This window comes from Halichoerus grypus, chromosome 15, assembly GCF_964656455.1.
Source record: "Halichoerus grypus chromosome 15, mHalGry1.hap1.1, whole genome shotgun sequence".
In the NCBI taxonomy this organism is placed as follows: Eukaryota; Metazoa; Chordata; class Mammalia; order Carnivora; family Phocidae; genus Halichoerus; species Halichoerus grypus.
In genome coordinates this window covers 54384969-54520201 of record NC_135726.1, presented here as the reverse complement: position 1 = coordinate 54520201, position 135233 = coordinate 54384969, and the positions used below count along the sequence as shown (strand labels likewise).

Genomic DNA, 135233 nt, shown 5'->3' with positions numbered 1-135233 from the left:
GAAAATTAGAATCATTTCATCTCCTCAGGCTATGAATGCATGCACAAATACATAGATAAAAGATACATGGCAGCAGTTACCTCACAGGTGTGGGAACCAGGGTGGAGGGTGGTGATCAAGAGAATTTTAGCTTTGTTGGTGATGTGCAAGACATTATTTTAAAGAAAGGACTCACGTATTAATTGTGCAGCTAAAATTTAAATGTTAGGGATGCCTGGGTGGCTCAGTCGGTTAAGCGTCTGCCTTCAGCTCAGGTCATGATCCCGGGGTCCTGGGATCGAGTCCCACATCTGCCTCCTTGCTCAGCGGGGAACCTGCTTCTCCCTCTGCCTGCCACTACCCCTGCTTGTACACGCTCTCTCTCTCTCTCTTTTTCCTCACAAACAAATAAAATCTTTAAAAAAGGAAAAAAATAAAATTTAAATATTAAAAATGCAGTTAGAGAAAAAAATCTTTCTATAGAAAACAGTTCTTAGCAAAATAGGTAGGGGGCCCTGCACCAGAGTATTCCTCAGATCTCTTCCAGTCCCATTATTTTATATTGAGTTGTTGTTCTAGAATCTTCCTTAAAATCGACTCTTTTGTTTCCTGACTTCTTTTCCACGCAGGTCTTAACCTGATTTGTTTTCCCTATGGGAAAACTGCTGTTTTTCCCACCACCTGAGCTCCTTTGGGTATAATTCCAGCCTTGGAGTAAAGGAGAATGTAATCACTAATTAGCTGGGAAGTGACTTCTTGGGGTAGTTTTTTCAGGGGAAGGAAGGAAGGGAAGAGAAGGCTCGGAACCTATGAATCCAAGAAGCATTTTGGTACCAGCTCGAGGCAACCCACAGGAGCAAACAGCCGAGGCGCAGGATGTTGGTGCCTCTGCCAGACTGGCTCTCCTCTGTCCAATGAGGATAATAAGCCTGCATAAAATGAGTCCTAAGATAGAGTAAGTGAAAATGGACAGTGGGTCTGATATGTGACGTTTCGTGTACAGAGGGGTAGAGAGCGCACTGCATTTGCTTAAATGCATCAAAAAAATCTGGAAAGAGGCACGGGAAACCCAACCACTTATCTCCGGGAAAGAGAGCTGGTGGCTGTGGGGACAGGGGAGGACGGAGACCACAGTATTCCCTTTGGAATGTAGAACCCCATGATCAAACTGTCTGTTCACAAAAAGAATTTAAATTTCATTTTTAAAAGAGCCACCACTGGGGGAGCCCCATGCTCAACAGGGAGTCAGCTTCTCTCTCTCTCTCTCTCTCAAGTAAATGAATAAATCTTTAAAATAAAAATAAAATATGGGGCGCCTGGGTGGCTCAGTCGTTAAGCGGCTGCCTTCGGCTCAGGTCATGATCTCAGGGTCCTGGAATCGAGCCCCGCATCGGGCTCCCTGCTCCACGGGAAGCCTGCTTCTTCCTCTCCCACTCCCCCTGCTTGTGTTCCTGCTGTTGCTATCTCTGTCAAATAAATAAATAAAATCTTTAAAAAAAAATAAAAAAATAAAATAAAAATAAAATAGCCACCACGTCATTGGGTAGATTGAGAAATGGAATATGTGTGACAAAGCAGCCTCATCAGTTAGCGTGCAGGGGTGTGTTGAAGAATCTAATCATGGGACACCACGTGGGGGAGAAGACAGGCAGCAGTGAAACAAGCTGTGAGGCTTTCTGCAGCTCCTCCCCCTGGAGAGCAGACAGACGGATGGACAGACAAGCCTCCTGTGTGTCCTCTTTTCACAGGTCTCTAATATTTAACACAAGTTAATTGTACCTGGGAGGCTGAAGGGCCTCGAATGTACAGTTCCTCAGGGAGGAGCAGGCTTAGGAAATTGGGACCAGAATCCCAAGCGGCCTAAGGCGGTGAGAGGGCCATTGGAAAGAGGCGGGTGTCAGTCTGCCTTCCCTGTTGGGGACACCGTGCACCTGTGGAAGAGAAGGCCTTCACACTGCCGTGAGCACTGAGGTTTCCCTGCTGCCAACTTGGCTTATGAAAGCCTGCCTTTCTCCAGGGCTCCATTCCGGGCAACCAGGGTTAGCCATGCCCAGCGGGCACGGGAGTTATGTGAGAGCCTGACAGAGTGGTCCAGAACACCACGGGCTCCTCCCCAGCTGCCTGGGGGAGTCCTTCGAAACAAATGAGATCCTTTCACATAGGACCTGTGGCTTCATACTGCACCCTAGTCTGGCCGCGCCGACCCCTCACTGCTCTGGAGCCCTCCCAGCACACTGCTGCCTCGGCCTTTGCGCTGCTGTCTCTTCAGCCTGGACCAGTGGAGACTCTGCCTTGGCTGTTAGCAAGCTGCTCGCTGCTTATCAGTTGATTTCCTGGAGGGCTGGCTCTCTGAGCTCACCTGTTCCCTGAGGGTTAGAGGATTTTTCTTTGAGGGGAACTGATTCAAGAGATGTTTAAGAAGCAGAGTTGGCTGACTTGGGGTGAGTGACCAATGAGCTCTGTTTTACATGTTGGTGAGACAACCCAGAGGAGAGAGATGATCGTGGGGGCGGGGGGGGGGGGTGTTGGACAGCGGAGCGCGTTCGAATCTCCGTGGGGATCAGATTTCCCTGGCTGGGCTGATGGGGGCCAAAGGCAAAGGTCCCTTCAGTCTCTACTTCCCCCCTTTTCTCTCCTGCTCCCACCTCCTGTGCTCCCCTTGTTTCTCTCCTCCTCTGGTCTCTCTGAGCCCGTCGTCACACATCCTCCCAAGTCTTAAATTGCTAATTTATTTTTTTTAAGATTTTACGTATTTTTAAAGATTTTATTTATTTTATTTTTTTCTTTAAAGATTTTATTTATTTATTTGACAAAGACGCAGGGGGAGTGGGGGAGGGAGAAGCAGGCTTCCCGCCGAGCAGGGAGCCCGATGTGGGGCTCCATCCCAGGACCCCGGGACCATGACCTGAGCCGAAGGCAGAGGCTTAACGACTGAGCCACCTGGGCGCCCCTAAAGATTTTATTTTTAAGTAATCTCTCCACCCAACTCAAATTTACAACCCTGAGATCAAGTGTCCCAGGCTCTACCAACTCAGTCAACTAGGTGCCCCATCAAATTGCTAATTGGGGGGGTGGCTCCCGCAGAGATAGCTCCTCCTTCCTTGCTTCCTGGGCTCAGCGTTGTTGGCAGCACCACCAGGTGGCCATGGGCTGAAATGTCAGGAGCATCTGCTCCAGTTGCTCCCAGAACTTGCATTAATAAGAGGTTAGCTTTACTGGGCCCCAAGGGTGCCGCGTGCTAAGCGCCCAGTGCAGATCCATGCGTTGTAATCCCTGGTTTTCATATGAGGAAACAGGCATGGGGGATGAATTTAGAATCTAAGATCCCAGGGTTAGGAGTGGAGAAGCAGGGGCTCTGGCCAAAGGGCTGCTGCGGAGCCTTGCCGAGTGAATGACAGAAAAGGACGAACAAAGGCCCCTGTCCTCAGAGCGCACAGAAATCCACAGCCTGGACTTGTAACGACAGCTACAGGCCTGGTGTCTGCAGTGCCTCCCCCGATCCTGGCCCATCAGTGGGCTAGAAAACCCTGGATTCATAATCCCAAGCCCCATCGAGAAGCCCTGGGAATTAGAGCCCTTTGGCTGGACTCACTGCTGCCCCAAATGAAGTGGAGTAGAACTGGTGTAAAGGAAGGGGACAGCAGCCCAGTGGAGGAGCCTAGTGTGGGTCCCTTACATTTCTGAGGTGTGAAGTTGAAGGACAGCTACGGGATCAGGAGGGGAAACAGTGTTATGGCTTTGTCTCCATTGGATGGACTAGCCTGGCAATCTCCTGTGACCTGACCCCCAACCCCCCCTCCCCACAGCCTGCTGCTCCAGCCACAGATGTACAGAAGCTGGCCTGTGGATATCACTCTCTCGGTGACATGTCTGCCCAGAGAACCCCATTCATCCTTTAAGACTTAATTCTGACATCTCTTCCTTCGTTGCTCCAGGCGGAACTTCAGGACTTAGCCCCAGAAAGATCTGGGACTAGTGTTTGCTACTCTGTGACTTTGAAGAAGTTACATCACCTCTCTGAGCCTGTTTCCCATCCAGGAAGGATTCTTTGTGCTGCTACCTAGTATTCCTGGCCCAGTACCATTACATAGGTGGCGCTCCGTAAATGGTAGTTCTTAGTTGTCAGATAGTCACTCGCAGTTATTTATGGAGCGCCTTCTGCATGCTGGGGCACTGCCCTAGGTGCTGGGCATTGCAGTAGTGAACAAAAGCAGAAAATCCTGCCCTGTGGGCTGACACTGTCACCATCACCAGCCCTTCTCACGCTCCCAGGCCACCTTGTCCCTCCCTCTGTCAGAGTTAGCCTGTCGTTGCTGGGTTTCGCACACATCCCACACCCCTGGTGAGGTCGCCCCAGCAGCAGGGGATGTCCAGATTCTCAGAATCGCAGCTCTCTGTTCTTTTCCCACCAGCTCCCCAGCTTCCGGGGCCCAGTAACTGCCACACCCTCTCCCCTTGGCCCCAGTGCACAGAGGCAGACCTGCCCTGGCCCCGTCGCCTCTCTTCTCCAGCCTCTTCCTTGGCCCCAACTCCAGGATGTATTTCCTATCCATTTATCTAGATTGAGTCCATCCTGTTCTTTCTCCCCCATTCCTCTATCAGCTTCCTGTTGTCGTAACAAATGATCACAAACTTAGTGGCTTAAAACACACAGTTGTCCTCTTACAGTTCTGAAAGTTAGAAGTCTGAAATGGGTCCACAGGACCTCCTTCCTGCTGGAAACTCTGGGGGAGAATCCATGTTTTGCCTTTTCCATCTTCTAGAGACCCCCTGCATTCCTTGGCTTGGGGCCCCTTCCTCTGTCTTCAGAGCCAGCAGCATAGCATCTCTCAGAATGTTCTTCCATGGTCACATCTTCTGTCTCCCCCTTCCACTTAAGGACCCTCACGGTTACATTTAGGGTCCATGCAGCCCATCCAGGGTAATCTCCCCATCTCAAAATCCTTAATTTAATCACATCTGCAAAGTCCCTTTTGCCATGTGAGGTCTCGTATTCACAGGGCTGGGGTTGGGGGTGGACATGTATGGAGGCCATTATTCTGTCACACAGACCGCACACACACACACATTGCCTTCTTAATCCTTCCATTCCTTTGGTCCAAGGCTGAGATCCCCACATATTCATTCCCAAACACCCCTGTTCCGGATATAGGAAAGGGGCTGGGACAGGGAGAGAGGGAGAGTCCCTGGGCTTAACCACACTGGCCTCCTATTGTCATGGCCGTGCCCCGCCCCGCCCCCCCCCCCCCCGGCTTTGTTCTAGCTTTTTCCTCAGTATGACTCAGTCAACCCCTTTACCCCCATGCCGCTGCCCTGATCCCCTTTCCCTGCCCCACTTTTTCTTCCTCCATAATGCTTAGCCTATTCTAGCATGCTGTAGGATTCCTTTATGAAGTTTGTTGTTTTCTGTCTGTCTCCTCTGCTGGAAGAGAAGCTCCGTGAGAGCAGGGACTCATTCTCTCCGTCACAGCCACATTCCCAGGGCCTGGAACAGTGCTCATACATAGCAGGTGCTCAGATGTGTTTGTTGTGTGAGTTAATGTTGCACTACCGAGAGTTTGTTTTGTCTCTGTTGTTATCACTGTACACAGAATAGGGCTAAGTAAATAAAGTTGGGATTTGGAGTAGCAAAGAACTGGAGAGGTCAGGTTAGTGGACCTGAGTGAAGTTGGAGGTGATGGTAGAGAACCATGGTCCTCGAAGCCGGGGGACAGGATGAGTCTGTAGGTCAGAACCTTTGACTCCCCTGGGCTGTGAAGGCAGGCGGATGTGGTTTGAAAAACAAGGACAGGTGCAGGGCAGGCGGCTCTCTCAGTCACTCGAGGACTTCGAGGCAGCCCCTCCTCACTCCAGGCCCACGTGAGCTATGGATGCCACGTCTGTGGCCGCCCAGCCCTGAGCACCTGACCCAGGCGCTGTCAGCCGCTCTTGTAGGAAAGCTTGCCCCTTTGGTAAGAGTGGAAAATCCTGTATCAGAGCTCAGAATAGTGTGTATCTGTTCAGACACATTTGTGAGAAACTCCCAAAGTCCGGGTCTTGGTTGACGGCTTTGCTCACTTAAGACAGCCCCTGCAGAAACATCGCTTCATTTCATTTTTGCACAGACTTACACGTTTCCCAGATTTGGGTTCTCTCTCCTCTGTCCCCAGAGTCCTGGCTCCTCACTCAGGCTCTTGGCTTAGACCATCACCCCAGCCTCCTCCCAGCCACCTGACCCTTTAGCTTCTTCTCCTCCAGTCAATTCCCCACACATGTATCTGGCCGTGTTAGTCTCCCCAACCCTCAAGTCCCTGCATGGCTCACTCAAAATGAAGTCTGGGCCATCAACATGTCCTTTCCCGACCAACAGCTCCCGTCACATCACACAGCACTGTGCACACATTGTGCTCGGGATTCCCCGAGACCACCCTTAGGTTCAGTGATTAGCTGGAAAGACTCACAGAACTCAGCAAAGCTGTTAGATTCATGGTTACAGCAAAAGGAGGGAGATCAGTCGGCAAAGGTAAAAGGTGCACCAGGAAGAGTCTAGGATAGAGACCAGGTGTGAGCTACCCGTTGTCTCTCCCAGTGGAGTCCTGTGACAACACTTAATTCGCCCATGTGGAGTATTGCCCTCCAAGGAAGCTCACCTGAACCTTGGTGTCCAGGATTTTTGCTGGAGGTCGGTCAAGTAGGCCGGAGCGTCTGTGTGACTGACCCGTCATTAGTCTCTTGCCCCTGCAGAGGTCAAGCTGTCAGGGCTTGCAGGTTATCTCACAGGAAACTAGAAAAGGGCCAGTCTTTTCTTTGGAACGTGCAGGGTGTGGATAACCCAGGCCTTCTGAGTCAGCTCTTCACTCCATGCACAAACACTCCCTCCAGCCACACCAGAGCACTTAGCACCCCAGAGACACCTGTGTCTCAGCTTCTCTCTGCCTCACCCAGGCCCTTCCTCCCACCCACCTGACCGACCCTGGCTGACCTCACATCCTTCCACCCTCAGCTCAGGAAAATGCTCCCTTATGTGACCCCTCCCCACTCTCACCCCCCACTGTCCCTGCCTAGAGCCCTGGTACTGAAGTTCATGTTTGCCCTGTCCCTGGCTACCTCAAGGGCAAGAGCCATGGCTTAGGTAACCTCTCTGGGCCTCACTCTCCTGGTTTATGAAATGGACCTGCTTTTCGAGTAAGTGAGCGATGATACATCTAAAGCGCATAGCACAGGGCTGAATCAGTATGTGTTTGCCACTGTTAGTAGATCCCTAGCATGTGTAGTATCGGAAACTGATGAGGCATTTAATAAATGGTGAACCATTAAACCAGAAAAGCCCCCACAGACAATTGTTTTTCTTTTAGTTTTTTAATAGTTGCAGAGAGCTTTTTATAAACGCTCTTGTGGAAAAATTTAGTTGCAGCATATTAATAGAAACTCTCTTGGACTGAGGTCTTGAGAAATGAGACACGTAGGTGTAGCTGTTTGGATGCTTTGGGCTGCTGGTAACGGCAAACCTGGCTTGACATGGCTCTCGAGTGAGGAGGTGTGCGCTCCCATGCGAGAGGGTCTGGCGCAGGGCAGTGTGGGGCACCGGCGGCCCTGGGGGCTCAGACATAGCTGTGGTGAGAATGAAGGGACCTTTCCCAGGAGCCCCCAGAAGAGCTTTATAAAAATGCCACAGCCAGGGCCCCCCCCGCCAAAGAGACTGCCCCCGTTGGTCTGGCAGCAGTGTATATTCTGAACACCCATCCCTGGAGGTGCTGATGGGCAGCCAGTTGAGATCTGCTTGCTTAAACCAGGCGGCCCCGGGGGCAGAGCGGACCACACTGAGGTCATCTCTCTAGAAGCATGTGTCTGTGTGGAGGAGGAGAAGGAAATACCGGGGTCTGCCAGGAAGGCAGGGGGTGCTGTGGAAGTTGGGGAGGGGCAGCCACAGCAGGTTTCCTCTGGCCCAGGCCACGAGAGGATTCCTGAGGACACTTGAAGAAGTAAAACTGGCCCTGAAGAGAGAGGGAAGAGGAAACAGGACTTGTGGATGCCCTCTCTGGGCCAGGCACTTGGCTTCTCTGTCGTGACCTTGTTTATTCTTCACAGTGGGCGGGGATCATCCTTCTCGTTGGAGTTGGGGAAACTGAGGTGTAGAGAGGCTCAGGAGTGACTTGCCCCAGGACCAACGGCTCGTAGCAGAAGCAGAGTTCAAATCTGGGTCTTTTCTTTATGTCTGGAGAACCAACTTTGTGCCTGCGAACAGGGAGCTGGCTTGCTGCTGAACTACCTCACCTGTTTTGTTTATTTATTTATTTATTTATTTAAGATTTTATTTATTTATTTGAGAGAGAGAGAGAGAGAGCACATGAGAGGGGGAGGGCCAGAGGGAGAAGCAGACCCCCCGCTGAGCAGGGAGCCCCATGCGGGACTCGATCCCGGGACTCCAGGATCATGACCTGAGCCGAAGGCGGTCGCTTAACCAACTGAGCCACCCAGGTGCCCCTACCTCAGCTGTTTTAGATGAAGGGGAAATAAGCCCTGCGGGGTATTGGGTGGAGGCTGGGGTACGGCATGGTGGCCATGCCCCAAAGCAGGGCTGCATGCCCTGTGACCAGATGGACCAGTTTGATGGAGTGGAAATAAAGAGGGGTTTACAGCCCATGGCCAGGTTCAGGGCCCACTGTGGGATAAGAATTGACAAGTTACTTCCATATGAGCCTGTCTTTCCCTGTCTTTGCGTGGGGACCATCATCCCAGCCTCCCTGTAGGACTGTTGTGAAGTTAGCTGAGGGTCTGGTGGCTAAGGAGAATGTATGTAGCATGGTACTGGGCACACCAAGCTGCCTGGAAATCACCCTGGTGTCTACATTGGAATCGGCATTTCTCATCATGCAGCCACAGCGTGAGGGGGCCTGGGGGGGGCGGGGACCCACTGAGCAGTGGCAGCCGACCATGAATTCCTGTTAAACTTGAGGTCAGCTACAACCCCCAGGTGTCTGAGAACTTATTTACAGCCGGGTGTTCACAGGTCCTCCTGGGCTCCCTTCTCTTTCATCACCAGAGCCAGTGCAGGACCCTGTGAGCATGTATGAATCCTCTGGGCACATGATCACTTTCCCTCTCCTCCCTCCCTTCTCCTCCCCGCTGTGTGCAGCTCAGCTGCAGATGGCGGGAAGGATGAGGGGGTGCCCCACGTGCACATTCTCTGTGCCCTACACCCGTAGGTGAAGGAGGCCACCTCCTCTTGAGTCCCTGGAGAGAAATCCCAGGGGAGGTCTAAGTTAGCTGACTTGGGTCCCATGTCCACCCCTGAGTTAGAAGGAGGGCAGGAGGGACACCTGGGTGGCTCAGTCAGTTAAGCATCTGCCTTCAGCTCAGGTCATGGTCCTGGAGTCCCAGGATTGAGCCCCGCATCGGGCTCCCTGCTCGGCAGGAGGTCTGCTTCTCCCTCTGCCCCCTGCTCCCCCTGCTTTACTCTCTCTCTCTCTGACAAATAAATAAATAAAATCTTTTAAAAAAAAAAAAAAAAAGGGCAAGGGGACGTTCCATCATGCCTCCATCCTCCTAAATGGTCAGGGGTGTGCACAGATGGGGCCTTTAGGTGCCTCGTGCCCTGCCATACAACTCCACTTTCTGGGTCCTCTCTGTGAGGTCCAGAAAGACACTCAGGGTGGCACTCAGAGCAGTCCACCACCTACCACCTCCCACTTGCATTCAGCAGGGAAGCCTAGGGAGCAGGTCCTGAAGGTGTTACTTTGTGTGCTTCTAGTCCCACTCTCCAGAAGTGCCTTGAATCTGACCTCCTCCTCAGGGGCTCTTTGGCCTTCTCTAGGGCAGCAGATAGTCCTGCTTGTGCCGAATGTGGCCGTGCCTGTCCCAGGCACATCTAGTTCCTAGCACGTGACCCCCAGGGCATGGGCTTTTGCTTCTGGATCTTTCTTTTCTAGTTTTAACAGGGCCTGGCTAGGTTATAGCAGGGAGTGGGATGGTGGCCGCATACTCTTAACCAACTGAGCCACCCAGGCGCCCTGGCCGCATACTCTTAATTATCCAATCGTGCCACCCTCCACACTGCTCCATCTTGCCAGTGAGGTTGCCTTCCCCAGGCTGCCATCTGATCATGTGACTTACTCTGCTTTAAAAATCTTCCCAAGGTTGCGGACACTGACGGATCTGCTTTGGGAGCCCGAGTAGCTGCCGCCACCAGACTCTGGAGCCATGAGCGGGTTTAATTTTGGAGGCACTGGGGCCCCCACAGGCGGGTTCACATTTGGCGCTGCAAAGACGGCGACAACCACGCCTGCTACCGGGTTTTCTTTCTCTACATCTGGCACCGGTGGGACTCCCAATTTTGGGACTCCCTCCCAGCCAGCTGCAAGCACCCCTTCTAGTGGCCTGTTCTCGCTCACGACCCAAGCTCCAGCAACACAGACCCCAGGATTCAGCTTTGGAACCACAACTCCTGCTACAGGAGGAACTGGATTTTCCTTAGGGATCAGCGCGCCAAAGCTAAACTTGAGCAGTGCAGCGGCCACCCCGGCCCCGGCCCCAGCCCACGCTGGCGGCTTTGGGCTTGGCAGCAGCACCCTCACCAATGCCATCTCGAGCACCGTCACCTCCAGCCAGAGCACAGCCCCCACCGGCTTCGTGTTCGGCTCCACCACCACCTCTGCTGCTCCGTCCACCGCACCGGGAGGATTCTCATTCACCGGGGGAAGCACGTCCCAGACCGGGGCCTCAGGTTTCAATATTGGCTCGATGGGGACGTCGACCCAGCCCACGGCCCTTGCCGGATTGCCCTTCACTCCCGCCACTCCGGCTGCCACCGGAGCGGGAGCCACCCAGCCAGCCGCTCCTGCCCCCGCTGCTGCCACCACCAGTGCTGGGCCCACGCTGTTCGCCTCACTAGCCACTGCTCCGACCTCGTCCACCGCCACTGGGCTTTCCCTTTGTACCCCTTTAACGACGGCCGGAACTCCCGGGGCTGGAACGCTGGGCTTCAGCTTAAAGGCCCCTGGAGCAGCTTCTACTGCCTCCACGACGACATCCACCACCACCGCCGCTGCCACCACCGCCACCACCACCACGGCAGCCACCACCAGCACTGGCTTCGCCTTGAATCTGAAGCCGCTGGCACCAGCCGGGATCGCCAGCAATGCACCGGCTGCCGTGGCCGCGCCACCTGGCCCGAGTGGCAGCACTGGGGCGTCCGCCAGCCCTGTGATGACCTACGCCCAGCTGGAGAGTCTGATCAACAAGTGGAGTCTGGAGCTGGAGGACCAGGAGCGGCACTTCCTGCAGCAGGCCACACAGGTCAATGCCTGGGACCGCACCCTGATCGAGAATGGGGAGAAGATCACCACCCTCCACCGTGAGGTGGAGAAGGTGAAGCTGGACCAGAAGAGGCTGGACCAGGAGCTCGACTTCATCCTGTCTCAGCAGAAGGAGCTGGAAGACCTGCTGAGCCCTCTGGAGGAGTCGGTCAAGGAGCAGAGTGGCACTGTCTACCTGCAGCATGCCGACGAGGAGCGTGAGAAAACCTACAAGCTGGCTGAGAACATCGACGCCCAGCTGAAGCGCATGGCCCAAGACCTCAAGGACATCATCGAGCACCTGAACACGTCTGGAGGTCCGGCCGACAACAGCGACCCACTGCAGCAGATCTGCAAGATCCTCAACGCACACATGGACTCGCTGCAGTGGATCGACCAGAACTCGGCCCTGCTGCAGCGGAAGGTGGAGGAGGTGACCAAGGTGTGCGAGGGACGTCGCAAGGAGCAGGAGCGCAGTTTCCGGATCACATTCGACTGAGTTGCCAGCCATCTTCAGGGCCTGTGGGTTCCCAGGGTGTTGGGGGCAGTGGGGGACGCGCAATCACTGTCTAGTTTTTGATTGCAGTGAATACTTGTTTGTTCCTTTCTTTCAAATGACAGTGCTGTTGAGAACAGTTCTGTGGTTTGACTTTGGATTAGTGAAAACAGAAGTATTCTAAGCTCTCTGGTCCAGGCAGCAGCCTAGTGGGTGTGGTTTCTTTGCGTATCTTTTTGTGTATCTCAGACCCCTTTCACTATGACCCCCACCCAGCCCATCCTTCTCGCTCCAGCCAAGTGCTAGAGAAGTGCTGGAGAAGTTCACCCAAAACCCATCTTCTCCCAGCCCCAGGGTCTGCTGAGCGGCCACTCTGCCCAACAGAGTTGTAGGTACAGTGAAGAGAGTCTCCGTCCTCGAGGACACGGCATCCTGGTGTAAGGTGTGTGCATGCGGAGATTCACTATAGTACGAAGGAGGGACTTGTGAATAGCACCAACTGTGGGATGTAGAATTTCAAAGGAGGAAGGACCAGTCAGATGAGGGACTTGAATGCAGTGTTGAGAAAAGGGTCAGACTCGCACTGGGGAGGTCTTTACCTTGCCTGGCTGACAGGCCACTTCATCCTCCAGGTCTCCTTATCTTAGGCCTCACCTCCTCCAGGAAGCCCTCTCAGCTGCCCCAAGGCTGGGTCAGGTGGCTGTCCTGTGGCCCCTATGCCACACAGAGCGTGCATCTTTGGTAACACTTGCTGCACTGTCTTGTACCGACTGTTTACTTCTCTGCCTCCCCATTAGAGTGTGAGCCCCTGTGGGCAGGGACTGTTTCTTGTCCCTTTTGTGTCGTCAGCACAATCCCTCTCACATTTTTGAATGAACAGACAATGGAGATGAAACATGGCATCAAATGTTCATCCACAAAATACCTGCTGAAATGGCCACAGGTGCCAGAGGCGGCCACAGACTTGGGTTGGAACTTACCAATGCTGGAGCAAACCTAGTCTGTTACAGTGAGATCCATGGCGTCCAGAAGACAGAAGCCAACCGGTTGTTTCCTGAGTGTCTTTTGTATTTGTCTTTATACTTTACTGCACTGTCTGAGATACCTATGACTATATGTTGCTTTCCTAAATAAAAGTTACTGTGGAACGGAAAAGATGCCATTCGTGTGGATCACTTAGAAAGCTGGGGAAAAAAGAGCGGGTTCCAGAAGACTACATCAAGTGGGGTGCCGTTTGTCTGGAGCTCAGAAACCAGCAGAACTCGTTGAGGCACACACACACACACAGAAGCAAGTCGTGGGTTCCTCTGTGCTGATGGCAGAAGAGGAACACACATGAGGTGTGTTCTGGGTTCCATCTTAGATACACATGAATGTCAAGGCCTCTGCCGTCATCCCTGAGGTGTTAGCTCAGCGGCCACAGGTGCCATTGACGGCGTTCCTCTCCATTACCTGGGGCTAGCTGGAAGGCACCAGTTGTGCTTCAAAGGTGGGAAACAGGTGAAGCTGGGATGTGGATTTGTATGGGGGTCATTTCCAGTACTGGCCCAGCATTCTGCCTCTGTCCCCAGCTCCCGTGGGCATTCTAGAATGATGCCAAGCGCTTGGATCTCCTGCTTCGGGGTGGAGAGTCTGCCCCTTCAGCCTCTGCCTCCCTAAGCCATGTTTTTGCCAAGGAATGCCCAGAGCTCATTCCCAGAGATGTATGGTCCAGTTTCCCAAAGTTCCGGTCATAAGTCATTTCCTTGGACCATCTTTGGCTTCCGAGAACAAGTGTCCTGTCCAAGCAGAAGCCACGGGAGAGGGAAGGGAACAGAATAGAGGAGGGGGAGACCCCACATTGACCCACTTGATTCTCTCTGAAAGCTCCGCCCCCTGGGCAGTGGCCCTTTGTGCAATCTGAGCCTTGACTAACTGCATGACCCACATCCGACCCAGATGGAGCAGCCTCAAGCCCCCCTAGTCATTTGTATTTTACCCACATTGATTCATTGAACATCTAGTTTTGGAGCACCTTCTATATACCAGATCCTGATCTGGCACTGGGGTCACTAAAATGGAACTGTGTTTCTGCCCACACAAGTTGCTGGAAGGGGCCATGCAATCATGGTAGAAGAATTTTTCTTGAGCTTGCATTTCCAATGTATCTAATTGACCTGTTTTGCATAGTGAACATTAGTAACGCTTAATTGCTTTCACATAGGTACTTTTTTAAATGAAAATACTGAGTTCACTTATTCCCATGCCCCAAGGGACCATGGGCACCTCACTTTGGAAAACACAATCATAAATCAGGCCGATGGTCCCGGTGCTCTCGCACCATGGGGAATATGGCCCCGCCAGGCTTCCTGGGAGCACCAGGGAGGGGTCCCCGGGATTGCCACAGGACCAGCAGCTGACGGGGTGCCACCCTGCAGATGATGGCTTTGTTGTAACTGCAGTTTCCCTTTCCAGGAAGAAAACACAGATGCGCTTCTTTGCCAGTCCCGACAAACGGCCTCTACTTAAGTTCCTCTTCATTAAGTAGTATGAAGACAGCAAATGTGGTGACTAAATTTGGAATCAGAGGCTTTTAAAGGCGAATCTCTCAGTAAGCTGTTACTGCATTTCTTCTCCCAGTTCAGGGATAAGAGTGGCAATTAGATGTATGGTTATGGCTTTTTTTTCCGATCTCAAGGAAACCCTCAAATGACTCTCTATGGCCCAGCCGCTTCCCCAGGATATGTCTCTGCCTGTCAGGCACAGCTTGGCATCAGAAGGATCAGATGTTTCAAACAGCTAGAGATTCCCAGAGTCACAGCACCCTTCATATCCTGGGGGAGGTTGAAATGAATGATTCCCAAGCAGTGGTGTGCTGGTGAACGTAACAGTCGGCTCTCCGGGGTAGGGGAAAGCCCTGATGGGTAGCAAATGCCGATGCCCATGGTGTAAAGACTCCCGCCACGGCTGATTGCAAGCCACAGATGTGAAGTCACTGAACAGGAATTTGGGAAATTGACACCTATAGATACAATTGGTTCACCTCAAGAGTATACATAACAGTAAAATGTAATCAAATGATTGGGAAATGATGAGTTTTGAGTATTTAAATTCATTTTTAGTAAGATTAATCATAAATATAATTTTTTAAAGAATGGCGTGCAAAACAAAACCAAAGATCTTATCGGTCAGCTCTTACTCACTGCTAGGAGCCAGCCCAGCACACCACTGCCGCCAAGTTTTCAGTCAACCTTGAAATTACTTGGGTGCTTGAAAAGTCCGCCCTCAGACGCTCAGGGCAAGGGCTTTCTGCAGAACTTCCCAGGGAACAAACTCCCTCAGCCTCAGAAGCCAGCCCCCAGCCAGGCTTATTTGTCCCACACTGCCCCGTGCCTGTCCCACAGCCCTCACACAGTGGCACAAATCACTAAACACATCAGTGACTCACCTAGGCACGCACCTCACGTCCAGGCACCATCCTGGTTCAACCCCATGACCTCCACAGGTTTCCCCATGGCAGAAACCAGACCTGGTGTGCTGCTTTGCCAGGCTCAGGCCCAGCCTGGTGCTGTGGGGTCCCATTAAACCCCTCGGTTCTGAGGACACAGACCCCAAATCCACGGACTTGAAAGTGACACTAACAAAGACCCTCAGTATCACTCAAATGCAAAGTGGGCTCCTATTTGAATTTTGATTCAAACCAACTGCCAAAAAAATTTTTGAGGGGCACCTGGTGGCTCAGTCGGTTAAGTGTCCCAATTCTTGATCTCAGCTCAGGTCTGATTTCAGGGTCTTGAGTTCAAGCCTCGCTCTGTGCTCCATGCTGGGTGTGGAGCCTACTTGAAAAAACAATTTTTTTGAGACAGGGAAATTGGACTTTGATTTAATGCCATTTTTAAATGCAATAATGGTATTGTAGGTTTTTTTTTTTTTTTAAAGCAAGTAAGTTCTAATCTTTTTTAAAGCAGTTGGTTGGCAAACTACAGTCCCACTTCCTGTTTTTGTAAATAAAGTTTTATTGGAACACAGCCACGCCAATTCATTATACATGTTGTGGCTACTTGGAGGGCAGAGTTGAGTAGGCAAGATGGAGACAGTGTGGCCCCCAAAGCCCCAAATATTTACAGAAAATGTTTGTAGACCTCTGTTTTAGAGAAACATCCTAAAGTATCTACCTACAAAATAACAAGATGTCTGGGATTTGCTGTAAAATAATGCAGTGGGGGAGGGAGAAAATGTAAATGAAACAAGATGGGCTAGGAGGCCATGGATGCACTTGGGTTCATCATCCCAGTCTCTCTGTTTTTATATATGTTTGAAATTTCCATAATAAAAAGCTTTTGAGCAGGGAGGACCTGCCCTCCACAGCCTCCCAATTGCTCTGACTTCACCAGGACCCTGGCATCTTTGGTCTAACGGGAATCAGGACAAAGCTACTACCATTGACCCCGTTTCCGTACACGCCCGACGATGACTTCTGTCCCGGGCTAACCAGAAAGGCCATGGGCGCTGAGAGAGCCCCCCAGAGCCAGCCATGCTGTGAGTGCCCCCCAATGGGGCCCAGGGGTTCTGGAAAGGGGAAGGAGGGGCAGGAGGGCTCTGCGGGAAGGGGGACTCTGTCCAGGAGTCAGGCCATAGATTAAGGGCCTCAGGTAAGTCTGTCCTCTGCTCTCTGAGCCTCTCCCTGATCCAGGTCTGGACCCCTGACTTCCACCTGGGGCCCTGGGCATCCCCTGGGCAGGCCTTACCCCCTCAGACACTCGGGGAAAGTTTTAGTAGCGACCACTCACAGTCTTTGAACTGCCTCAGAGAGAATAATATGGTAAAGCTTGAGCCCTGTCCCCCGCACAACTGTGTGGCCCCCAGTATTTCTTGTCCTGCCAGCTGTACCCAGGTCTCTGTCCTGGACCATAGCTGGCTGCTTGTGGGACTTGCATTAAACATCAACCTGAGCCTAGCCTGGTGGTTCTTAGGGTGATTTTGCCTCCCCTTCCCCTGGGAATGATTGACAATGTCTGAAGACATTTGTGGTGGTCACAGCTCGAGGGACAAATGCTACTGGCATCTAGTGGGTTAAGGCCAGTGAGGCTGTTCAACATCCTACAATGCACAGGATGACTCCCACAAAGATGGCCCCAGATGTCAACGGTGATGAGGCAGAGAGACCCCGGCCTGGCCCCCTCCCTAGTTCACGAGCCCGAGCTTGCTACTGACGAACAAGCGTTTCAGAACATGGGCAGCTGGTGACCTCTCTGGACCTCAGTTTTCTCCACTGTAAAAAGGGCACAGCTAAGCCCACCTTGTCAGAATCCTTACTGGAGTAAATGAAGTAAAACGTATGAAGTATCTGGGACGTGGTAGTAAATAGCACCCGTAGGCATTTCATAGGGAGCCCTGCCCTAACAGGATCCCTACTCTCAGGCACTCTTGGCTCCCAACCCTGGGTCACCTCATGAGTTGGGTTCCTCTCCCTCCCTCTCCCTGCCCTGCTGACCCCTTGAGGTTGGCATTTCACTTAGAGTCCAGGAGGCGAGCCAGGGGTGTGCCCGGAGCCAGGGGGGCTTTGAACAGAAATCCTGTGTGGGAGAGAAACGAGGGGGGTCGGCTCAGGGACCCCAGCAGGGCCCCCCAAGCTGTTTTGGGGACCAACACTCTTGCCTAGACAAGTGCAGGAGTTCATGGCTCTGCTGCCTCCACCCCTTTCTGTTTCCATGGTACGGCTGCTCGCTTTCTCCGTGCGGACATTGCCTTGAGGAAGTAGAGCAGATGGGCCTCTCGCCGGGGGCCAGCAGGACCCCCGGCTCTGTCATTCCCCATTGTGGGACCCAGGGCATGAGCCTTGCCCTCGGCGGGCCGGGTTCCCCTCCAACAAGGTCCCTGGGGTTAGAGGAGCGATCATGCCACGAGCTTGTGCAGCTACTGTGAATAGTCAAGCATGGTGGTGCTCAGATGCCCCGCGTCACCGGGAATGAAGCAGGCAGGGGCGGCCCGGGAAAGGCCTGCCCACTCGGAGGCCTTGGGCAAGTCCTGGGGGTCTTCCCCTGCCTGCCCCCTCTCCATCTCTCAGATCCCTCCTCTGCCAAGTGCAACGCTGTGAGGCCCACAGTGAGCGCAAAGCACTGAGCCCAGGACCACCTTAGTGGGTCCTCACCGTGGGGACGGTCTCTGCCGTTTGTGCTGACTTGTGCCCTTCGCTTTCTTGGCATTCGGTCTCGAGGCTCAAGGCTCTGTCCAGCGGATTGTGTTTCCTTCTTGGCTGCTCCTCCCAGGCCCCCGCATCATATGTTTTCTGACTCATGCCCCCCTCCTGCCCCCCCATCCTCCATCAAACCACATCCCTCTTTGATGTACACTTTCGGATTTTCCCATCTTGTTGCTGCAGAGGATCTGCTGCTTCTGGCCTTACTCCTCACCAGCTGCCTGGTGCCCTCTGCCCCCGCCCCAGGAAAAATCTCCGAAGTTGTGTCTTCTACCTCCACCCACTTCAGGGGACCTACCACATGTGCCCTTGGCTAAAGCCCCAAAAGCCGAGGGACCCTTGCTGCCACAAGTGGAGAGACTCCTTGGAGCCCGGTCATCTTGTTCTTCTCACTGCCTGACCTCAGGAAAAAAGCAGCCCACATATAGGGGTGGTGAAGGCTAAGGCCAGAGGCAAAGAGGCAGAAGCTCCTGCGGCCTTTTGGCTGAGGTGCCCCCCGGCACCCTAGCCTGAGCTGAGCACCACAGCTGAGCATCTCAGTGCAGGGATGGGATGGATGAGCACACATCCAGGGCTGCTCCTTATGCAGGGCTGGGGAGCAGGGGGTCACTCCTTGAGCCCCTCCCAGTACCCCCCACGGTGGTAGCAGCGGGCATTTCCTAAGGAGCAAGTTGTAGTATTGACCCAGGTGCTTGTTCACAGGGCCTGACCTGGACTCAGTGCCTTATCCTCCCCACATTTTAATGGCCCCCACTTGACAGCTGCAGACCAGAACCATGGAGGCAGGCACCGGGCTCAGGACCGCGGCAGGCTGGCCTCAGAGACTGAGGCTCAGAGCAGCCATGAGGGAGGGGAGTGGAGCCAGCAAGGGCCCTTCAGGGCACAGCGACAGCTGACACAGAGGAGGACTCGGAGGCCGTCACAGGGAACATGCAACCCCAAGGGCAGACACAGGGACCCCGAGACCAGGCCCCCTTAGCATGGTTACCTGAGCATTTATTTCCGGTCTTCTAACCGCCCCAGAACTATTTGGGGCAAGAGGAAGAAAGTAGACTGATTTGTTTCCTCTCAGCCCCCCTTCCCCACCACCCACTCCCTCCATCCAGCCTCAGCTAAACTCTGAGCACCTGACCCTACAACCCAGGAAAGTAGTTTCATTTCCCCGCCACAGATTTCCCAGAGGGAGGGGAGGGCGGGGCTCAGCTGGTTTAAGGACAGGCGAGGGGGGACGGGGCAGACCAGTGGGAGCAACAGAGGACAGAGGTGCTGCTGCTGTCCACGGAGAGCCAAGGTAGAGAGGAGGCTGCAGAGACTGGGACCCCCAGAAACAGACACTTGGGGACAGGGAGGGCAGAGGAGAGGGGAAGAGAGAAGAGAAAGGAGTGCAGGGAGGGGTACCGAAGGGCAGATAGGTGAGCACAGAACAGGAGACAGCTAGATGGGATAGATGGAGGGATGAGGCCGTAGGGGCGGCCAGGCCCCTGTCACAGTGACCCTTGCCTCCCCTCCAAACTAGACACCATCTCCCACCGAGAGTTATGGCCTCATTAGGTAAGTAAGCAAGGGGCCACGGGGACAGGGGGTACGGAGCCCAATTTTCTCCCCACACGTACCTACTGACCTGCCTGCTGACCCCGTCCCTCCTCCCTCCAGCCCGGTACCTCCTCGTCCTGGTCTCCATCTTCCTCAGCCTGGTGGCCTCCCTGGATTGGAAGACTTCCCACAGCCAGGATCCCTTTGAAAAATGTATGCATGATCCTGACTACGAGGTGCTGCTCAAGGTTGTGACCTTGGGGCTCAATCGGACCTCGAAGCCTCAGAGGGTGATTGTGGTTGGTGCTGGTGCGGCTGGGCTGGTAGCTGCCAAGGTGCTCAGTGATGCGGGACACAAGGTGAGAAGTGCCGCTTGTCATCTACCTTGAGTCTTTCCTGCAGCAGGCTGGGAGTCCTGGGTATAGGGGCCTGGCTACATCCCGGTTAAGGGGCTGGTAGGAAGTGGGGAGAAGAGATGTGCTTTGCTGCTTGGTCTGGGGAGTGAAACCCAGAGGGAGGCTGAGAGGCCTTTGATTTCCCTGTCCTGCTCTCTCTCATTCCTGAGGGAATTCCCTCTGAATGTCCTCCAACCTCCTGGGGGGAATTTGTGTTGGTGGAGATGGAAATTCCACTCAAGGAGAAGTGCCCCCTGAGGTCTAACCACTGCCTCTGTCACTGAAATCCAAAAATGAGAATGGGCTGGGCCAGGACCTCTGTGCCTGCAAGAAATCTCCCCACTTTCCGGGCTGGGAAGTCCCTTTGCAATCTGGCTTGCTGTCTTCCTCTTGCAGTCTGGAGAGTGTCATATTGTAAGTGTTTGCTATGACATTTGTTCAGCTCCTCTCACTTGTCCATAAAGAAGAGGGTCCTTCTCTAGTTGAGGTCTCTGCTGCCGTGGGGATGGGAGGCTGGGGGTGGGGGGGGTCAGTGGGAGGAGCTGAAGGGCCCTGCTTGCTGTCCCCCCCCATCCCTCAGGTCACCATCCTGGAGGCAGACAACAGGATCGGGGGCCGCATCTTCACCTACCGGGACCGGAAGACGGGCTGGATTGGGGAGCTGGGAGCCATGCGCATGCCCAGCTCGCACAGGTGAGGCCTGGCCAGGCAGCCAGGCGGGCACCAAGGCCACCCCCAGTCCTATGGCTATGCTCAGACTCAGCCAGATCCCCAACTCCATCCCCACTCCAGTGCCAGGCTGAACTTCAACTCTGACCCCAAACCCAAAACCCCAATCAAGTTGCGTCAAGACTCCACCTCCCCCTCTGTCCTGATCTAATTTCAAGATCTCCCAGCTCCAGCCCCACCACGTCCAGCCAGAGTGCCAGACCCCAACCCTGTCCCTTCCCCATGACAAGCCCCCACCCAACCCAGACTCTGTCCCCAGTCCCACTTCAGCCCCAGTGAAAGCCAGCTCCCGCTCCAAACACAATCCCAAACCGCTACACCTTCAGCCTTCCAGCCTTGAGCCTTGTTCCCATTTCATCCCAGGCCCCAGCACCCATGACCCCGACTCTAGCCCCACTGCAGCCTCATGCCCATCCCCAAGCCCCCGGAGAGGGGCCCTGACCCCCCCTCCACACACACATACAGACACACACGCCATGCCTGATCCTCACCAGCCTTTCCGGCTCCTTCAGGATCCTCCACGAACTCTGCAAGAGCCTGGGGCTCAACCTGACCAAATTCACTCAGTACGATGAGAACACGTGGATAGAAGTGAACAACCTGAAGCTGCGGAACTACGTGGTGGAGAAGATGCCTGAGAAGCTGGGCTACAAACTGCGCCCCAGGGAGAAGGGCCACTCGCCCGAAGAAATCTACCAGATGGCTCTCAACCGGGTAGGCAGCCGTCCCCTACTCCCCTCTGCGCTCTGCCCTCTGCCCAGCCTCCTCCGTGCCTGGCTGCTTGTCTCTCTCATTCCTCCCATCTGCAGTCTGCCGTCGCTGGCTCTTCCATCTGTGGTTTCCCATAAATGCTGCTCATCCCCAGAGCTCCATCAGCCTTTGGTCTCTGATCCCCTACACACACACACACACACACACACACACACGACAGCCTCACCTTCTACATCTTTGGCGTAAACTTCACACACACACACACACACACACACACACACACACACACACACTCCGGACAGCCTCACCTTCTACATCTTTGGCGTAAACTTTGACCTGCAGGCTGATGTCTTCCCCATCCATCTCTGGAGACCCAGCCTTCTGTCTGTGCCCACCCTGGCCGGGACCCGCCAGCTCCCACTGAGCTCAGCATCGTTCCCTAACCCCACTCATATTCCCACGTTCTCCCCTCTCATAATGGCGCCATCACCCCCACCCCAGTCACAGGCAGACAGACCCCCAGGTGCCATCCTAGCTCCCTCCCTCTCCCTTCCACCATCAGTGCCCCCCTGCCCCATCCTTCCTGTCCGCTGATCGCTTGCACTGTTCCCACCTCTCGGTCCCCACAGCCCCTGCTCCAGCTCAGGTTTCATCCTTTACCCTGGACCTTCACCCTGCTCCTCCCCTGCTCACAGCCCCCTATGGCTCCCCAGCACCTTAGCCTCAGGTTCAAGCCCTGAATGGTCTGGTCTCTCTCACACCCCCAGCCTCATCTTCTCTCCTCCAAGAAATTTTTGTTACCCCTCAAAGCCCTCATGGTGGCCTTAACACCCCAGCTCCGTACTCCTTCATACCCACTGTGCTCCTGCACCATCCTGCACCCACGCCCTTGCTTGCTCTTGCTTCCCGCCCTGCCTGAAAGGCCTTTTCCCTTTCTCACCCAGAGAACCCTGCTCATCCCCCAAGAACCAGCTCCAATGTCCCCTCCTCCAGGAAGCCTTCCTTGGTGCCCTCAGGGAAGAGCAGGCCTTGACCTCCTCTGGGAGCTCCTAATTGTTTATCTCCCCTCTGGGACAAGGGTGGGCACCAAGTCCAGGCCATTTCTGTGCCCTGGCACTGTCCAGTTCAGGGAGCCTAGGGAGACTCGAGGTGAATGATGAGTGAGTGAGTGAAGGGGCACATCCTTTGGGGAGTTCCCTGGCCTCAAGGGAGAAGCCAGGTGGACAGCGAAGAGGGCTAAAGTGAGACGGGGCTGTCAGGAAGGGAAGGGACTTGACTAGCACGGTAAAGGGTGGCTACTCGTGTTTCAGGCAGAGATGAAGCAGGGGAACCAGTGCAGATGGGGGCGGGGGGTGCTGGGCACTGTACATAGGGCTGCAGAACTGGAGCTTCCCTAAGAGATGGTGACCAAGGGGCTGGCTGAGGGTGCAGCTCTGCGGCTCCAGGCACTGGGGAGCCACGGCAGGGCTTTGGGCAGGGGAAGAACCAGTTCTGTCTGTGCCCACAGGGATCCGGGTGACAATCACTAAGCACCAGCAGGATACAGCATTGACTCACAGGCTAGGACAGATGCAGACCAAACCATGCCCAATGGGGATGAGCGTGACACTGTCAGTGTGGGCTGAGGCTGGGGCAGGAGGGGCCGTAACGAATTGGGGAGACTTTACAGAGTGGCGACAGTGAATTGCAGTGGAGGGCAAGGCCAAGGGCACAGCATGGGCAAAGGCCTGGCGGCTTGAACAAGAGTGGCAAATGGCTGGCCATGGGCAGGTGCAGGGAGAGACCCCAGCTTTGCACTCCAAGTCTGGCCTCTGCAGTCCTGCCCCTGGAGCTCAGCGTTGTCCCCTTGTTCCACCACAGGCCCTCAAAGATCTCAAGACACTGGGCTGCAGAAAGGCAATGAAGAAGTTTGAAAGGTACACGCTCCTGGTGAGTGGGGGCCTCAGCGTCGCTGAGAAACCTGAACAAGGAGGGTGCCCGTGGGGCAGTAGCCCTGGAGTCAGAAGGCGGAAATCCTGGACTCCAGGCCTGCCGTGGACCCCCTGCCTCACCCCAGGGCAGCCCACGGCTCCCTCCCTGGGCTTGCTTCCCTCATCTGTCACAAAAGGGGGCACTGGATCGCCAAGCTTCAGAGAACCGTACTAAGTTCACGGTCATGTCACGGAACCAAGTGGCTCAGCCTGGGAGGGACCCCCGTGGGGGTGGGGACAGAGCCGGAGGTGCAGCCGGCTTGGGTCCTGACCCGGGCGTGCGCCCGTCCTGCAGGAATACCTCCTCGGGGAGGGGAACCTGAGCCAGCCCGCCGTGAGGCTCCTGGGAGACGTGATGTCCAAGGACGGCTTCTTCTATCTCAGCTTCGCCGAGGCCCTAAGGGCCCACAGCTGCCTCAGCGACCGGCTCCGGTGAGGGGCGGGGCCCGCTGGCAGGGCCGGGGCCGACGAGGGCCCCGGCGCTCGAGTAACGGGGTGGGCGGGGCCGTCGGCGTTGGGTGAGGCCGGGCTGATGGGAAGATGAGAAGGGGCTCCCGTGTCTGGCCACACTGGCCTCCTCATCCCGGGTCCTCGGGCGGAACTGGGTAGGAAAGTTTCCCGGAGAAAGGCGTGGCCCAGAGGAGAAGAGGGGCGGTGCTCGGGTCAGACACTTCTCTGCTCCCTGGTCCTCGGGGGACGTCGGGGACTGGCGAGGGCCGGGTAGACGGGTGGGCGGGGTCAGCGAGGAGCCGGCAGGTGACGGGGCCGGTAAGGGAGTGGGCGGGGCCTGCGGGAAGGGGCGGGACAAGAAGGGACCCGGCAGGCGAAAACTAGAACCCGGACCCGGGAGTGCGCCGGGATGGGGCCCGCGGGGAGGAGCCGACGAGGAGGGGCAGTGCCCGAGCTCCGGCATCACGCTCCCGCCCCGCCCGCAGGTACAGCCGCATCGTGGGCGGCTGGGACCTGCTGCCGCGCGCGCTGCTGAGCTCGCTGTCCGGGCCGGTGCTGCTGCACGCGCCCGTCGTGGCGATAACGCAGGGGACGCAAGATGTGCGCGTGCACATCGCCAGCTCGCGCAGGGCCCGGAGTCTGAAGGCCATGACCGCCGACGTGGTGCTGCTGACGGCGAGCGGGCCGGCGCTGCAGCGCATTACCTTCTCGCCGCCGCTGTCGCGCAGGCGGCAGGAGGCGCTGCGCGCGCTGCACTACGTGCCGGCCACCAAGGTGTTCCTGAGCTTCCGCCGGCCCTTCTGGCACGACGAGCACATCGAGGGCGGCCACTCGAGCACCGCCCGCCCGTCGCGCGTGATATTCTACCCGCCGCCGGGCGAGGGCGCGCTGCTGCTAGCCTCGTACACGTGGTCGGACGCGGCGGCCTCGTTCGCCGGCCTGAGCCCGGAAGACGCGATGCGCGTGGCGCTCGACGACGTGGCGGCGCTGCACGGGCCCACCGTGTACCGGCTGTGGGACGGCAGCGGCATCGTCAAACGCTGGGCCGAGGACGCGCATAGCCAGGGCGGCTTCGTGGTGCAGCCGCCGCTGCTCTGGCGTGAAGACAAGGAAGAGGGGCCGGACTACGACTGGGCGGTCCCCTACGGCCGCATCTACTTCGCGGGGGAGCACACGGCCTACCCGCACGGCTGGGTGGAGACCGCTGTCAAGTCGGCGCTGCGTGCGGCGGTGTTGATCAACAGCCGAGAGGGGCACAGGCTGGTGGACAGCGACACCGAGGATGGGGTTGTGCGCCTGGTGCCCAGCCGTCCCCGCTGCGAGTTCGAAAAGGCTGATGCCACCCCCTCCCCGTCTGCACAAGGGGTAACCGCTCAGCAAACCACCCACAAGAGCCCCGAGCATTAAAAGTATTTTCAGAAAAAGCCGTGTGGTCCTGCCCTCTCCCTGGGTTCAGTCGCTTCCCCCGTTGTGTGGAGCAAAGCCATTAGCCTTAGCGGTAGAAGCGGCTGCGCCTATTCTGGAGCCCCCAGAAGCTGTCCTCCTCTTCCCTGGGTGGTGGGGCTCCGCTGGGGGTGGGGGGAACAGGACCGACACTGCTTTGCGCCACTGGGAAATGGTAATCACAGTGTCCACTCCGGCTGTCACGAAACAGAGTCCTGATGCCAGTAACAGCACGACGGACAGTGGGTTAAACACGAGTTTATTTTTTTTTTTCACGTAACAAGAAGCTGGTAAGCAGAGTCCCCAGAGCGTCTGAACAGCTCTGCAGGCCCTTCCATCTCGGTTATGTCCGGGATGTGTCCCCGCACAGCTACTGGTGGTGGCCATACCCCCGCACCCCATCCTCCTCCAAAAGCCCCAGATCCAGGCGGGGGACAGAGCCCTACCTCCACGAGCCCACAAGGGGCCTTTTCTTACGTCTCATTGGCTGGATCAGGATCACGTGGTCAGATGTCGGCTCTGCAGCTTGGCCAGAAGGGACCCCCGAGCCACCACCCCCTCCCCATCTGGGTCCATGCCAAGGTGGCAGCCTCCTTCCTCCACCTACACGAGGACAACTGGACACGAGAAGTGTCCGTTTAAGGAAATCAGCTCATTGGGAGGGCACGGGAGGCACGGCGGGAAGGCCCGCCCTGTCCACACCCTTCCTCCCCAGCCTCTGGGAGCCGGATAAAGTGCCTGTGCTGGGCGGGCCCACCGGCCCAGGGGGGTTAGGATTCTGCGCTTTCCTCTTCCTCCTCCTCCTCCTCTGGCAGGATCTCCAGGCTGCTGTCCGGCTGCGGGGCTGTGTCCTCGGGGGGCGGTGGGGCCGGTGGGGCCCGGGTGGGCGAGAGAGGCAGTGGAGAGGTAGGGGGCGAGGGACTTTGGGGCTCTGCGGGGGGCACCAGACCCAAGACCTCCTGCACGTTGTGGGGCAGCTCCTGGAGGGGTGCGGGGTTGAGGCGAGAAGTCAGCGGTTTTCCCCCCGGAGGTGGGGGGGGTTGGGTGGGGAAGGCTGTTGGGAGAGGTCGGGACTCACCGGGCAGGCGGTCAGCTGCCGGTAGAGGGCCTCAGCCCGCGTCAGCACGTCCTCCACGCTCAGCTTCATGGTCAGCTCGTTGATGTGCTGTGGGAGGGGGTGGGTCAGGCCTGCCTGCCTGCCTGCCAGCACTCAACCACCACCGCCCGAGCGCCCACTCTGCCTCGTGCTGGGGATACAATGGAGGAAAGACAGACTGGGTGGAGCCCGGGCTGGGGGGCAGGGGATGTCATGCCCTCTCCAGTGGCTTGCCACAGGCAGGATGCAACGAAGGGAAAGGACACTGGGCTCCCCCCATGGCCCTGCCTCCCATTAATGTACTGGGAAAAGGGCAGGTCCCCCTCATGTGCTGGCCACACTCTGGGGGCACTGCTGGGAGCCAGGGATGGGATGCAGTAGGAGAAAAAGGCCGGGTCTCATGGCCATGGTGCTCACCCACCGCTTAGCCAACCATACTTTCAATAATCCTATTTTGAGTACCTACTACCCCAAGGCACTGTGGCACAGGCAGAGTGCCAGCCTCCACGGAGTACACACCCCAGCTGATGTGTCTCCAATTACAGAGGACAGGATGCGCAGGGAGGGGGGAGGACTGGGAAGGAGCCAGGGCCTCACCTTGAGGATCTCATTGGAGCCGAAGCCAGAAAGCATGAGGGTGTCACGCTCCATATCCAGAATGGCACAGGCCACCAACAGGTGCAGATTGGGACCAGGGAGCCCTGTCCACAGCACCTGGGAGAGCCGGAGCGAGAAGTCATGGCCCAGCTTCTGCCGGAAGTCCCACCCAGCTCTGCCCTATCCCCTGCCCACTTCCCACCAACCTCCCAGCCTGGGACAGCTGACTGATTTCTCTTTCCTCTCTGCCCTCCCACCCAAACTGGCGGGCCCACCTCCCATAGCCGAAGGACATCTGGGAAGGGGAATTCCCTCTTGAACCAGATGAGCAGCCACCGGAAGCAGAAGCAGAGAGAGCCAGAGTCCTGGGAGTCTGGAGGAAGACAGTGGTGGGAGGGAGGGGTGCTCAGCAAAGAACAAGCTCAAAATCCATTCCAATCCCATCCTAATTCATAGCGTGCAGGCTGGTCAGACTGAGCTTCTAAGAAGTTATCCTTGGCTCTGAGAATCTCTACCAGTCTAGGCAAGTAACGTATGCCCAGCATGAGAAGGCTTCAGAGCTGAGCCACGAATGCTCTGTGTCAACAGGAACCCTTCCCATCCTGCCTTCCAGATTCCAGATGAAGTGAGTTAATCCCGTGTCCCACCGTCACATAGAAGGGATGCTGGACACTCGGGGAAAAAATAAAATCTCTCAATACCCAATGCTGGTGGAGGCATGAGGAGGTGTGAAAATGGACACTCACGGACTCGGCTAGCAGAAACATAAGCTGGTAAGAATTTCCAGGAAAGCAATGATGGGAACAAACATTTCAAAAGCTGTAAAAAGATCTACTGCCCCAAATACAATCAATGCCACTTCTTGGAATTTAGCCTAAAGAAATTATCCAGACGATATGCAACATGAAGAAAAACTGCAAATGCCTGCAACGTCCCGCAGATCAGGTTAAATCTGTTCTCGTGCATACTTCAGACAGCCAGATCGCCAGTCGGGCAGCTCGTGTCCAAGCGCCCCTGGAAGTGGCACGCCCAGACCCCAGGCCCCTCATCTGCAAAGTATGGGGTTGAGGGGGGCCTGAAGGAGCCAGCCTGGGGGGCGGGCAGGGTGCGCAGGCGTGCGCTCACAGCTGCGCTCGCTGGGGTTTCGCGCCAAACCGCAATCCTGCTTTTACATGTAAATTTTGGGTTCCGGCTTTTGCGGGGATATTTCCCTTGTCTGGATCAGGACCCAACGTCCTGGAGCCCGTCAGCGGCCACTTCCAGAGACTCTGTGGCGGGGCCTGTGGCCCCACGCCCCCTCGCCCGCCCGCGGAGACACTCACCCAGGAAGTCACAGAGCGGTGGGTCCAGCACCCTCAGGAGCAGCAGGAGTTGTCCGAGCTGCCGCTTCATTGTCTCCTGACTCTCCTCGAAGTTCCCGTGCTGTGGGAGGCAGGGCCACGTGAGGAACCAGACCCCCATCCTTTGAGGGGGCTTGTCTCCCACGCCTGCCGTGGGCCTCACCACGAGCTCCATGAAGCCACAGAAACACCAGAAGGCGTCCACCTCGTTCTGAATGACGTAGAGGATCGGGGAGAGAAGGTCACTCATGCCCTGGACGTAGCCTGGGGTTGGGGGCGGACAGGAGGTCAGGGCCCAGCCCAGGCCCCCAGCCACCCCCCAAGGGGAGGCCTGGCCCCCAGCCCCTCCCCGGGCTGGTGTCGCACCAAGGTCAAAGTGGTACATGCAGTAGGTGAGGAGGATGTCGTTCAGCAGGCCCAGCCCTGGGTTCTCAGGACCCTCATAGAATTTGTTGGTCCGATCGGTACGGCTCACGTCTCTCTCTGTGAAGACAGGGCGCAGAATGCGAAAGTGAGAAAGCTGTGGGGGCCCCTCCCTCCTGGCCACGGGCACCAGCCCCCACTCCTCTCTTCGGCCGACCCCAGGCAGGTGTGAGTCGGTCCAGACACCACTCCGAACACCCTCACATGAGGCACTCAGCCTCCCAGCAACTGACAGTTACTAACCCATCCACAGATGGGAAACTGAGGTCCAAGGAGGCAAAATCACTTGCCAAGATCTGATGGCAAATAGACGGCAGATTTGAACCCAAGGAGTCTGGCTCCCTTCCCCTGCTCCCCCTCTCCCCCTGCCCCAACCCTGGCTACTCCCACCCCTGCTCCCTGCCCATCTCCCCACTGCAGATGACGTCATCCCTACTGCTGGGGAGGCAGGGGCTTCCCCTGTCCCCTCCGTGCTATCTGCCATGTCTCCACCCCACCCCCTGGCCCTGCAACCTACCGATGAGGCTGCGGTAACCGTGCAGCAGTGAGTTCCTTCGCTCCTGCTCGGGGCTCACGGATTTCCACTGCAGCTTCATTCGGAAGTACTCATCCCTGAGGGGGAGGGGGAGGGGAGACATGAGGCCACCGAAGCAGGCCACCTACTCATCCTTGCCACAGTCCCCATGCTGCTCCTTTTCTGACATCTTTCAAGACCCACAACATCCTTGTGAGCTTTTCTTTAAAGTTTTGTTTTTTTTAAGTGATCTCTACCCCCAACGTGGAGCTCGAACTCACGACCCGAAGATCAAGAGTCACATGCTCTACTAACTGAGCCAGCCAGGCACCTCCCTGTGGGCTTTTGTTTGAAGTCTGTCATCCCCGCCGGACAGACAGCACGGGGCGGGGACCAGGACACGCAGCCGGGGCACAGTGTGTACCAGGAATGAGGAGAAGCGGGCCCCCCGGGGTAAGGAGGCCCACCGCAGTGACGACGGCTGCGACATTATGTTGCTGGCACGAAAACTGACGCCCACGGGAGACGAGGCTGCCTGCTCACTGCCATCTCCGTGTGCGACCGCGGCTGCCCAGCACGTGACGGGCTCGCGACAGACGCCTGGGGAGCGAGCCCTTCTGTGCACCTGTGATGTGCCAGGTACCGTGCTGGGACGGGGGACAAGTTGGACGTGGGAGGCCGGAGCCGGGCGGCCGGAGCTTCGCTCACTCACGTTTTCTTGCGCACGTGGGCCTTGTGCTCCTCGGCTGAGCCCTCCCAGCTGAGGTACCCCAGGAGGAACTTCCAAGCTTCGCGCCTCAGGCCAGGGCTCAGACCCTGGGGGAGAGAGCGGCCAGAGGCTCAGAGGGGCCCCTGAGGCCCCCCCACCCCAGTCCCCCCCACCGCACAGCACACGCCGGCACCTCACCCCCGAGAAGATGCGGGCCTTCAGCATGGGGACCTGCTGCAGGCGGCCCTCGGGGCCCACATGGTGGGCCCACTCCTCCTCTGTGACTGGAGGTGCCCGCTCCACAGCGGGCCGCGGCCCCAGCTCCACCTGCGTGACACAAGGCAGGTGAGCTCAGGGCCTCCCACATCCTCCCCGGCCCTGTCCTAGGCCACCTTCAAGTTAGCTCAGAGCGCTTGTCAGCTCCACGGACAGTTAACGTGCAGGGTGGGAAGCATCCCCTTCCCCGGCTCAGTGCCAAAGTCACCTCTGTGTCAGGAAGCACCCCCCACCCCCATAATAACAGGCAGTAGGTACACAGGCTCCAAGCACTCTCCTTGAAGTCACTCCTCATGTGATCTGATGATTAGGATGCTGTGTCACCCTGTTACAGGGGAAAAGGAGGCCCAGGGAATTACAGTCACCTGCCCAGGTGGCAGCCAGAAGATACCAGGGTCCACCTGATACTCACACAGGAAATGACCTCAAACCCAGGCTCTGGCTCATCATCAGGGGGTGGAGGAAGGTCGGGGGAGGCCCCCTCTGGGTGTGGCTGCAGGGCTCCCCGGAAGAAGTTGGTCACACGGGAGAAGCTGCTGAAGGTGGTGGAGTAGGGGTCCTGGAGAAAGCGCTGTGGACAGGGCCAAGGGGGAGGTCACGGCCCCACCCCATCCTGCCTCGCCCACTACGGTCCACCCCGCCCTGCCCACAGGGGCCAGGCTGGGCACTGGGACACTCACAGACACCACGTTGGAGCTGTCCTGGTCAAAGAGCTGGAGGTGGTGGAAGGAGCTGGAGAGGGCTGAGGAGTCGTGGGGGAAGACGAGGTAGAGGCGGGAGTCCTGCGGGGAGCTGGGGAGGGGGGCCATGTGGTGACACCCAGGCAGAGGGCCCCACGTGTCCTCTCCCCCTCAGTGTCCAACTGCCCCTGGGGAATCCCTCACCTAGGGCCTGACCACAGCTGGACCCCAGGGATGGACACAGAACCCAGGGTTGGCCACTGAGGGCCGAGGGCCTTGCGCCTCAGAGGGTGACTGATTCAGGGACAGGCCAGAGAGAGGCGGCTCTGGGATGCTGTTGGGGAAGGAGCTGCTTTGGTCACGGGGGGGTCATGTCTGCAGGGACCCCCAGAGAACGACACCAACTCAAAGGGAAAAAGAGCAGTTCTTCCTAACGTTTCGGGACCCAGGTCCTGCCTGAAATCAAACCACTCCTTGGCTTTGCAGTTACACGTGCCAGCTGATTCCCTTAGTCTGCATTTATTTATTTATTTATTTATTTAAAAGATTTTATTTATTCATTTGACAGAACAAGCAAAGGGAGCGGCAGAGGGAGAGAGAGAAGCAGGCTTCCCGCTCAGCAGGGAGCCCGACGTGGGGCTCGATCCCAGGACCCTGGGATCATGACCTGAGCTAAAGGCAGACGCTTAACCGACTGAGCCACCCAGGCGCCCCCCTTCTTCTGCCTTTAAATCAGTCTGTTTCACAGCCCTGAGGGGCCAGGACCTGCCACAAAGGCCCAGTCCTGGGAAAAGGCTCACCTGGCCAACAGCAGGTAGCGACTGAGGACACGGAGAAGGGCGCGGGTCCCCCCTCGGTGGAAGTGGAGGGCGGGCAGGGAGCCTCCGGCCTGGGTCACCAGGACCAGGTAGGCCCAGCTGAGGCCCGGCTTGGACCGGCGGATGGACTTGAGCTCCCCGAGACTCACTGAGAAGGCCCAGGAGCCCCGGGGGGAACTGGGCTCTGCACCTAGGGAACAGCACAGTGTCGGGAGCAGGTGTGGGGAGTCATGGGCAGCACAGATGTCCGCTGAGAGCCGTCTGGGAGCCCTGGGTCTCCTCATGTCTCCTTGGAAACACAACTGACTTGCTCTAAAATCTCCCTTGGCTCCCTGTGGCCCTCAGCGTGAAGACCATGTCCCTCAACCTGGTGGCAGGCCCCTCAGGTCTATCTCCCGCCCCCTGCGCATCTCATCTCCAGCCCTTTCTTCACTCCAGACCCCACACTCGAGTGTCCTAAACACACTCAGGGCCCTGTGCCTCTGGCCTTGCACAGCTGGTCTCTCTGTGAGAGAGCAAACTCCCAGGTGTCCCCCAGAGCCAGGGGCTGGCATCACCTCCTCCTGGAAGGCTTCTCCACACCCCAGAGGGGCCGGATGCCTCCTCTAGTGCCCCCAGCACCCTGTAGGACTCCAGGACAGTCCACATCACCCTCTCACCCTGCACGGTCACCCCCACAGCCTGGACACCTTCACAGGCAGGAACCATGTGGAGATGCCCACAACCAATCCAGGAGCCCAGTGAGACGAGCAAGGCGGCGAACCCTGGAGACCCTGCCAGGCTGGACCTGGGCTGGGGACGGTGCTGCATCCCGATCCACTCTCCCGAGACTGGAGGCCAGCGATGGACAGCCATCGTGACCGTGGCCAGCAAAGCCTGTGGAGCCATGACCACTGAGGGTAGGACACGTCTCCTCAGGGGCACCGGCTCAGCCTACCTCTAGTGGGCTCTGAATGGCGGGACTGTGGCCGCACGGTGCTGATGACAGCCCAGTCGGGTTCATAGCCAGGGTCAAAGGTCGGTTCCTCCTCAGAGGTGCAGGAGTCACTCCCACTGACATCCTTGGGGGAAGAGAGGAAGAGAAGAGAGTGAGGGGCTGTAGATTCAGGGTTTCCAGATCCGAGCTGTGAGGCTGCCCTGGAAGGCAGCCCCAGTGAACAAAGAGGGAAACCGAGGCAGACGGCAGTGCAGTCACAGCCGATAGTGCTGGCCACAGGCCATGGGGAAGGACAGGGAGGGGACAAAGTACATGAGTGCTGCAGAGGCTGGGAGTCCCTTTCACAGGCTAGCGTGTGCCTTCCTGTCAGGCAGAGGCTGGAAGGCGAAAACTACATTTCCCAGACCCCTTTGCAGCTATAGGTCAGGACACATGATGGAAGACAGCAGAAAGCAGGAAAGAGGCAGGGACAACTTCCTGCCGCTCGGGGCTGCGTGGCTGACGTTGGAGACTCCTGTTTTCCCACACACAGAGAGGTGACTAGGGTAGAGGTGGTGGCTGGCTCAGTCTCCCAGAGCCCAGTCACTAGCTTGGTGAGGGCCGAGTGGCTTCCTGCCCTTGGGTGGCAGCTCGGGTGTAGTGTTCTGGGGTGTCCACAGGTCCCACGATGATCTCTCCCCACTGTCCTCATTTTGGAGGTGGTGGCAGCTCCCCTGGCAGGTCAGTTCTGCAGGGTCAGTCTTGTTCCGCTGGCCCTTGTACAAACTCGCCAAGCCTCTACTTGTCTGCTTTTAATCCCTTCCTGCTGAAAGTAACCGGATTGTTCCGTGACTCCCGCAACGAAACCCTGCACGAGGGGCCCTTGTTGGAAGGACCCAGATGGTGGGTCTACCCGAAAGGCGTTTCTGCTGCTCCTTCCAGGCAGACAGAGCCCCTCCCACAAAAGAAGCTAAAACCTCCCACTATTTGCTTTCTCAGCCTTCCCTTTGGTTCCGAGTAGCCTCGGGGCCCCAACTCTGGCCCGTGGGAGCCGACATGCCATCTGTGGGGAGTTTAAAAGAAGGGAAATTCCTGATAAAAAAGGCACCTCCACGGGTGAACACCACCCTATTCAGGCCAGTCTTTGGGTGCTACTGAGGGAGAACGTGGTGTCTGCAGCTTTGGCAGCCAACTAGGGCCACGAAGGGAGTCACAGAGACACCTGTCCACGAGGCTGCTGAACCAGCCCTGGCAAAGCCATCCCTGTCCTCTGTGTCTTGTGAGGTGAATGTGATGTGCCACCAATGTTTACATAAGGAGAACCACTATTGCCTTCCGCCCACGTTTGCAACCCTCTGCCTCTTGCGCACGCGGCAGGGTCGCAGATCACTGAGCTCTACTGGCTGGCTGGAGTCATGCAGCTAGTTCTGGCCAAGGGGCTGGGACACAGCCCTTCCAGGATGGACTGTTTAATCGCCAGGCTCTTGCTCTCTGCCACAAGGAACAGTAGCTGCTCTAGCAGCATGCTTCCCTGAGCAATCACGATGAACAGAGCTCCTTGGCCAACCTGCAACACACATATACAGTGAGCAAAACCAGTCCAAAAAAGCTGGAGCTCCAGCAGCCTTTTTGGACCACAAGGCAGCCATGAGGATGGCCGCCACATGCCGAGGACGGCAGAGCAAAGATGGAAGGATGCCAGTTGGTGATGACACGTGGACCTGTGGGCTGACTTCTGGACTTTTTGATGGGAAAAGTAGGAGTTTCTATCACTTCTGTTTCTATTTCACGTGGCCAAAAATAACTCTTAGCTGACGCAGAGTTTCTGGGAAATGTCTTGCTTTTCCCGATGAGCAGAACAGATGTATGACTGCCACCCTGCTTGCCCCCGTCTTCCTGCCTTAAAAGGAAGATGCAGGGGTTGCAGCTGAAGGAGTCATCTAAAGGCAACCAGGGCACACACAGGAGGGTCTCAGGGATCTAGGCCCTGATGTTGCCAACCAAGGCCAGCAGCCCCATACCTCTTTTGAGTGTCTTGTGAAAGGGGAGAAATAAATTTGTCTGCTTAACCTGTTGTCAGCCAAATTTTGTGTTCCTTGGAGCTAAGTGTAACCTGCGTGCGTATGTGCCTTTTCCGCTGAAGCCTGTTTCAGTGGGTTTCTGTTAGTCAAAAATAGAGTGCCGAGGAGGACAGCCACATTTTCAAGAAAGGTACTTGGCCGGCCTGTGAGGCTGACGAAAAATGCAGAATGCTGGCTGCTTCTTCCTCAACCCTGGGAAGCCAGGTTCCTCAACAGAATTCTGGAATCTCCATTTGTTACCCCCACCAGGTTATTCAAAGCCCCACTGCCCCAAGTGAGGCTTCCTTCTCTCCCCCTGGCCCATCATTCTAATCTTCTCTCTCACCTCCCAGCCTACAACCTCCCTCCATTCGGACCTTCTGCCCATCTCCCGCATGGTTTCCCAAGGGAGCTTTCCACACCCACATCCTTCTCCCATGGTTCCCCCGGGGGCCCCTAGAACACAGTCCAAGCTTCTCAGTCAGGCATTGCAGGCCCAACCACCTTCCCAGCAAACCCCTCTCCAGAGACATCCCATTTCCTCCTGTATCCTGAAACGATCTTCCTCCTGCCATTCCTGAGTACTTCCTTGCCCCCTTCTCATCCTTCGAGTTCAGTGCAAATGTCTGCTCCCTCCAGAAAGGGGCAGGCCCCTGGAGCCAGAGAGTCTGGGTTCAAACTTAAGTTCCAACACCTTCTAGCTTTCTGACCTTGCAAAAGGGGCTTCCAATCATTGTGCCTCAGTTTCCCAAAATCGAATGGGGGTGAAGACTGAGGCAGGGTCAGACTCATCTCCAGGTCCCAGCACAGGGCCTGGTACCCGAAGTAGAAAGGAGTACCAGAAAGTGTACTTTCTGCCCCCAGGGGAATGCCATACCCCTTCAAGTTCGTGCGGACTGAGCCCGTGGAACCTGAATCCATGGTCTGTGTTGTCCTCTTGCACCCTCGCAGGGCTCTCCCAAAGAGAAAAGGGGATGAGGGGGCCGCTGTCCCCATGGTTATGAAGCTCACGGTGTCTTCTTTCTTTTGAATGGGCATCTTCAGCCCCATTTCACAGAGAGAAGGAAACCAAGGAGCAAAGAGAGCCTAGATCCCAACCAGGATCACACATGCCCCAAGAGTAAGTCTGAGATTGCACCCACGTCCTTCAAATGTCTTCTGCTGCCCAAACCTGGAAAAAAACAACGGGAAAAAGGAGAAGGGAGGAAAGCCTACCTTCTTGGAGAAGAGAATTTGGGTGGAATCTCCAGCGTCCTCTACAGGAACCCATTGCAGGACGACATCACTGTCCTGAGGAAAGAAGAGAGGGATTAGAGAGACCCCTCCCCTCCAGTTTCCCCAAGCCGTATTTCCAAACTTCTTCCCCGTCTGGACCCTCAGGCTCACAAAGCCCCCTCTCTCGCTCCAGTCCGCACCCTCTGCCTTCCGACCGTCCCATCGTGACCTCCAGACCAGAGCCTACAGATGCCGCCTCCATCCCGCTCTGGGCCTGCCCGAGCCCTGCTCCCTCCCGGCCCACCTTCTCCACAACGCGGATGACGCCAGCGATGAGTGAGTCCGGGTCTTGGTGCTTCTTAGCACTGGTGTGCAGGTACACGCCGCCCTTCTCAAACACCACCTGGGGACAGGAACGGTGAGGGGCGGGACCCAAGCGCAGGGAGACACCCAGGGGGCGGGGCCCAGAGGAGCGTCCCAGCCGCCCAGGGGGCGGGGCTAAAAGGTGAGGGTCTTCCCTAGGGCAGTGGAGAGGAGGGTGACAGCGCATTTATAAAGGAACGGTGTGTTCGCTAAGGCTCAGCCGGGCTCCCAGAGCCCCGGCGGGGCGTTGGGGCGAAGCCGACTACCGGAGGGCGTCGCTTCGCATCCACAGAAAGGAAAGAACGCGTTTTCAGCGCTTACCCTGTAACCGGCTCCTTCCATAGCCGCGGCCGAGGTCCCACTCCCCCGGTCCTCTCCCTTTCCGGGTCATCGTGCTGTCACATCCGGATAGGTGACTCCCCTCAAGCCTGGACAGTGGTAGCGCCCTTGCCTGTTCTAGAACGGGAGTGGATGTAACCATCTTTCAGATGGGGTGGTTGAACTTGAACCACAAGGATGTAAGTCACATGTCGCATACGGCGAAGGTGGAGCAGGCCAGCGAGAGTGCGCAAGCGCAGTGCTGCTCCCCTCACCACGAAGTAAACAAGGGGGAGGGTCCAAGGGCTCCACCCCCTCGCCCGAGCTCTCGCCGAAACGCCTACTTCTTTCTCCATATTGTATACTGGCATCGAAGCCAAGGAGATGCCATTTTGCTCGAGGGCACTGCCAAAGCTTGTCAGCTGCGGCCATGTTAATGCGGGGCAGTCCCATCTCTCTGAGGGGCGCGACAGCGAGGTCCTGGAAAAGAAACGGGTAAAGGGAAGGAAGGTGAGAGGAGGTGTACGTCACAAGAGGTGCTGAGAGACTTGGATTAACGGGATGAAGCCGTCAGTATCCCCGGGAACGAAGCGGACCCAGTCGAATTCCTGAGTCACCGTCGAGAGGCGGCGGTCCGGGCCGCCATATTGAAGCCTGGCAAACCGAAGCAAAAAAGTTGCCATATTGAATCTTTCCCACCCTTGGCGCTGAAGGGGGATAGGCTGGAGGGAGAGTCCATATACATTTTGGGCAAGTGATGCCAGCTGGTTGCCATGTCGTTAATGGGCACTGCTTTCCTCCACTTCTGTGGAAAAGGTCGACGATGGGTGAGGGGCGTCAGGTCCCTGGCCTTAGTTTACTGTGGTCCTGAGAGTGCACATTCCGATGGCCGTATTTCTTGGGAACAAATCGAAATGGTTCTGGCTTGTTTCTGAGCCAGCTGAAGCCTTTCTTTCACCATCTTTCTTACGGGCACCGTGCCGTCATCATTGCCCCACTGTGATCCGGTGATGTTCCCGTGGCCATTTTGGTCTCGGGCGGCCCCGATGAGGGAGGCGGAGTGTGCAGAACGGAGGAGGGCCAACCACGTGGAAGTGACGCAAGGCGCCGCCATGTCTTTTGAGGGCGGCGACGGCGCCGGGCCGGCCATGCTGGCTACGGGCACGTGAGTGGAGGCGGCGTTGTGAACCGCGGTGTGGGGAGGATTTGGCCGTCCGGAGGAGAGGGGCCCTGGGAGGGCGAGCCGCTCGCGGGAGGGGTATGGCCTGCGTAGATCAGAGGACAGAGATCTTCCAGCGACCCTACTCTGAGCGCTGGAAAGGGGTCGCCCGCGGGAACCGTCGTGTCTGACCCAAGGCAAAACCTAGACAGCCTTATCCTCCGGTCTCCAGACCCACTAGGATCCTTGCCTTGGTCGCGGACCATGTCCACGGGGTCTGGGGGTGGCTCGGGGGGACTCGGGGCACCCCTCACCCGTCCAAAGGCGGGACTTCCGGTCCTGACCCCCACCTGGGCGGGATTTCCTGTTTTTTTCCTAGAGAAGTGGGTCTTCCCTGGACCCCCGGGCGAGGTGGGAAGGAGGTCTCTGAGAGGTTGAGGAAATGCCCAGACGTTCATCTTTACCCTGGCTATGCGGGGTGTGGGGTGGAGGGGCATCCTCGAGTTTCTCCCACTTTGGGGCGGGGGGAGGGGCACTGCTAGTTTGACAGGTGGTTGGAAGGGGGCTTCACTAGCATCCCTCATTCCTTGGCGGACTTTGCCTCTTTCCTCACCTCTTCCTAGAGTGATTTTCTTCAGTTCACCTGCTCATCTCATCCTAAGAGGCCAATTACCTTAGCTCTCCCTTCCCCCTCCTATGGGGGACAAGTCTCACCTCTCCCTAATCCTAAGATCCTCAATTTGGGGGGCTGGGGAACCCTCCATTCATTTCTGAGCTCCTTAGAGGGTACAGGACTTCCTCCAGCAGCTGAAAGGGTGGAGTCTCCCCTGGTCTTGGCCACTCTACTTTTGGAGAACTAACTCCAGAGAGCCCCCAGGCCTTAGCAGAGAGGTGTGAGTTGCCCTCCTCCTATTTGCCCAGGCCTCCTTCTTACAGTGGAGGGACCCTCACACCCACTCAACCCCGTTTCACTCTTTTGAATCCTGTAACTACTCTAAGATCTAGGCCAGAGAGTTTAATCCTGATGTCCCAGGGATGTGAGAGCCCCAGGCCTACCACTGCCAGGCTGTGTGACCTTGGGCCAGTCATTTCCCTGCCCTGAGCCTTGGTTTCCTCCATCAGCTAGGGGAGACCCTGAGCACCTCTCAGTTCTGTTGGATTTTGGAGTCAGGCAGACAGCAGAGTCAGTCCTGCTCTGACCCATTTAACTTCTGGGCCTTCTGACCACTACCTGAGGCTCTCTGAGTCTCACTTTCCCCATCTGGACATAAACCTTTCCCGATAAGGAAGGCAAGATGGCATTTGGGATTAAGAACAGGCTCTCCTCTCCAGCCCTATGACCCTAATCAAAATACTGAATCTCCCTGGCCCTCAGTTTGCAACTGTGAAGTGGGGTAATAACAGTCCCTCCTTCATAGGGTTGGGGAGAGGTTGGGATGAAAATGGTGATGACCCGCTTGCATCCCTTGCCTGGCCTGTGGGAAGTGCAGTGTGAATTTGCTATGGGATCTGTCAGGAATGGTTGTGCTCTTGCTGCATGTGGCTTCCAGCATGGGCTTTGTACTCCATGAGCCTTGCTTGTCTCGTTTCTGAGGTAACAGCTCCCACCTTAGTGGCTCAGGTAGGAGGTGAAATGACAGGTGTGGGCTCCCTACACGGAGTCGGTGCTCAGCGAACACTGGCTCATGTGATTATGAGTTGAAAAGGGCCAGCGATTTGAAATCAAGCTACACATGACCCTGGCTGGACTAGAACCTTGCTTGAATTCCTCCAGTGACGGGGTGCCCCCTACCTCCCTGAGGAGGTTCCTCGGCTTCCCAGCAGCCCTGGCTCAACCACTCTGGTTTACAGGAAGAAGAAAATGAGGCACAGAGAGGGCCAGTGAGTGGTCCAAGGTCACACAGCAGGTTTGAGATGGCAGGAAGCCAGCCCCCTTGCCCCTTGCTCTTTTCTCTCTCTCTTTTTTAAGTTTGTTTGTTTATTTATTTAAGTAATCTCTACACCCAGTGTGGGGCTCGAACTCACAACCCTGAGATCAAGAGTTGCATGCTCTTCCAATTGAGCCAGCCAGGCGCCGCAGCACTTTGCTCTTTTCATCTCATAAGGAGATGCATCCAGCAGATTGTCTGCTTAGGGCCAACCTGTCCTGGGGCACAGATCCCTGACCTTGGGGAGCTCACAGTTTGATGGAGGAGGCAGACAGAGGTACAATTGTCATAAGCTCAAGGGACAGTGAGCTATAATGGAGGTAGCCCAGGGCATTGTGGGTCTAGGGAAGGCATCTGATCCATCCTGGAGGCTCAAGGAAGACTTCCAGAGGAACTGGCAGAACAGTCTTGTAGGAAGTACAAAGCTTCATGGATGGAGTCAGGCGCAGAGAACAGCTTGTACCCATTTTCTGCCTGCCACCCTGCGGGGCAAGGCTGGTGGCTCAGAGATGAATCCTACAGGCTCACCCTCAGGCGGCTCCGCAGTGGCTGGGGAGACAGAGATGGATCCAGACAGTCCTCCCCAGAGAGCCCTGTGCTAGAATGGGGGGATTCTCAGACATTGTTGGAGTCCGAAGAGGGGGGACTGACCCGATCTGGGGTGAGGAAAAGCTCCTTCCACACTAGGGTGAGAGAAAGATTGACAAGTAACTAGATGACACGTGATCTTGACTGAAGGCCTCAGGCCTCAGAAGTTTGGAAGACTGTGAGGCTGAGGGGCCATCACCTTGTCCTGGGGATACTAGGGAGGGGCAGGGTCGGGTGCAGTGTAGAAGGATCCCCAAGGGGCAGCGCACTGCCCAAACTGGAGGCTAAGAGGTTCAGGAAGAGGCAGGAATGATGGTCCAGCAGAAAAAGAATGCTGGCCATGCAAATCATTTCAAATCTCCTAGAAGCCACATTAAAAAAGTAAAAGGAAAACAGATGAAATTCATTTCCGCCATATATTTTATTTAGCCATTATACCTGAAATGTCATTTTTTCGACGCGTAGTCAACAGACTGCTAGACCTCTGACATCCAGCTTCTTTGTACTAAGTCTTCAAACACCAGTGCAGATTTCATACTCACGGCACCTCTCACCTTGGACCCGCCACATCTCACGTGCTCCTTAGTCACATGCGGCTGGTGGTTCCCATATTGGACAAGGCAGGGCCAAGAGGAGGGACTGGGGCTGTTGGGACAGGGTGGAGCAGGAAGGATGGGGCCGGAGGGTTGGGGACGGGGCCAAGAGGTCCGGACGGGGAGGAATTTGGGGGAAGGGGCTGAGCTCAGCTGGGACAAGGTGGCCGGGAGGGCTGGGAGTGGCGTCTAGGGGCAGGTGGACGCCTGGGGGCCAGGTTTAGCCCGTGCAGTCAGTCAGCGGGGCCTCAGCTCTCTGTCCTGCTCTGCCCTGCAGGGCGTGGATGGCGTCGGGGCGCCCCGAGGAGCTGTGGGAGGCGGTGGTGGGGGCCGCTGAGCGCTTCCGGGCCCGGACAGGCACGGAGCTGGTGCTGCTGACCGCCGCACCGCCCCCACCACCCCGCCCGGGCCCCTGTGCCTATGCAGCCCACGGCCGTGGGGCCCTGGCCGAGGCTGCCCGCCGCTGCCTCCACGACATCGCCCTGGCCCACAGGGCTGCTGCCGCCGCCCGGCCCCCCGTGCCCCCACCAGCACCACAGCCCCCCAGCCCTGCGCGGAGCCCACCTCGGCCTACCCTGCCCAGGGAGGAGGACGAGGAAGATGAGGACGAGCCAACAGAGACTGAGACCTCTGGGGAGCGGCTGGGTGTCAGCGATAATGGAGGTGAGAGAGGCAGGGGCTGGGGAGGCTCTTGGCTTGGCAATTTGTCTCCAAGGTTGGTTTTCCTGGAGGGGTGGGACTTGCCCGTCTCTGAGCCCTGGTGTTTTGGGGCAGCCGCAGTCTCAAAGAACCTGGGGGCAGGCTGGCTTGCCTGTGCCCCCCTGTGTGACTTTGAACCGGTCACGGCCCCTCTCTGAGCCTCTATCCTTACATGTTAACCTGGGCCCAGCTCTGTGCTGGGAGGTGCCAGACACAGACACGAAGCAGCTCAGGCCCTTTTTTTTTTTTTTTTTTTTAAGAATTTATTTATTTATTTATTAGAGAGAGAGAGAGAGCACAAGTAGGGGGAGCAGGAGAGGGAGAAGCAGGCTGCCTGCTGTAAAGGGAGCCCGATGAGGGACTTGATCCCAGGACCCTGGGATCATGACCTGAGTCGAAGACAGATGCTTAACCAATTGAGCCACCCAGATGCCCCTCAGGCCCTTTTCTTTTCTTTTTTTAAGGTTTTATTTATTTATTTGACACAGAGAGAGAGATAGCTAGAGAAAGAGAGCACAAGCAGGGGGAGTGACAGGCAGAGGGAGCAGGAGAGGGAGAAGCGGGCTCCCTGCTCAGTGGGGCTCAATCCCAACACCCCAGGATAACAACCTGAGTCAAAGGCAGACACTTAACCTACTGAGCTACCCAGGTGCCCCCCTCAGGCCCTTTCCTTGCGAGACTCCCAATCTGGCCAAGAAATTGGTAGTCCTGACGGGAGGCAGTGCCCTGTGGAGACCATGGGGTTGAGACCTGAGCTGGGAGCTTGAGCAGAACAGGAGTTGTTTCCAAATCTGGGGCACCTCATGTTTGTGAGAACAAAGATAGATGTTACAGAAGAATCAGGGATGCAGGCAACAGCTTAAGGAAGCCAGGGGGGAAAGCAACTGGCTGTCTTGGAGGGGAATCCAGAGGTTGGATGCTTCAAAGAGACTGGACTATAACATTAGGGCTTTGAAGAGTGATTAGGAGTTTGCAGGGCAGGCTCAATAAGTAGGACTTACTCATTTGTTGTTACTACTAACGCTTGCTTCTTCACTGGAGAAAACCCGCATAGGGTTCAGGGCACAGACTCTGGAGCCAGGTGGCCCAGGTTCAAATCCTAGTGACATGGTTATTAACTGGGAAACTTTGGGCAAGTGATTTAACTTCTCTGTGCCTCGTGGTCCCCATTTATCAAACAGGGATCATAATCGCCTCATATTCGCTCAGTCTGTATTTTGAGTCTTTCATCCCAAACAGATCTTGCAGATTTCATGTTCATCCAGCCAGTTGCTTTCACCTGGGGGTGTAACAGACAAAAACTGGATTTGTTTGTGCCGATAACCAGGCAGATAACTAGGGGAAGGGTGTTTGAGGCAGAGGGAATAATTCCAGAAGCCCTGTGGCTTGCAAGGGCCTGGCCGATGCAAGGAGTGGGGAGGCGGTGGGGGTGGCTGGAATCCAGAGCACATGAAGAGCAGCAGGGACCCAACTGGCCCGGGCCACTAACACCATCCACAGGGCTCTTTGTGATGGACGAGGATGCCACACTCCAGGACCTGCCCCCCTTCTGTGAGTCGGACCCTGAGAGCACAGACGGTAAGTGTCCCAGGCTCTCCCCACCCCTGGGGGATACTGGGATAAAGGCAAGGACGGAGGCTGAAGTCCACGCTCTCTCCCAGATGGCAGCCTGAGCGAGGAGACCCCTGCTGGCCCCCCAGCCTACTCAGTGCCCCCAGCCTCAGCCCTGCCCACACAGCAGTATGCCAAGTCCCTGCCCGTGTCCGTGCCCGTCTGGGCCTTCAAGGAGAAGAGGACAGAAGCACGGTCATCGGATGAGGAGAATGGGCCGGTGAGGAGCAAAGGGGAGAAGGAGAGGAGGGTGGAGGGAGGGACGCAGAGCCACTTCCTCCAGGAAGCCCTCAGGCATGGAAGCCACATTTCCCAGGATTGATCTTGCCCTCCAACTCATGAGGCAGGTTTTTGGGCCAGAGCCCTAAAGGTTTAACTCCTGCAGCCTTATAATGTACCCCAGTGCCTTACAGAGAAAGTCTCTTCTGGCTTTTTAGGAACAGCTTCATTTATAGAATACCTGCTCCAGGCAAGGCACAGGTGTTTTGGTATCCCCTCCAGAAGGGGAAACTGAGGCTCAGAGGGGTTAGATCACCTTCTGTCCCCACCCTGCATGTGCCTGGCTCCTCCTGGAATTTGCCCCTCCCCCACCTCCTCCGTTTCTCCCACACAATCCTACAAGTGGCCTTCCTGGGCTGCCCTGGGTGGCTCTTCATCGCCCAGCACTGAACCTCCCTGAGGCACAGGGACTATCTGTGACTTCCCTGAGACCTCAGCTTGGAAGGGGCAGAGCAGGGATTGGAACCCAGCCTCCTTTTGGAAAGGAATTACAGACTGCAAGGGAGGAGGCCCTGGGGTCCCGCGGTCCCCCTCCCTATGGTGCCTCTCAGTGGCCACATGTTGGCAGCATCCATCCGCTGCTTCTGTCCGCGTTGCCCCTGGGGGAAACCCAGTTAACGTTTGAGGCCCAAGTGGTGGGGGTGCTGGGCTGGTCTCTGAAAGGGCGGAGCCTCTCCCATTCTGCGGGAAGCCAGACCCAGCTCAAGGTGTCAGGCCATAAGGGAGATCGCACTAGTTGCTGGGACTGGAGGCCAATGTGAAAAGGGATCCTTTCCCTACAGTGCCGGCAACATGGTAGTTCCCAGTTCTTGAGAAATCACTGTGCTGATTGTCTCAGACTCCGTCATCAGCCCCGCGTTTGAAAGGGGAGACCGAAGCCTCTGGAGATGAACTGCTTGTTGACAGCTAGTCGGTGGCAGAGGCCTGATTGTTACATGACTCAGTGCCAAGCCCAGGCCAAATCCTTAGACATGACACCCTCTGGGTGCACACAGCCTTGATGGTCAGCAGAGAAGCAGCACTTCCGCTGTGTAAGAAGGAACTGGAAGGGCAGTGGGACAGATAGCTGTTCTTGCACATCGAGTCAGGCCAAGAAGGGGAGGAGGAGAGGGGCAGGAAGGCTTCATGGAGGAGGTGGTGTTTGAGTTGGGTAGAAGGATCCTACACGGAGCAAGTCAGGGTAAGGGGCCTTCCTGGCTGTAGGCAAAAAGTGCTGGGGCGGGGGTGGGGAGGGGGAGGAGGCGGGGCCGCAGCGGGCGCTGACCCCGCCCCGGTCCCGCAGCCCTCTTCGCCGGACCTGGACCGCATCGCGGCGAGCATGCGCGCGCTGGTGCTGCGGGAGGCCGAGGACACCCAGGTCTTCGGGGACCTGCCGCGGCCACGGCTCAACACCAGCGACTTCCAGAAGCTGAAGCGGAAATACTGAGGCCCAGGGAGAGCGCTTCCCGGCCCAGCGTCCGCCCCGCCCCACACTACACCCCTGCCCCGCCCCCCGGGGCGGGCCAATCCGAGTCAGACCCGGGACCGGCCTCTCAGGTCCCCGGGGTCCCAGGATTGCCCCCTCCCTGCCAATTCCCGCCGTCCTTCCAGCCCACGACCCCCTCACGCGCTGAGGAGCGGGACCTATCTCGTTTCCCGATTGGGTCTGTCGCCGCTTTCTTTGCCCGGCGACAGGTTCTTTCGATTAAGGGATTGGCTCGCTCCCAGATCGGGGCGTAGCTAGTTTAAAGCCCTCACGGGGGTCAACTGTCGTTTTTTAGCCTAGCGACAAGGGCTTTGCTCGCGCGGCATTGGTTGAAAGAGAACAGCCAGGCCACAGGATGGGGTAGCGGCAAGCCTGTTCGGCCTAGAGAATGGGCAACTCCTTCATTTGATTGGCTTGAGCCCAAAGGGCTTGACCAATAGCCCGGGAGTCGCCATCCCATCCTTCCTGGGTTGTCCCGCCTGATTGGCTCCAGCCTCCTGAGGGCGTGGCCAAACCTTCCTCTGTGCCCAGGATTGGCCTGCGGCCTTAAATTTACGTTCTTTACACTACAGGGACTGGGGTCGTTTTTGACCAAGTCCTGACTACGTGCCCCTCTGCCCCCTCCCAGGGACGGCCCAATCCTGTCCCTGCGTCTTGACACCCTCTCATTGGTTCCATCCCACAACAGCCTGCCAATCGTAGTCCGTCCTTGCAGCCAGGACGGCACCAGCTCCCGCCCCTCTCCCCTCACCCCCACAGGTGCCTTAAAGGGCCCTCGTCCACCCAAGGTGGGAGGCAGGGGCCCTCGCTCTCCGGCCCTTGTGTGGGGGAGAGAGTCGTGGGTGGGGATCGGGAGTTGGGAGGGGTGGTCTGAGATTAAAGAGTTTTACCTCTGACAAATGAGTATAAAGTGTGTTCATTCAACACTTTCTGAAGCTGAATGAGCAGCATCTCATTGATTTTTCAGTGCAAAGATGGGAGTTGGAATTATTGTCCCCATTTTACAGATAAAAGAGATTCATGGGGTACGAAGGGGGGTATTCCAGTCCTGTGTGACCGTTGATCCCCAGTCTTCTGGGGGATGAGTTGGAATGTGAATGGTCTTTAAGGAATCAGTGCTCTGAGTCCACATAGTCCCCGGCAAAGCCAGGAACGTCCAGCTGAGGCCGGGAGTTTTCTGCGTAATATAAGAGCTGAAGGTTGGAGAACAAATGGCACCTGGTGCGAAGTCTGGGTTGGGTCAAGTAAACCTGGAATCTTCCTCTCCCATCAGACCACCACCGGAGGAATGCTAGCAATAGACAAGACTTACAGGGAGAGCTACCAGCGAAATACTTTTATTTTTTTAAGATTTTATTTACTTATTTGACAGAGAGAGACACAGCGAGAGAGGGAACACAAGCAGGGGGCAGTGGGAGAAGCAGGCTTCCCAGGGAGCAGGGAACTCGATGCGGGGCTGGATCCCAGAGCCAAAGGCAGACGGCTTAACGACTGAGCCACCCAGGCGCCCCCTCCACAGCCAAATACTTTTATAAAGTTATTTACACCTACTAACTCCTTTAATCATCCTAGGAACCCCATGAAATGGAAACGATTATACCCTCTTTAAAGAGAAAACTGCAGTATTGAGGGACAGGGCTGCTGTCGGGGGTGGAGACTTCTTGGACTGACGATCATCAAATGGAAAAGAAGTTTCTCCCTCTGTAACTAAGGGAATAAAATCTGTGAACAGAGGACCCACCCTCCCCCCCTACTGGTCGGAGCCTCCCATTGCTGCAGGAGAGATGAAGGTCAGAGCAGCCGAGGGACCGAAGGAGCCCCGGTCTGGGAGGGGGCGGGGCTTCTGTCGTGGGAGGAGCCAAGGCCCTGCCCCCTTCCATAGGGCGAGTCATTTCCGTCCGCCGAGGAACAGAGAAAGCAGCCGGCGGAGTTGCGGGCAGAGAGCCTCGGGCAGGAATTCCCTGGTCGCAAGTGGCAAGTGAGCCCCGGTCGGGCACGGTGAGCGTGGGGCCGAGCCGGGGGTGCGCGTGAGGTTCTTGGCCTTTGCCCTGGAACGTTGGGGTCCGGGCTCGCCGCGGGACTGAGCGAGGCGTCGTCGCCTGGGAAACGGCGCGAGCCGGCGGCCGGCGAGAGGGTGGGATTTCCGGAGCCTTCAGCGGAAGAAGGGAAATTCCTGGTCGCGGGGGGGGGAGGAGGCGGGACTTCCTGTAGCAATTTGAGGACGACCTGCCCCTCAAGCCTGTTTACCTACCTCCCCTTAGGCTGGTGCCCGGGATGGCCGAGGTGGAGGCCCAGGGCCGCCTGTGGCTGGAGAGTCCCCCTGGGGGCGCGCCCCCCATCTTCCTGCCCTCGGACGGGCAAGTCCTTGTCCTGGGCCGGGGACCCTTGACCCAGGTTACCGACCGGAAGTGCTCCAGAAACCAAGGTGGGCGGGGCCGGAGCAGTAGGGGGTGTGGCCCGCTGCTGGAGCGGGAACACGGTGTTGGGGCAAGGTGGACAGCCAGTCCAGTAAGGGAGCTGCTTGGCCACCGGGCGGGATTGCGTGGTGTAGCTAGTCCTGAAGTTGGTAGGTGCCCGCTGGGGAGCATAGGAAGAGAAATGCTGTGTCCCATCTGGAACTGGCCAGACCCCTTAGTGGGGAGGGGAGGGAGCCAATCCCGAGACGAGTTGTCAGGCCACCGTGAAGGTTTGAATCAGGTCACGACCCTTGCCAAGGCGGGAGCCGATCCTGTGGTGAAAAATACCTGTTGCTGAGCAGGGCTGGGTGGTAACGGGCGAAGCCGAGGACCTGCCTCTAGCCACACGCGTCATTAAGGAGAAGCCAGTTCTATACGGAAAAATGCCCGCCCTGCCCCTAGGGGTGGGCCTGCGTCCCAGGCGACCCCAAAGCCTCTTATCTGACTACTGCCTGTAAAGGAGACAGCGGGTCCCGTTTAGGAATAAACTGCTTTCTCCTCCCGAATGGGTTGTATTGTCCCCATCATGTGGCCTGAAGCTGGCCATGCTCCCCAGTGGGGGGGAAGGCAGTCGCACAATGATGCACATTCTGACTCCACCCTCTCAACCCTCAGTGGAGCTGGTCGCAGACCCGGGGTCCAAGACCGTGGCAGTGAAACAGGTACCAGTTCCTCAGCAAGGCCTGGGGGTGGCGTTGGGGAGGAATGGCAGCCCAGCAGGGACCAGGCCCATTGGAAAAACCGGGTTTGGAGGGAAGAGGGTGTGGCCAGTAGAGAAGAGCCGCGGGACTGCCGCTTCAACGGGTATCCATCCACATTTAAAACTGGATGAGACTGGACGCCTGTAACTTTTCCACATCCCTGATTGGTGGTACACAGTGAAGAGGCGGGGCTTACAGGTCTGATTGGCAGGTGGGGAAGGGAAGTCCTTCCAGGTGGTCTTTAATTAGAGGAGGTTATGGGTGGGGGACGCAGCCAATCCCAACTCCTCCCTCTCCCTTTGCAGCTGGGAATTAACCCCTCAACTGCTGGGACCCAGGAGCTGACTCCTGGGTCAGAAGGTTCTCTGAGGGTGGGGGACACACTGTATTTGGTCAACGGCCTCCACCCACTAACGCTGCGCTGGGAAGAGGTCTGCACGCCTGAATCCCAGCAAGACACTCCGCCCGGCACCCCTCCGGTGGCTCCAGACGTGGCAGAGGATGTTGAGCCGCAGAAAAAGCGGATGCGGAAGTCCTCCCCCGGCTGGGAGAAGTTCGAGAAGCTGCTAGTGTTTACTGCACCTGGGGTGAAGCCCCGCAGCAAGGTGAGGGCCAAGCCGAGGGAGCCACACAGACTGGGGACCCCCCGCGCAGGTTCCTCAACCTCTCTTAGCCTCCACTTTTTTGAGAAGTGGACCTGATGACAAATTCAGGGGTTGTTGTAAGCCTTGGGGGAATCGATGTATGTCCGCGCCTGCCTGACCCACCGGAACCCCAGCAGTGACCACCACCCCTGGAGCAGGGCTCCGGAGACCCGAGCTCACATGCCATCACTCCACCTGCTCCAGGCCCCACTGGTCTCACCAGTAAAATGATGAACCCGTGAAAAGCATGTGGCACACTCCCGACGTGTGGTTAGCACCCAAACAACTTCACTCCTGTGTTTATTTTCACAGTTAGCTTTCTGAGGTGAAGGCCAGGGGAGGTGGTGAGTAGGATATGAACCCCATTTTAAAACTGCCAGACCCAGGGGCTTAGGAGGAATAGGAGACGGTAGAGTGAAGCTTTTAGGCTTTGCACTCAGGTGGCGGGGACCCATCTTTTTTTTTTTTTTTTAAGACTTTATTCGTTTATTTGACAGAGACATAGTGAGAGAGGGAACACAAGCAGGGGGAGTGGGAGAGGGAGAAGCAGGCTTCCCGCGGAGCAGGGAGCCCGATGCGGGGCTCGATCCCAGGACCCTGGGATCACGACCTGAGCCGAAGTCAGACGCTTAACGACTGAGGCGCCCCGGCGGGGACCCATCCTTGCCATGCCTTGCCCTTACGTAAGATGTGTGGGCTCTCTGTGACTCAGTTTCCCCTTGGGTGACAAGCGAGTGGTAACGTCTCTACCTTGCAGGGGTGATGTGATGCAGCCTGTGAGTCCAGGGATTGGAGGCGTAATGGGGTTGCTGTTCCTCTTTTCTTGCTGACGTCAGGTGGCCGGCTTTGATCTGGATGGGACCCTCATCACCACACGCTCTGGGAAGGTCTTTCCCACTGGCCCCAGCGACTGGAGGTGAGAAGAGGCAGAAGAAGGGGGTGAGTGGGGGGCCCCCCATGGGGCCCCAGGTCACCTTGCCACTTTCCCACCTGCCCTAGGATCTTGTACCTCGAGATTCCGCGTAAGCTCCGGGAGCTGGATGCTGAGGGCTACAAGGTGTGTGTGCTTTTGTGCGTGGTCACCAGGCCTCAGGGCAGACTGGGGCCCTGGGGAGGAAGGCACCAGGTGACATCCATGTGCTCCCCAGCTGGTGATCTTCACCAACCAGATGGCCATTGGGCGTGGGAAGCTGCCGGCAGAGGAGTTCAAGGCCAAGGTGGAGGCTGTGGTGGAGAAGCTGGGGCTCCCCTTTCAGGTGTGGCTACAAGGGAGTCTGAGGGCTGTGGAGGTGGGGGGATGGGGACCCAGACAGAGGCAGGGAGGGAGATAGAGTGAGGGACAGGGAGGAGGGAACAGAGACCCAGGGAGAAGGCAGAAGAGTCGGGGAGGGGGAGGGGCGGGGACCCCGGGAGCTCTCTTTGGGTTGGTGAGGGGTGGGGTAGCATCCCTGGGACCCATGAGCCCTTGAAGGATTCCGGGAAGGAGCCCAGGATGGTGTAACTCCCGCCCACAGGTGCTGGTGGCCACACACGCCGGCTTGTACCGGAAGCCGGTGATCGGCATGTGGGACCATCTGCAGGAGCAGGTGAGTGGCGGTCTCCCCGTGGCTCCCCTCTTCCCTCACTCGGCCCAGCTTCCCCCCTGCAGATCTCTGGTATTTGGCCTCCTCCTTTCTCTCCCTCCCATCTCCTCCCCTGGTCTTTGCCTCCTGTTTCCACCTGTCCCATTCTGTTGGTACGCGAGGGCGGCGCTTTTCAACCCTGGAGGTCAGAGTGGTTGAGTGACACATCAGTCGTTCATGCGTTCTTTTGTGTGTGCATTTGTTCTGAAGCTCGACAGCTTCTTGAACTGAAGGTTAGTGTACAAGACAGACCTGCTGGGGCGCTCACATACCTGTGAGGGCGCAGGCGATAGACGCACAGACTGGGGTGGAAAATAGTGGGAGGGATGAAGCAAGGGAAGGCAGGGTTTACCTACAGTGGTCAGGTAAGGCCTTTCCCAGGTGCCCTGGGAGATCTGAAGCTGGTGAGGGAGGGAGCCATGTGGGTAGCTGGGAAGAGTGGTTTAGGTGGGAGTAGCAGCAAGTGTAAAGGTCCTGAGGCAGGGCTGTGACTAGTGTGTCCCGGGACCATGAAGAGGCCTCGGTGGCTGGACCGGAGTGGATGATGGGATGAGGGTGGGGCGTGAGGTCAGAGAGCTGCCAGGTGTCAGACCAGGTGGGCCAGGTAAGGCCTTCCCTTTTACCCAGCGGGGGAGCAAAGAGGGTGCTCAGGCGCGTTGGGGGGAGAGGAATCTCCGGAAGTAGGAACTGGCGCCCTCTGGTGGCCGCATGGGGAACAGATGGGTGAGGGCAGAAGCCAGGAGCCCGGCAGCCAGGATGGAACAGTCCAGGATCCAGGTGGTGGCACTGAAGGGGGGTGAGAAGGGGCCCGACGGCAGAGCCAACAGGACGTGCTGATGGGCTGGGGCACAGAAGGCCAGAGGTCAGGCCTAACGCAGGGCACGGATGGAGCCGAGCAGCCCGGGGCACCCGTTAGTGTTCTGGGGGAACAGATGCGGGAGTGGGCTCCTTACTGCCTGCGGTCTTGTCACCTGTCCCTCCCCAGGCCAACGAGGGTGTGCCCATCTCCATCGGGGACAGTGTCTTCGTGGGAGGTAAGGACCCAGGGGTGGGGAGAGTATGTGGGTCCCCCAGGGCCAGCAGCTTGTCCCCAAGGTCACTGTTGGACAAGGGGGTGTGTCTTCTGTCCAGATGCAGCTGGACGCCCAGCCAACTGGGCCCCTGGGCGGAAGAAGAAAGACTTCTCTTGTGCAGACCGTCTGGTGAGGGCCCTGTCCCCTCCTCACCGGGAGCCATGTCCCCACCTTGTCTGACACCTGTGTCCCTCCGACCCCCACCCAGTTTGCGCTCAACCTCGGCCTGCCCTTCGCCACACCAGAGGAGTTCTTTCTGAAGTGGCCCGTCGCCAGCTTCGTGCTCCCCACCTTTGACCCGGTGAGGCCCTCGGGGCGGGAGTGGGGGGCGCGGGGGGATGAGGAGCGGGTCACACTCGTTGTGCCCGCCCCTCCCAGAGAACCGTCTCCACCTCGGGGCCGCTCTACCTCCCTGAGTCCAGCTCCCTCTTGAGCTCCGACCCTGAAGTGGTGGTCGCCGTGGGATTTCCTGGGGGTGAGACACCCTGACCCCGGGCCTGCAGAACCCCCTCCCGGCTCTGGGTCCTGGGGCTGCCCCTGATCCTGCCCCCCGCTCCATAGCTGGCAAGTCCACCTTCCTCCAGAAGCACCTCGTGTCGGCAGGCTACGTCCACGTGAACAGGGTGAGCCTGGGGAGGGGGCACCGGTGGTCCTTCCTGCCTGTCCCCTCCCCCCCTTTGCCCGCCCCCCAGATTGCGGGCTCCTCCCAGCTCTCTGCTTCCCTTGCATCTCTGCCGTCCTCCCTCCTGCAGGGTCTCCCCACACCCCGTCCTGCTGTATCCCTGTCCCCCCCCCCACCCCCCGCTCAGGGGTCTTCCCCCGTGTCCCCCAGGACACGCTGGGCTCGTGGCAGCGTTGTGTGACCATGTGCGAGACCGCTCTCAAGCAAAGGAAACGGGTCGTGATCGACAACACCAACCCAGACCCTCCGAGCCGGGCCAGGTACCGGGGTCCCAGGGGGTGGCCCCGGGAGGGGGGGCGGGGGCTCGGGGCCCCTTACCAGCCTGGCCCCTTCCTTGTCCCCACAGGTACATTAAGTGTGCCCGGGACGCGGGGGTCCCCTGCCGCTGCTTCCTCTTCACGGCCACCCTGGAGCAGGCGCGGCACAACAACCGGGTGAGCTGGCCCGCAGCCCCGCCGCCGCGCTCCCCTCCGGCCCCCCAGTTCCCGGCCCGCCCCCCTGACCCCCGCGTCCCCCCGCCCCCCGCAGTTCCGGGAGATGACGGGCTCCCCTCACGCCCCCGTGTCCGACGTGGTCATGTACGGGTACAGGTGAGCAGTGCTGCGGGGGCCGGGGGGGGGGGCACTGGGCAGCCCCGGGCCGGGTTTCACATCCCCCCCCCCCATCACCCCCTGGTGCCAGGAAGCAGTTCGAGGCCCCGACTCTGGCGGAAGGATTCTCGGCGCTCCTGCAAATCCCGTTCCGGCTGAACCTGGAGCCTCGGCTCGAGCAGCTCTACTGCCAGTTCTCGGAGGGCTGAGCGACCCCCCCCCCGCCCCCCAATAAATTCTGTTTCTCTCTAAGCTTGGGCAGCACTGTGCTGGGAACAAGGGTGGCGAGGACGAGCCCCCTGGCCAGGCCCCAGGCAGGGCTGGGACGCACGGGCCGGGGCTGCAGGGCCCCAAGGGAATTGGGGGGGGGGGGGCCCTTCCCCGCCTGCGGCTGCACAGCCGGCCGAGGAGCACGGGTGAGGGGACCCTGAGGACGAGAGCTCGATCCCGCAGCTGGTGAGTGAGAAACTGCACCCTGCACTTGACCTCGGGGGCGGGGGGTCCCAGGCAGTGTTTGCGGCCAGGCCACCAGCCACAGCCCGCTGGGGACTGACTGGGGACTGAGCAGCCACGAAGTGTGCTGGTCCCTCCTGGCCCAGGTGACCGTGAGCTCAGAAGTGGCCTCCCTCGGACATCTGAGAAACACACCTTCCCGGGTCCCCCGCAGCTGGAGGACTCAAACCTGGGGGTGGGGTGGGCTGGGCTCGGCCTCCCCCCCCCCCCCCCCGGGGGAAGGCATCTGGACAGGAGCCTAATAGCCAACAGGCTTTTAAAAGACTTTATTGGGGACACGTACAGGGGTGGGGACCGTCCTTGGAGACCTCTCCGGCCGCAGTCCTCCATCTCGCTGGAGAGTTGCCATCCCCAGGGGCCCCTGCTCAGAAGCATCTGACCTGGGGGCAGGAGGAGAGTGAGAGGGGCTGGACCGGGCCTCCCGGCGCCCCCTGGGGTGCCCCCCCCCCACCAGCCTGGACACCGCAGCTCCGGCACCTCCTGGGACCAGCGGGAACGACATGCCTCTCCGCTCTCATCTCAAGGCCAGGGTCACACTCTCCCTTCTGAAACCCCAGACACACCCGAGCCGGGTGCCACTCACCAGTTTTGGCAGGGGCCTCGTCTGTGACTCCTGGAGGGGCCCAGCCTGGGGGCGGCCACTACCCCCCCATCTGTGGGGGAGGAAGGCGGGGAGGAGGCGTCAGCAGGGGGATGGGCCGGGGGGCGGGGGCAGGGGTGAGGGGAGCCCCGCCCACCGCCTCACCCCCCGCTGCTGCTGTTCCTGCTCCAGGTTCCGCTGCAGGACCTGCTGCTGGTTGGCAATGACACGCCGGATGCCGTTGACGAAGTTGCTCTGGTCGTGGGGGATGAGGCCGATGAAGATCTTCTTCTCGGACGAGTACAGGAGCATGAGCACCCGCACCTCGCACGACGCCTTGTAGGAAAAGTGCACGCAGCCGGCCTGGCGGGCGCGGAGCGGGGGGTCGGCGCCTGGCGGGGCCGCGGACGCTCCCACCCGGAGCCACAGGGGCTCCCGCACGCGGGCCGCTGCACGGAGGCACCCGGGAGCGGGCAGCGGCCCCCGGTGGCCGCGCGAGACGCACAGACGCCCCCCACGCGCAGCCCCGGAGCGGCGGAGGGACCCGGCGGAAGCCCTGCCCGAGCGCGCCCGCAGCGGAGCCCAGAGCCCGGGGGGGTGGGGGGCCTGCAGGGTCTCCTGCGCAAAGGCAGACTCCTAACGCCCACCACACAGCCTTCCCCTGGGGGACACGCACGCACGGCTGTGACTGGACCGGCCGCCGCACGGACACTGGCCCGGTGCAGCGACAGCTGCGCTTCCACGAGCCCCGGAGGACAACCCGCTTCACCTCGCAGATGGAGAAACTGAGGCCAAGACCCACTGGAACATAATTCAGCGCTCTGAGAGCTCCCGCGGGAAGCAAACAGACCTCCCTGCCTGGCAAGGGGACAGCAGCGCCCCGTCCCCAAGGAGAGCGGAAGGCGGCAGGACCTGGGAGCAGCGGGTCCGCGCTCCGTGGCATCAGCCCCTCCAGGCTCTGAGTTAACCCTGGGCCTGCCTCTGGGCCTCAGTTTCCCCGTCTGTAAAATGCGATCAGGACAGCAGATCCCCAGCAGAGTCCGCGGACTGGGAGCCAGCAGGCGTCCAGGCACAAGGCCAACCTGCAGTCACCGGGGCCACCACAGCGCTCCCCCGGCTGGTGCGGAGAAACGGTCGCTGTCCCTCACCTCCTAGCTCCTACAGCCCGCCCAGCGGCCCGCGCCCCACTCACGAAGCCATTGTCCATGATCCGGCAGAGGCTCTTCAGCGTCTCCAAGTCCTTGGTGAAGTGGAACTGCACCAGGCGAGAGTTCCGGAACAGCGGCACCAGGGTGGTCTGTGGGGAAGCCGGGGCAGCTCCGTGACGCACAAACCCTGCCTCCGTGCGGTCCCCACACAGTGGTGGCACCTACTTACGACCTCGGACAGGTCCTGTGGGGGGGGCCCCGCCCCCCGGGAGCTGCTCTCCACACCTGCCTGCCTGCACTTGTCACACAGGCCAGCCACCGGCCACAGGGCCCTTGCACATGCCGTCTCTTGATCCAGAACGGTCTCCGTCCAGCAGCCCGTGGCCCCAAGGTCTACACTGGCCGTGGCACAGGCGTGGCAGGCCCAGGGCCCCCGTCACACTCACCAGCAGCTGCTGCGGGATGAGCTGCATGTACAGCTTCCTCGGCCACTGCTCAGTCCTCCTGTGGGGCAGGAGGGGATGAGGGTCAGGAAGCCGGGTCTCACCGGGACCCTGCCTCTGCCCCCCTCACCCTGCCCCATACTCACAGGATCTCCCCTTGGTTCACGTAGACGTGCGAGGGCAGCCACCTCTTGGACCGACTGTTGGGCTCAGGCCTGGGCTTTTGGGGAGAGGAAGAGGATGACATCAGGAGTGGGGAGGCACCCCAGTCAGTGAGGATGTGCTGGTCTCAAGGTCACCCAGGTCCCCCCCAGGACTCACCTCTTGCCACTCCATGACGCCGCTCCATGCCAGGAACTTGTTGTTGACGATCTGAACTGGGCCTGCGACACCACCAGGGCCCACTGCCTGCGGAAGCAGGAAAGGGGGGCTGGTGCCCGGGAGCGCCCCAGAGGAGGCTTCTGGGAAACCTCAGCCCCGCCTTAAAGACCCTCGCCCCAGCCTCCGTTCTGGCTCCTCAGCCCCCAGTCTGTCCACAGCCCCAGAGGACTCCCCGATGCTGGTCCTACCCTTCACCTGCCCACAGACCTCCCATGGCTCCCGAATGCCCTGGAACAAGTCTCAGATGCTCAACCTGGGGCACCAACCCCACAGGCTCTGCCTCTTAAGAACTGGACAGCCCTACAGTTTGTTGCACAAACAGGGACACTAGGGGGAAGGGAGATAGTATTCACAAGTAACTCGTAGGTCAGGTGAGCTAGGACACGCCATCACCCTCCAGAGCCTTCCGGCCACACGCAGCGCTCCCCACAAGCCCGCCTAGCCACGTCCCTGCCCCGCTCCACACGGGCGTCCCTCCTGGCGGGAACCGCCCTCCACGACGCCCTGTGCTCTTCCAAGCCTCACTGACGTGCCCGCTGCCCGGGGACCCGAGGCCTGGCCTGGCCGCTGCCAGCCCACCTGTTTGCGCGTGGTGATGACCTGCCGGATGGCGTTGACGAAGCCGCTCTGGTCGTAGGGGATGAGGCCCATGAAGATCTTCTTCTTGGACGAGTACAGGAGCATGAGCACCCGCACCTCGCAGGGGGAGATGTGGGGGAAGAGCATACACCCCGCCTGGGGGAGGGGAACAGGACGTCAGGGACCCCAGCGCATTGTCAAGGGGCCAGACACCCCTCTGAGCGTGAGTCTGGGGTCACCTCTGAGGTGTGAGGATCCTGTGAGGGCACCTTCTCCCACCCACGTCCCCCCTGATGCCAGTCCCGTCCCTTAGAGCAGGACCTGCCTTTGCTAACCGGGCCAGAACAGCCTCCAGGGAAGCCCTGGGCGCAAACCCAGCTCTGTTTCCTCCCAGCTGTGTGACCTGACACCAGTCGCCTCATGTTCCTGGACCTCAGTTTTCCCGTCTGTAAAATGGCCTCACAGTAACCTCCACAGTCAGCGCCACATAAACATCTGTCACGTGAGATCCTAGTGCCTCCTCGGTGGGACTTGGGAAACCAGGAGTCTGACAGAGCCCTCCGTCAGGGCTGTCGGGACGAAGGGGCGTGCACTTCGGAGAATGCCCAGGCTACCAGCCTGCCATCTCTTGTCACCCAGGGGCCACTTGCTCAGGGAGCTTGTCCCCCACCTTCCTGGACCTGTGTGCAGCTAGTCCTCCCAGAGCTACGAGCAGGACCAGCAGTGAGACGTGCCAAGTGGCACAGGAAGCGGGCAGACATCGGCCTTCCCTACAGCCTGAGGGCCCCGTCGGGCCAGAGCCCCCGCACCAGACAACCCCTGGGCTGTCCAGCCCAACGGAACGGGAACCTGCCTGGACACTGCAGGTCATGGCCCACCCAGCACCTGGAGACAGGAGGATGGTAGTGGGAAGTGGGGTGCTGGTCCCAAAAGGGACCGGGGACTAGAGAGGACCCCAGAGCTGAGTCCCGTGGTGTCCTGGGCAGACAACCTGCTCTCATCGCATGTCCCCCCCGTACTGGCACCTGTCCCCTTCCACAGCCAGACTCCTATGCTGAAACCAGAGTCCAGATGAGGCCCAGACCGTGGGGGCCGCAGAGACCACGCTGAGATTCGCTTCCCGGCTGCCCGGCCCCACAGCCGCCCCAGCCCGTGGCTACAGGACGTTTGCCACACGGGCGAATCGCTGCCACAAGCACCTTCCGCAAACTTCTGACAGCCCGAGGGCAAAGTCCCGCTGTCAGCCCCACTTGCCAGAGGAGGAGAGGGCCCCACACAGAGCATCACAGAGTATTCCCGCCGCCTTCCGTCAGTAGGTCCCTGTCACGTGCTGCGTCCCCAACAGGCTCCTGGGTCCCCGGAGACCCAGCGGGGCCCTCTACTCACTCGCATCCCCGACGAGCGCTGGCCGAGCTCCAGGAGCCGGAGGCAGGGGCGCTCCTGTGGGCCCTGCTCTACCTGAGACCCTCCCTCACCGAGGCCACAGAGAAAACGTGCCCCCGGGGCCCCTGCCTCCCGCTGTACTCACGAAGCCGTTGCCCATCACGCGGCAGAGCCCCTTGAGAGAGTCGCAGTCTCTGTTGGTGAAGTGGAACTGAGCCAGCTGGGAGTTGCGGAACAGGGGGCCCAGGGTGGTCTGCGGGCAACAACAGGGCCTCTGGGTCAGTGCCGGGGGGCAGGGGGCTGCGGGGAGCGGGCCGCGGGGGGCCGGAGGCGGGTCTTACCAGCAGCTGCTGCGGGATGAGCTGCATGATCAGCTTCTGGGGCCACTGGTCGGTCTCCCTGCGGGGGGCGGAGGTCAGGGGAGGCCCCGCCGTCCCCCCGGCCGTCCCCCGCGCGCCCACCCCCCCACGCGCCCACCGCTACTCACAGGTTCTCGCCCTGGTTCACGTAGGCCTGGCAGGGGAGGGCCCGCTTCAGCTTCGCCGTGGAGTCGGAGTAGGGTCTGCGCTTCTGTCGCGGGAGCGGGAGGGGTCACTGGACACAACCGAGATGCCCTGGCCTGCCCCACCCGCAGGGCCAGCCCCCAGCCCCCACGGGGACTCACAAGGGGACTGGCCACAGCTCACCTCCTGCCACTCAAGGACGCCACTCCAGGCCAGCAGCTTGTTGCTGAGCCGGTGCTCGCCTACAGCCAGGCCCCCGAGGGCGAGCCCAGGCGAGGAGGGCCCGATGGGACCCAAGGCGCCAAAGACCCGAGCACCTTGCTGTAGCAGAGGGGAGCGGGGAAACTGAGGCTGAGGGACCCGCAAGGGCAGGCTGCCCCCTCCCAACATACATCCCAACGTTCGGACCCAAATCCCCTGCTCAGAAACTCCTGGGACCACATCCAAACCCCCTGTCCCAGGGGCTAAGACCTCAAGTAGCTGACCTCCACGTCCTTTTCCTGCCACTACTCCAGAACCCGAGCCCCCCAGATCCCACTTGTCACTTCAACACTGGTCCCCATCACCCTCCAGACCTTGCTCCAGCTGCGCTCTCGGCCTGGAATGCCATCCCACCCCCTTCAGGAGACACCATCCACTCACGCCCCTGGCCTGAGCAATTCTTGGTCCCTCTGTCCTGACCCAACTCAGAAACCAGCTCTCTGGGGGCCCAGGGCCCCCTCGAAGCTCCCACAAGGCACAGGCCAGCCCGGACTGTGACTGGCTGCCTGGCACACTGGTTTGCCCCAACGCGCCCATGCTCAAAATTCTTCTAAAGCTCCGCATGGCCCTCAAGAGGAAGTCTGGACCCTCCCCCTCTAGCTCCCTCCAACCCTTCCAGGTGGTCACAGGCCCTCCTGCCCTTGCAGACCTCGTGTTGCAACCACACCAGGGTGACCTCGGGGTGGAGAAGGTAAAGCGAAGCAAACAGAACCATCCAGGGAGGCAGGGAGACTTTTGGAACAGGGAGTGTAACACCTGGAGGGATCTCAAACACAACATCTCGAGAGCGTTTGCAGAACACCAGAAGAACGTTCCAGCAATAAAGCCAAGGAAAGCTCCACATTCTACTCTTCACAGGGCACTCTAACAGCTATCTTTTAAAAAAAAAACAAAAAACAAAAACATCCCAAAGCAAACAAGGGAAGGCTTTGGAACAAGCTGGCAACAAGAAACCCCTGAAAACCTCACTCCTAAATCCATCCAAGCAGCAAAAGAAACTGTAACAGTTGTTACTTTTCATCTTACTACTAATGGGTATCCTCTGCATTTCCTATAAAGCACACAGATGTCTTTTGTCCCAGAAGGACAGACAAGAAAAGTTATATTTTGTGAGGGCTTAAAAAGTAAAAAAAAAACAAAAAAACAAAAAACCTGAACCAGCAAGTCCTCCATCTGGGCAGGTGATTCTGGAATTTGGGCAATGGTCTCAGGAAGAAAACCAGAGAGCATCTTGCTGTAGGAACGTGTTGGTAGGCGTCCAGGGCCAGACTGTGTCTGAGATGCAGGATGGGCGTGAAGCCCTGGGTCTGTAGGTCACACCAGGTGGGGCACAGAACCTCTGAGAAGAGGTACTTAGAGCACACAGCTGAAGGGCCTTTACAGATCCCGGGGAATGGGCTTAAGGATCCAGCACAAGGTAAACTGCAGGCGCATGTGTTTTAAAGACTGCTTTGTCTGGGAGGGCAAGCTGACCATGCAGGACCTGAAAGATGTGTTGGTCTAGCATGTAAAGACCAGGAACGCTTATCTAAAGGCTCAGGTCTACCTGCAACAACAAGGCGGGCACATCAAAGTGCAGGACTGCGTGAGGGACTAGGCTTAAGGGCAATCCTAAAGGAAATCTCCCAGCTGGGCAAGTGTGTGCAAAATCTGGCTGTGCCTCTGACATGTGAATTGTTTACTACACAGGGAAGCCTGTTTCCTTAGGATGCACGTTTAAAGACCCAGGAAACGCTTCTGAACTACGTGTGATTGCTGAACCAGAGGGGTGAGCCAGTGGAGCAAAGGGGTACGTGTAACTTTTGGGAGGTCTTTAGAGACTTGGTATCTAAGTTTAAGATCCGACGAAGCCTGCCTAAGGCTTGTGTGGGGCTGCCCCAGCTGCATGCCATGCCCAGGACGGGGCAGTGTACGAAAGAAGCGAACTCCAGAGCCAGCCTAGGGCAAAGCGCACATCTGGGCAAGCGTGAAACGTCAGGATGTGCAGTTTTACTATTCTAGGTACGCCTGAACATTTTTGCGTGCGTATTTCGGGTCCGGGGAAGTGTGTGTAGTTAATGTACCTGCAAAGCCAGATGTTTACGTTTGGGCTTGTTGCACTCCGTAAGGGCATCCCACATCTGGGCGGGCGTGCAAATCCTGGGCGCACACGCCACGGGCGCCGTGCGGACGCGCGCGGGCCCGGAGAAGAACACCCCCAGGCGCAACACCTGAGCACGCGAGTGCAAAGACGCGGGCCCCTCTCGCCGCGGCCCCTCAGCCCCCTCCCCCATTTCCAGATTTCCTGCCCGAAGAGAGACCCAACTTTCCAATTGGAAAAACAAGCGTACACGGCGCCCGCCCGCCCCCCACCCCGCGTTCAAATCGGGACGCGGAGTCAGCAGTAATTTGAGCCCTCCCCGCCCCCGTACCCCACCCCCGCCACCCCAGCCCAAACGTGCAACAAAGGGGAGAGCCCGGCGCATACCACCCGGGGGGTCTCCACGGGGGAACCCGGCTCCACACGGAGACCCCAGAGAGGAGGGGGCCGTGGACAAAGACCCGAGCCCGGGGGAGGGGCCGGCGGGGGCGGGGCCGTGGAAGGCTCTGGAAAAAAGGCGGGGGGCTCACCATGGGAGGGGCCGAGCGGGCCCGGATCCGCGGCGGCTGCGGGCCGCGGGGGCTGGCCGGCCAGGAGCGCGAGCGGGCGGCGCGCACCGTGAGGGGCCGCGGGGGGCGACCGCGACCCCCGAGGGGGCCCCCAGCGCCGGAGCGGTGCGGAGCGCGGCGCGGACGGACCATGGCGGGCGCGGGCCGAGTGGGCTGGGGGTTGCCACGGGCCGCACGGGGGGCTGCGGGCTCTACCGACTGAGGGGCGCGGGCGCGCGGCTTCGGGGGAGACGGGCTGGGCTGTACCACGCGCGGGGGACGCGCCGCCGGAGAGGGGTCGCCGCGGCCAAACCACTGCGGCGAGCGGGGGAGCGCGGCGCGTACCAAGAGCGTCCGCGAGGGGGCGTGGCCGGGCTGTACCAAAATAGGGCCGGGGAGCCTCAGGAAACGGAGAGGGTGTGTGGGGCGGGGAACACGGCCATTGGAAGATACTCTGGGCGGCTCGAGCTACAGGGGGAGGAACTGAGAGGACGTGCGAGCAACAGCTTCAGGGGGGTGTGGCGGGAGCGGCCACACCGAAGAGTGCGGGGGGGATTGATGAACGTAGAAGGCGATACCAAGTTGGCTACGGGCTGGGGGACAGGATACCAAGAGACCCTACCCTGAGTCCCGGACCCGCGGAGCCGGGAGACTACACCAACACACCTCAGGAAGAGGAGGAATAAAGAATAGTGGGCCTGGGGGTAAAGGAACCTACCTAGATGTTTGGGGATACAGATCATACCTTGCACCAGAGGAGGACTTAATGTTTGAAGGCGGTGACGTGGCTAGGTGGGCCGGAGACCACAAGTCCCAGCGGCCCCCGCGCGGCCTGGGCAGGGCCAGGGATCCCAAGAGGGGCCGCCAGTCACTGCTGCGTGCCCATTGGCCTCCGCACCCTAGGCTCCGCCCACCGCCCTAGGTACCTCCTCCGGCTAAGCCGCCCGCCTCTCAGGGCCGTTCATTGATTCACTCATTCACTCACCTATTGCATGGCTGCGTATTCACTTACTAGAAGTTGTGTAACATTTCTTGCTTAAATTTGCCTGTTTCTGAATCGTGGATAATGGGTACCCGTAAAGAGGTTATAAGGATTAAATGAGTTAAAGTAGTAGGATCAGTACTCAGCATGGTAACGACTTAAATGTTAACTTTTCTGTTTCTTAAAAAAAAAAAAGTCGTGATGAACACCAGGTGATTAAAATAAAAACTTTTTAAAAATCATTATGAGTACTACTATTTCCAGTATGCGCGGGCAGTGAGTATACTGTGATGACCAAAACAGACTGGGTCCCTCACAGAGACCAAGATCCACTGGAGATGACAATCAATTTGGGATAAGTGTTACAAATAGTGCAAATGCACAGGACAAGGGCATGGTGACCATGAGGAGTCAAGGAAGTGACCTTTATTTGGGTCATTCTATTTGGGCTGGAAGAGTCCTAAGATGAGGGAACAGCAAGGGCACAAATCCTGAGAGTGGAAGGAGAGTAAGGGAAGTGCGCGTAGCTGGAGCGGAGGGAGGGTAGAGGAGAGCGGTGGAAATGGGGAGATGCTGGGGTCCACAAGCAGAGTCCTGTGGCCTTGGGATGGAATTTGAATTTTAATCTCACTTTGCTGGGGGGAACCACTGGAAGGTTTTCAACAAGGGAGTGACATAGACTCACTTACTTTTGAACAGATCGTTCATAGAATGCATAGAAACATGCACACAGTATCTCTACAAGTCTATTGGAACAGGTGGGACCCACAGTCGCCTCTGAGGAGAGAAGGCAGCAGACTGAGGGAATGGGGCCACCGGGGTGGAAGGGAGAGTCAGTTTACTCTCTTGGACTATTTGGAATTCTCACCATATGCAAATGTTGCCTACTGAAAAATGACCTTTGAAATATTTAAATCTTTTTTGAAGGATTCCCCTGGCTGCCGTATTGAAAATAAGATGGAAGGGGAGCAATGAAAGCAGAAGGGCAGAGAGAAGACTGTGCTAATAATCCAGACAGGAGGCACAGATGGGATGGATGCAGGCAGGGCGGCCACAGTGGTGGTAGTCGTTTACACAATTCATTTCAAGCTGGCGCCCAAAGGACTTGTGTAGAGAGTGAGAGAAAGAGGAGGAAGGATGAGGCCAAGGTGCCTGCCTGTCAGGGATGCTGCTCAGTGAAGGGGAGCCAACTCTGGGGGCAGGCGGAAATCCCTGCTTCCGTTTGTGATGTGTTAATTTTGAGATGTCGACTAAGCAATGTGGATAGGGGAGTCTGGAGATAGAACTTCAGGAGTCTTCCGTGCTCGAATCAATGAGACACTGAGATCACAAAGAGCATGTGTGTAGATAGGGTCCAGGACACTCCATCCCTTTAGAGGTGAGAGTCCTGAGGAGCAACCAGCTAATGAGACAGAGGGGTGGCCCGTGAAACAGGAGAAGCCCTGAGCCAGGATGTATTTCCCCCCACCCACGAAGCCGCCTGCACAGCCCTGAGTTCCAAATCTGACTTGGATTGTGACCAAATGGAGTCTGTGCTCTCTGGACCCAGACCGTAAGTTAGATATCAACGTTTACCTCCAGACCCCTGACAACCACCCATGTCAGGACAACCGACCACTGGCAGCAGGAAGGAGACAGAACCACAGGGACAGAAGCCTCTTTAATCTCCCTAAATCCTCATTTCTCACCATCCTCCTTGGTCCAAGACTTCACAATCTCTTGCATAGATAACACCCTCCTAACTCTTGCCGCCATGTCTCTCCCTTTGCTAATCAAAACACTCTAGTGGCTTCCCAGTCCCCCTAGAATTCAACACAAACTTCCTCTAATGCCCGCATGGTGGACCCCTGCTGTTCTATCCAGACTGATCTCTTCCACATCCTTCCTGCTCTCCATCATCCTTCAGCTCCCATCAGGACACATGTGTGGGCACGAATTCCCAGGATTGTATAAGCAGAGAGAAAGTTGTGAGAGGATACACTCCAGCGGGAGCAAAATGAAAACATCCCAGAATGTGAAATAAAAACGTAGGCCGAAATTCTAAGTCGCACTACAGTACAGCCCTCTGAAGCCAATTGGCTTACCCCGTGTGCCAGTTTGAAAGACAGCTGCCCATTTCATCTGTGAAACCTGCCGTCCAGGCTAGCAGGCTGGTATGACTAAGCAATTCTGCTCCCATCTGGGATGCTGTACGCTTCCTGCAAAGTAGCGGTCTGCTACCAAACCTGTTTATGCCAGTTGCTCTTAAGTTAATAACTTAATCCTATCAAACCAATAAAATATTAATGCAAGAGAGTTGTTTATGTGGAGAGCAGGTTGCCTGCATTGGAGAAATAAAAGTGAGCTGCTTTAAAAAAAAAAAAAAAAAAAAGACAAAACAGCAGCGCCTTGGTGGCTCAGTTGGTTGAGCATCTGACTCTTGATTTAGACTCAGGTCATGATCTCATGGGTCATGGGATCGAGCCCCGAGTCGGGTTCTGAGCTCATCGGGGAGTTGGCTTGAGATTGTCTCTCTCCCTCTGCCCCTCCTCCGCTTCCAGCAGGATTTATTGACTTTAGAGAGAGATTGAGAATTTATGAGAACAAGTCGGGGGAGGGGCAGGGGGAGAGAGAGAATCTCAAGCAGACTCCCTGCTGTGCTCAGACCTGACACAGGGTTTGATCCCATGACCCATGAGATCATGACCTGAGCAAAATTCAAGTTGGGCTGCTTAAACGACTGGGCCACCCAGGCGCACCAATTAATAAATCTTAAAAAAAAAAAAAAAAAAAAGACAAAACACTGGAAATTATAAATGACTTGTGCTTTGTGGATGTAGTTTTTACAAGATTATGATGTTGTATGATAAATGGGAGACCAATATTAAAAAAAAGGTCTTGGTCCTACACAAACAGAAGAATGTCTGTTTAAATGTTCTTGGTTAGGGGCGCCTGGGTGGCTCAGTCGTTAAGCATCTGCCTTCGGCTCAGGTCATGATCTCAGGGTCCTGGGATCGAGCCCCACATCGAGCCCCACATCGGGCTCCCTGCTCGGCGGGAAGCCTGCTTCTCCCTCTCCCACTCTCCCTGCTTGTGTTCCCTCTCTCGCTGTCTCTCTCTGTCAAATAAATAAAATATTAAAAAAAAAAAAGGTCTTGGTTAAAACATTTAAAGTGTTCAGATGCTCATTAGTGCTATCTGCCATATATTTCGAACTCCACTTTGCCCAGCAATGAAAAGGATTGCACTTCCTGACCCCATTATGGTCCAGTGGGGCCATGTGATGAATTCTGGCCAGTGAGATACGAGCAAAATGACATATGTGAATCCGGTCTGGAGCATTTAATTACTAGCGCAAGCCCAGAGCTCCCTACGCCTTTCCCATGCTTCTGGCAATATTCAAGATCTATCAGCAGCGGCTCCAAGGCAACCCTCTATGTAGCAGGAGGGAGAAAACCCACCTTTGCTACTTCAAGTCACTGCAATTTGGAAGTTGTTTTTGCAGCCCAGCCCAGCCCATCCTGACATATAAATGTCCTTTTCAAATAATCCCACTTAACCAACCTGAGTTTACTAAAAGGGCAAATTGGGAGTACATATGGGGTGGATGTGTATGTGACACAGACAAGAACACAAAGGCAACACGGACAAATAAAAATGCTTCACACAACAAAATGGGAGTAAAGAGATCTCTGTCCTGAAGATTCTTTGTTTTTTGGTTTCGCAATTACAAAATAATGTTTTTTAAAAAAACGGTCTGGGGGCGCCTGGGTGGCTCAGTCAGTTAAGTGTCTGTCTTCATCTCAGGTCATGATCTCAGGGTCCTGGGATCGAGCCCCATGTCAGGCTCCCTGCTCAGCGGGGAGCCTGCTTCTCCCTCTCCCTCTGCCCCTCCCCCACCATGCTAGTTCTCTCCCCTCCCCTCGAAATAAAATTAAATAAATCTTTTAAAAAAAAGAAAAAGTCTGCCTGATACATGCTCTTCAGGCTCTATATATTCTTCCTTAAACTTTCTCATCATGATTTATACTTATCTGTGGCCCCCACATTAGCCTGGGAGCTTTGTAAGGACAAGGACCATGTCCAGCTTATTCACAGCGATGTCCCAAAAGCCCAGCACAGAGCACTCTAGGTCGGAGTGCACATCCCCCTCAGAACGCCCTCCACGCCTCTACAGAAGTGGTGTGAGGTGTTAAACACCCCATTTCCCGTTCCAGGGCACACCAGAAAACCACCTGTCCCAGCTTCCCCCGGAGGAGATTGGGATGATTTCATTCTCACCCGTGGTAGCATAAGCATGAGCAACATGATGTCAGGAGCATCGCTTCTGGTCCCAGGCAGATATAAGCCTGTGTGTACTCTCCATGCCCATGTTCTGTTCCCAGTTGGAGACCAAAGACCCCAAAAGGAAGGGGCTGGTTATTGAACCAAAGCAGCGGGGCTCCTGAGTTACTATTGGAGGACAGCCACCAGGGGGAACAGCCTGACCCACATTAGACTCTGGGGTTAGTTATTAAATTCTCACCAGGGCCCTTCAAGGTCACTTTATTAGCGCCTCACCTTACAGATAGGAGAGAACCTTCTGCAAGGTGAGCAACCTGGCCGCTTCCTGCCGACTACAGAGGGCAGGACCACACCCATCTTTTCACCGCCTCATCCCCAGTCCCTCGCAGGCATCCAATCAATATTTTTCAAACAAATGCATTGCAAATTTACCACCTCCGGGGTCAACTGGGCCCCTGCTGCTGCCTCCTGGTATTCTATTAAGTTCCTTGAGGTTCTCAGTAATAACCTGGTTGATCGGGAGCCACGCACAGTGGAGTGGGTTGGACTCCTTGTCAGAACAGGTGCCAGCCTGGATCACTTCATTTTAAAAAAGATCATTCTTGGGAAAGCAGTAATAATAGATATTTCCTGAACACTACGTTTAGCGTTTCCCTTTTAAATTCACGCCATGAGGATGGCAATCTTATCATCCTCATTCTACAGATAGGGAAACCAGGATCGGGGAGGCAAGAGCCTGAGGTCACAGCCAAGGACAGGCTGAGGGGGTCTAAAGCCCAGGTTCCCGATTAACCTCAGCAGAAGCCCGTGCCCCCCACGTGATGGAAAAAGACGAGGGGCATCAGGAGTGAACACCTCACTTTCCTGTCCCTCGTTCCCGAGGCACACCATGGCTATCAACTCAAGATGGGACCTTCCCATCCCTGTCACCACAGCACTTCTCACAGCTGTCCCTCAGCCACCATCTGCCCCCCAGCACACTGTTCCAAATGCTCCAGAGGTCTTCCTCCTTACATGGAGATGACCATGCCCCGCCTCACCTTTCCTCATGCAGGGAGATCCATACCCACAAATGAGTGATTAACCAGATAGTTTTGGAAGGGGCAATTTGGCAGTTCTGTCTCAGTTTAAAACAGGCACCCACCAAGGTCAGAAGCATCCTATATGACCCATAATAGGGGCTTTAAAAAATGGTGGCATTTACCCAGGGAATACTCTGAAGCCATGAAAAAGAACAGAGGGCTTTTCGCTCTGGTATAAACTACAAGATACATTGTCAGATGAAAAAGAGTAATCTACCGAGTAAAGTAGGCTGAATCTCAGTTGTAGAGATCTGCTGTGTAACACAGTGCTGACAGTTAGCAACCCTCTACCGTGAGCTGAAATTTAAGAGGGTAGATCTCATGTTTGTGCTCTTAGCCCCCCGCTCCCCCCCCACAGAAACCCAAAGGGACACAAGGAAATTTGTAAGTGACAGATGTCTACCTGGCTTGCACGGGTGATTTCACGGGTGTATGTAGATATCCAAACTCATCAACATGTGTATATTACATATGTGCAGGGTTGTGTATGTCAATTATACCTCAATAAAGCTGTTTTAAAAATATAAACTAGCCTGCCACTGGATAGCAGAGCCAGAAAATGAGTATGTTTCTGTTTGTTTCCACCTGCTTGTACATAGCTCTGAAAGGACACATAAGAAAACTGGTAATTGAGAGGCGCCTGGCTGGCTCAGTTGGTAGAGCACGTGACTCAATCTCAGGGTCATGAGTTCAAGCCCCACGTTGGGCATGGAGCCTACTTAAAATTAAAACAAACAAAAAAACACTAGAAAATTGGCAATTGATCTCCAGAGATAGCTGGGAGAGACTATGCATCGGGTTGATTTTGGAGCCTCTTAAAGTGTAAACCATATGAAGGTTTTATATATACAAAAAATAAATTCAGTTTTTAAAGAGTCAAATAAATCAAAATCAGCACACTCTTCAATCTTGAAATTTTGCTCTTAAGAATGGATCCCGCAGGAATGCCTGCACAAGTGAGCAAAAAAATATATAAAAATACGTATACGCTCCTTCTCTACAGCATTTTTAAGTGAAAATCTGCACAGCTAACCAAGTGCCACGCACAGTGTGGCAAAGAGCTTCAAACATGGCCCCCCTGACCCCAACTCCTCCTGGTATTATACTCCCATTATTACTCCTCAGCTTCAGTGTGGGCTGGGCCGACTGAGTTGTTGTAACCCACAAAATATGGCCAAAGTGATGGGATATCCCTTCCGTGACTGGGTTACAAAAAGACTCTAGCTTCCATCTTGGCTACCCCCTCATTTCCAGGGAAGCTGGCAGCCATGTTGTGAGCTGCACTATGAGGGGGCCTACGTGGTCAAAAACGGAGGGAGACTTCGGGCAAGGAAGCAAGGAACTGAGACTCTGCATCCAGTCACCTGTGAGGAACTGAAACCCGGCAGCAAGCCCATGAATGGGCTTGAAAGTGGGTCGTCAGTTGAGCCTTCAGATGAGACTGCAGCCCTGGCCACAGCTTGACTGCAACAGGGACAGACCTTGAGCTGGACGCACGAGCTATGTTGTGTCTGGACTGCTGACCCAGAGCGATTGTGTGACAAATGCTTGCTGCTTAAGTCACTGACTGGTGGGGTCTGTTACACACCGACAACTTCTACAGACTGGATGTTGTGTGGAATTGGAACGGGGCCATTTAATGGGGCCACGTGCAATGAATGATATGGACAGGTGGCCACTACGTAAGTGGAAAAAAAAAACAAAGACAAGATAAACTGACCCCACTTATGTGAAACATTTAAGAGACTATAAATGTCTCAACAACCAAATGCATGTAAACCCAAGCACCAAACTGGTACGTCTGCCTCTGGGGAGGAAAGTAGTTTGCTCAGTGTTGTGTTTGGGATGAGAGGAGAAAAGAGGTATGAAAGGGAACTTTTTATTCTATACACTTCGGTGCCTTTTTATCTTTATGAAACTGTAATCATGTGTGTAACTCATTACATGTTTATAGTTAATTTTAAAATAAAAACTCAAGATGGTGGAAAAAATATGTGAGTTCTGTGTACCTTGAGACAAATATACCTCTTCTAGAAGGTCTCATTTTCTCAGTTTTTCTTCATTATCAGTATCAGGTGGGCATTTTCTCTCACCCAAGACAGGTTCACAACAATGAATGTGTTGGTGTTTAAGCACTTTTGCCCTGATCTTTTTTCCCCCCCAGTTATGTTCTGCAACTTTTGCCAGTTGGGAGAATTCTCGCAAATTTCCTAGTCTTGCTTCCAGCTCTAGATACATGGTCCGAAAGCAAATTGATCAAAAATGAAATGTTTCCAACTAGTCACTCACCCAATTACGACCTTCATGGATGCTCTGGTGATTCTGACAAGTTGGCATGCGCTTTTAGAAACAGGTTTGCTCACTACGCTTGCCTTCTAAGAGCACATTTGGACAGTGAGGACAACAGGGGCTAAAAGCAGCTCTCCTGTGGGGAGGCCTGTGCTGAGCCTGCCACGTGCTCAATCTCGCGGGGAAAGCTACTACTTGACCTAGGTGGAAACTGAGGCTCAGGGAAGCAGAGGCACCCGCCCAAAGCCACAGAGCTAATCAATGCGTCAGCCAGAGTTTAACCCCTGCCGTTCTAAGTTTTTCACTATTTCCTTCTCCATTCAAGTAGCTTTAACAGTACCTTGCACTCAGAGAAAACCTTTCCCAAAAGATGTGTTCCTGGTGTTGGCTGGTTCTAAGAGGCACATTAAGCACGTAGCCGACCGCCTTTACCCATGACTGAAAAGTGCAGGTGAGTTCTAGGTGTCTAGGCATTTCTTCACTCTCTGGGCATTCTAGTAACCCTGGGTTTTCTTCTGCCTCGCCTCGTGCACACACACCCGTGAATTCATCAGGCCGGTCCCTTCAGTTCATCTACCTGGGTGCTGAGGTCAAGAGGGCCTCACTGGCCGGAGACGGACAAACCAGCAACTGGAAACATTTCTTTTCGATCAATTTGTCCTGGACTCAAACCTGTGTCTCCTTGCAGGGCTATTTCTACCAGGTGGAAACAGCGCTGGCTGCTCTCCCTTTGTCTTCTCCTTGCAGCAGATTTGACGATTGCTCTCTCCTCAAAAACACTCAGCTTCCAGAACACACTTGCCCGGTCCTCCTGCCTTCTGGCTCCCTGCCCAACCCGGATTTGTGGATCTATCTCAGGGCTGTCCTTGTCCCCGCGTCTTCTTCTTCCAGAGGTCGCAAAATGGCAGCCCGATGGCCTCGTCAGACCCACAAGCGGATTTTGTTTGGTCCTCACAGTGTTTTTTTTTGTTGTTGTTGTTGCAATTTGAATGCCACTAGGTGGGGCAAGCACTCTGCAAGTTCGCCACAGTCCCCATCGCTCCCTACTGTCCTGCACCTGGCCGCTTCACACATTTCCATCACCTGCCTGGTCCCTGAAGCCATCTGAGTTCTCAAAAACCCCTGCTACATACAGGACGGGAAATGTCACCCACTCTCCCTTCAACCACCACCAGCGTCTCCTGCTCAGTCTTTTGTCCTTGCCAGAGCCACCCAGGGAGCTCAGTCAAAATGGCGATTCCCAGCCTCCCTCCCGCCCCCAGATTCCATCCGGCAGTGCCACGGCAGGGACGGTAAACTCAAATGCCTACAGGAGCCAGGCGGGCCACATAAATGAGTGAACTAGCCAGGCATGAGAAAAGTCGACGGCCAGAAATAAAATCAAATTGTATCTTTACTGAACGATGGTGAATGCACGGAACAGAATACAAACATGTATGATACTGGAGTTTATATTTCAAATTCAAAATTGAAAAAATACAAATTGAAAAATAGAAATATTTAATTATTAAAATTTTCTCTTTCATAATTCTTTTGCTCCTTTGATTTTGAAGCCAGAAGGCTGAACTCACCCCCCTTCCGTACCGAGAGGTCAGCGTCAGGCCGTGGATGTCATAGTGGGACGGGCAGTTTAGAATTCAACCTTGAATCCTTAACTGGGAACGGTTATTTAATTTGAATCAATTTTGTAACGGAAAACAGCTGTTTACAAGCGTGGGCATCTCCAAACACCGAAATTCAAGACAACTGCTGGAGAGTTGTAGGGGTGTGATCTTCCAATGGCGTCACAGTTAGGAATCAGCACCCTACTGCCCTGTAGTTCAGTAACTACAACTTGTGGTCTGCATTCACATCATCGACAGTAACCGACGAAGGCAAACTGGACAGTGTTAGTTCATTTTCACAGAGTCTAGATGCAGAGAGCCTTTGGGGGAATTTGGTCTTGAACCCCACCAGCTGGGTGAATATGGTCCAGGCCATGTCTTTTGTTTCTGGAAACCAATTGCAGCGAAGGAACTATTCCTTGCCAGTGGCTTCCTCGTTTTTGCCAGGACTGGGCAAACACGATCATACATTCAAGTAGCTGTTTGTGAACGTCTTTGCAGAGAACTAGTGTTCAGGGGGAGTGGGTGGCGGGTTGTAACTTCGACCAAAAGTCTTTGACCGACCTTCTCAGGGGAACCAAGGTGTGGCCTTCATCTCATTGGAGATGAACCAAGTCGACGGATTTCAACAGTGCAGATCCCTTCCACACCATTACGTGACGACCAGGTCACAGAGCTTCTGTCAATACATCAGGTCAAGGTCACTGTCCACCTGCCCACGGTTAAAGCACAGGAGCATGTCGAGGACATCTGCGGTGTGTTCCATGTACCTTCTGAACACAACTCAAGTCCTGGTGATTGAGGCAACGAGCTGACTTGCGTCCTCACCGAGTGTTGCCTCCCGGGATTGAAGTGCCCTAACAAGGCCCCCTGTGACACAGATCATTACATTACCACAATGGTCTGTGACTGTGCTTAGGAATTCTTGCCAGTCTGTGTGAGTATTTCTGTCAATACACACACAAAATAGCTCATCTCCCAGCGTTGGGCCTGCCTGGGCACCGTGTCACAGACTTTTTCGGTCGTGTCAAAATTCTCCATACCACAAATAAATAAAGCTAGCCGGTGGTAAGAGTTCATGAGCAACGCTAGAAAAGGCCACAGTGGAGTTGACTCTTTCAAGCACCTGGACTTGTAAGTCTTCTGGTTTTATCTTCGACTCACGGCGCAATGCAAACGCCCGTCAGGCCGAAAGGATAGTCTCAACAGGCGAACGTCTCTGTCCAGGACCCGCCGTCCTGCTCCTTTACAAACTCGCCATCAGTGGAAGGCTTTAACGCCCAGGTCGTGCTTTGCTCGTTACTCGAACTGCACTTTGCAGCGACGCCGCTTCTCAGACCTGCTTTCTTTCCAAAGCAAACCCTACTGACACTTGAGGCCCTTTTTCAGTTCACTGAGTATCGCGTCTCGCATCTGTTCTGTGTACTGGTCGAAGCTCTTACTGTGCTTTGATTCGTAATGACGTCTCAGGTTGTATTCTTTCAACACAGATACGATTTTTTTGCATATTAAACACATAGGCATGTTCTTCACTTCCACAAAGAAATAGGCTCGCTCCCATTTTTCTCGAAACACGTGGCCCTCTCGGTCTCTCTTTCGTTTTGCCACTTTTGATAGAGACATGGGTACAAGAAAGATTTCACTTGCCTCTGAATGCTACCACAGGAACAACCACAGTGCAAGCCCAAAGGCAATGACCCTCTGCCTCGCGGTGGGGGAGCCAAACGGGAGTGGTGGGGACTGTGGCGAACCAGCGAGCACACGCCCCATCGAAAGGGGCAGCTCCAGCCCACTGTTGCTAGGCAGAAGGGCGGGCCCAGAGGTGCCAGAACTTCTGACTTGTCAAGAGAAGCCAAGGCTGCAGATTGTGTGTGTGTGTGTGTGTGTGTGTGTGTGAGAGACAGAGAGTGTGTGTGTGTGTACGTGTGTGTTTGCGTGCAAATTATCCTGATTTTTACAACTAACTCGTTAGGAAAAAATGCTACGTATGCTAACACAGGGAAGGCCAAACAAAACTCATCTGCAGAGTGGCCCATGGGCCACCAGATTGCAACCTCTCTCCTGAGATGTCCTCGACATGCTCCTGAGATGGGGCCCAGGAATCGGATGTTAACCAGCGTCCCAAACAATGCGGATGCTGGTGGTCCAGGCATGGACCACGCGCTGAGCGATGCTAGTCTAGAGTCTTGACAACAGACAACGAACTCTCTGCCTCCAGGCTGGACCGTCCTTGCACTCCACATCGTGTCTGTATCCAGCTGCCCCCTAGACGTCTCCCTGAGGACATTCTTGCCTCGCCACATCCCAAACCTGTCCCCTGCCATGTTTTCCACCTCAGGGACAGCCCCACTGTCCACCTTGTTCAAAGCCCTGGAAGGTCCATCTCTGGGACCTGGGGCTGGCCTCTCCTCACGTGCGATCTTGTCCACTCCTGTGGCTTCAATAATCAAACATACGCCATTTCCTAAGAACACATCCTGAACTCCCAACATGTGACCTGTGACATGGACACTCCTTGAACCATTAGCACTCACTACCGGCTCCTTCCCCCAGTTCCCTCACTCAGGGAGGCTCCATAATCTACCAGCACCCAGGCCAGGAGCCAGGGGCAGACTCTGACGCCACCCCTTCACCCCCAATTCCTTTGCATGGCATGCCAAGTCCCTAGACTCACCCCTCTTGCCCCCTGACTCGATCCCAGCCCCTCCACCAGCCTCTCCCCTCCTGGGGCCACCACCCCAGCCTCCTCCCCGCATTCCTGGCCTTGTCTTGCCCTGTTGCACTCCGCAACCCAGAGACCCTGACAACCAGCCAATCCAGACCTGCTCCCTGCACGTGGGACCTCCCCTGGCTCTTCTGCGTCCTCAGGACAAACCTTGAGCCACTCAGTTTGGAACCCGAGCATCCTCCCAACCTGGCACCTGCCCACCTCTCTGGGTCCCTCCTTCCTCAAGCTGGACTTGCACCTCTGAATACCCCAAGCTTTCTCCTGCCCTCACACGTTCACTTCTGCTGTCCCCGCACCTAGATCACCACTTGCCTCCTTCCTTCTCGGCCTTGTCGACTCCCACTTCTCCTCCAAGACTGCTGAGCCCAGCTGGCTCAGAGGCCTCTTCCGGGTACCCACCCTATCTCCGCGAGGGCACACGGCCCTGTGAGCGCTGCCTGCCTGCCTCCACATCCCACCCCCCCGGCCCAAAGCCAGGCTGCACCAGACTGCCTGACTCACTGTGGAGGCCCTGGTGTCACCAGCCCAGAGCCTCAGGGACATCTGCTGAAGCGAAAACAAGGACAGAGAGGTCTCCTCCAGGTCTCCTGCCCAGTCCTGGGGGACGTCAGTGACGGGAGCCGGGGTGTGTGTTAAAAGGAACTTTATTGGGTGTCGGGGGTTCAGATGAGATCCATGAGGATGTCGTCCTCCATGACGCTGGGCTGCAGGCCCGGCTGGGGAACCGGGCCCCGGGGACCCCCGCTCAGCAGCATCTGACCTGGGGGGCAGTGGGGAAGGGACTGCATCTCCCAGTAGTCCCTGGGGCCCTGGAGGGCCCTAGGCCTGCTTCCTCCCTCTTCCTCTGGGAGCCCAAGGTAATGACTTTTCTAGGAAGCCCCAGGGGGACCCATCAGAGGCACCTTCTGGCCCCGTCTGGTCACAAATGTGCTGATTCCCGCGAGTCTTTAGGAGCCCATCCCCCAAACTACTTCTCTGGCCCTAAGACTATGTTTCCCATCAACCCCAGGACACACAGGAAAGGAATCACAAAAAGAGATCTTGCCCCACTAGGTCTTGACCCCCTGGGCTGTATTTTCCAGAAGCCCTCAGAGCCTCCCAAGAATCCTGCGGGGGTGGGGACCAGCTACCATTCTTGAATCCAGGACTTCACTTCCCAGGAGCCCTTGGTCTTGAGGCTCTAGCCCAGGGGCTGCTGGGACACTCAGTCCAGACCCCTGCCCTCCCCGGGGACCTCCTTACCTGGCAGTGGAGCTCTTGGGGGAAGCTGTGCGGGCCAGGACTGGGCAGGCGGTGGGTGCAGGAGGGGAGGCCCCAGCTGGGGTTGCCCCAGGCCCTGGTGTGGTGGGGGCAACAGTGCAGGAGCCCCTGGTGGCTGGAGGTGGTGGAGGGAGGCTTGGGGTGGGGGCACCCCACTCTGGGGCTGCGAGAACAAAGAAAGTGGCTCAGAGAGAGCCCCCACCCCATCAAGCAGCCTCTAGCACAGAAGCTGCTCAGAGAACATCTCATCCAGTGGTTGCGGCGGGGGTGGGGGGGGTGTCTTTCTTCAAAGGAATCTTAGCAGAATCCTACATAAGATAGACACAGAGGAGCCGGTCTGCCTGGGGCCCTTGGCAGGGCTCTATTCACACCCTCTGATCAAAGCCAACCTCCTTCCTCCCAAACAAAAGGACCAGAACCATCAGGGCCCAGGGCCCAGCCCCATGGCTCCCATCTGCCCCCCACCCCCAAATCTCACCGGAGGTGGGTTGAGGAGGAGACTCCGCAGTTGGGGGTTGGCCCCAGGGTTCTGAGGCCGAAGGATGGGTCCAGGAGGGGGAGGGCCGGGGGCTGCTCCAGGAGGGCCTTGGGGGGCACCTGGGGGGGCCTGGGCAGCACCTTGGGGCTGGGGCTGTCCTGAGGCCGCGGAGGCCCCCACAGAGCCCTGAGGCTGGGGCTGTGGTGGGCGGAGCTGGAGCTGGTAGGAAGAGATGGGGGTGAGGGACGAGGCAGATTCCCCAGACTTCTTGGCCTCCGAGGTCAGGTCAAAATGACAGTATTCTTTGGGGGTCTCCCCCGCCCTGGCCCTGACCCCACCAGCCCTCTCCTCACCAGATTCTGTGAGGGTCTCGCCTGGTCCTCCAGAATGGGGCCCAGCCCAGGGGGGGCCTGCTGTGCCCCCATCTGCAGGGGACAGGGAGCAGGTCAGTGACTGGGGGCGGGAGTGGGGGTCCTGTGTTTGGGCAGGGGGAGCCTTCTGAATCCTGAAGGGGAACCTGTCAGGAACTAGGAACGTTCTTTGGGGGTGGGTGGTCTGGGAAGTAAACCTTACTTTCCCAAGTCCCCAAGGGAAGGCTGTGTCTGAGATTCGATCCAGACGCTGAAAGGGGTACAAAGATCGCAAGAAAATGTGGGGAAGGGACTGAACCCAGGTGGCCACATCTCAGCCCAGGAGGGATGCTGGGGGTCTGGCCACAAGCTCAGGGGCCCAGGTGGGCAGGGGTGGGTGCTAGGGGAGGGAGGCCCTGGTCACTCACCCCACGCTGCTGCTCCAGCTTCTGCTGCTGGACTTGCTTGTGGTTGGTGATGACCTGCCGGATGCCGTTGACGAAGCCGCTCTGGTCGTAGGGGATGAGGCCCATGAAGATCTTCTTCTTGGACGAGTACAGGAGCATGAGCACCCGCACCTCGCAGGGGGCCGTGTGGGGGAAGTGCACGCAGCCGGCCTGGCAGAGGACGTGCACTAGTCACCCCTGAGAAAGAGGAGGAGGGGGCACCCACCCCTCCCAGTTCTAGAAGCTCTGCAGGCACTCGCCCTGCCCCAGACTCACAAAGCCGTTGCCCATGATGCGATAGAGGCCTTTCAGGGACTCCAGGTCCTTGTTGGTGAAATGGAACTGCACCATCCTCGAGTTCCGGAACAAAGGGCCCAGGGTGGTCTGCGGGAGACACAGGCCGGCATGCAGAGTGGGGAAGTGAGGAGCAGGGAGCCGAGGCAGGTGGGGGGGGCAGGGAAGGGACGAGGGAAGAGAATGGGACTAGCCGACCGGGAGGGGCGGGCGGTGCTCCCTTGAGCCACTCACCAGCAGCTGCTGCGGGATGAGCTGCATGATCAGCTTCTGAGGCCACTGCTCTGTCTTCCTGGGGGCCAAGGGGAGAGGCGTCAGGAGGATGCAAGCCCAGGTCCACCCGGCCCCCAGCCCTACAGTCAGTCACCTACAAGTTCTCGCCGTGATTCACATAGACCTGGCAAGGCAGCGACCGCGTCAGCTTGGTGTTGGCGTCCACGGAGGCAGGTTTGGGCTTCTGAGTGGAAAAGCAGAACGTGTCACGGTGAAAAGGGCCCCAAAGCCCAGTCCCCTCAACCTCTCCTGCCCTACCCTGGGAGCCCCAGAGCTCAGGACCTCCCCCAGCTCAAGTCCCACAAGCCCTGGGCCCCTCCTCCAGACCAGCGGTCCCACAACCTCTGTCCCCTCCCTGCAGGGGATCCCCTAAACCCCCATCACGCCCCGAAACTGAAACTTTTCAGTGCTTCACGGCAGCACAATTCTTACTACCTCCCTGGTCCTGAACTCAAGGCTTCCTTGAGACTCTCCTCAGGACCCAAAGTGCCACAGCCTCACAGGGACCCTGGCCCAGCCCCATGTCCTAACAGGCTGTGAGATCCACGTGGCTCCCCGAGCTACTCACCTCCTGCCACTCGAGGACCCCGCTCCAGGCCAGGAGTTTGTTGGAGACTGACTGCTGCCCCCCGAGGGCCGGGGCCCCTAGCTGGGCTGGGGAAGGGCCGCTCACCCCGCCTGGGGCCACCGAGCCCGCCTGCCAGAGGGGAGCAAGGAGGGCAGTGGAGCAGGGTCAGACCATCTCCTGGGAGGGGCATCCCGAGAGAGAGACAGACCAGCAGGAAGAACAGAACGCAGGTTCCTTTCTCAACACCACTCGACAGTCCCTGGGACCATAAATGCTCTGACTCCACAGGATCTGAGAACTCTAAGACCCATGGTACCCCAACTCCCAGGGTCCCTTGGACGCCTCTGAACAGTTCACACCCGCCAGGAGCCAAAGCCCCGCCATTCTGTCCCCAGACCCTCCAGTCTCCGTCGTCTGTGGCACCAACCCCGTGAACCCCTGAGGACCGAGGACAACGAGACCCACGTATCCTCACACCCTCCTCAGGAAGGCAAACTGCTAGGCCTCCGCTCTGTCAGCAGCAGACAGGAGTAGGGCAGCGGGGCAGCTGTGCAAGCACCTACCATGGACGGTGCCCCGGGCTGTGCGGTGGGGGCCAGGCCTGGGCCAGGAGCCACAGTGGAGACCAGACTGGGCTGGGAAGCAGGGGGTGGCTTGGGGGCGCCAGGGGGCCCCGGGGGTAGTGGTGGGGCCGGCGCCTGGCTGAAGGGGGGACCCACTCCTGAAGCAGCTTGCTGGAGAGGGTTAATGGGTGAGACTGTGGAAGAGACCAAGAGAAGAGGTGGGGACAGATGTGCAGAGAGGCCCGGCTGACCTCAGCCCACCTCATATCCCCGCCTTGGGACTCACAGCGTGGGCCTAGCCCAGCCTTCTGGTTCTTGGCAGCTTCCACTGCATTCTGGGCCGCCACTTGAGCTGCACTCAGGTTCCCAGGGACCTGGGGGTAGAAGGTGATGAGGACTGCGCACTCCAGTCTGGGTGTCCCGTAGGGTCACGCCACCGTGCCCACCCAAGGCACAGCTACCCCGGCCATGATATCACAGCAGGATGACTCCCATCACTCCACAGGGATGGCATTCTCTGGCCCCAAGTGTCCCACCCACCTGGGGGTCCCAGTGGAGACTCCCCATCACCCCACAAGCCCAGACATCCAGCTAGGTCTCTCCCAAGAGGCCAGGGCTCCCACAAGGCCCCAGGAGCACGTCCCCCCGGCCACATCCATACCTGATACTGCTGGGGGACAGGGGGCAGAGGCTGCTGGGGGGCTGCTGAGAGTGAGGCGCCTGAGGGTGGAGCTGGAGGCAGGGGGACAGGCTGCTTTGGCTGGAGGGGGCCTGGGGCTGAACTACCCCCAACTGAGAGTGAAGGATGGACGACCGAGGCCCCGTGCAAAGGGGTTTGAGAGAGGGGAGAGAAATCCAAGTCAAAAAAAAGAAAAAAAAGAAATCCAAGTCAGAGGGAGCAGAGGGGGACACCCCCCATTGCCCCACTGCTGGCACTCAGGCCTCACCCGGCAGCACGAGCCCCCGCACCAGCACCATGTGCCGGGGGTCCTGGCTCACATCTGTTGGTGGCTGCAGCGGCTCCAGCAGGGCCGGGGGAGCTGCCTTCTCGAACAGAAGCCTTAGGGCAGGCAGCTTCCGGGGAGACACTATGGAGAAGTGGATCCCTTGCTGCAGGAGAAGAGAGGCGTGGTCAGGGCGGGGCCATCGGGGCCGACCCCCAGGCTACCACACCCACTGGGCCCTAAAACTAAATTCCCATCAGGCTTTGAGACAAGAGACCCTGGGACCTGTATTAGCTGCCTCAGGGGATTCTCAGTTATAGTTCTTCCAAAAGGACATTAGCAGAGCTGGTCACAACTCAGAGGAGTCCAGGCCTCCCTCCCTGAGCTCCTCCCTCAGACTCAAGAGTCCTCACCTCCCCTATCTTCTGCACAAGACTCTCCGTCGTGTACCCAGAGTACGTGGTGCTCTCGACAGCAGGGAGCAGGTACGGGGGCGAGTTACAGATAAGGAGGCAGACGCGGTGTGTCTGGCCGCTGCCAGGGAGAAGGAAAGACATGGAGCAGGTAACAACAGGGGCCCTGAGAAGGGACAGACCCAGGCCCAGGAGAGTGCAAGTACTCCACCCCACAGGAAGTCAGGAGTAACGGCCCCATTTTACAACCGAGAACACTGAGGCCCAAAGAGGTTCCTGACTCCCTCTAAGTTGCCGAGCAGGCAGGGAAAGCAGGAGGCAGACCCAGAGCAGGATCCTCTTCCCGATGAGGACACCCAGACCAGGCATTGGCCAGGGGACACCTCCTGCCTCCCGGCCAGAGCGCTCAGGGCTCAGAGCCCACCCGCTTCCCCAGCGTGAGGCAGTGGGGGGAGTCCCGCAGCAGACAAAGCCAGGTGGAAAGAGACACGGGGAGCCGCACAGGCTGGGCACACTCACATCTGCTCCCGCATCTTCTTGAAGTCATCGAAGAGCTGCAGGGCCGTGCTGAGGCCTTCTGCAATGAGGCTGCAACTCTCACCACCCCCGCCCATGAACCTGCAGGGGGCGAGGCTGTCAGCCCCAGGGTCCCCTGTGGCACCCCGGGCTGCCACCCCCCAGCCCCCAGGCCACAGCTGAAGAGCCTGCGCCCGTGTCGCCCTCCTCCCCACACTCTATCGTGCACTTGGGCGCACGGACACTGCTGAGTTTCCTGCTCTATCCCCAGTGCTGACGCAACGCCAGGCCTAGTGAATGTGGACAAGGGCTGTTTGTCATCCCCTCTGACAGAGTACCTCTGGCCAGAGGCCCTGCCAGAGCACGGAACAGGGAAAGGCCCAGGACACCTGGCCCATGATCTGGTCCCGTGTCCCCATCCCTCCACACCTCCCCTCGGGGCTGTCTGTTCCACCTTTAAAGCCAGCCCTGGCCTCTGCCCACCCTCCCAGCCAGATATGGGGGCCTCTCTGTCCTCCCAGTGTCAAGGGTTGAATTGTGTCCCCCTCCCCAAGAGATGCTGAAGGTCCTAACCTCCCTCCCCCCATAATCCCAGACTGTGACCTTATTTGGAAATGGGGTATTTATAGAGGTAAGGACACTACACTGAGGTCACAGGGTGGGCCCTAATCCAATGTGACCCATGTCCTTATGGTCAAAACAGGGAAATGTGGATACAGAAACAGACATGCTCAGAAGGAAGACAATGTAGAGACACAGGGAGAACGCCATGTGGAGATCGGAGTGACACTATCACAAGCCAAGGATTGTCTGGGGACACCAGAAGCTAGAAGAGACAAGGACCTTCCCCCACAGGCTCCAGAGGGAGCATGGCCCGCATGGCCCTGCCCACACCTCGATCCTGGGCTCCTGGATCTAAACTGTGTCACTACCTTTCTGTGGTTCTAAACCAACTAGTTTTTGTTTTTGTTTTTTTAAGACTTTATTTATCTATTTAAGAGAGAGAGCGAGCGAGCACACCCACGTATGAGCAGGGGGAGGGGCAAGAAGCAGACCCCCCGCTGAGCGCGGAGCCCAACATGGGGCCCGATCCCAGGACCCTGAGATCATGACCTGAGCCGAAGGCAGACGCTTAACCGACTGAGCCACCCAGGCGCCCTTAAGCCAACCAGTTCTTACTACTTTGTTTCGGCAGCCCCAGGAAACCCATACACAGACTCGGGTTTCTCTTCCATCTGATGTGCAGACAGGTCGCCAGCGACCATCCCACTGGGGCGTGGCCCGGGGACGGCCTCTATGTGAGTGCAGCTGCTGCCACCACAGTTCTCCAGGTCACAGGGCTGTGAGGCCGACTCTGCCACAGGTACACGTGTGCAGACTGGGCCCCTCGCTGGGAGCGTTCAGGATCCTGTCCCCTTGAATTGTGGCCCCTGCACTGGTCTCCTCTCTTACCCCACAGTCTAGCATTAGGGAAGCCTCGGGAAATGTGTGTTAAAATTGAGTGGCTAAAGGTGTGGGGCTGGCTCAGTCGGTAGGCATGCAACTCTTGATCTTGGGGTCGGAGTTTGAGCCCCATGTGTGGCATGGAGTTTACATAGATACACATGTACATAAATACATAACAAAGGGCTGCCAATCCAACGATGTCCATTAAGACCAGAATAAAGCCAAGTTCTCAGCTGGGCATCTGGGGCCCTCCGTGCCCGGGCTCTGCCCACCTTCCTGCTCCATCCTCCTCTAGGTATAAGTCGTCCAGAATGTCTCACGTGTCCCTGGTCTTCGTGATCTGCCACATAACCAGTTTTCGGCCTCTGCTGTTTGCCATGACCACACACATCCCTCTTCTGGCCCAGGAGGAAAATCCCTGCTTATCTATCCTTTTTTTTTTTTTTTTTTTTTAAAGATTTTATTTATTTATTTGAGAGAGAAAGAATGAGAGAGAGCACATGAGAGGGGTTAGGGTCAGAGGGAGAAGCAGACTCCCTGCCGAGCAGGGAGCCCGATGCGGGACTCAATCCAGGGACTCCAAGACCATGACCTGAGCCGAAGGCAGTCGCTTAACCAACTGAGCCACCCAGGCGCCCCCTGCTTATCTATCCTATGACCACCCCCACCCCAAGTCCAGCGTCCCCTCCTCCAGGAAGCCTGCCTCAGCTGCCACCTGATTTTAGGGCCCACCCTCAATCATATCACATGTCACCAGATACTGTGACTTTCAGGCTTCCCTCCACAGCGCACCTGACTCCCAGAGTCAGGGTAGCCTTCAGTGAGGGGGACCAAGTGGTCGGTCTGAGACATCTCCAGCTTGTGTCCAAGCTGCTCAAGGACACACAGGACTCAGAGCATGCCTCCTGGATGAGTGAACCACAGCAGCTTGACCCCTCTGCTCCTTTCCCAAACTTCTCAGGCCAACTGTTATCAGTTGCAGGCTTCCGCCCTCTTCTCCCTCTAGCCCTGCGACCCCGAAGCCTGCCTTCCCCCTCTCAGGGCACTCGGGCCCCACCGATGCTCCTTACCCCCACGCCCTGCTCCCAGCCCTCCTCTTCCTTACCACCAAGGCTGTTCCACACAAGAACTTGAAGGCCAGAGTTTCAGGGGCAGACCCCAATGAATGAACCAACCCTGCATCCACCCTGCTGTGACTTCCTGTTCCCGAATAAATCAAACCACTATTTTCATGAGACTCTTTGAGCCAAAAGTGTCCTGGTTGGGCCTGGCCGGAAGGGGGGGGGGCAGATACGGAGCAACTGCTTCATGGGTGCAGGTCCCGTTTTAGGGGCATGAAAACGTTTTGGGCCTGTGAGACTGCACAGCGTAAACACACTAAATGCCACTGAATTGTTCACTTTAAAATAATCACCTCTGTTATGTGAATTTTATCTCAATTATAAAAAATAATTTATGAGAGAAAGTGTGATCGACCAATCACTTTGAGACTCTCAAACCTTTTTCCTTCCAGGGTGGGTAGGCTGTCTGTTAGGCGCTGAGAGAGATATGGAACACATGTTTTGTCCAGGAAATGAGAAACGCTTGAAAAATGGGGTGCAGAAATAAAATCTGGACGGTGCCAAAATATGTTTTGAATACCACAGAGTTTACGATAAGCCTGAATTCCAAATGAACCCCTCGATGATGCAAATGTGAAGATGAAAGTGCCCTGGTGCCACAGGTGGGCTCTGACTCTTAGCTGCTTCCCAGGCTCCTTGCTGACGCCATACCCACGGCCCCAGTCTTCGCTGCCTGCCCGCACGGGGTAATGAGCCCTCGGAGGCCCCCGGACGTACTGGTCAAAACGAGTGACTGTGAACAGCGACCAGGCTTGACCCGCCCGGCTGGTCGCCCCACTATGGACACCAGCTCCAAGAGGGCCAGAACCTGGCCTGCCTTATGTCCCCAACTCCTCAGGGCCCAGGACAGTTTGCACCACAAACATTTGTTGAAGGAATGAATGAATGAATGAACAGATGGTCACAGTGCTAGGGAGAAGACACTCAGGGCTCCTTCTCCTTCTACCCTATTCTTTCTGATTCTGGGTCACTTGCTGCAGGGCAGGAGGAAAAAAAAAAAACCCGCCCCTCTTGAAAGAAAGGAAATGAAACATCAGAAATAAATCTTCCCAAAGCAAGGACGTTTCAAAAATCACACTGCATGCTTTGTTCCTTCCGTTACGGACATTCTGGGAGAAGATAAGATTTCTTCTCCGAGTGGGAACAAAACCCACAGACTTCCTTTGTGATCTTTGTGCCAGACCACCTGGCAACGTCACAGAAAGTGAATTTAGATGGTTACATAGGACTTGGTAAAACAATGACCACTGCCAATGTTTATCAGCTCATTGGGAGGATTCCGCAGTGAGCACACAGCCTACAAAGCTTTTCATTTGGCTAAAGGTACAGTGTATTCTAAGTTGATTAAGGAGGAGGTGTGGATATGTGCTGAATGTGCTCAGAAAGCATTTCCCTCTTATCTTCCACATGCTTTGTAAAGACTTATTTACTTATCTATTTTTAAGATTTTTTAAAGTTTTTATTTACTTAAGTTATCTCTACACCCATCGTGGGGCTTGAACTCACAACCCCAAGATCATGCTCTTCCGATTGAGCCAGCCAGGCACCCCTGGAAAGTTTTAAATAAGGGGGTTTAACTGTTTGTCCTGACATGTCAACACCCACTAGAAGATTTGGTTTCTTAGTGATTATCTTCTCCATGGCTTTCACTCATTTATTTACTGTCAAGGCCTCCTGAGACCTTTTGGGTGCCAGGCCCCAGCTGGAAACAAAAAAGCAGAACACCAGGGACCTAGACATTCACAGTCCAGAGGCATGGGGCTGCGACCGGGGAACAGCTGGGAGTGGCAGGCGCAGGGGAGGGAGCGACTGGCTGTTTGCCAGCACCAGGGAAGGGATACTGGAGTTGGGTCTTGCACCTTATAGTTCACCAGGAAGAATCAGAGTATAAAGTGCATTCTGGGTATTCATTCATGTACTCCCTCATTCCACACAGTTCTCCTAGACCTCCTTGGTGCCAGACCGTGCTCAGTGCTAGGTACTTGAGGGACAGCACACTTGAACTTGGGGCTCAAAAAGCCCCCACTTACCATTATTCAAGTCTTACAACAATCTATCTCAGTACTTCTCAGCTGGGGTGGATTTTGTCCCCCCAACTCCCCACCCCAGGGGACACTTGACAATGTCTGGAGACATCTCTGTGTGTCACAACTTGGAGGTGGCTCCTGGCATCTAGTGGCTAGAGCCAGGGAGGCTACTGAACATCGGGCACCGCACAGGACAGCACCACGCAACAGTGAATTATTTGGCCCAAAGTGTCAACAGTACTGAGGTTGGGAAATCCTACTCTGTCCTGACTAGTAGCTCGAATGGCCATGAGAGGTCAAACTTGGGTGTCAGCTTCACAGTGAACGTGCAGCACCCAGTCCAGCACAAACAGCCTGGAACAAAGCAGGCACTCAGCAAACACTTGCTGCATAAACGTATGAAGAGAACAACAGCCATGAACCGGTGCCGCTTAGTGAACTCTAACCCCAGACCAGACCCTGGGCTAGGCAGGATGAAGGCACCGCATGAAGATGAGCTCGTGATTCTCCCAAGAGCACCAGAGATGCGGACTACCATTATCCATTCACAAACCAAGAAACCGAGAACTGAAACAACAGCGAACACTAACATAGCACTTAATACATGCCAGGTGCTGTTTTAAGTGGTCACCAACTCATTTAATTTAATTCCCGAAGAATGCATGAAGTCCTGGTAGCCAGGCCCCCCCAGTGATCCCCACCTCCTGGTATTCACACCCTTGGCATTCATCTCCCCTCATGCTCCTCGCACTGAACAGGACTGCCTTCTATAACAAACAGAACATGGCAGAGGTAATGCTGTGTGACTTCCAAAAGCTGGATCATAAAAACCCTCGTAGCCTCCTCCTCTCTGCTCTCTGTTGTGTTGCTTCCTCTGAGATAAGCCAGCTGCCAGGTTAGGAGGACACTCTGCAGCCACAGAGTGAGCCACCTTGAAAACGGATCGGCCAGTCCCTTGGATGACTGCAACCTCATGAGACCCTGAGCCAGAACTATCCAGCTAAGCCAGTCTTGAATTCCTTACTTACAGATATGGCATGAAATAATCAACGTTTATTGTTCTGAGCCACTAAGTTTGGGGATAATCTGTTATGCAACCCAGAATAAACAATACGATAAATAAGTAAGTACTGTAACATCCCCCCTTTAAAGAGATAGGAGATAAGCTACATTACGCACAAACGGAGCAGGGACTCCTGGGTCTGGGAGTTCTGTTGTGGTTTAGCTGTGATCTGGTCGCAGGCTGTCTGCACCTGCACTGAGCGGGCCAAGTGAACATTCCAAAGCCCAGAGGGCTCTATCCTGGCCTAGGCCCCACCCCCCTTGCACTCAGACTTCAGGGGGCCCATCTGAAAAAGGAAAACTGGAGTACAGATGAGAAACAGCCTAAGAATGTGCAGAACCTCACAATACGAGATGGGCGCTGGAGCTCAACAGGCCTCCCCAACTGGGAAGATCTTTCTACTTCCACACTGGATGGCAAAACCGCTGAGCACACAGAACCCACCACAGAAGTTAATCTGTGGACAAAAACTATCCCTCTCAGCCCTTTCAGCCACCCAGTGTGAGGGATGGTTTCTGAAGCTCAAACCAAGCCGCCGTCCATTCACGGTCCCTCACAGGGTCCCCCAACGCACCCCAAGCACAAGAAAAAGCTCACTTAATGCCATCGAGCCAGGTGACAAACTCATAGGCGCTGCTGGTGGGAGCGTGACACTGTACGTAGGACTCGGGAGCGCAGTCCACCGTGTTGAACACCACGAGGCTGTACTGGGTCCCCCCATACTGGGAGGAGAGGACAGAGGAACTTTTCATCTGGGACCCCAGTCCAGCTCCTTCTCCCTCAGACCCAGGAGGCCGGTCCCCGGCTCCCGGCTCCCTCCTCCCTCAGACCCGAGAGTCCCGTCCCCGGCTCCCTCCTCCCTCAGACCCGGGAGTCCCGTCCCCGGCTCCCTCCTCCCTCAGACCCGAGAGTCCCGTCCCGGCTCCTCCTCCCTCAGACCCGGGAGTCCCGTCCCCGGCTCCCTCCTCCCTCAGACCCGGGAGTCCCGTCCCCGGCTCCCTCCTCCCTCAGACCCGGGAGTCCCGTCCCCGGCTCCCTCCTCCCTCAGACCCGGGAGTCCGGTCCCCGGCTCCCTCCTCCCTCAGACCCGAGAGTCCCGTCCCCGGCTCCCTCCTCCCTCAGACCCGGGAGTCCCGTCCCCGGCTCCCTCCTCCCTCAGACCCGGGAGTCCCGTCCCCGGCTCCCTCCTCCCTCAGACCCGGGAGTCCGGTCCCCGGCTCCCTCCTCCCTCAGACCCGAGAGTCCCGTCCCCGGCTCCCTCCTCCCTCAGACCCGGGAGTCCCGTCCCCGGCTCCCTCCTCCCTCAGACCCGGGAGTCCCGTCCCCGGCTCCCTCCTCCCTCAGACCCGACAGTCCCGTCCCCGGCTCCCTCCTCCCTCAGACCCGACAGTCCCGTCCCCGGCTCCCTCCTCCCTCAGACCCGGGAGTCCGGTCCCCGGCTCCTCCTCCCTCAGACCCAGGAGTCCCAAGACTCACGTCTCCCCCGAAGTCCGTCTCGGCAGGAGGACCACCATTAAAATACCTGTGAGGGTCGGAGGCAAAAGGTCGGGGTCAGGCAAGAAACCGTGGAAAACTAAAGTCGGAGGGCCGGATTGGAAGTCGCGGAAACGGCACTCACTCGATGGCCGGAAGCAGGTAGTGCTTGCGCAGCCCTTCGAAGTAAGGCCCCAGGTTGGCTGTGCCCTCAATCACAAACACCACATCAGCCACGAGGCCCCCGGCTCGGGCCGGGCCCTCCGACCCGGGGACCATGCCCCGCGCAGCAGCCGCCACCGCCGCCACCGCCGCCGCCACCGCAGCCGCTGCGGGATGAGCGGAAGTGCGCCTGCGCCGCGCGTGCACCGGCGTCGGACGTCTTAGCGCCGCTGCTTGACGCGCCTGCGGCCATGTTTGTGCGGGGCAAGGAGGGAGCGTTGGTTCTGTGTCCATCCTCGTTCGTGCCCACCGCGTGCAAGATTAAGAGCATAGCGAACCCCTTCGGGGGCCTGACGGGGAAGACTGAATTATTGTCAGGACTGTGGAGTGACATATACTGAGAGAGGGGCAGTCGGCCGCCATCTTTGAGCGAGGCGCCTGTTCCGACTCTGGTCTCAATCGGAGGGTCAGGAGACCTGGTTGCTATGCAACGCATACGCAGCCTTAGTTTTCTATGGAGAGATTAGGTTTCTAGTTAAATTTTTTCTGGCGCGGGGAGATGGGGGGGAGGGTCGTGTGAAGGAGCCAATCACAGCCTCTGAAATGGGTTACTAGGCAACGCTCGAGGTTGCCGTCCACTCGGAGGGGAGTGCAGCTGTTCTTCCCCCTCAAAGCCGAATTCCGACCCAAGTGGCGGTTGCTAGGCAACACCTGATTGTTGTTTTCTGGGAGGGCGGCCAGAAACTGGCCTAGAACATAAATACATTCCAGGTGGATTAAAAATGTAAATGCAACAGATGAAACCTTAAAAATAGCTGAAGGACTAAAGAAACACGCTGTACAATCCTGAAGCCTGGAAAAAGAGTTTATCCTCACAGCAAAGCCAGAAAACGTAAAATATTGATCAATTTGTCCAAAAGACTCCATAAACCGAGTTGGAAAACAGAATACGATAAACTGGGAAAGTCATTTGTAACATATATGTTGACTGAAATTTACTACACAAATACATCTTACCAATAAAATTTTAGGAAAATAAAAAAAGATATTTTTTAATGGTAGGGAGGCTCTTCCCCCACACAGAACAATTTAAAATGGCAAGTAAACATCTGAAAACCGCTTATCTTCAATTAAAAAGCATTTCACCTTTGTCACGTTAATTAATATGGGAAAGAAGAAAGTCCATGAGGGCGGGAGAGTTTGGGCTCAGACACAGTCTAGAGGCGGTGTGAATAAGCACAACTTGTCCCAGTGCATTTTGGCAATGTACCTCAAGATAAAAGGGTGCCTTCCTCTCACACACAGTTGTATCACCATTTTGTCACATTTACCTTATCCATCCCTTTTCTCTTTTATTTTCTTTGCTGAAGTCTTTTATTTTTAAAGATTTTATTTATTTATTTGACAGAGACACAGCGAGAGAGGGAACACAAGCAGGGGGAGTAGGAGAGGGAGAAGCAGGCTACAGGGCTCGATCCCAGGACTCTGGGATCATGACCTGAACCGAAGGCAGACGCTTAACGACTGAGCCACCCAGGCGCCCCAACAAAATTATTTCTTGGTGTCATCTAACACTAAATCCACAATCAGATTTCCTCAATTCTCTCAAAATGCCTTTTTTCAATTGTTTTATTTGCATCAGAATCCAAAGACCAAACATATTTAGACATTATATCTCTTAAGTTTCTTTTAATCTAAAGCAGCTCCCATTTTTTTATGCCAGTGTAATTCAACTTTAATAAAATTATAAGGAAGGGGCGCTTGGGTGGCTCAGTTGGTTAAGTGTCTGCCTTCAGCTCAGGTCATGATCCCAGGGTCCTGGGATCAATGCATCAATCTTCCTGCTCAGCGGGGAGCCTGCTTCTCCCTCTGCTGCTCCCCCTGCTTGTGCTCTCTTGCTCTCTCTGTCAAATAAATAAATAAAATCTTTTAAAAAAATAATAAAATTATAAGGAAGATTAAATTGGAGAAAGGAAAAATGATTAACAGGTAAGAAGATTAAAATGCTTCCTAACATTAAAATCTGCACTGTTAACTAAAAGGAAACCTTTCTTTAGATAAGCTGAATGTATGACTGGTTGTATTAACTGATTTTTTTAAAGATTTTATTTATTTATTTGAGAGAGAGAGGGCACAAGTCGGGAGAGAGGGACATACGGAGAGGGGGAAGCAGACTCCCCGCTGAGCAGGGAGCCCTACCAGGGCTGGATCCCAGGCCCCCAGGATCATGACTTGAGCTAAAGACAGATGTTTACCTGACTCAGCTACCCAGGCACCCCTAACTGATTTTTAATACATTTCCGTTAATGTATTACAAACGGTAAAAATGAACAATTGGATATTTTAGCCTGGACTTCAGCTTCTGGCATTATGATGGATTAGGTGTTATAATACTGTTTTTGCAACATTGATGGTTTTTTTTTTTTAAAGCAGTTGTCATTTTTTTTAAGATTTTATTTATTCACTTGAGACACAGAGATACAGAGAGCATGAGCAGGGGGAAAGGCAGAGGGAGAGGGAGAAGCAGACTCCCCGCCGAGCCAAGAGCCAGACGTGGGGCTCGATCCCAGGACCCCGGGATCACGACCCGAGCCAAAGGCAGACGCTCAACCATCTGAGCCACCCAGGCGCCCCAACATTGATGGTTTCTTAAAAGATAGACCTCATGGGGCGCCTGGGTGGCTCAATTGGTTGGGCGTCTGCCTTTGGCTCAGGTCATGGTCCCAGGGTCCTGAGAGCGGGGGTCCTGCTCAGCAGGGAGCCTGCTTCTCCCTCTGCCTGCTGCTTCCCCTGCTTGTGCTCTCTCTCTCTCTGACAAATAAATAAATAAAATATTAAAAAAAAAAAAACACATAGATCTAATAAAAGTTCTTCAAGAATCCCTCTACTACTTCCCCCCCCCAAAAAAAACAGAGAGCCAAAAATTCACAAAAAAAGAGGACTTTTGAGTAGAACTGCCTCACAGGGAAGGGGCTGCATTGACATCACCAAGACCCTGAATGTAGCTGTGAATTGGAAAACGGAGCCTTTTTTTCCTGGTAAGCCAGGGCCTCCCAGGGCAGCTCCAGATTGGTAACACTCCTAAAAATCTGCAAAAGTAGACGTAAATGCTCCTCACAGGACTCAGGTCAATATCAAGTAATGAGTTCAGAGTCAAAGACTACCAGCACAGAAGCAAGGACGGTAAGTTAGAGTCCTCAGAAAGAACAATTAACAGATGTGAGATCCCCACTGCCGGGACTCCAAGTCCTGGAATGGTTGAGTTTGTAATGTACCATAATGTGCAAAATGGTGAGAGAAACAAAGGACATTATCTAAGTTATCTCGTGCTGTGTAACAAATTACCTCAACACTTAGTGGCTTAAAACAACACTAATTATTTCAGAGTTTCTGCCGATCAGGAATCCGGGCATGGCTTAGCTAGCTCCTACGCTTCTGAGTGTCTCACTAGCTTCAGTCAAAGCATCAGCTAGCCCTGTCATTATCTCAAGGAAGAACTGGAGAAAGATCTGCTTCCATGCTCACTCTTGTCATCGTTGGCGGGATTTGGTTCTTCACGGGCTGTCGGCCAGAGCTTGTCCTCAGTTCCACGGACCTCCCCTTTGCGTGGGTCACAACATAGCACTGGCTATATCAGAACAAGCAAGAGACAGTCCTGGCAAGAGAGAACGCAAGCAAGATGGAAGTCACAATCTTTATGACTTAATCTCAGAAGTGACATCCCATCATTTCTTTTTTTTTTTTTTAAGATTTTATTTATTATTTGAGAGAGAGAGAGCACATGAGAGGGGGGAGGGTCAGAGGGCGAAGCAGACTCCCCGCTGAGCAGGGAGCCCGATGCGGGACTCGATCCTGGGACCCCAGGATCATGACCTGAGCCGAAGGCAGTCGCTTAACCAACTGAGCCACCCAGGCGCCCCCATCCCATCATTTCTGATGAATTCCATTGTCAAGAGTAACTCACAGGTCTTGTGCACACACCAGGAAAGAGAAAAGATACCGAGTAGCAGGAGGTAGAGATCACTGGGAATCATTTTAGAAGCAGCCTGCTACTAACACAATCACAAAGATCAGCCCATCAGCAAGAAAATATGGAGAAAGAATAAGTGGATTTGAGGAGAAATTTTATATAATTGTTGAAAAAAAAAAAACAACACAACTTAGTGGGTAATTTAAACAGCCAGCTAAAGAGAGAATTAGTGAACTGAAAGATCAATAAGAAATTACCCAGAACAGGGGCGCCTGGGTGGCTCAGTCGTTAGGCGTCTGCCTTCAGCTCAGGTCATGATCCCAGGGTTCTGGGATCGAGCCCCACATCGGGCTCCCTGCTCAGGGGAGTCTGCTTCTCCCGCTCCCCCAGCCCCTCCCCCTGCTTGTGCTCGCTCTCTCTCGCCCACGCTCTCAAATAAAATCTTAAAAAAAAAAAAAAAAAGAAATTACCCAGAATATAATATTAGGAAATGAAAAATATTTTTAAAATTTGAAAACGGATATGGGGGCTAGAAAGAGGTCTAATAATTTTCTAACCTGAGTCAGAAATGGGGAAAAAAGAGAATACAGGACAAACAACTTTTTTTTAAAGATTTTATTTATTTATTTGAGAGAGAGAGAGCACGAGTAGGGAGAGGAGCAGAGGGAGAAGCAGACTCCCCACTGAGCTTAGAGTCCAACATGGGCTCGATCCCATGACCCTGAGATCATGACCTGAGTTGGACACTTAACAGATTGAGCCACCCAGGCGCCCCAAGGAGAAGCAACATTTTAAGAGTTTATTGCTGTATATTTTCTAGAATTGATTAGAAGTTAAAAAAACAAAACGACTGGGGCACCTGGCTGGCTTAGTCCATAGAACATGCAACTCTTGATCTCAGGGTTCTGAGTTCAAGCCCCACGTTGGGCAGAGAGATTACTTAAAAAAAAAAAAAAAAAAAGCGTAAGCAAAGCAAAACATGAATTCTTGGATCCCGGAAGCACAGAATATAAAATCACATTTTAAAAAAACTGCTCACTTTGACTCACTGTAGTTAAGGAGAAGACTGAAGTGTACCCAGAGTGAAAGAACAGACCTCCACAAAGAAATTATATGTACAGGGGCACCTGGGTGGCTCAGTCGTTAAGCGTCTGCCTTCAGCTCAGGTCATGATCCCAGGGTCTTGGGATCAAGTCCCGCATCGGGCTCCCTGCTCAGCGGGAAGCCTGCTTCTCCCTCTCCCACTCCCCCTCCTTCTGTTCCCTCTTTCGCTGTGTCTCTCTTTGTCAAATAAATAAATACAATCTTAAAAAAAAAAGAAATTATATGTAGAATTAGAGCCAACTTCTTAACAGCAAAAATAGAAACTACAAGGTGGTATATGTTTAGACTCGGAAAAAATGAACTATCACTCTGGGGGCACCCAGGTGGCTCAGTCAGTTAAGCGTCCTACTCTAGATTTTGGCCTGGATCGTGAACTCAGAGTCGTGAGATTGAGTCCCAGTTGGGCTTCATGCTGAGTGTGGAGCTTGCTTGAGATTTTCTTCTCTCCTTCTGCCCCTCCCCCATGCTCTCTCTCTCTCTCTCTCTCTCTCTCAAAAAAAAATTTAACTATCACCCCAGAACTGTATGATAATGAAGGTGGGGTAAAACATTCCAGGTAATAAAAACAGAATTTAACTCCAAGAGACTTTCTAAAGGATGTGATAATATGATATAGTAAGAAATATAGGGGCGCCTGGGTGGCTCAGTCATTAAGCGTCTGCCTTTGGCTCAGGTCATGATCCCAGGGGTCCTGAATCGGGCTTGGGATCAAGTCCCGCACCGGGCTCCCTGCTCAGTGGGAAGCCTGATTCTCCCTCCCCCAGTCCCCCTGCTTGTGTTCCCTCTCTTGATGTGTTTCTCTCTGTCAAATAAATAAATAAATAAAATCTTAAAAATATATATATATATATATATTTGCTCCTTGTCCCACTTCCTGGCCCAGAGTTCCTAAAACCCTTGTAATTTCCTGAGCATTAAGGGTGGTAGGAGCATTTTTTATTGTAATATAGGCCTCAGTGTCCTATTGGTTCCTCACACAAGACCTTCTAAGACCCTTGGGATCTCTGCAGTGAAAAGAGTGTCTTTTGGTAGGCTGATGAAATGACTAGTGGCTGGGGTCCCCTAGATAGCTTCAGAATGGGACTGGTCACCAGAAGGACCAAGGCATGATTCAAGGGGAACTTTCAGCCCCACCCCCTGAAGCCCTGGGGATTGAGTTAATCAACAATGGCCAATGATTTAATCAACCATGCCTACCTAATGAAATCTGCAATAAAAAACCTAAGAGACATGGGTTCAGAGGACTTCTGGGTTGGTGAATGCATCCACGTGCTGGGGGAATAGTGCACCCTAATCTCCATAGAGACACAGGCTCTTGTACTCAGGACCCTTCTGGACCTCCCTCTAGGTACCTCTTCATCTGGCTGTTCATTTTTATCCTTTATAATAGATTTTACAAGAAACCAGTAATACTGGGGTGCCTGGGTGGCTCAGTCGGTTAAGCATCCGATTCTTGATCTCAGCTCAGGTCTCGATTTCAGGGTTGTTAAGTCAAGCGCCATGTTGAGCTCCAAGCCCAGTATGGAACCTACTTAAAAAAAAAGAAAAGAAAAGAAACCAGTAATACTAAGTGCTGCCTTGGGCTCTGTGAGCCATTACAGCAAATCATGAAATCTGAGAAGGTGGAACCCCCAACTTGTAGCAAACTCAGACAGAAATATGGATATCCTGAGGACCCACTACTTGTGATTTGGTGTTTGAAGTGGGGGCAGTCTCCTGGGACTAAGCCCTTGACCTTCTCTGTGCTGCCTCCTGGTGGTTAGTGTCAGAATTGAATTGACTTGTAAGTTTTCTGTTGGTGTCCACAGAAAACTGGAGGATTGCTTGGTGTGGACAACCCCCACAATGGGTGTCAGAAGTGTGAGGAGAGAAACAGTTTTCCAGTAAGATGTACTTCAGGAAGGAGGCAAATTTAAAATTATCTCGAAAGGATGGTCTGAGAGGCAAGAAGGAAATGGGAGGGCAAATGAAACACAAGTACTTATGTAGTTACAAATAAACATTGCCTGCATAAAATAAGAAAAATATTCAGTGAGGGCACCTGGGTGGCTCAGTTGGTTAAGCGACTGCCTTCGGCTCAGGTCATGATCCTGGAGTCCCGGGATCGAGTCCCACATCAGGCTCCCTGCTCAGCAGGGAGTCTGCTTCTCCCTCTGACCCTCCTCCCTCTCATGCTGTCTCTCATTCTCTCTCTCGCAAATAAATAAAATCTTTAAAAAAATTTTTTTAAAAAAGAAAAATATTCAATGAAGGCATAAAAAAGTCACAGCTACAATGCTGACAACACTTAGTTGGTTAGTCTGGATGGAGTTTAACAGAGGTAAACTGCTATATGCTCTTTGTAGTATTTGAGAGAGCATTTAAGATCTTGTTAACTTTTTGCTAAATTGTGTATGGTAAAGTTTCAAGGGTAACCAATAAAAACAAAAGAGAATTAGAGTGTATACATTTGAAACCAGAAGAGAGAGGGAAAAATGGATTGAGGAAATGAAAAAATAATCCAGGAAAAGATAAGAAAGGAGGAAAAAGCTTTAAAAAGGCAGGACGATAAGAAATATAAAAATAAGATGGTAGAAATAAATCCAAATATATCAGTAGTCATAATAAATATAAATGGACTAAAGAAAAATTCATAGAACTACAGGAAGAAATTGAGATTTTACTTCATTTTTAAAAAGATTTATTTATTTTAGAGATAGAGAGCATGTGAGCAGGTGGGTAGGGCAGAGAGAGAGAATTCCAAGCAGGCTCCATGCTGAACCCAGAGCCCAATTTGGGGCTCGATCCCACAACCCTGAGATCATGACCGGAGCTAAAATCAAGAGTTAGATGTCCAACTGACTGAGCCACCCAGGCATTCCTAACTCATTTTAAAAAAGTAATCTCTGCACCCGACCCAGTCTGAGTGGGGCTCAGACTCATGGCTCCAAGATCAAGAGTTGCAGGCTCCTCAGACTGAGTCAGCCAGGTGCCTCCCTACTCATTTGCTATTTTGTGTACATTTCTTCCTCTAAAAGTTTGATGCAACTTAGTGTGCAGATAAACATCCTAATATTATCAGCTGTTACAAATCAAATCTAGAGAGGCGCCTGATTGTTCAGTAAGTTAAGGGTTGTCTGACTCTGGACTTTGGCTCAGGTCATGATCTCAGGGTTGAGAGATGGAGCCCCTTGTTGGGCTGTGGGCTCAGCAGAGAGTCTGCTGGAGATTCTTCCCCTCTGCCCCTCCTGCTCATGCTCTCTCTCTAAAATAAATAAATAAATAAATCTTAAAAAAAAAAGAAAGAAATCAAATCTAGAATGCAGGCAAAACATGTCTGAAAGGAAACATGTTTTTTAACATTACTATATATTTCACAAATACATTTGGGTGAATGAAGGCCATATTCTCACAAAATAGAAAAGTTCTAGCTGATTAAATTCATAACTAAATGAAATTTTACTTTATCAGTTTAAACACACAGAGGAAGGAAAGTAATGTATGTCAATACAGGATTGGTTAAATCGATTTTGTTACATGCATAATGTTGATTATAAAAAGACATTTTTAAAAAACAACATATATTTATTTGGTCTAATGAGAAAAAGTTTGAAGGCAACATTAGCACCCGTGATCGTATTTGTCAAAATCTGTGAATGTTCTGTGTTAAACTGTCAAATTTTTATTTCGGGAAAGGGTTTGGGAAGGAGTATTTTCACGTTCAGCATGCTGCACTAACATGTATAAATTTATTACAGAAATAATCTTGTTTTTATGATTCTGGAAAATAAAGGATTTCATCTTTCTTTTTCTAATAACAAAAACAACCGGCTCATTTGGTGGTTGCTAGGCAACATTGGCCGGACCAAACCATCCCGCGAGGCTGAAGGGGGAGATGGTATTGCTCTCGGTTTTGCGCGAGATTCGTCATGCGGCCATCTTGGAGTGGGGCACTGCTCTCTGCAGCCTTAGACTGGAAATTAGACGGAATGTGGTTGCTAGGCAACGCCTCGGCACCGCCACCATCTTTGAGTGGGGCACAGCTGTTTATCAATTTAGAATGTAAAACATCCTAGCCTACCTGATGCTTGCTAGACAACGCCTTGGCGCGGCCACTACTTTCAAGCCGGGCTCTTCATTCTCTTCTTTAAATAAATGGAATCAAACCATTAGGGGGAAACTACGAAGTTTTACACGCACGATGGGCGCCATCTTTGTTAGGGGCAGGTGACTTCCGGTTGAGGCGGAAGAGAACCTAATGGAGCTTGGGGAGGTGCTGGAATAGAGACTGAGGGTGGGTTTGAGTTGGATGAAGAAGGCGGGAAATCTACTTCTCTTCCAATCAGCTCCCCATCTCGCCCTCTGGCGGCTTCGGACGGCCGACCGGCCGCCCGACTTAGTGTGACTACGGGCATACGCCAAGGTGGTCACTGACTGCCCCCACGAGGGGACTGGAGGGGGTTCCAGATGGGCGAGGAGGGGACAGAGGGCACCGTACATCTGCTTTGCCTTGCGGCCACCAGCGGAGTCCCCTTATTCTGCAGAAGCAGCCGCGGCGGCGCCCCCGCCCGCCAGCAGGTGGGGCCCTGGACCCCTGGATCTTCAAAATAGAAATGGGCTAGGCCCTTGGACTCTGTGTTGTCAAGGGAGTGGGGTCTGGAGAAGTTTCAGAGTTGAGTTTAGAGGGCCAAGGGTGCAATGACTGGACTAATAATCCTGGTTCCCAGAGGAGGAGGGGCCAGGGGATATAGAAAGAGGAGGGGGCTGGGGCCCTGGACACTTGGGTTCCAAGGTGGAGGGGACTGGGGGCTCCTGTCTAATGTTCCCAAATTTTCCCCAGCTCCCGTTCTCTGTCATCGGTTCCCTCAATGGAGTACACATGTTTGGGCAGAATCTCGAGGTGCAGCTGAGCTCTGCAAGGACGGAGGACACGACCGTGGTGTGGAAAAGCTTCCATGACAGGTCTCCAAGCTGTAGCTTTTGGGGCAGGGCCAGGGCCTGGGTGATGGCCCCTGTTGAAGATGACCCTGAGGCCTACCAGCTCTCCAAGGCCAGCTGTTTACTTGGCTGTGGAATCTTCGACAAGCCAGTTACCCTCTCCGATCCCTAAGTTTCTCTGTATGAGAAGCAGGTTATGCTGGCTGGCAAAAGATGTAGCTGGCATCCAGGATCAAGGGCAGACTTTACTCTCCTCACGGCCCTGTTTCCCTGGCCTGGACTCATTCTTCCTTCTCACCTTCCTTTCTCACAGCATCACCCTCATTGTTCTGTCATCTGAGGAGGGCACCTCGGAGCTGAGGCTGGAGAGACTACTCCAGATGGTGTTTGGGGCCATGGTGAGACTCCCCAGCCCTCTTCCCCAAACCCAGAAATCTGAGCTCTCAGCATCCTTCTCCCTCACACCAGGAGTCCAGATCCACACCCAGCCCCGGCTCTCTTACTTGGTTCTTCTAGGTTCTTCTTGTAGGACTTGAAGAACTGACCAATATCCGCAACGTAGAGAGACTGAAGAAGGAGTTGAGGGTGAGGCTGCAGGATGTGAGCGTGGAAGTTAGGATCGCATGTCACTGATATTTGGAAACTACAGTTCCCAGGAGCCCCTGGGGCAGCCTGGTCACTGACTCTAGAGCCAGGCCCAGCAGGGCTAGTTTTCTGAAGGGGAGGCAGCAGATCTGGGGCCCACCTGGGTCCTAAGCTCCTCCCTCCTCTTCCTGCTAGGCCAGTTACCGCCTCATTGACAGTTTCCTGGGGGACTCTGAGCTCATCGGGGACCTGACCCAGTGTGTGGACTGCGTGGTTCCTCCAGAGGGGTCTCTCCTGCAGGTACTGAGATGTGTTGGGAACCCTTAAACCTGTCACTGGCCCTGGCTCGGTCCTCATCCTCTTACCCCTGGATCATTCCTCGACCTTTTCTCCTCCTTTGGGCTTCCATTCCAACCCCCACTTGGCCCCAGAAGGGTCTTTCTACACTGAGAACTGACCCCACCCCTCTCCAGCTCACAGCCCTCCCATGGCTTCCATCACCCCCAGGACAAGCTCCCGTCCCCCCAGCCTGGTGTTTGAGGACCTGTGGAATCTGAAACCCACCAACATGCTCACCCTGACCTCTGCTAACTCCACAGTCTACCTTCACCCAGCTGCTTCAGGGGTCCCACGGACCCCAACAACTTCCCAGCTTTCTTGCTTGGCACATGCTGTTCCTTTTGCTGGTGAACTTACATCTATCTTTCCTTAAATACCGCTCTTGTTGATGCCCCTGGCATGGCCACCTCTCATGATGTGACTAGGAGCCGGCGACTTGACCTCTCCTAGCTGGAGTAGGTGGTTGATTGCGCCTACTTGACACATAGTAGGATTCAATAAACCGCAGCTGCGGCTGTTGTGATTATTAGCTTCAGTAACACGTGTCAGGCTAGGGAGCAGCCACCCTACCTGTTTAACTTTACAGTGTGACTCGGGGATGGTACCTGTGTGTGAAGGTGAAGGCCCAGGGAGGGTGAGGCATGTGAGCATGCCACTAGGCAAACTTTGAATTGTATGCCCGTCTCTTCACACTCCTCGCCCACCTGGGAAGTCACTGCCGCCCCTGCTCATGTCTCCTGACCCAGGAAGCCCTCTCTGGGTTCGCCGAAGCGGCGGGCACGGCCTTTGGCAGCCTGGTCGTGTCGGGCCGGGTGGTGGCAGCAACAGAAAGCTGGTGGCGGCTGGGGACGCCGGAGGCCGTGCTGCTCCCCTGGCTGGTGGGGTCCCTGCCGCCTCAGGCAGCTCGAGACTACCCGGTGTACCTGCCGCACGGGAGTCCCACGGTGAGTTGGGGGGGGTCGGGACGCCTGGGACAGGTGGGAGCAAAGGGCCTAAAGGCCGGGACGCGAGGAGGCGGGGCTTCGGTGGGAAGGGGCGGAGCTCCGGCCAGCCCCCGCTGCGTCCCCCTTCAGGTCCCGCACCGGCTTCTGACCCTGACGCTGCTGCCGGGCTTGGAGCTGTGTCTGCTCTGCGGGCCGCGCCCTCCCCTCAGCCAGCTGGATCCACAGGTGAATCCGGCCCATGTCCCCGCTTTTCCCCTATGACACCCTCTGCCCGCCAGCCGCGGCCCTTCTCTCAGCACCCCGCCCTGCCAGCGTTCTCCACTCTGGGCCCGCCCCTCGTCAGCCCCGCCCCTCCAGGGCCCGCCCCCCGCGGACTGCGTTCCAATCACCTTCCCGCCAGCCCCGTCCCTCTATCGCTCTCATTCCATCCTTCCAGGCTTCACCCTTTCCTTGGTCCCCTCGGCCTCCCGCCCTCGTGGGCCCCTCCTCTCCTCCCTGGCCACGCCCCCTCCCCTGGTACCCGCCCCTGACCTCACCCACCGGCCTCGCCTCAGCTTTTGGACCGCTGGTGGCAGCCAGTGCTAGACCCGCTGCGGGCCTGCGTGCCGCTGGGACCCCGAGCGCTGCCCGCTGGCTTCCCCCTGCACATGGACATCCTCGGGTAGGGCTTGGACGGGGGTGTGGTTTGGGGGTCCTCATCCCCTCTGCCCTGGCCATGACACCCCCTTTCTCACAGGCTGCTGCTTCTCCACCTGGAACTGAAACGTTGCCTCTTCACGGTGGAGCCCTCTGCGGATCAAGGTGACTGAGAGGAGGGTGAGGCCGGGAGGAGCTTGCGCCCAGGAGGGGCTCTCTGTCACCCTCTCTTCCCCCCAACCAGAGCCTTCTCCTGAGCATCGTCGGCGCCTCCTGCGCGCCTTCTACACCTTGGTCACCGCCTCGCACTTCCCACCAGGTGTGCCCCCTTTGCGCACTCCTGGGACACCGAGTCTCCGCTCACACAAGGGAGGACGGGGGCATCCACACTGATGGGGGGTGTTCCACAGAGCCTAGATGAGGAAGGAAACGTTGAGGCCCTAGGGAGACAAAGGAGGGACAGAGGACTGGCCCCTCCTAGCTGCCTGACTCCACCTCCCCCACCTTCCCCGCATAAAGTGGGGCAGGGGGCCCCCCCCAGGGAGGGTTCCAAGGGCTGTGCCTGGAGTCCAGCGCCTGGTACCTGGTCAGTATACCTGCGTGTCTGTGATCTGTATTGCTAAGCGGACTGTCCAGGGCTGCACAGAGCATCCCCAGGAGGGAGGGGGGATGGAGGCTGGCTGGGAAGAAGGGGGAGAAGGTCCATGTCCTTCTTCAGGCAACTGACAGCCGGCTGGAGCCATGAGGCCCTTGCCCGTCAGGAGTCAGACTTAGGCCCAGGGTGTGGTGTTGCTCCTGCAGGTTGGCATTCTAGTTGTCTGGGCCCCACTGGTCACCTTGGCCCTTCCTGTCCTTCCTCCAGAGCCGGGGTCACCAGAGGAGAAGGTGGAGGATGCGGCCCAGAGGAGCCAGGTGCCAAGAGCCTGCTACCTGGTGTCCGGGCCTGAGGAGCCAGGCACGGGATGGCGGCTGGTGGCTCTGCAGTCGGGGCCGCGGCGGCTGCTACTGCTGTCCGCCCAGAGTCCCACGCACGCGCTGCGGGGCTTGGCCACCCACACACTGCATGCCCTCACCCCGCTCCTCTGACCCCTGGCCGTGAGCCGGTCACACAGTCACAGCTATTAGCGTCTCTCTGTTTATTCGCTCACAATAATACACAGCCCCTGGATGCGGGGGGGCAGGAGGGGCTACGATGGGGTGGGGTGGGAGGGGAGGAGGCGCCCACTTCCCTGGCCCCTCTCCCCTCTGTGCTTAGGGGGGAAAAGGGAGGGAGGGGGCTCCCCCTTACCCCCCAGAATGTAAACAGCAGCAGATGAACAAAAATAAAAATACAAAAGGCCGGAGAAAGGTTCCAGGCGTCCCCCCACCCCTGGGGTCTTCCCTGTCACCAGTGGAGGTCCCCTCACTGCCCCATCCACCAAAGCTGCCTCAGTCCTAGGGGCTGCCCGGCGCCGGCCACATCCCCGGGGGGCAGAGTCCAGGGCTCAGAACTGCTGGGCCAGCAGCTCACACAGGTGACGGGAGACGGGTTCCTTGCTGGTGCGCAGGGTCAGCCGGTACATCTGGGTGGGGGACATGGCGGTGCAGACTCAGGGAGGAGGCAGAGTGGACAGAGAGCCCGGGAGAGGAGGATACAGGGAGATAAAGGAGAAAAAAGGAGAAAGGGATCAGAAAGGTGATGGAAGGGAAAGGAGGCAGGAATAAAAACAACACAGGAGGGAAAGGGTGAAGAGTAAAAGTGAGACCCAGAAGGGTGGAAAGGATGTGGCGAGGAAGACAGTAGATAGAGAACACAGGGACAAAGAGCAGAAGGGCGGGATTAAAAACGAACACAGTGAGGCAGGGGGTAGTCAGTCTCAGGGGCGCCTCCCAGACCACCACTCACCTGAGCCTGGGCGTTGGGCTCCAGCCGGAGCAGACAGCCCACCTGCAGGGCTTTAGTCTGGATGATGCCAGCCCCCACGAAGTTCTCAGGGTTGGGGTCCACATTGTCCAGGAGAGCAGAGCCAAACCCCAGGAGCTGGGGAAGAAGGGTAGCCGTCAGAGGGTGCCAGACCTGGGAGCCACCGGGCAGTAGCAAACCGGGGTTCCCCTGAAACCCTTATGGTTCCCATTTTACAGATGGGAAAGCAGAGGCACGGAAAAATGGGTACCGCTCCCCAAACCCCAGTTAGGGAGAGGTCGGCCTGGGCTGTGAGTCCAGGGGCCCCTCTCCTGTCTCGCCCAGTGGTCACTCACTTTTGCCTTAGTGACTTCTGCATCCATGGGGTGGTTGGCTTTGAAGATTTTCTGCGCCTCCTGTTGGGGGCTGGGGGTGGGGAAAGGTTCGGGTCAGGTGCTTGGAAGGCCCCGCCCCGCCCCCCCTGAAGCGCAGCTGCGGCTCGGGCCCCCCTCGCCGCTCACAGGCTCAGCTGCTTCCAGCGCTGGAAGAAATCCTGGGCCGCCATCTCCGTGGGCTGGAAGAACTTGTTGATGGTCACCGGGAGCTTCAGGGTGAGGGACTGGGGGGCGCCCCCGTACCTGGCATGGGGGCGGGAGCAAGGAGGCGCCATCAGAGCCCGGCCCCCATCAGGGAGACCGCGGCCGCTCGGCAGGGCCCCGCCCGACTCACCGGAAGCGCACGGACAGGAGCGGGGGCGTCAGGAAGTCCCGCAGACACTCGATGTTGAGCACCTGCTGCACCTGCGCCCCGCCGTCCACCTGCGCGGCCACGCGCTTGGTCTGCACGGCCAGCTGTAGGCGCCGGGGGTCAAGGAAGCCGGAGCGAGGCGGGGAGGCGGCCCCCCCTGCCCCCCGCAGTCTTGGCCACGAACCCCTGCTGGTTCCGAACCCCAGCCTGCAGGCCACTGAGGAGCCGGGCCTGCCCCCCCGGGCGCATCGTGCAAGGCCCAAACTTCAAAGCCCTTCTTAAGTGAGACCTCCGGCCACCCCCCTGGGTGCCTACTCCGGCCTTCCATGATGGGCTCAGGGACCTCCGTTATGGCACATGTCACGCCGTATTAGGGCAGAAGCCCTTCCGGGGCTGGGATGGCTGAGTCGAGTTTGAATCCTGGATCTTACCACCTCGGGGACTCTGGGCAAGCTACTTCACCTCTTAGCCTCAGCTGCAAAATGACACCGTGTCCTCAGCATTCAGTGCAATAATCCGGCACGCTCACTTGTCCGTGTGTCTGGCACACGGTCAGGGCACCAAAAATGGCGGCAGCGTTATTACATCTACCTTCAAGCTGGCAAGGGTGGGGTCTTAGGCATCTCCCGCCCCTGTCCCCCACCCATGCCCAGCACAGAGCTGAGCCTGCCTGGGGTTCTGGAGATGTTGATGAGGGCTGGCTGAATGAGGCAAAGGACTGAAAAGGTCCTCAAAGCTTTGGGGCCTAACCCCTGTCATTTCGTGGGCGTGAAATGACAGGGAAAGGAGGGCTGACACCTTCCTTTATGCCAGCCACCCTTCCAGAGTTTTCCAACCACACTGACCTTCACAACGCTATGAGAAGGAAGAGGGTCTACACTTCAGACAGGGGACAAGTGACTGGCTCAGATCACACAGAAGGCCCTGCTCAGCATCCAGACCTGCAGGCCTGGCTCTTGAATGCAGAAGGCACTGGAATCGTGAGTGTGAAGCCCAGTGGAGGACAAGGTCAGGACATGGAAGAGGCCTGACAGGGACAAACAGGCACACCTATCCCATCACTTCACTGTCCCCAGGCTGTCCTGGGGAGAAGAGGCCCACCCCTGTCTCACAGACAACACTGTATCTCAAACAAGTAACGCGGGTTCTCAAGAAGACTGAACAGGGTTCTGGACCTGGGTCCATCTGCTTCCCAGTGGCCAGGAAGGCAGACCGGGAGGGTCAGGGCTCGGGGGAGGGGGCTGGGCCAGGCCGGGAGGATATGAGTCTGGAGGTCTCCAGGGTGGACGACAGTGGGCGAGAAGTTCTGGAACTGCACGGACGTCTTGTTGCCATAGAAGAGATACATACGGCCTGCAGAGGGTGGGGAGGGGTAGGGCTCCATCTGACTTCCTTCAACCTCCTCTCCAGATGCCACCCAAACCCAGGTGTCCCCGAAACCCTATCCCCACACTGCCCCCCTCCGGACGCACCCAAGTTCTGCCGGAACTCCGACTTGACTCCAATCTGCAACAGCTGGTTCTCAAACAGGACCCCATTATTCTTGCACACGAACCTAGGTGGGGGCGGCAGGGAGTTCAGGATGCCAGGGGTGCCTGTCTGGGCCCGTCTCGGTGCTCCCCACCTGTCCCCATTCCCTCCTGATCTTTCCCATGACTCACTTATTCAGCAGCTCATCGGCTTCTGGGATGGGCGGCCCGATGTCCTCAGGACCTGGGCTGCAGGTGGGGAAAGCAGTGAGATGGGAAGAAGTTGGGGGGCTAGAGAAGACCCAAGCTAAAGGTGGGAGACAGTAACCCCTCAAAGGACAGAACCCCAGAATCCACAGACCCAGATTCCCACAAAGAACCCCAGAATCAGACTGGCGATTGCCTCTAATGGGAATAGGACCCTGGTGCGTGCCACCACCCCTGCCCCACGTCAGAGGACCCCGACTTTCACTCCCCTCCAAATCCTTGCCTCTGCAGCTCATCAGGAACCCCTTGATAAGAGCCTGAAGTCCCCTAACCCTCCCTGGGGACACAGATCTGCCCCCCAACCCTGAGGCCACCCCTTACTCAGCAGCTGGAGCTGGGTCAGCCAGCAAAGCCATGGGGCTCTCAGGGGCAGGCGGCTCCAGCTCGCTGGGCCATCCAATCCCAGAGCAGACAAGAGAAGACAGGCGTGGCAGGCAGCCAATCCCAGAGAGGCAGCAGAGGGCCGGGTCGGGGGAGAGAGAAAGAGGGAGGAGGGAAAGAGAGAAGGAAGAGCAGGCTGAGACATGGCGAAGGGGGAAGGACGACACAGGGTGGCCAGGGTCAGCCAAGAGTCCAGAGTGGCCAGAGGGAGAGAGGAGGCCGGGGGAAGTGGCAGCCACGGCGACAGAGGCACAGGGACAGGGAGGGAGGAGGGGGCTGTGAGGGGGCAGACGGAAAAGGGGCAGCCCGGGGGCCCGGGCCGGCGGTACCTGAGGAAGGCCTCCTCGGGGGTGGGCCCCAGGCTGGGCTGGGCAGCCGGGCCGTCGGAGAAGACGTCCACCAGGAGGTTCCCTGCACCCGAGGTCGCTGGGGGTGCGGCTGGGGGAGGGGCTGCCCGCAGCCCCAGGAGGTCGGCAGAGGGTGAGGGCGTCGACTGCAGGGAGGTGCAGGGGGAGGTGAGAAGGGATAGCGCCCGGCGGCCCCAGCCCCGATGGCCCAGCCCCTGGGACTCACCACAGTGCTAGGGGTGGGCTCCACGCCCCCATTGATGTCATTGCTGCTGGGGTCCCTCCGGCCATCATCCAGGGCGCTGCCAGCCCCGGGCCCCTTCTTGCGTTTCAGCTTGGCCAGGATGGACGACTCTCGCTCCGGGAAGGGCGGCATCTCCTCCAGCACTGTGGCCTGTGGGGTCAGAGGGCGAGAGCAGGTCGGGGGCAGCTCGGTGGCAGGGGAGAGGGCGGCCAAGGCGCAGGGGTGGAGGAGGGGCTCGCGGGGGCCGCGGCGCTGACCAGGACATCCGTGCTGGCCACCGAGCTGAGCGTGAGGTACTCGACGGCGCGCTGCTGCAGCTCCACGTCAGCGTTGCGCAGCTGGGAGCCGGCCCGCAGCACGCCCTGGATGGTGGCCTTGGTCTCCGGGAAGAGGTTGATGAACTTGATGTAGGTGGACAGCAGCAGGGCCCGGGTGGCCACGCTGCACAGGTGGAACTTGGAGTGCAGCAGGGAGAACTGCACTGGGGGGCTGGGGAGGGCGGGGGGGCGTCAGCACGTGGCTCCCCTGCCTCCTCCCGGGGGTGCCGCCCCAGCAGAGGCTACCCGGGGCGGTGGCCATTGCAACGCTCTGTCCCAGAGGCTCCGGGGAGCTGGGTTGTCTTGCAACCACCGGATGGTTGTGCGAGGGGCTGAGAGGATCCCCGGGGGCCCCGTCACCACCAGCCCCGCACCCCTCAGAAGTGCATGTGTTTACCGCCTCACCTGGAGCGGGGGTCCCCAGCGATCAGATTCCCAAACTCCCCGAGGATGTAGCCGCCGACCTTCACCATGTTCTCATGGCAGGCGGGGGCCTGGAGCGCCTGGAGGCAGGGACAGGGCGGGTGAGGGCAGCCGGGAGCGGTGTGCCCTGACTTAGGATTGCTCGGGGTGCCAGGTGCAGGGCTCAGCCCGTGACGCCCATTAACTTGTGGAACTCATGAACGCTATGATGTGGGTGGAATAACAGGTGGGGAAACTGAGGCACGAACCAGTTAAGTGACGGGCCTCTGCTCACACAGGTGGTAAAATCGGTGGCACCAGGCCCCCTCTCCTGGGGCAGAAGGAGCGGGAAACCACTGGGACATGCAGATCGATGACTACGCACTGGATGGCCCACACCCACGGCCCGCTGACCCTCACACTGGCCTGTGAGGACCCGGCCCCCGGTCCCTTGGTGGCCCAAAGGCACCGCTCTGAGGAGGTGGGAGCAGGACGGTGGCCACGGCGGGCTGGCCCCACAGCCCCAGCTGTCCTTGCTCTGCCTCACTGTCCCACTGTGGGGGCGAAGTGGGGGGGAGGTGGGGGTGCTGACCTCAAAGACGGTCTTGGCAGCGTAGCCCTGGACGTCATCACGGTTGGTGACGATCTGCAGCACACGGTACCACACCTCCTCGCTCACGTAGTCGCCCGCAATGCGGATGAGGTTGAGGATGGTGTCCACGTACCAGCTGTAGTCGACTGCGTACTTCTCGGCCAGGATGGCCACCTTCAGGACCTGCCAGCCAGGGAGGGAGGACAGGCGGGAGTGTGTGCACACGGCAGTCAAACTGTGGAATCACCAGGTCTGGGCTCACCACGGTCCCCATCCGGAGACCCCAGGAGGCTCAGCCCCCGGCCCCTCCTCCCTGAGATCCAGAAGTCCAGGCGCTCAGCCCCTCCCGGAACTTACAATCTCTTCACGGATGGCATAGTCCGCCGTCTCCAGGTACCGCAGCATTTCTGACACGATCTGCTTGGCGTTGCTCCGGTCACACATGGCATAGAGGAGGTCAGCGGCCCGCTGTCGCACACTGACGTCCCGCTCCGTCTGAGGGAGGAGAGCAGGTGCGGTATGTTCGAGGCTCTGCAATGGCCTCTGAGCCCTGCGCCTCTCTGAGGGACAGAGACACAGGCCAGCGTACAGGGCGTGGCCTGGGGCAGGCTCCGACGTGGCGTACCTTGAGGGCGTTGATGACGGTGTCGATGTGGGTCTTGACCGCCTCGTGGGAGAACTCGGAGCTGGCCAGCGTGCACATACTCTCCAGGGCCAGGTAGCGCAGGTTGGTCTCCCGGTGCTGCAGGAACTGGCCCAGCTGGTTACAGGCCCGCACCAGGAGGTTGGGCTCACTGCCAACAAGAAGCAGAAACGGGGGGACGTGAGAAGGTGGAGGACACGGGCCCAGCTGACCCATCCCACATCACCTTCAGGACCTGAGTCTTAACTCTTGCCCTCCGTTCCCATCATGACCACTCCTGGCGACCCAGACATCTGGGCCGTTGGGCCCAAATGAAGAGAGTCGGGAATTCTGCTTTTTCCAGGAGGGGTCCAGCACCACTCTGGGGAGGTAACAATTCACAGCTTCATCATCCTCCTATCTCGAAGTCACGATTCCCAGGAGTCCAGGCCCCCGGGCCCCTGGGCCCCCAGCTCCCCAGGCAGGCACCTGTCGTAGTGGATGATGAGGCTGATGGTCTCGAAGAGGATGGCATTCTTGGCGTTGGAGTGCTGGACCTTCTTGGACTTGGGGGGCTCCTGGGCCTTGTTGAGCACGGTCTCCAGACACTCCACCAGCCGCCCCTTCACGGCAGCATCCTCTGGGGAAATGGAGGGCATGTTCCAGGATAAGCTCTGTCAGCCCTGCCCATGTGCGGGGCAAGGGGCCACCCCAGGGCTCTCATCTTCCACAGGAAGTGTGGGCCCTGCAGCTGTGGGCTGGGGTCTCTGATCCTTCCTCATCCTCGGTCTCTAGGTGACTGGGGGAGGTGGCAGCGGGCCAACAGAAGAGAACACTCCAGACCTCGGCTCTTGTCCTGCTCGGCGCTGACTCCCACCTGTGAGCCTCAGTTTCCCCTTCTGCAGCACTGATACCCTTTAGGTTTCTCACAGAGCAAAGAAACCTTCCCCAGAGACGCTGTGAAACCGGGGTCTCCCCGAGGAGCAGTCTGAGCACCTGAGACAGATACACACCAACCAGGGGCTCACACCAACACCAATAACTGCCATTCCGTGGGGTGCGAGGTAACACCATGTGCATAGAACGGCTGTCAAGTGTTCTAGAGGAAAATGTCACACCCGCGTGTATCAGGCGGCTCTCGGGGTAGAGGGATGAACTACAGGACACAAGGCAGCTCTGAGCCAAATCCAGAATGCGGGACACGCTTGCAACGCCAAACTGTCCCCGTTTCTTCAAAAACAGGTAGTGGGATGGGGGGGGGGGGGAGGACTATTCCAGACCCCCCAAAGGGACAAAGACATAATGAAATCTAAGTCGTGGCCCTCAATTGTACTGTATTTTGTTTAAGCCATACAAATAAAGCTTGGACAGTGGGCGGGGTGTGGATGGTGCCTGGACAGCAGCTGACACTGTCATCTTGAGTCTTCTCAGGTGTGACAAGGGCACTGCGGCTTTGTGCAGTGTTCTTGGGTCTCATGAAATGTGTGTGGGTGTATTTTGGGCAGGCGGAGCATTATGATGTCTGCAACTTATGTCAAGTAAGTGAGCAAGTAAGTGTGTGTTTGAGACAGCAAGCCAACCGGGGCGCCAAGAGCAGCGTTCATGGTCTCCGCTGGGTCTCAGGGGCCTTGCGTGTTCATGACACTGTTCTTGCAAGTGATCTGTTTGAAATTTTTCATAATAAAACGGTGGGGTGAAGGGCGCCTGGGGGGCTCAGTCGTTAAGCGTCTGCCTTCGGCTCAGGTCATGATCCCAGGGTCCTGGGATCGAGCCCCGCATCGGGCTCCCTGCTCAGCCGGAAGCCTGCTTCTCCCACTCCCACTCCCCCTGCTTGTGTTCCCTCTCTCGCTGTGTCTCTCTCTGTCAAATAAATAAATAAAATCTTTAAAAAAAAAAAAGGGGGGGGTGAAAGCCAATGGCACAGAATAAAGGGGCAATTCTTCCAGATTAAGACAGAGCTTTATGAGAAATAATTAAATTCGACACTTGTACCTTTTTCTTCTTTTTTTTCTTTAATTTTTATTTTTAAGTAATCTCTGTGCCCAATGTGGGGATCAAACCCATGACCCTGAGATCAAGAGACGGGTGCTCCACTGACTGAGCCAGCCAAGCCTCCCTCAATACTTGTATCTTGAGGGGCGCCTGGATGGCTCAGTTGGTTAGGCGTTTGACTCTTGATTTCAGCTCAGGTCATGGTCTCAGGGTCATGAGATCGAGCCCTGCACTGGGGTCCGCACTCAGCAGGGAGTCTGCTTCTCTCTCTCCCTCTGCCCCTCCCCCTGCTCCCTCTAAAATAAGTAAATAAATCTTAAAAAAAAAAAAACATTAAAAAAATACTTGTATCTTGATTGGATCCCAGTCTGAACAGCCTGTGAGTACTATGGGGCTAATTAGGAAAATCCACAGTGGGTCTTTGAGACCACTGGGGAGCTGTTGTGAGCTTCAAGCATGACCACAGAATTGCTGCTGTGAATAAAAGCGCCCACAGTTTTTAGAAATGTGCAACAAGATATTCAAAGGTAAAAACATCATGATGTCTCTAACTCATTTTTAAATACTTCAGAAAAAAAAGAGCAAACTGAGAGCACGCATGCACAGCAAAATGTGAAGTCTGGATGATGGGTGCGCTCGACTTGTTTGGACGTTGGAGAATTTTTTATAATACGGCATCGGAAAAATTTCTCGTAGATAAATCAGAGATGGCCTCGCTGGGCCAGCACCGTTTGCTCGGGGCCACGGCTATAATTCCGATGACGCAGAGGGTGAGAGTAGGCGAGGTGCCCGCTCTGGGCACAACCCAAAATGATGAGGCGGGACTCCTGCGATGGAAGTGAGCTTAGAGATGTGCCCGAGCTCTTCCCTACAGGGTGAGGAAGGCCCAGAAGGGGAACAAGGCTTTCCCAAGGCCACGTGACAAAATTCACCCCACTGGCTTTCACGGGCTGGGAAGGGCCTCTGGTGTCACTTCCATTATACAGTCAATTAGTGTGTGCACGCGCACACACACACGTGCACACGCAGTCATGCGTTCACAGATACGCACGTGTGCGCACGCACACGCTCGTGCACAGCTGCATGTGAACACTCAGGCCCACCCCGCAGGCCCTGACCACAGCAGGTGCTCGGTGCCCTGGCTGAACTGAAGGGAGCTGGTTTATCAGTCACCTACTGTGTGCTGAGCACCTCAGCACGGGGTCCCTCCAAACTGCTCTATGAGGTCAGACAGCTGAGGAAATGGGAGCTCAGGGGGAGCCAGGGCCTATGGGGTAGAGGGAGGGACTCCGTCTTAGTCGCTGCCTGGGCCTGGAAACGTGATGTCTCATCTCCAAGCCTCAGGCTCCCTGTCTGCATACTGCAGGGATGGCTCCCCCTCACTAGCCCTGCCGAGAGGGCACAGACGCCCCCGGTGCGTTACCTGGCTCACGCTAGGCTCATCATCCCCACGATGGCTGTGACCTTGAGCAATAAGGTCATGAAAATCTCGCACAGAGCTATGCTCATTCAAACAGCACAGCCTGGAATCATCCCTTGATCTGCTGGGGATCTCGGGGACCCTGGGCAAGGACCTCCCCTCCCCCAGCCTTGCTTTTGTCACCCATAAGGCAGGCGTGACAAGAGTCCCTATGTTACAGGGCTGGAGCAAACAAAAGCGTGGCTTCACAGGGACCCTGGCCCACAGCAGATCCACGAGGCACGATGATCTGTCCGATTCTTTGGGCTGCCCCCCAACACCTACAGCCTCACAGAAACCCTGACAGGCCCCAGGCCCCAGGCCGGGCGGGCTCGGCGGTACCTGGCGGTGGGTAGCACTGTAACAGTCGCAGGAGTTTCACCGACAGCCAGGGCGCCGGGACGAAGTAGTAGGTGTAGTCCTGGAGGTCGGTGGAGGCCGACGAGACAATCTGGGGGCGGAAGAGGGGGTGAGGCATGGACAGGGAAGGGCACAGGGCAGGGGCAGGGCAGAGCCACACTGTCTTCCGAAGTGGGTGCAGGAATCTGAGGCCCGGGGAGGGGAGTGAGGAGGCCTGGAGCACACAGCGAGCGACCTAAGCCAGGGCTCCTGACTTTTCCACGCAATGCTGCTGTCAGGAGACGAAGTCTCTGCCAACCGAGTCCCTTCTGTGAGCCCCTTACTCCAAACAGGAGCCTCGCAATGCTCTGGGCTCCTCCACAGAACACAGATCACACCAGCTCACTGCAGACTTGTGTCCCTGTAGCGGTCCCCCACGGCTGGAAGCAGCTCAGGGGTTAGGAATTGGCTCTGACCCTTTTCTGGGTTCCCAGGCCTAATACAAGATCGGACATAAGAAAGGTTTGGGGAAGACGTGGGGACTTAGCAGGAAGAGTGCGGGACTTTTTTCCTTATGGAAAACTCCTGCTGAAGCTGGGAAATCCCTCCTCCAGGAAGCATTCCCATGTGCCATGGCCACGATGGCGTGTGCCGGCCCCCAGTGTCCCTGTCCGTGTCTCCCCGACCAGCCCGGCACGCGGGAGCATTCAGATGTATGGTGAATGGATGACAAAGCGACTGAATGAGCTGGTGTGTTTGTTCTCTTTGCTTGCGAATCCAGGCCTCTTCTGACCCGCCCAGGAAGCGTTTATACTCACTCCGAGTCTCCATCCAGGGATCACCTCTCCCAGGAAGCCTTCCTAGACTTCCAGGCTGGGGTAAGTACCTCCTTTGGGGTCTACAATGCCCTGTACTACCTCCCTGACAGCCCAGATCACCCCTTTTATGAAAAGCTTTGCCAGTCGGCCTGCCCTGCTGCATCTCCCTCCCCCCCGAACAGGACAGGGAGCTCCTGGAGGGCTCGGGTCTGACTCATCTGTGTCCCCAGAGCCTGGAACACAGGCGGCCTCAGGGTTTGTTCCCAGGGGCAAAGGTGGTAAGAGGAGCAGAAGGAAGGACAGGAAGGGAAAGGTTTAAGAGGCGCAGGAGGAACAGCAGGGAATGCAGGAGGAAGCCAGAGACAGTGAGGTAAGGGGGAAGAGATCAGGACAGCCCCTCTCACCTGCTGGGTGCTCACGACACCCAGGCCCATACTGACATTATACAGACTGATTGCCAGCAGCTACGCTGTGAGCCGGGCACTGGTATTGTCCCCATTGAACAGATGGGGTCAGTGAGGCCCAGAGAAGTGAAGCCACTTGTCTGGGGCCACACAGCCAGGAAGTGGCAGAGCCAGGATGAGCCCAGCTCAGAGGCTGAGTTCATAACCACCGTGTGAGGCTGCCTCTGAGGGAGAGTGAGGGGGACCAGGGAGTCGTTCCAGGGGACAGAGATGCCAGGGCCACCTCCCCCAGCCCACGACAAGACCACACCCACCCGGCTCAGGCGAGACACAGCCAGGGAGATGCACGTCTTGAAGTCGTCCGGGTTCTTCTTGCAGAGACAGGTGATGAGACTGACAGCTGCCGTGACCACACCCTGCAGAGGCAGACAAGTGGCAGGTCAGGGCTGTGGGGGAAGGGTCAGCCTGGCGACAAGTGTCCAGGCTGCGGATCTGAAAGCAGAGACTCAAGGGCCGGGTGGGTGATGGGTGTTGGGGACAATGGACAAGATCCCTGGACAGTTGGGGGGTGGGGGGGTTAATCGGGGAAGGACATGGGGGTTTCTGGATACTTGGGTGGGTGACAGGTACTCAGGACACTGGCCCAAGATCTCTAGGTGCCTGAGTAAAGGCAGGGACAGAGGTGGGGGGCCCTGGGCATCCAGGTGGGAATCAGGGCGGGGGTGGGACACTCCCCGGGCTTCCACATGAGCGTCCAAGGCAGAAGGGTCTCTGGGTGAATTGGTGGGGGTGGCTCTGGGAGGCAGGAGCCCAGGGTCTCCGGGCGCCAGGCCCAGGGCTCACCATGTGCTGGTCGTTGAGCAGGTGCACCACCCGGGCCGTCCACTCGCCCATGGGCACTAAGTCGGGTGAGGCCTTGTACAGCCGTAGTAGGCACAGGGCTGCGCTCTGTTTCACGCTGTCCATGCTGTCCCTGTGGGGACACAATTGGGTGGGGGGATGTCAGCGCGACCCCAGCCCCACACAGACCTTCCCTCCTCTACCACTCCTCCCAGGAAGGGCGGCTAGCAGCAGGTGGAGAGAGCCGGAGGGACCAGGGATCCAATCTGGTGCTGCCTTCATCACCCACCAAGCCTCAGTTTTTTTAATCTGCAAAATGGGTTCCATCTCAGTAACCTTGGGGTCACTGGCAGAACTACGCAAAACGTCAAGCCTGCCTGTGCACCTTCATTCATTTACCAAACACTTTCCTGAGCGCCTCTGGGCAGCGGGCTCTGCTGGAGGCCCTGTGGAGACAGGGGTGCACAGACTGGTCCAAACGTCTGTCCTCACAGAGCTCACCTTCTAGCCAGGCGGCCCACACCCGAGCACACACACCAGACCCTGTCCGGCGTCAGTGCTATGGCACCAATGAGCGCAGGTGCAAGGAGCGCCGGGCACGCTGTTTTGCAAGAAGGCCTCTCTGATGAGGTGGCAGGTGAACGGAAAACTGAGCTTAATGAGAAAACCCCGAAAATCTCTGCCCGGCACATCCCAGGGAGAGGGCACAGCCTGTGTGGAGGCCCCGAGGCGGCCGCGGGCCTGTGTGTAGCTGCCGTGAGTGAGCGAGCAGTGGAGGGGAGAAGCCGGGAGATCGGACAGGGGGACAGGGGGCCAGACCATGCCCGGCATCGAGGGCCATGGCGACGACCCTGCTTTTACCCAGGGGGAGACGGAGCCGCTGCCGGGGACGAGCAGGGAAGCACCAACACTGGGGTGACAGCAGGAAATGCACCAGCAGTGAGCCAGGCACCCTCCGGGACGAACTCATTGATCTCTTCACGACAAACCAAGGAACCGGGGCCAGACGCGTGTGCTTGAGGACCTGACTGGCGGAGCATGCTTCCGGGGGGAGCCACTGACTCTCTCCAGTGGGCGATTTCCTCCTCAGGAGGATTTGGGGGGTGAAGAAAGGACACCGTGGACCGGAAGCTGGCATGGCCTTGGACACAGAGGGGGCGCGGGGAGCTCCTGACCGCCCAGGCTGCGGCCTCCAGGTCAAGGGTTTCCCGGACAGGACCCAACCGAAGCCTGGGCAAAGGACACAGAGGGAAGTCCCAGGAGGAGGGACCTCCACAAGTCAAAGGCCAGGTGAAAAGCCATTTCGCTGGATGTGCAGGAGAAACATGAATGGCAACAAGGCAGCGTTGTTCCCTTCCGCCAGCCGGGCCTCGGATACAGCTGCCCTCGAGGAGACACGGGGACAGGCCCTCAGAAGAGGAGCGGGGCCACCCTGGGTCGGCGTGCCGCTGGGAGTGATGCGGACCAAGCCCAGCGAGGCTGCTCCCGGACACCCACCCTGGGGGCGGGCACGCGTGCGTGTTGAAGGTGACGGCGCGAGAACGTTTGCTGACTGACCGTCATCAACTTAAAACCAAAACCAGTGGAAGGTCTGTCCGAGACCAGTGGAATGGTGCTGCTTAATGGTCTTCACCATCGTCACAGCTCATGGCACGAGCCCTGACCCCAGGCCATGCTCTGTTCTAGGTGTTTCTCCAGCCCTCGAGGGAGGTGATCCTTACCATCACCTCCAGCTATGGGTAAGGAAACGCCCACGGTACACCAAATGGAGGAATAAGGGCTATTTATCACCTTGGTTAACTTAACCAGAGACTGTGCAACTATTTAGGTAAAGCTTGAAACTACGGAACGCAGGGGTGTGTGCCCAGGATAAAAGGACAGGGAGGTACGTGGGAATAATGACCATTGAATGCAGGGCACAGGGAGGGAAGGGAAGATGGAGATGATGTAGGGGACGTGACAGAGGAATTCAACTGTTAACTTTCTTTAAAAAAAAAAAAAAAGCTGTGATACCACATGACCCAGCAATTCCGCGCACAGGCATCTACCCATAAGAACTGAAAACAAAGTTCACACAATGTATTTGTACATTATTCACAAGAGTCAAAAGGAACCTTTTTGATGAATGGATAACTAAAACACAGTTCCCCCAGATGACAGAATATTATTACCATAAAAAAGGACAGAAGTACAGCTGCATACAACATGGAAGAACCTTGAAAACGTTATGCTGAGTGAAAGGCCAGACACAAAAGGCCACGTATCGCATGCTTCCATTTATCTGAAATGTCCAGAATAGGCAAAACCAACGAAACACAAAGCAGATGAGTGGCTGTCTGGAGCTAGAGGGAAAGGCAATGGGCGTGAGCTACTAAGGAGTATGGGCTTCTTTTTGGGGTGATTAGTGGTGGTGGCCGCACAACACTGTGAATATACTAAAGACCACTGAATTGTACACTGTAAACTGTTGACACAGTGAACTTGATGTTATGTGAATTTTATCATAATTAAAAACAAAAATCTACCTAAAAAAATATATTGCTCTGTGCCCCAGCCACAGTCAAGGCCAAGTTTCGGGTGTCGAGAGAGGCCCGCAGAGCGCTCAGACAACCCCAGCCTGGCCCAGACCTCAGCATCCATTCCCTGGTGTGAAACTGGGTGTCACCTCTGCTCAGATGAGTCTGTCACACTGGCCTCCTTCTTGGCTTCTCCCCGCTCAGGGTGGCCGCAGTTTTGCCACGACTGACCACTCCGTCCTCGGAGTTTCTTCGGGTTCCGAGCCACAGCCCACTCTGCATTTCCCTCCCATCTCCCTGGCCAGACCTGGACACACTGGGCCACCCCGGGGCTCAGCCTTAGGTCACTTCTCATCCCTTCTCATGTCTTCCCCGAGGGACTTCATCCGGCTGCGGCTTTATTACCATCCATCCCACGCTGTCCCGTATGGTGGCCCCAGCCACACGTGGCTACTGGACACGGGATGCGAGGCCAATCCAAACTGAGAGACAACGTGTGTGTACGTTACACTCACGTGTGGTGATGACATGGACAATTATCGGACAATTTTCACGTTGATCCAGTGTCAAAATGAAAATATTTTAGATGGACCGGGTTAAATTAAAATATTAAAAGAAGGTTCACCCGTTTGTTTTTACTTTGTCTGATGTGGCGACCAGAACCGTGGAAGGTGTGTGTGGCTCGAGTTCTATTTTTAGCACTCTGTGCCCGTCTCTCCCACACTCCCTCTGCGGCCCCAGCTCCCTGCCGTCTAGCCACCTACTGGACGTTTCTGCCCAGATGTCCACCAGGCACCTCACATCCAGCGCTGCCAAACCCGGCTCAGGGCCTGCCTCTCACTTCCCTGCTTCTCTCCAGGCTTCGTCATCCACCCATTCGAGCTCACCCTCTCTTGCTTTCCCACCCCCTGTAATCCGTCCCATCGGCTTCTGTCCCGGAACGTACCCAGTGATGACCTCTACGGCTACACCCTGGTCCCAGCCACCGTCAGCTCTGACCTGGACGGCAGTGGACGTCTCAGTGGTCTCCCTGTCGCCATCCCCACCCGAGTCTCCAGTTCTGCCTGAGCTACTTGATTCTGAGGATCAGCCTCTTTCATTGGTTCTGGGATATTCTCAGGCGTTATCCGTTCAAACAACGCCTCTGTCATATTCTCTCTTCCTAGAGCTCTAAAGTTTTTTGAGTAATCCCTGCACCTAACATGGGACTTGAACTCACGACCCTGAGATCAAGAGTCACACGTTCTACCTCCTGAGCCAGGCAGGCGTCCCTCTGATGCTCTAAATAGTGTTATGTTAGACCTCCTCCATCTTCCCATGACTCTTAATCTCTCTTGGAATGTTCCATCTCTGTTTCTCTGGGCTGCATTCTGATTACTTTCTTCAGTTCTACCTCCTGTTTACTAATTCTGCTTTGGCTCTGTCTATCCTGCTGCTAAGCCAGACCGCTTAAATAAATTTCTCCATTTCTTTTTCAAATCTGCTTACGCTTCTATTTTTAAATTGTTTTCTCAGTTACTGAAACATATTAAACATATTTATTCCACATCATATATGAATATTCCAATTCAGCTGTTACTTTCAGTCCCCCTTCTGCTGGTTCTCGCTCATGGTGCCGTGCGGCCTGTGTTTAGTGATTTCTGACTGGGCGTTACTCACGCGACTCAGAGCTCCGTCTGCGGTGAAGGCAGGCTTTTCCAGAAAAGGCCTGCTTGCTTCTGTCAGGCGCCGGGCTACTCTAGCTTAAATCACTGTCAACTAAAGTTTGGCTTAAGAATTTGTAGATAACCCAGGTAGGGAAAAATCAGGCTGAACACCAGTGTGTGGGCTGCTCTGGTGAGGTTTGAAGCGGGTAATTTTGCTGATAGTCCCCAAGGGGATTTCTTTCTAGGTCATCCTCACTTTGAAGTGTGGTTTCTGGAGCCTCTTCTCGGCCAAGCTTTGTATCCTGTTCCCAGACGCTGCAGGGCCCCCAGACAAATATCTGGGTTCACCCTCTAAGCAAAATCTGGCTTTGGCCCTCTGCCCATCTCCCCAGGTGCCAGGCCCCTCTCAGTTTGCGGCCTGTGTGCTCCTAATCCTCTCCCTAGCTCATGAATACATTGAAGAATAGTTCCTTTCGTCTTTTATCCTATATTGTTAGGTTTCAGCGAGAGCATTAGTCAGGAATCGAGTTCACCATGTTGCCAGAAATATAAGTCGTACCTTCTCCCATACCAAGCTGAGTGATCTTTTAAAAATACAAAGCCAGGGCGCCTGGGTGGCTCAGTCGGTTAAGCGACTGCCTTCAGCTCAGGTCGTGATCCCAGGGTCCTGGGATCGAGTCCCGCATCGGGCTCCCTGCTCGGCGGGGAGCCTGCTTCTCCCTCTCCCACTCTCCCTGCTTGTGTTCCCTCTCTTGCTGTCTCTCTCTCTCTGTCAAATAAATAAATAAAATCTTTAAAAAATAAAAAATAAAAATAAATAAAAATACAAAGCCAATCATGTCATGTGCCTACTTAAAACACACCAACTCCTCCCATTTCAACTAGAATAAAATCCAAACTCCCCTTACTCTGTCTCTTGTTCACTGCCCTCCAGCCACAGAGAGTATCTCTTGGTTCCTTGAATATAGAAAGCTCATGCCTCAGGGCCTTTGCACTTGTTGCTCCTTTTGCTTGGGACACTCCCCAACATTTTAAAATAACTATCTTCTCATCATTCCAGTCTTAATTACAAGTCACCTTCTTGGAGAGACCCTCCCTGATGAGTGTATTTAAGTAGCTTCTACCACCTCTCACCCCGTTGCCCCCCACTACCCAGTTTTGTTTCTTATAGCATTTATTACTATCTGAACTCATCTTACTTTTTATGTATATGTTTGCTCTTTGGGTATCCTCTCATGTAAGCATCCTGTAAGGTGTAAGCTTCCTGAGCGTGGGCACAATAGTCCTTGCTTCTCTTTCCTGCCTCCCCAAACCCATGAGAGGGCCCAGCACATTGCAGGTACTCAAAAAATATTTGATGAATGACCCCCTGCCTCAGGATGATCACACAGGCTGACCCCAGTGCCTTCCATGCCTTTGCCCTCTCCACAGCCAACGACTCCTCCTCACCAGGTCTCAGCCTGATGCCACTTCCTCTTGGAAGCTCTCCCTGATCCCCCAGACTAGTCAGGATTCCAACTAAATGTCCTTATGGGCTCCTGTGCCCCACGTCACGGTTCCAAGAGGAACTGTACATTTCACCCTGCGATTATTCAGTCAATGTTTATTTCCCACTCTGGACCATGAATGCTTGGGAAGACGATGACCATGTCCGTTTCTGGTCATGACTATATTCCTAGCAATCAGCACAACACTCTGCACACAACAGAGGTCAACAAATGTTTGAGTGAATGAATGACTCGAGATGCAGAAGTTCCAGAGGGCTGTTGCCAACAGAACTTACGGTTATCACCTCTTTTATACTAGATCTTCAAAGTCAGTTAATCCGACAGACCCCCCATTGGATCTGTTGGGGGGGCTGCGTCACACCACTGAGTCGGCTCGGTGAGGAGAGAGAACCATTGGGCTGCCAACAGAATCTAAGCCCCGTATTATCCCCATGTCCTGGCTAGAGACCTTGCGCAGGTGACGCAATCTTCTGACCCTTGCACTTGGCTGGGCCTTGCCTATTCCATTCCAAACCCCACCCCACCTGGGTCCCCAGTGCCTCACCCAGCCACCAGGATGCGTGGGATGTCAGCGGCAAAGGCCTCGCCCATCTCACGGCTGCCCACGTTGGCGATGCAGTGAAGGGCCAGGCACATGAAGGTCGGGTTGCGGCTGGCCAGGTCGTTCTTGATGGCATTGTTGATGAGCCGGATCAGCTCGGAGTTTGAGTTCACCAGAACCGAGATGAAGAGGTAACCCTGGGTGAGAAAGGAGGTGGGGCGGGGGTGCTGGGAGCCTTGTGGTTAATGGGTCGTAGGCCCCAATCCTCCCACCCTGGAGTCTGTACTTCCAGCCCCATCTTCCCTCAGACCCAGGAGTCCAGGCCCCCAGCCCTCCCTCCCCAGACTCACTATCTGCTTCTCCGTGTACTTGTTGGAGCTGAGCAGGTTCACGGCCTCCATGTGCCCAAAGTCAATGTCGTGGCCAAGCAGGAAGATGAACAGCAGTTTACACACATATTTTTTCTTACTGTAGCCATCCAAGGCTTTGTCCCCTAGAGCCAGAGGAAGGAGGAAAGGGGAGACAGAATGAGGAAGGATCATACCTGTAAGTCTCAAGTATCCCAGTTCCTAGCCCCTCCTCCCTCAGACTCAGGAGTCCTGCCTCCAGCCCCTCCTCCTTTAGACCCAGGGGTCCAGGCCCCCAGCCCCTCCTCCCTCAGACCCAGGGGTCCAGACCCCCAGCCCCTCCTCCTTCAGACCCAGGGGTCCAGGCCCCAGCCCCTCCTCCCTCAGACCCAGGGGTCCAGGCCCCCAGCCCCTCCTCCCTCAGACCCAGGGGTCCAGGCCCCCAGCCCCTCCTCCCTCAGACCCAGGGGTCCAGGCCCCCAGCCCCTCCTCCCTCAGACCCAGGGGTCCAGGCCCCCAGCCCCTCCTCCCTCAGACCCAGGGGTCCAGGCCCCCAGTCCCTCCTCCCTCAGACCCAGGACTCTAGGCCTCCAGCCTACCTTTGAACTTAGAGCGGATATTGGCCAGTTCCTTGTTGATTCTCTTAATCTCTGCCTCTTTGCTCTTACCTGGGGAGGAGAAGGCAGGGCAGGTGATGAGGGTCCCAGACAGCTGAACTACCTGTACTCTTTCCCTGACAAGGCGTCTCCCAGCTGGAAGGGCACACTCCATCCACCCTGGGGCCCTGGGCCCTGGGGCTGAGGCCAAGCGTGGGCCCCATCTCTAGCTGGGAGCTTCACAGAGGTGAGAACCGTGGCTCATCGGTCTTTCCAACCCAGAGATGGCTGGCCCATGCTATGAGGTGATCCCTGACCTGCTCCCTCCTTCCTCCTCTCACTCTGGTCCCTGAACTGTACTGGCCCTGGGGGCTCCTGTCTCCACCCACAGCTCTGGTTATGCCTCCACCACCAGCCCCCAGAACTGGCCTGGCAAGAAATATGTGACAAGGGAGGGAGGGAAGATGAAAGGGAGGGGGGGGGGAGGGAGGGAGGGAGGGAGGGAGGGAGGAAGGAAGGAAGGAAGGAAGGAAGGAAGAGCTCAGCTGCCTTCTAGCTGTCCCCCAGGACTCTCACCCCTACGACATCCCCACTGACCTGCTCCAGTGTTATGAAGTCGCCAGGCCAGACCCTTGGGTGCTGAGCTCGCCCCCTCTCTTCCTATCCCTCCTTCCATCCTTCAGTCCTCGGCCGCCAGACCCACAGACCCACCTCTTCCATCTCCTGGCTGCCAACCTCTCCCGGAACTCATCTGCGACATTCCTACACTTCTGACGAGATCCATTTAAGGGATGAGTCTAGAGGGATTTCCCTGACCCCACGGGCCGGGTCCTGGGCCCCCTGTGCTCCTTGATGCCCAGACACCTACGTCAGGGCGATCTGACTGGATGGTGACTAGGTCGCAGGCACCCTCACAGCTTGCTGTGTCCCTCCCCATGCCCCCCACTTCCACTGGAGCCCGACTTCACCATCTCGTCCTTGCCTGGCTCACTCTCGTCCAAACAGAACCCCAGGCGCTCCACCCCCTCACTCGGGCCGACGCCATGTCCCCTCGGCTTGACCTTTGGAACACCGGGACCATCACCACAACCTCCTCACCCAGAACCCTGCAGCAGCCTCCTCTCTGACCTCTCCGCCTCCCTGTTGGGGGGGAGCCCACCCCATGGCTACCAAGCCCTCTGGCCCTGCCCTGGCCACCCCACCAATGTCACCCTCACCCCTCCCTACATTACTGTGTGTTCTGGCCCCCTGGCCTCCACCGCCTCCGTGGACACTCCACGTTCCTTCCTATCTCGGGGAGGGTCCTGTAGGTGCTGCACCCTCCGCCTGGGCCCATCTCTCAGGTCATCTTCTTGTCACTTGGGTCTCAGCTCTTGTCACCTCCTCCGAGAGGCCTTTTTTTTTTTTTTTTTTAAAGATTTTATTTATTTATTTGACAGAGAGTGAGAGAGCACAAGCAGAGTAAGCAGCAGGCAGAGAGAGAGGGAGAAGCAGGCTCCCCGCTGAACAGAGAGCCCGATGCGGGGCTCGATCCCAGGACCCTGGGATCATGACCTGAGCTGAAGGCAGCCGCTTAACCGACTGAGCCACCCAGGCGCCCCTGAGAGGCCTTTTCTGACCAGTTCTTTCAAGCCAATGCCTTATACTTGTTTCCACCATTAGAAGAAGAAAAAAAAAGTCCTCCCTGGTACATTTCACACCCTGTAACTATTTTATTTAGATTTACTGTCCAACCTTGGCTCCCACTTCAGATTATGAGCATCACGAGGGAGCTTCTACCACATTGCCTGGCATACAGCAAGTGCTTAATAAACGTCTGGTCATCTGAAGGGCAGAGGCCTGCTCAGACCCATGGCCGTGTCACCCGCATCCCCAAGCATGTGGCCAGGCACCTGGGAGGCCGTGTGCGATGAACAAATGAGCGAACAGGCCAGGGTATGAGCTCTCCTCGTCTTTAGAGATCCTGCCTCACCTCCAACTCCCAACTTCCAGGGAAGCTGCCACAAGCTTCTCCTCCAGGAAGCCCCCTCTGATTAGTACCTCCTGACCGGTGCCAAGCGGGCCCTGGGCTGCACTGTCCAATAGAGCAGCCACCAGCCAGGCAGCTCTTGAGCACCTGAAATATGGCTGCTCCGAACCGAGATGGGGTTTAGGCGGCAAAGACGCGTTGGATTTGGAAGACCGAGGAGGGGAAAGAAAGAACGTGAAGTATCTCATCGAAAACTTAAAAACACTGATTACGTGTCGAAACGACAACATTTTGGTGTATCAGATTATGGAAACATGTGAGTAAAATTAAGTTTTCCAGTTGCTTTCTCCGTTTACAAACAGTGTGGCTACGGTTAAAGTTAAAACCACACGTGTGGCTCCCACGTGGCCTGTGTCCCCTCCAGCAGAGCACCTGCTGTGGGTGTCGGGGTCTGCCCCCGTCCCCCAGGCCACACAAGGAGCCCCTAGAGGGCAGGGCCACCATTTGCCACTTTTCTGGGTAGCAACTCCATGTTCCAAGGGCCTACCAAGTGCCAAGCTCAGAAAAGGCATGAAGATGTGAATAAGGGCCTTAAGAAGTGTAGAGTGACCAGCTCTCCATCCTCAGGAAGGGGGTGGAGGACCCGGGGATGAGGGTGGGAGAGGGTCTCTGGGACCCAGGCCAGGAAGGGCCAGTTCCTCAGGGATGAGCTTGAATTGGCCTGTGTGGCCCCAGAGGCCACCTGATCATTTATTAATGACACATTTCCCGCGCTCCATGGGCCACCCCCGAGTGGGGGTGACGCTGGGCACCCAGAACCCATGCCGCCCCGGAACTTCTGATCTGCCCCCAGGGGTTCCTGGCCTGAGAAGGTACAGGCAATGAGCCCTGTCCCCACACCTGAGTGAAATGCACAGAGACAGGCCACCCGGGGCCTCGGTGGTGGCTGCCAGGAGGAGGGGACATTTGAGGAGCGCTCCAAAAGGTGAGGAGGGTTTAGCAGCAGTTCACCAGGTGAGGGCAGCCAGAAGGAAGCCACACTGCTGAGGACGGCCTGGGTGAGGGTGGTGGCGGGAGTGGAGTGGGGTGGGGGTTGGGACATGGGACATGACAGTGCCTCCCTCTGGGGGCCGGCCCGGGACAGGCAAAGGTGCAAGGTGGGCCCTGGGAACCAGTGTGCACGCTCTGTTCTATTCCTGAGGATGACCACAACTGCTTCAAGTGCTCGCCTTAAAACTGTTGTGTAGGGACCAGACAAAAAAAATCCTCTATTATAAATGGACCATATATTACAAAGCACCTGCTTAAACTTCATTGCAGAGAGACAGACATTTGAACAGCAACTGAATTTGAGGCTAGAGCACTCTCTGGACTTCGTTTAAACCACTATTAAAAGCTTCGAGATGCAGGCAAACTAACCTATGGTGTTGGATGATGGAGCGTGCTTATCCTTGGCGGGGAGGACAGGGGACTGGGAGGGTGCACAAGGAGGGGATGTCGTTTCTGCCTCGGGGGGCCGATTCTGCAACTGTGTTCAGTCAGGAGAAGTTCATCAAGCCTGACACTTAGGATCTGTGGGCTTTTTAATACATATACTATCTCCATATACGCACATATACAGATGTAAGTTATTATACTTGTACACGAAATTACATATAAATGTACGTTCATAGAGAAGCAATCAGCTATGCAAAAGACTATATCAAGCAGATAGGGACAATTTAAGGAATATTTAGAGAATATATGTATGTGTGTGCATATTTTGTCTTTAAAGAGTCTTTAATTAGGGGCGCCCGGGTGGCTCAGTCAGTTAAGCGTCTGCCTTCAGCTCAGGTCATGATCCCAGGGTCCTGGGATCGAGCCCCGCATCGGGCTCCCTGCTCAGCGGGGAGCCTGCTTCTCCCTCTCCTGCTCCCCCTGCTTGTGTTCCTGCTCTCGCTGTGTCTCTCTCTGTCAAATAAATAAAATCTTAAAAAAAAAAAAAAAAAAGAATTCAGAGGGGCGCCTGGGTGGCTCAGTCGGTGAAGCGTCTGCCTTCGGCTCAGGTCATGGTCCCAGGGTCCTGGGATTGAGTCCCGCGTCGGGTTCCCTGCTCAGTGGGGAGTCTGCTTTTCTCTCTCCCTCTGCTGCTCCCCCCAACCCCTGCTTGTGCTCTCTCAAATAAATAAATAATCTTAAAAAGAAAAAAAAGAATTCACAGAGAGAAGAAAGCATCAGGTCCCCAGAAGAGGCAAGGCTGCAGCCTTGAGGGAGGGCATCCCGGCAGAGGGCACGGTCTCTGAAGAGATCCAGAGGCAAGCAGTAGCCTGGGTGCCCAGAGATAGTACATGGGTGCTACTGAGGATAACACATGGAAGAAAGGGGCTGAGGGCAGCTGGGACAGAACTGGGCTAATGGAAGGAACTCAGGGCCAGCCAGCAATAGAGGGATGAGCTCACCATCACGGGAGGCATGCAAGTATGTCCGGGCATTTTAAAGGGATTTCTTATCCTCAAACATTCCCTGGGCCAGGCTCAGGGATGAGTCACACAAGCTCTGCACTGGGGGAGCTCCTGGATTGGAAAGGAGGCTGACAGGGACAAGCAACTACTCTGACAGAGGCAAATGTGATGGGGGCTGGGAGGCTGGAATCAGACCAGGGGAGGAAGTCTTCCTGGTACACAGCTGCTGGGATTTGAGGATCAACATTCGGAGCGGCACTGGACCAAGCAGAAATAAGGGGAAATGTGCTCCAGGCCGTGCAAAGGCCCGGAGACTAGCACAGCAGGCAGGCCCAGACCTCTTCTGGTTTTTCTCAGAGGGCTGGGGAGCCATGGGAGGCTGCAGGCCCCTCTTCTGCTGGTAGCTGTGGTTGTGAGGTGCGTGCGGGTAGAAAAGAGGGCTTGCTGCGGGCTAGGGCAAGGAATGGCTGAGCAAGGACCTGCCCTACCTCGGGGCTTCCGCTAGTGAGGGGACATAAAGCCTTCTCTGCGTGGGCGCTAAGCTGCAACATCAGGTGGGCCTGTCTCTGCCACCAAAGGCATCCTAAAAACCCCGGGGTTCCTCCACCCTGGAGGGACTGACATCCTTTTATGGAGGTAGCAGGTAAGGGGGTCCAGTACCTTACCGGGAGACAGCTACTGTTTACAGTACAAGGTAACAAATGTTCCTCTCTTCTAGGACCACCCCCCCCCCCCCCCCGGGCTGTGTCTCCCACAGGAGTACCAACAGCCCAGAGTACTCAAAGAGAGTTCTGGAAGCTGATGCCTATTAACTCTGGACCACTATAAAATCCAGAAGACGATGGCCCTGCACTGCCCAATGCGGGAGCCACAGGCCACATGGGGCTACTAGGCACCTGACACATGGTTGGTGCTGCTGAGGGATGAAATCTGTATCTTCCATAAATTTAAAATTAAAAACCAATTCTCAGTTCAGTCACCGCAAGGTATGTTTGGAACAACCCAAGTACTTTGCGAATCTACTTTTTTAACTCTTTAAGTTTGCGAACTCTTAAATACAGAGCAAGTGTTGCCAATGAAAATGTGGCTTCATTGAGAAAGGCACATAAACTGTCTCATGAATGATTTTGAAAATATTGATTACACATTCAAACAACACGGTGAATGTACTGGTGTAAATAAAATATATGAAAACTGATTTCACCGGTTTTACTTTAGTAACGCGGCTACTGGAAAATTTAAGCTTCCGTATCCGGCTTGCTGGGTGAGACGGTGCTCGTGCTACCAAAGTCATCACCACCCGAGAGAGAAACCAGGCTCCTGGAACAACCAGCTGCAAAATGAACGCAGCTGCAAAGACCATCCCTGAGCGGCGGCCTGCCACCTTAAGGGTTAAGGGAAGGGTGTACATGCCCATTTGTCAGCCCTCCCGTCTGGCCTCCGGTCAGAATGCAGCACCCCCAGGGCAGCGAGGTGTGGCTGCTTCATTCCCAGGGGGCATCCGCATGGTTCAGAATCGTCCTGGCACAGGAAAGGTGCTGAATGCAGATTGTGGGCCGGTGCACTAGATGACACAGAAGGGGGTGAGGCCAGGCCTGGGGCTGTCTATCATCAGCATCTAGTGCACACTCACAACCTAAAGCCCGTTCCTTAAAGTGCAGGGCCTGGGGCAGGGTGGGGGGCCCCCAGTGGCACACTAATGTTGGGGAACCACTGAAGTGAGACTCATTCTTTTTGGTCTCTCCACAGTGGCCAGAGGAATCCTGTCCCTTCCATTCTCCAAATCCCTCCATGGCTCCCATCTGGCTCAGACTAAAAGCGACGTCCTCACTGTCATCCTCCAGGCCCTACAGATCCACTAGTTCCCTCTCTGACCACAACTCCTACCCTCCCCGTCATCAGTGGCCTCCTCTTCCTGCTCCTCCTCCTCGAATTCCTCCTAGCACAGTCCTGCCTCAGGGCCTTTGCACAGGCTGCCAAGAATGTCCTCCTCCAGATCTATGCAGGCCTAATTCACCCACCAAATTTGATTCTTTGCTCCAGTGTCACCTTTTCAGCAAGAGACTCTCTGACCAGCTTATAGAACAGCATTATCCCTAACTTTGTCCCCATACCCCTTTCCTGTTTATTTCCTCTCACCACCCCCCGCCCCCACCACCTGTCTGTACATCTGAATACTATATATTTACTTGTGTACTGATCCGTTTCCCCTTAGAATATGAGCACCACTGAGAGGGACTTTTGTTCACTGTTGCAATCCCATTACTTAGAGCAGTGTCTAGCACTCAATCAGTGCTCATCAATAAAGACTGGTTTGTTTGCTCATTCATTCATTCATTCATTCACTTATTCTTTCAACTAGCAAACGTCTCCTGAGGATTCCCGTGGGCCAGGTCCCACTGTCTGCAGACCTGGGGACCCAGGGAGGGATCAGAGCAGGGCCTGTGCTCACGGGCCCGGGGGAGAAGTCACAAAAGGAATGGGTCACAATTTGGAGTAGGATGTACCCTAATGGAGGAGCTCAGGGCACTGTGGCAACCAAGCAGCCCCCTTCCTGTTCACTCCCTCACAAACTCTCCTCAGGCCTGCGGGGAGCTGGGGCCCTAGAGAGGAGAGAGCCAGACAGCCCCAGCCTGGGCCCTGGAAGCTCCCGGTCAGATTACGTGATTAGGAAGCAGATTCCCCACTCAAGACAGCGCAGGACCATGCCCTCAGGCTAGGCCCAGCCCAAACCTTTCCCCTTATCTGCAGAATTTGCCCTTCCTTGCCCTCCTTCTCAAAGCCTGCCTTTCACCTCCTTCTACAGTCTTTCCTCTGAACTCCACTATGCCTTCAGATTCTCCAGCAAGATGTTTCCACAACCCTCCCCTTCCTCCACCTGCTCATCTCTGAGCGCTGGCTCACCCACATCCTTCAGGCCTTCTTTTCCCTCGCTCCTGCTTGAAACCCTCCCTAGTGCTCTCAGGACAAACACCAACCTGGCCTCTGCCCACCCGCCTGACATCAGATCCCACCCCATCCTCCTGTGCACCAGGCACAGAGGCCTCAGCTCAGTCTCCGCTGGGCCTCAGGACCTTTGCATGGCTGTCCCTCTGCCTTTGCAGCTCTTCCCCACCTCCCCTGGCCTGGCAAACTCTGCCGCATTGTCTGAGCAATGCAACCAGACAGAGTCTTCATTCTCTCAACACTGTGGCCCTCTCTCTCACTGGACTTAGGACAGCTACAAGTTTTTTCCACTTACAACAAAAAATTGAGATACAATTCACATACCATAAAGTTCACCGTTCTAAAGTGTGCAATTCGGTGGTCTTCGGTATATCCACAGTCTCGTGCAACAATCACCACGATCTATTTCCAGAACATTCTCATCACCCCAAAAAGAAACCCTACACTCACTGGCAGTCTCTCCACATTCCACCACCCCCTACCCAGCCCTAGGTGGCCACTAACCTACTTTCTATCTCTATGGATTTGCCTGTTCTGGACAATCTCATGCAAATGAAATCATGTATGTGGTCTTTTGTGCCTGGCTCCTTTCGCTTAGAACGAGGCTTTCGCCACAGTTCATCCATGTTGTAGTGTGTGTCATTCTTTTTTTTTTTTTTTTTTTTTAAATTTTATTTGAGAGAGAGAACACAAGCAGGGGGTAGGAGCTGAGGGAGGGAGAGGGAGAAGCAGACTCCCTGCTGAGCAGGGAGCCTGACACAGGACTCCTCCCGGGACTCCAGGATCATGACCTGAGCCAAAGTCAGAAGCTTAACTGACTGAGCCACCCAGGGTGCCCCCCACCCCGGCTTTTTAAACATTTTATTTATTTATCTGAGAGAGAGACAGAGTACAAGCAGGGGGTGGGGCAGAGGGGGAGGAAGGAGCGGACTCCCCGCTGAGCATGGAGCCCAACAGGGGCCTCGATCTCAGGACCCTGGGATCATGACCTGATCCGAAGGCAGATGCTTAACCAACTGAGCCACCCAGGTGCACCAAGTGTGTCATTCTTTTTAACGGCTTGATAATATTCCATTGTGAGGCAGACCCCATTTTGTACATCCATTCACCCGATGATGGACATTGGGTTGTCTGCTTCCATTGTGGGGCTATGGTGACTGACCCTACTATGAACATCTGTATACACGTGTTTGTGAGAAGGACGGCTACACTTTTTATGCAGTACCTGTCTCCTTCATGGGGCTGGGAGCTCCACAGGGACACAGACAGACCTGTCCTGTTCGCCACTGTGTCCCCCGCACCCTCTATAAGGTTTGAAACACATGAGCCATTTGACATTTACTTGATGAGAAGACGAAGAACAAGAGGAATCCCTGATTCTCTAGCCCCAATTCATGTGGCCAAATTACCTCCACTGGCCCCAAGTCAGAGTCTCCCCTCAGGGGTCCTGCAGTGATGCCGACCTGTCTTCTCGTTCCTTCCCCACCCCCATCATCCAGTCCCCTTGCAAATCCTTCAAAATCTGTACCCAAACCAACCACTTCTCACCATTCACTTCTCACCCCACTCCAGCCAGCACCATCTCTCACCCGGATGCTTGCAGCAGCCCCTAATGATCTGCCTGCTTCTGCCCCTACCTCCTGAGTCTGTTCTCTTCATGGCAGCAGAGGAAGTATTTTAAAACATCAATCAGCTCACGTCCCTCCTGTGCTCTAAACCTTCCTGCCGCTCTCATTTCACCCAGAGAAAGGCCAGAGTGCTCTCTAAGGCCCGTAAAGCCCTTCACCATCCCTGTCCCCTCTCTGTCCTCATCTCCTGCCCTCTCCCCCTCAGCTCCAGCCACATGGGTCCCCTGGCTCTTACTGGAACACATGCCAAACATGCTGCAACCCCAGGACCTTTGAACATACCATTCCTCTGCCTGGACCACCCTTCCCTCCAAAATCTGCAGGGCCTGTTCCCTCACTTAACTCAAAAGTCTACTCACATGTCACCTCCTTGGTGAGGGCCTACCCAAGCACCATCTCAATCCTGATCCCTCCTCGTCTTTCCTTCCTTCCTTTCCTTCACACTACCAGTCACCCTCTGACATGGTATCATTTATTGTCGTTCTGTGTTTATTTTCTATGTCCCTCATGGCCTGGGTGTTCCCGAGCCAGGGATTCTTGTTCACTGTTGTAGCCCAGTCCTGGGTACAGTGTCAAAAAGTAGTGATCAAAAACTATTTGTTGGGGCGCCTGGGTGGCTCAGTCGGTTAAGCGACTGCCTTCGGCTCAGGTCATGATCCCAGGGTCCTGGGATCGAGTCCCACATCAGGCTCCCTGCTCCGCGGGGAGCCTGCTTCTCCCTCTCCCACTCCCCCTGCTTGTGTTCCCTCTCTCGCTGTGTCTCTCTCTGTCAAATAAATAAATAAAATCTTAAAAAAAAAACAAAAAACTATTTGTTGAATGAATGAATGAATGAACCTTCAGAGACAAGATGCTATTAACAGGGGAGTTTGCAGACAAGAACTCTGAGCCTCAGGGGCGCCTGGGTTGAGCAGCCAACTCCTGATTCCTGATTTCCGCTCAGGTCATGACCTCAGGGTTGTGAGACTGAGCCCCGCGTCAGGCTCTGTGTTCAGTGCAGAGTCGCTTGAGATTCTCTCTCTCCCTCTCCCTCTGCCCCTCCCACTCGTGATCTCTCTAAATAAATAAATAAATCTTTAAAAAAAAAGAAAGAAAGAAAGAAAGAAAGAAAGAGAAAACTGAGCCTCAGAGAGGTTAAATGACTTGCCCAGAGTCACATCGCTTCACATAACTGGTAGGCATCAGGGGCAAGGCGCACCTACTCCTAACAGCTGGCCCCCCACCTAAGCCACAGCCCCTCCTTGCTCACCTCTTTCCATAACAACCATAACATCTCTCCTCCACCTGATACCCAACGGCTTCCACCCCTCTCATTCACTGAGCACCTACTACGTGCCAGGTCCTTTCAGACCTACTAAATTCTAAGATAATCTCTGGGCATCTAACAGAGGCCATGTGTCAAATCCAGCGAATGACAAAAACAACAGCCAAGACCGTCCAGTGCCTGGAATGTGCAAAAGGCCTCAGTCACAGACGTTATCACAACAACCTCATCAGGAAGGTGCAATCAGCAGTCCCTCCTGACAGATGAGGAAATCAGAGGTGAAGTCCCCCATTCAAGGTCACATGGCTAGGGAGTGACAGTGCCCCAACTCAAACCCAGGTCTTGCTGACCCTAGAGCCCGTGCAGATATAGCTTCCGAAGCTCTTGGCAGCTCCAAACACCAACACCCACTCCCAGGAGTTGGGAGCTGACTTGGCACCAGGTCTCTCCTCGTCACGACAATCCTTCCTGCTGATGATCACTGTCCCCATATTGATGTGGTCAGGTGGGAGAGGGCTCCAGATTCAGATTGGCGTGATCCCTGACCTTTGACCTCTCTCTGGGACCAGGCTTCCCCAACCCCCAGCTTTCCAGATCTCTTCCCGGCAAATACCTAAGGCTCCCTGGGCCCTTCTTTGAGCTCCGGGCTTTCCCCCTTCTGGCACATTCCCCAAACCCCCACTTTGTAATCTCTTCTTTCCAGGCCTCCAGCTTCCTGTCTCAGGTTTTCCCAAGACCCTCCACCCGCAGCACCTCTCCTCTGGATTCCTTGACTCCTCCTCTCCCTTTAGCGACCCTTCTAGCCCACTCTCCACTGCCCTCCATGTCTCCTAAGCCATCCTCCATCCTGGAGCCCCTCTGTCCCTCAGCAGGGTCCCGCTATAGTCCCCCACCTTCCCATCTCTCCTCCCCAACCCCCCGGAACTTTCTATTACTCCCAGGCCCTCTCTGTGCACTAGCCAGGAGCCTCAGTGACCTACCTAGCCCCTTCCCCTCTCTGACACCCCCTCAGCCAGGCCCTCAAAGCCTGGCCCCATTATGCTTCCTGTGTTATACGTTCTCCCGGTCCCCTCTGGCTCTCTCCCACTCTATCGCTCCACAGGGTACCCCCGCACCCATGCACCCCCTTCCCTTTCTATCGACATCAGGGATTTCTCTAACCCCGTCGCTAATAGGTTCCCCAAGCCTTTCTATCATTCCCGGGGGACACCTCTATGTCCCCAGCCCTGAGACTGTACTAGCCTCCTCTCCTTTAAGACCCTCCCGGACGCCTCTAGCCACTCCGTGTCGTCACCTCAAGAGGCACTCTATGACACCCTAAGTCTCTCCATTCCCCCCACCCTAAAGTTCCCCCCGGGGCCTCTCTATCCTCTCCCTCTACGACCGCAATGGCTTTCTATGCCCCGGGCCCCTCTGTAACCCCCGAGCCCCTCAATTCCACGCTCCCCCTCCCTCCAGTGTCTCCCGGCCGCGCTCTCACAGTTCCGGATGTCGGAGATGAACACCGCGAGCCCCCGCATCCCATCGCCCTTGGAGACGGCCGGCATGATGGCGGTGGTGTCGGCTCCAGGCCTGGCCGGGCAGGGCACAGCGCGGCGGGGGCTGGCAGGCGGGGACCGGGAGGAAAAGACCCCAAGCAGCGCGGAGGAGCCCAGCCGGCCGGGGGGGAGGGCGGGCTGGCGAGCGGGCGGGCGGGCGGGCGGGCGGGCGGCAGGCCGCGGCTCCGCCCCCGGCCCCTCCCCTCCCGTCCGCCGTCCTGAGCTATCAGCCTCCCATTGGCTCGGATTACTGCCGCTCAGACTCGGGCTCACCCCCCGCTTCCTCTCTCATTGGCCGCTGGACAAAGGCACGCTGCTACGATTGGCCCAGTGGCCCGCTATTTCCGTTCGTAGGAAGGGGGGGGAAGGGGCGTTGCCCGAGAGACGGGAGGAGTTCGGGTACGTGCGGTGGGACCGCCCCCTCCGTGCGGCCGGGTCCGATGCTAATTGGATCCGGCGAAGGGAGGGATTGACATGAAGGAAGGCGGGGGAGTGGGCTCGGGCAGGCGGGACTTGCGTTGATCATGACCAATGAGCGGGCAGATAGCCCACGCAGGCGCCGCGGATTCGCCAGATTTGCTCTATTCCCGCCCCCGACTGGGCGGTTGTGGGGGCGGGAGAAGGGAGATCATAGGTAGAGAAGGAAGGGAAACGGGGGTTGTCACTCAGCTGGGCTAGGATAGGTGGAGCGTCGCCTGCAATTCCCTGCTGCAGAGAAGTGGTTGGGAGGGGCAAGAAAATGTGAGGTGTTTACTGCGCAAGCGTCCCTCTGTTTCCCTTTCTCCCTCCTCTCTTCCACCCCCGGCTCCTTAAATCTGCCAGGAAGTCTTCCCTTACCCCTCCCCCTCCCGTGCCTAGCGGCTGAGATGTCGAAACCTAATTTCTCAGAACCGAGGAAACAGTAATTTAAATCTAGCCCCATTAGGCAGACCTTAAACCTGAGGTCCAGAGAGGTTGCATGACTTGCCCAAGGTCACACAGCTCAGAATGACAGAGGGGATTTAAACTATATTTTGTTTTTTAACCACTTTCCAATATACAATGTTTTTTGGTTTTGGTTTTGGTTTTTTTTTTTTTTTTTGTAACCATAACGCCATTCTACAGTTATCAAATCAAAATCGTGAATCGCTACTCCACCAAACTTGGAGTTCCTCCTGAACAAGAAGGGGACCTGGTGGGGCACCTGGGTGGCTCAGATGGTTAGGCGTCTGCCTTTGGCTCAGGTCGTGATCCCAGCGTCCTGGGATCGAGCCCCACATCGAGCCCCACATTGGGCTCCTGGCTCGGTGGGGAGCCTGCCTCTCCCTCTGCCTCTTCCCATGCTCATGCTCTCTCTCTCTATCTATCTCTGTGTCTCAAATGAATAAATAAAATCTTTTTTAAAAAATGAGACCTGGTACTGAAGAACGCTGGTTAAAAGGAAGGAATAGATGAATCTGTTGGTTTGGCCGGACCACCACCCTTAGCACCCCTAGACCCTCTTTGATTGACTGGTTTTGGGGAAGGCAAAGCCTCAGGAACTATGATGCCCCCGGCTACTGAGAAATTTGGGGCAAAGGGAACTTGAGTCCATTTCTGTCATTTAGAGGGACTAAACCCCACATCACTTTTCTAATCTCAGAAGTCTAGTATTCTTGGAACGAGCCTTAAGGGAGCGTCCTGGATCCTGTGAACTTCCACTCTGAATCCCGGAGGGGGGAGGGTAGGGATGGGATGGGGACCAGGACAAGAGCCGAGGCATGCCTTCCGGGTTTAATGGATCGGTTGTCCATTTGGGTTTCCATGGGTCTTGGGGAAATCATTCTGGGTTCTAGGAGGAAGGACATGCTCAGCTGTTTTAGTGACCAGGAGAGTCCATTCCTAATATGGGCTGGGGGTGCTGTCTTCCTCTAAAGAACAGACAGCAGCCCGTTAAAAACAACAAACAATTAATAGGAATGTGAGTTGGAAAAAGTCCTTTTCATGGAAAGATACATTAAGCATTACAAGGACTGGAGGGGCCCACTCATGACATGGGGAAGAAACTTTCTCCCAGGGCTCTTGGATGGGAGTCGTTAGACGTCTGCCTTCAGCTCAGGTCATGATCCCAGGGTCCTGGGATGGAGCCCCTAATCCAGCCACACATCCCTGCTCAATGGGAGGCCTGTTTCTCCCTCTCCCACTCCCTCTGCTTGTGTTGTGTTTCTCTCTGTCAAATAAATAAATAAAATCTTAAAAAAAAAAAAAAGAAACTTTCTCCCTAAGGATAATACTTTTAAAAATATATATTAGTAATGGGGTTTGAACTTGTCCTCTTTTTGAGGGATGTGATGATGAGAGACATGGAGAGTCCCAAGAACAGGAAAAGTGTGTCTAAGTGTGTCTTCCCTGCCTCAACTTTCCACCTCGCTGTCACCCACCACCTTCCACCCTTCACCCAGAGCCACCTGGGGCCAGATGGAGTTAACTCTGGTTTGTCAGTGTGTGTGGGGAAGGATGTCCTGAAATAAGGTCCTGTAGGGGCGCCTGCGTGGCTCAGTCGTTAAGCGGCTGCCTTCAGCTCAGGTCATGATCCCAGGACCCTGGGATCGAGTCCCGCATCAGGCTCCCTGCTGCTCTGCTGGAAGCCTGCTTCTCCCTCCCACTCCCCCTGTTTGTGTTCCTGCTCTTGCTACCTCTCTCTCTGTCAAATAAATAAATAAAATCTTTTAAAAAGAAAAGAAATAAGGTCGTGTCATAGATAGGTGGGGGAACTCAATCCTCCCGCCACACACACCCAACTCCAGAGCCCATGAGGTAGCTGAAACTTAATTTTTAAGACTGGGCCTAAAGCAAAGTTCTAATAGGGAGTCAGATTGGGAAGGCCAATTTAACCTTCTGGAAAACCTGGGATTGTTTAATCCTGTGTGGGGGCACACATGCCCCCCCCCCATGCCCCCAAGGAACTCATGTGCTAAACCCTGTTGAATTAGAGCAGTACTTACAAATAGAAATACAGTGGGAGCCACATATATAATTTTCAATTTACTCCAGCCACATTTTTTAGAAAAGTTTTCAAAAAGGTGAAATTAATTTTAATAATATATAATTTTAATAATATATTGTATTTAACCTAATATACCCAAATATTGTCATTGCAACATATTTGCCATTTTAATTTTCCCAAGCCTTTTTTTTTTTTTAAGATTTTATTTATTTATTTGACAGAGAGACAAAGGGAGAGAAGGAACACAAGCAGGGGGAGTGGGAGAGGGAGAAGCAGGCCTCCCGTGGAGCAGGGAGCCCGATGCGGGGCTCGATCCCAGGACCCTGGGACCATGACCTGAGCCGAGGGCAGATGCTTAAGGACTGAGCCACCCAG

The 135233-nt window shown here is 55.9% G+C and overlaps 9 protein-coding genes across 17 annotated transcripts in view; 5 read left to right on the top strand and 4 right to left on the bottom strand.

Annotated features, from left to right (window-relative positions):
* Window positions 1-12903, top strand: part of NUP62 (nucleoporin 62) — a 23601-nt gene extending 10698 nt beyond the window's left edge. The window contains exon 2 of the mRNA XM_036068175.2: window positions 10095-12903. Within this exon, the coding sequence (XP_035924068.2) occupies window positions 10159-11751 (1593 nt within the window). The 5' untranslated portion in view covers window positions 10095-10158 and the 3' untranslated portion in view covers window positions 11752-12903. The remainder of the gene's footprint in view (window positions 1-10094) is intronic.
* A 1297-nt stretch (window positions 12904-14200) lies between these two features.
* IL4I1 (interleukin 4 induced 1) lies at window positions 14201-25132 on the top strand. Of its 3 annotated transcripts, none has more exons than XM_036068170.2 (8): window positions 14201-14338; window positions 16122-16266; window positions 19580-19818; window positions 20435-20547; window positions 21096-21297; window positions 23155-23223; window positions 23560-23696; window positions 24200-25132. In XM_036068170.2, the coding sequence occupies exons 2-8, from the start codon at window positions 16230-16232 to the stop codon at window positions 25119-25121; spliced, it is 1719 nt and encodes a 572-aa protein (XP_035924063.1). In that variant the 5' UTR covers window positions 14201-14338; window positions 16122-16229; the 3' UTR covers window positions 25122-25132. The 3 variants fall into 3 exon arrangements, with proteins under 3 accessions (XP_035924063.1, XP_035924065.1, XP_035924064.1); XM_036068171.1 differs by lacking the exons at window positions 14201-14338; window positions 16122-16266 and adding exons at window positions 19163-19217; window positions 19443-19477; XM_036068172.2 differs by lacking the exon at window positions 16122-16266.
* Window positions 25133-25399: 267 nt separating this feature from the next.
* TBC1D17 (TBC1 domain family member 17) lies at window positions 25400-36685 on the bottom strand. Of its 2 annotated transcripts, none has more exons than XM_036068167.2 (17): window positions 36486-36681; window positions 36106-36204; window positions 35802-35876; window positions 32548-32671; window positions 31593-31800; window positions 30793-30904; window positions 30525-30683; window positions 30035-30163; window positions 29840-29943; window positions 29131-29225; window positions 28557-28673; window positions 28354-28454; window positions 28173-28272; window positions 27126-27223; window positions 26851-26967; window positions 26236-26322; window positions 25400-26137 (listed from the first exon to the last, which is right to left on the bottom strand). In XM_036068167.2, exons 1-17 carry the CDS (start codon window positions 36504-36506, stop codon window positions 25928-25930), a joined length of 1956 nt encoding a protein of 651 aa, XP_035924060.1. In that variant the 5' UTR covers window positions 36507-36681; the 3' UTR covers window positions 25400-25927. The 2 variants fall into 2 exon arrangements, with proteins under 2 accessions (XP_035924060.1, XP_035924062.1); XM_036068169.2 differs by having other exon boundaries at window positions 26052-26137; window positions 26236-26404; window positions 36486-36685.
* Window positions 36686-36915: 230 nt separating this feature from the next.
* On the top strand, window positions 36916-45704 carry AKT1S1 (AKT1 substrate 1). Its single transcript, XM_036068181.2, has 5 exons — window positions 36916-37647; window positions 41028-41413; window positions 42950-43027; window positions 43111-43280; window positions 44622-45704. The coding sequence occupies exons 1-5, from the start codon at window positions 37493-37495 to the stop codon at window positions 44763-44765; spliced, it is 933 nt and encodes a 310-aa protein (XP_035924074.1). The 5' UTR covers window positions 36916-37492; the 3' UTR covers window positions 44766-45704.
* Window positions 45705-46661: 957 nt separating this feature from the next.
* On the top strand, window positions 46662-52824 carry PNKP (polynucleotide kinase 3'-phosphatase). 2 transcript variants are annotated; one of them, XM_036068179.2, is made up of 17 exons: window positions 46662-46802; window positions 47066-47229; window positions 47876-47922; window positions 48267-48566; window positions 49442-49521; window positions 49605-49662; window positions 49754-49861; window positions 50120-50191; window positions 51213-51261; window positions 51359-51429; window positions 51509-51601; window positions 51679-51775; window positions 51862-51923; window positions 52133-52242; window positions 52329-52416; window positions 52511-52572; window positions 52664-52824. In XM_036068179.2, exons 2-17 carry the CDS (start codon window positions 47079-47081, stop codon window positions 52779-52781), a joined length of 1566 nt encoding a protein of 521 aa, XP_035924072.2. In that variant the 5' UTR covers window positions 46662-46802; window positions 47066-47078; the 3' UTR covers window positions 52782-52824. The 2 variants fall into 2 exon arrangements, with proteins under 2 accessions (XP_035924072.2, XP_077919373.1); XM_078063247.1 differs by lacking the exon at window positions 52511-52572.
* A 512-nt stretch (window positions 52825-53336) lies between these two features.
* On the bottom strand, window positions 53337-61348 carry PTOV1 (PTOV1 extended AT-hook containing adaptor protein). Its single transcript, XM_036068180.2, has 13 exons — window positions 60974-61348; window positions 58286-58423; window positions 58087-58169; window positions 57941-57998; window positions 57745-57852; window positions 56217-56372; window positions 55578-55664; window positions 55403-55476; window positions 55260-55317; window positions 54858-54962; window positions 53831-54028; window positions 53669-53738; window positions 53337-53465 (listed from the first exon to the last, which is right to left on the bottom strand). The coding sequence occupies exons 1-12, from the start codon at window positions 61142-61144 to the stop codon at window positions 53727-53729; spliced, it is 1248 nt and encodes a 415-aa protein (XP_035924073.1). The 5' UTR covers window positions 61145-61348; the 3' UTR covers window positions 53337-53465; window positions 53669-53726.
* Window positions 61349-70982: 9634 nt separating this feature from the next.
* MED25 (mediator complex subunit 25) lies at window positions 70983-87534 on the bottom strand. Of its 2 annotated transcripts, none has more exons than XM_036068164.2 (18): window positions 87320-87534; window positions 87178-87223; window positions 86299-86423; window positions 80048-80146; window positions 79529-79649; window positions 79119-79281; window positions 78833-78963; window positions 78458-78545; window positions 78172-78365; window positions 77609-77737; window positions 77139-77224; window positions 77002-77059; window positions 76750-76857; window positions 76456-76644; window positions 76031-76102; window positions 75678-75896; window positions 75182-75362; window positions 70983-72818 (listed from the first exon to the last, which is right to left on the bottom strand). In XM_036068164.2, exons 1-18 carry the CDS (start codon window positions 87451-87453, stop codon window positions 72574-72576), a joined length of 2388 nt encoding a protein of 795 aa, XP_035924057.2. In that variant the 5' UTR covers window positions 87454-87534; the 3' UTR covers window positions 70983-72573. The 2 variants fall into 2 exon arrangements, with proteins under 2 accessions (XP_035924057.2, XP_035924059.2); XM_036068166.2 differs by lacking the exon at window positions 70983-72818 and adding an exon at window positions 74566-74699 and having other exon boundaries at window positions 87320-87524.
* A 9098-nt stretch (window positions 87535-96632) lies between these two features.
* FUZ (fuzzy planar cell polarity protein) lies at window positions 96633-101349 on the top strand. 3 transcript variants are annotated; one of them, XM_036068190.2, is made up of 11 exons: window positions 96633-96683; window positions 97230-97351; window positions 97641-97725; window positions 97844-97912; window positions 98108-98212; window positions 98998-99195; window positions 99325-99420; window positions 99750-99856; window positions 99932-99996; window positions 100076-100150; window positions 100694-101349. In XM_036068190.2, exons 2-11 carry the CDS (start codon window positions 97269-97271, stop codon window positions 100915-100917), a joined length of 1107 nt encoding a protein of 368 aa, XP_035924083.2. In that variant the 5' UTR covers window positions 96633-96683; window positions 97230-97268; the 3' UTR covers window positions 100918-101349. The 3 variants fall into 3 exon arrangements, with proteins under 3 accessions (XP_035924083.2, XP_035924080.2, XP_035924081.2); XM_036068187.2 differs by having other exon boundaries at window positions 96638-96967; XM_036068188.2 differs by lacking the exon at window positions 97844-97912 and having other exon boundaries at window positions 96638-96967.
* Window positions 100953-132040, bottom strand: AP2A1 (adaptor related protein complex 2 subunit alpha 1). 2 transcript variants are annotated; one of them, XM_078062780.1, is made up of 24 exons: window positions 131836-132040; window positions 120111-120179; window positions 119515-119657; window positions 119168-119361; window positions 112957-113086; window positions 112428-112529; window positions 110895-111003; window positions 107591-107741; window positions 107105-107273; window positions 106837-106974; window positions 106480-106662; window positions 105891-105988; window positions 105426-105657; window positions 105151-105318; window positions 104907-105070; window positions 104518-104583; window positions 104122-104178; window positions 103933-104015; window positions 103725-103813; window positions 102443-102567; window positions 102235-102351; window positions 102070-102139; window positions 101717-101851; window positions 100953-101393 (listed from the first exon to the last, which is right to left on the bottom strand). In XM_078062780.1, exons 1-24 carry the CDS (start codon window positions 131900-131902, stop codon window positions 101316-101318), a joined length of 2937 nt encoding a protein of 978 aa, XP_077918906.1. In that variant the 5' UTR covers window positions 131903-132040; the 3' UTR covers window positions 100953-101315. The 2 variants fall into 2 exon arrangements, with proteins under 2 accessions (XP_077918906.1, XP_077918907.1); XM_078062781.1 differs by lacking the exon at window positions 104518-104583.
* Window positions 132041-135233: the final 3193 nt, after the last annotated feature.

Excerpts from the sequence above, each read along its gene's own strand:
- IL4I1 (XM_036068170.2), top strand. The coding sequence starts at position 16,230 with ATGGGCGCTGAGAGAGCCCCCCAGAGCCAGCCATGCT. Across the intron at positions 16,267-19,579 it reads CCCCCAGAGCCAGCCATGCT|CCCGGTACCTCCTCGTCCTG; the intron begins GTGAGTGCCCCC and ends TCCTCCCTCCAG. Across the intron at positions 19,819-20,434 it reads TCAGTGATGCGGGACACAAG|GTCACCATCCTGGAGGCAGA; the intron begins GTGAGAAGTGCC and ends CCCATCCCTCAG.
- TBC1D17 (XM_036068167.2), bottom strand. The coding sequence starts at position 36,506 with ATGGAAGGAGCCGGTTACAGG. Across the intron at positions 35,877-36,105 it reads TCATCCGCGTTGTGGAGAAG|GACAGTGATGTCGTCCTGCA; the intron begins GTGGGCCGGGAG and ends TTCTTTCCTCAG. Across the intron at positions 27,224-28,172 it reads ACCGCTCTGTGACTTCCTGG|ACTCCCAGGACTCTGGCTCT; the intron begins GTGAGTGTCTCC and ends GTCTTCCTCCAG.
- AKT1S1 (XM_036068181.2), top strand. The coding sequence starts at position 37,493 with ATGTTCCCGTGGCCATTTTGGTCTCGGGCGGCCCCGATGAGGGAGGCG. Across the intron at positions 41,414-42,949 it reads GGGTGTCAGCGATAATGGAG|GGCTCTTTGTGATGGACGAG; the intron begins GTGAGAGAGGCA and ends CACCATCCACAG. Across the intron at positions 43,028-43,110 it reads GGACCCTGAGAGCACAGACG|ATGGCAGCCTGAGCGAGGAG; the intron begins GTAAGTGTCCCA and ends GCTCTCTCCCAG.
- PNKP (XM_036068179.2), top strand. The coding sequence starts at position 47,079 with ATGGCCGAGGTGGAGGCCCAGGGCCGCCTGTGGCTGGAGAGTCCCCCT. Across the intron at positions 48,567-49,441 it reads GGGTGAAGCCCCGCAGCAAG|GTGGCCGGCTTTGATCTGGA; the intron begins GTGAGGGCCAAG and ends TGCTGACGTCAG. Across the intron at positions 52,573-52,663 it reads GTGGTCATGTACGGGTACAG|GAAGCAGTTCGAGGCCCCGA; the intron begins GTGAGCAGTGCT and ends CCCTGGTGCCAG.
- PTOV1 (XM_036068180.2), bottom strand. The coding sequence starts at position 61,144 with ATGGTCCGTCCGCGCCGCGCTCCGCACCGCTCCGGCGCTGGGGGCCCC. Across the intron at positions 57,853-57,940 it reads TCATCCCGCAGCAGCTGCTG|ACCACCCTGGGCCCCCTGTT; the intron begins GTAAGACCCGCC and ends TGTTGCCCGCAG. Across the intron at positions 54,963-55,259 it reads TCATCCCGCAGCAGCTGCTG|ACCACCCTGGTGCCGCTGTT; the intron begins GTGAGTGTGACG and ends GCTTCCCCACAG.
- MED25 (XM_036068164.2), bottom strand. The coding sequence starts at position 87,453 with ATGGTCCCCGGGTCGGAGGGCCCGGCCCGAGCCGGGGGCCTCGTGGCT. Across the intron at positions 75,363-75,677 it reads TCCTCCTCAACCCACCTCCG|CCCCAGAGTGGGGTGCCCCC; the intron begins GTGAGATTTGGG and ends TTGTTCTCGCAG. Across the intron at positions 72,819-75,181 it reads CCCAAGAGCTCCACTGCCAG|TGGCAAAACGAAAGAGAGAC; the intron begins GTAAGGAGGTCC and ends CTCTATCAAAAG.
- FUZ (XM_036068187.2), top strand. The coding sequence starts at position 96,857 with ATGGGCGAGGAGGGGACAGAGGGCACCGTACATCTGCTTTGCCTTGCG. Across the intron at positions 97,726-97,843 it reads AGATGGTGTTTGGGGCCATG|GTTCTTCTTGTAGGACTTGA; the intron begins GTGAGACTCCCC and ends TGGTTCTTCTAG. Across the intron at positions 98,213-98,997 it reads CAGAGGGGTCTCTCCTGCAG|GAAGCCCTCTCTGGGTTCGC; the intron begins GTACTGAGATGT and ends CTCCTGACCCAG.
- AP2A1 (XM_078062780.1), bottom strand. The coding sequence starts at position 131,902 with ATGCCGGCCGTCTCCAAGGGCGATGGGATGCGGGGGCTCGCGGTGTTC. Across the intron at positions 112,530-112,956 it reads TGCTCAACGACCAGCACATG|GGTGTGGTCACGGCAGCTGT; the intron begins GTGAGCCCTGGG and ends CTGCCTCTGCAG. Across the intron at positions 102,568-103,724 it reads ACCCTGGAGACCTCCAGACT|CAGCTGGCCGTGCAGACCAA; the intron begins CATATCCTCCCG and ends CCCCGGCGCCTA.